This window comes from Chrysemys picta, chromosome 2 (assembly GCF_011386835.1).
Source record: "Chrysemys picta bellii isolate R12L10 chromosome 2, ASM1138683v2, whole genome shotgun sequence".
Taxonomy (NCBI): domain Eukaryota; kingdom Metazoa; phylum Chordata; order Testudines; family Emydidae; genus Chrysemys; species Chrysemys picta.
The window spans coordinates 155,858,808-156,002,986 of record NC_088792.1 but is presented as its reverse complement, the minus strand read 5'-3'; the positions used below and the strand labels follow the sequence as shown (position 1 = coordinate 156,002,986).

The 144,179-nt window shown below is 43.6% G+C and overlaps 1 protein-coding gene and 2 long non-coding RNA genes across 4 annotated transcripts; 2 read left to right on the top strand and 1 right to left on the bottom strand.

The window, feature by feature from the left end:
• Positions 1 to 380: 380 nt before the first annotated feature.
• Positions 381 to 7,043, top strand: LOC135981130 (uncharacterized). The gene is made up of 3 exons (XR_010598092.1): positions 381 to 547; positions 4,785 to 4,857; positions 5,924 to 7,043. It is a non-coding gene; the product is annotated as an uncharacterized LOC135981130 (long non-coding RNA).
• A 331-nt stretch (positions 7,044 to 7,374) lies between these two features.
• Positions 7,375 to 35,952, top strand: LOC112059564 (uncharacterized). 2 transcript variants are annotated; one of them, XR_010598610.1, is made up of 4 exons: positions 7,375 to 7,509; positions 17,594 to 17,711; positions 19,000 to 19,113; positions 19,815 to 35,951. It is a non-coding gene; the product is annotated as an uncharacterized LOC112059564 (long non-coding RNA). The 2 variants fall into 2 exon arrangements; XR_010598611.1 differs by lacking the exon at positions 7,375 to 7,509 and adding an exon at positions 8,790 to 8,907 and having other exon boundaries at positions 19,815 to 35,952.
• A 37,794-nt stretch (positions 35,953 to 73,746) lies between these two features.
• On the bottom strand, positions 73,747 to 138,946 carry LOC135981203 (uncharacterized). The gene is given in 5 exon segments (XM_065582462.1): positions 73,747 to 77,058; positions 77,061 to 77,711; positions 77,714 to 78,842; positions 79,470 to 80,364; positions 138,705 to 138,946. Coding segments are annotated over 5 exon segments (3,774 nt in total). The 3' UTR covers positions 73,747 to 76,201.
• Positions 138,947 to 144,179: the final 5,233 nt, after the last annotated feature.

The following is a 144,179-nucleotide window of genomic DNA, read 5'->3' as shown; positions in this document are numbered from 1 at the left end:
CCCCCCCAGTGCTGGGGATCGAGTGCAGGCATCCTGGTTTACAGCTCCCGCCATGAGCTGTGGTGCATTCTCCAGCTCTGGCCAGGTTTAAATCAAGATGGGATGTTTTCCTAAGAGATTTGTTCTGGTTCCAGCAGGGATTAATTCAGGGCCTGGGTCAGGCAGGGGGCCAGATGACATAGATCTCAAAGCCTGTGATCAGGAGAACCTTGAGCTGTCAGCAGAGACCCAGGGCAGCTCATTGTAAGGGCTGACACCACAATCATCATCAGCTGTGGATGCCTTAGTGGGAAGAGGAGCCAGGCTGTCATCTCCAGGTGGACAGGGAGGTGCACCACCTGCAGCTGATCAGTGGGTAAAGCCTGACCCGGAAGTTTACTTAAGGGCTGGCTCTAGGCCGGGCTTCTTCTTATAGGGAGGGCTATGACAGAGAATTCCCTTCAGAAACTGCTCCAGCTTGCAGCTAGTTTGGGGTTTTCCAGATCCTTCCCCCCCTCCGCTTGTGGATGGGAACAGTCTTCTCATTTCCAGCCTCAGCTGATCCCTGGTGAGTTTATCCCCCTTGGCTTTTGGGCCAGCATTGTCCTTTAGCTTCACTGGCTCTTTCCTTTCCCTGGTGTACCTACAGGGAGCAACCACATCCCTTCGTTTTAGGCCAAACAAGCCAAACTCTTCCAGTCTCCTCTCGGAAGAGTCATGGGCGGTTTCCCTGAGCATTGTAGTTGTCCTACTCTGTCTTAGTTAGGATTCCTATTTGGGACCCTAGGATTCCAGATGAGGCCTGGTCCACAGAATTGAAATGTTTCAATAGCTCCTGGAAATGCAAGGCCTGGTACATCAGCTGAGCATCGCCTGACAATGCCAGCAGAACTACCACTCTGTGGACTCTCAAGTCCCTAAAAGCAAGACCGGGAGGTGAGCAGAGACAGGGAGGGAGTGGGAGAGTGATATAGGCTTTGCTTGTTTTATCTGAATATCTGTGACTCTTGTGTGCATTGAGTGTAAAAGTTACTGTGGTTAAACTCCTCTTGCTTTGCCTGCTGTGCAGTTCCCAAGGGTTAAATTATAAATGGGGATCCCTGCATAAACAGCTCCCGCTCCCCACCCCAGATTTGGCTGCATCTCAGCACCAGGCAAGGGAGGTCCCTGTATAAACAGCCCTGTGCCCCATTCCAGAATATGTGGCCATGAACTGTTGTTATGCTGGATGGTGATAATGGCTCTTTGTCTATAGATCAGTCACAGACCTGAGTGTGTGAAGAGCTTTTCTTTCTAGCTAAGCTGAAAGAGCAATTAAATGTCCCTTTGTGTAGAGATAGCTGTGAGCAATGGGGAGCCACCACCCGAGACATCGGGCTGTATGGCACAGCCGATCAGAAGCTCAGGGGTGTCTCTGGGACCGGTTGTAGACGCAAAGGCTGAGGGACAGGCTGTGTTCTAGGCAGAAAGTTGGCAGACAGTAAAGAAAGCCAGGCCCCTGGAAGGAAGCAGAGAAACAGCTCCTTTGGGCAGGGGGCGGGCCGGAGAAGCAGGCTTGGGTTTCAGAGCAAGTAAAGCGCCTGGGTGGTTTGATTCCCTCAAGGAACAGGACTCTGTGTGTTCACCATGAGTAACTCGGATTGCGCCAGATGGAAATAGTTCAGCACAGACCCAAGTAACAGCAAACCACAGGGGCCAAAGAAGTTAGCATAATGTTGCTGTTCAGGTTTACCTCAAAATTCCCCTTTCGCCCTCTGGCGCTACCATAATGCTGCTGACAATGTGCTCTATAAAAAGGGGAAGCTGTTACTATAATGCCGCTGATAATGTGTACTTCATACTGGGACACTTCCCAGGTGGTGTGATAATGTCGGGGCGTGCAAAAGGGGGGACAAGCAGAGGCACTTCCCCTCCCCAATAATTGTCGGGGACACTGAACTCCTCCAGCCCTGAGGCTGCAATGGTGGGGAGAGCGAGCTCCTGCTGGAGCCGGGGTGGGGGGTGGAGAGGAAGAGAGAGAGGGAGGAGCAAGCCCCTGCCAGAGCAGCAGAGCGGGGGGAAAAGGGAGCACAGTGCCCCCCCAAAAAGGGGTCATAGTTAAATTTCTGCACATCCCTGGATAATGTGCACTTTGTTCAGGGACAGGTGCTCCCATACAGGGGGTGCCCCCCAGGCACTATAAAGAAGGGGAGCCCATAGGTGCTATTGTTGTGCTGCTGATAATGTGCACTTCCTAATGGCCCCCACCCTCAGGTGCTACTGTAATGTGCATGTCATAGGGTCTCCATCTTGGTTTGGGGCTTCTATGTGCTACCATAATACTGCTAATAATGCCCATGCCATAAGTGGGCCCTGATTTTGGTCGGTGCCACTGTAGCCGACACAACAATGATCCCAAGCGGCCCAGCTGCGCCGCCTCCTGGCTGTCGCTGTCTCCTCTCCTGCTGTGTAACCCCACTGACTCCACTTCAGACCAGATATCCCCCTACCCTGTCTCTCCCCATTGGGTCATTCTGGTTTCACGGGTCTAATTGGCGCACCATTGACCACAGTATAGCCTGGTCTCTCCATGAGCCATTCGGGGACCAGGCCGCTTTGTTGAATTCTCACAACACGTTTGTAACCCTGTCGGTATTTCCATATCTTTTGGGGGCATTTTTAATTCACAGAAATAATTCTGCATGAAGAGAGACGCTGAGACCAAGGCATATCTCCTTCCCTTCAAAGTGGTATCAAGTGCCAGAGGAGACTGCGGCCCTTATTTAAGGGCAAAGGGGTGGGGAGAAGCAAAGACCGGGTTTACTTCAGCAGTGAATGTACCAACCATTTAAGGCCAATGTCCCAGGGTGGCCGGCTTCTTTAAGAGGTGCCAGGGTCTGGTCTATTCACGATGAGCTTTTTAAAGAAGGAACCTGCCTATAATTAAAAGCCTATGTGGCTGGTGGGCAGTGTCGATAAATGATAGCGTCAATTGCTTGGATATGCTTTGGTTTGTTATGAAATATATAGAAGAGCTCAAATAACCAATATCAGTCAGGTTTATTGTGGAAAGTCAATAATGGCATAGTACAGGAAGAAAAGTTCAATAAGATACCATGACAGAACGCACCCCCGTATTCACATCTGACACACTATTGTAAAAATCTTTGTAGCCCACTGCTTCTTTTCATCCGGCCTGCGGTAAGTCTCCACGCCGTGGGCCGGACACCAGTCCCTGAGCCTTAGCACCCCCATTCAGGCCTGGAGCTGCGAGTGCCGGCTCGCCAATGTGCCCTTGCGGCATCCAGGTGAGGGGCGTTCAGGGAATCTCTTTGCGCTGCCCTCAGCAGCTCCCATTGGCTGGGTACGCCAGGAGCTGCCCGAGGTAAGCGTCTCCCGGCTGGAGCCTGCACCCCGATCTCCTGCCCCAGCCCGGGGCCCACTCCCCCACTCCAAACCCTTAGGGGCCCCACAAAAATCTAATAGCCCCGGGCCCACAGGAGAGTTAATCCGGCCCTGATCAAGTGGTCATTCTTTGGCAAGGAAGCAGGGCAGGAAAACACAGATCTGATCTTGGCAAATGACAGTATGAAACCTTTCCCCCCCCCAAACTCTGTGTCTCCTTGCTCTCAGCTGGAAAGCGCTTTTAACCAGAGGTCATGCCCAGTGATGAGCTCCCAAAATCCTAAGAACCGGTTCCCCATCGGGTCCCCGGCGGCACTTTGGCGGCGGAGGGGGTCTTCACTCGCTCTGGGTTTTCGGCGGCAGGTACTTCACCCGGAACAAGTGAAGACCCCCCCCGCCACCGCCGAAGACCCAGTAGGGAACCGCACGGTGAGTACAAGCTCCACGTGCCTGTCTCCCCCGCCCCATCCGATCCCAGCCCACGTCCTGCCCCCAACTGTTCCCCTCAGAACCCGCAACCCATCAACCCCGCCCCCCCCTTGTCCCCTGACCACCCCCTCTCGAGACCCCGCACCCTAACTGCCCTCCAGGACCCCACCCCCTATCCAAGTCGCCCCGCTTCCTGTCCCCCGACTGCCCCGACCTCATCCACCACCACCCCAACAGACCCCCGGAACTCCCACGCCTACCCAACCCCTCCCGTTCCCCATCCCCTGACCGCGCCCCCCCCCCCGAACCTCCGCCTCCTCCAACTGCTCCCTGCCCCTTATCCAACCCCTCCTCCCAGCCCCGGCCCGGCCCTCCTTACCATGCTGCTCAGGGCAGCGTGTATGGATGCCACGCAGCCCGCTGGAGCTCGCAGCCCCACCCCCATACCATGCCGCTCAAAGCGGCAGGAGCTGCAGAGCTGCCCAGAGCACTGGTGCTGGCAGCGCAGCGCACTTGGGTTCTGCGTGGGGGAGGGGCCAGGGGAGCCTCCCCAACTGGGAGCTCAGGTGAGCTGGGCAGGACGGTCCCGCGGGCCAGAGTTTGCTCACCTGCTCGCCCCTTTAGGAACGGGTTCTACACCGGCTTCTAAATTTACAACCGGTTCTTGTGAACCAGCTCTGGCTCACCACTGGTCACGCCCAGGAACACGGTTTCCAAAGGGTGACTGAGCTATAAAAGGGGCAAAAACATCCCAAGTTATCTCTTCTTGTCCATCTCTCTCTTTCACCTAAGCAGACAAAAGAAAACAGCCACTAGACCTCAGGAGCAGATCCTGCCCTGTAATTTGGTCAGCAATGCTACTGAAAATCTGCAGTAAGAATTTCAGCTTGAACCATGTCTAGTTTAAGTTGAGAACTAAGAAGCGTTTTATGATTGTCTTGTAACCATTTCTGATTATAACTTGTACTTTAAAAAAACCCCTCTCTTTGTAGTTAAAGACGCCACAAGCGTGATCATGCAGCCTTCCAGCAGTACATTTTGGTGTTCAGGGCAGCCGGCAGAGAGGTAAATCATTGTGGGCCACGGGTCAGGACTGGGGAAGTCCTGGCTGGTAGCTTCTACCATGTGCTGGGCTCAGCTGCTAGTCCCATCTGGGCCAGGGAGGATGGGACTTCCTCTTCCCCTGTACGGCATCTGGGGTTGTGTCAGACCCACCCCCAGATTTCTCCCCCAGCTGTAGGAAGTGTCGCGTGCACATCCCAGCACCCCTACTCCTGCACTTCCTGCACCCATCGCTCTTCAGCTGCAAGGGGAGGGATCACTATAGAGAGAGCTGCTCCCCCTGTGCCCAACCCCAGGCCCCCTCATACCCAGACTCTCCCACCTAGCCTAACCCCCTGCACTCAGAACCCCCTGATGCGCCCCACTAACGCAGCATCTGGACCCCTCCACTCATTTCTCCCCACACTCAGCCCCCCCCCTTCCGAGCTCTATCCCCCACAGCCAGACTCCCACTTCCGCTGAGCCCCAACCACGTTCACCTGGAAACCCCCCCGCCCCAGAATCTCCCATTACTGTTGCACCCCGAACCCTCCAACAAGCCCCTGTGTAGCCAGGTGTCACCCCCTCCCTGCAGCTGGATCCCCCACTGAGCCGCCTGCACCTGGATTGCCCTCCTCCCCCAGTCCCTCTAGACTTGGACCCTGCCTTGCTGAGCCTGCCTGCCCACAGCTGATGCACCAGGCAGGGCTCTGGGCTGTTTCTGGGCCAGGCTCTGTCCTTGCACTGTGTCAGGGTTGGGTGCAGCCTCACCGCTGAGTCCCGGGGGGAGCCGTACAGTGATCTCCCATCTGTACGAAGCCAGTGGCCTGTGCTCCCCAATGCCATGCTGGAGCCTCTATATTTATTTGACAAATGAATTTTGCAGATTTTTAAAATACTGGGTACAGAATTTTTATTCTTTTGGTGCAGAATGTCCTCAGGAGTAACTTGTTCTATACCTTCCATTCTCCTTGTTTTGGATACTAGTATTCTAGGTACTGACCCCGGAAGGTACCTTTGTAATTTGTACCGGGGCAAAATAGAAATGTATTTGGATTTTTGACAAGTGACCTATCTGTTTATGTCACAGGCCAAGCGGTACTATCGCAACATGTAGATTACCTCCTTTGCGTTGCCTGGACATTCAGTTCGGCCTGCCTTCCGGTTACAACACAGAGCAATCCCAGGGCCGCCGCAATCCACCTCCTGGGACTGGGGGTTACTTGTTTGATGGGTTACCGAAGGACTCAGTGGCTAGTCACAAATTCTCGTGTTGACTCTCGTGTCACGGACACCAGACCGCTGGCAAAGAAGATGTTAATTGCAACTGGCGGGGGTGGGGGTACAGAAACCATCTGAGTTTCTTATGAACAGCCTGGTTCTCCCAAATCATCTCCAGTGAGGTCTCACCTGAATGCCGGGGACACACTAGTCATTAATATTGTGGTCCAATGTTGTACAGATACTATGTAAGGAGTTGTGTGTGTATATATTGGAAAATGTGTTTAAACTCTGTAAGGCCTATGCATCTGTTTGGATGTAAATGTAGCATTGTAAAATAACAGAATGCATGCCTGTTTACATATGAAGAGATGTGAACTCTACAGAAAAAGAGCAGGCAGGCGAAAACAAGCCCTGGGGGATTATCCTGCCTTGGAGTAAAGACAATGAACGTTGGGGGGGTATATACAGAAGGCCCCCCCTTCATCCTGCACCTAGCAGGCAAACGGACGGCGTGGGTCGCAGGCAGCCTCGGTTGAAAACCGTGCAGCAGACTTTGGATGAGAGAAACGTCATCAGCCAGGAGGTTAACATGATCGTTTGTGTCTAGAAAGCAAGCTATGATTTTGGCTGTTTAGGTAATGACTTGTTTCCAACGTTCCTATTAAACTCTGTTCCTTTGTTAGTAATGTTATCCTCATTTTCTGTAATCTCAGCCCCTGTGGTTTAGCCAAGTGTCGGTCCTGAGTTGAATCGAATCTTACAAGCCAGTAATACGTATTGTTTATTTGGGGAAGCGTTCAGTGGCACTGGAGTGGGTGTGTGTACCTAGCTCTTCCCGGGTGTGTAGCAGACTTCCTCAGGGGTGGTGGTAATGAGGTGCCTCCTGCCCCAGGGGAATGTGAGGGTGCAGGCGCTGGTCCTGGGAGGCGCCCTGCTCTTGGTGTGTAATAAACACCCTCCCACTTGTTTACTGAGCAACCTGCACCTGGCGCTGTCCCCATCTCCACCTTCGGGTGTCACAGCAAGGTGAAGGGCGATGGCTGGGTTCTCCTTCCCACTGCTCTTTGTACAAGTTCAGTGGTTAGGGGGTAATAAAAGAAGGGGACAGAGGCCTGGTTCCTGCTCCTTTCCAACGCGGGGGGGGGGGGGCAGCCTTCATAAGCGCCTGGGCTGGGAGCGAGGGCTCGCGCTGTAGCTCCAGGGGTCGAGGCCACGTGACGCGGCGCTCAGCCATCTGCCCGGCGCATGCGCATTTGGGAACCGCGTCCCATTGGGCGACTCCCCGGCCAATGGGGAGGCGCCGGCGGGGTACAAATCCGGAAGCGGCTTCCGCGCGGGAGAGCGGCGGCTGCTCCAGCATCCAGAGCAAGGTAGGAGCCGGAGCGGCGTCAGTGGCGCGTGTCCCACCGGGCCTCCGAGAGCTCGGAGCGCGGCGCCACAGATGAAGGGAAGGTAACCAATTCCTTCTCCCCCCCCCCAAGCTGCCGGTGCCCTCCCCTGCATAATGCAGGGCGGGCAGGGAGACGCTAGAGCCTGGGGTGGTTTGCCGCCTCGCCACGGGGATTAGTTACAGACCCCTTATGTCGTTTTGTTTTTTTGGGGGAGCTTTTCAAACCCCTCCCCCAAAGGGACTGCTTTCATTCATTAATGGACCTACCCTCCATGAATAGATGTAGTTCTCTTTTACAAACAGTCCGTTCCAGATGGTGGTTGGGGTATCCTCTCATGGTACATGCAGGTGCCAGACAGCCTGGAGGCGGAGTTTAAGCTGCTAGAAAGGGGGGAGGGGATTTGCTTTTATTCTTTTCTATTCATGTGGATTCATTTGATTGTCTTCACCAGGTTTCCAGGAAGCATCTAAGAATACATCAGGGTCCTCTGCAATCTACTCTACTCTAGCAGGAGTAGGATTAGCATTCATCCTCTGTTTTGTCTGAGTCTTGCAGTGGCAGAAAAAACTGCTACAGGGAGTTCTGCCACAGTTGCTTAAGCGAGATAAAAAGTGGGAGGCAAATCCAAGTTTGAAGAATAGCTAGCCAACAATTCCAAAGGTGATAAGAAGCAGGAAGCCTGTCTTAAGGCATTCCTGCTGTCTCTTGGCAAGCAAAGAATCCTAGCTCCAGTTATAAATGGGCAGCCCCCTGTGGTGTAACCTCTTATGCCTGCAGTGAGGGTCCTACAGCCTGTTTATTGATTTGTTTTGTCCCTATGTAGGCTGTCCTTGTCCTGTTCAGGCAACTTGACCTCACCTATAATAGCTGGTGATAGTCTCAGATCAATTTTTTTTTTTTTATTTTATTAAATGCAGATGATACCAGACTGTCAAAAAGATCTCTAGCCAGGGCTTCTAACAACATTGGATGTGCTGCTGCTCCTCCTGTGGGACTGGTTTCAGCAAGAGAATGTATGAAATTATGGCAATGAGACTTTAGCCTGGAAGACCATGGAACCACAAACAAGTTGCAGCAGGGACCCCCCCCCCCCCCCCCCCCCCCCCAAGGCAAGCGGAAAACTGCCTAGCAAGCACATTCAGTATGTGATGTCATGAGCCCTTAATGTGCACACTTAAGTTTTGCAAAGTAGCTGTCAGAATGCATTTATGCATGTGCTTTAATTACTCAACAGCTGGCCTTTCACCATGGGCTCTTTGGAAAATCCCAGCAGTAAACTTTCTCTTTTATAGATAGTCAACGGGAGAGCAAACAGAACCCCATTAAACGTTTATAATATAGACTTATAGAGAGAGACCCCCCCCCCCCCCCTTCTAAGAACGTTAAAATGTATTACCCCGCATGCGCACACCACTTCTGAAAGGTTGCCTATCCCTGCCATGGTGGATTGTTGGAGCAGGTTAGTTTTTAAAATAGATTGGCTTGCTTTAGTTATTATCCACTAATACTGAATTTTCTACATTTTCTGTATCCAAAGCTTTAAATCCAATTTCAGATACTCATGTAGCACAATACTGAGACTGATATTTAAATGTAGAACTTTGATTTAATTACCACAAACAATATGGGTCAGCTTTTAAAAAAAAAAATCAGAGAGGAAAACTTTCTTTCTACAGTTACCAAGGCATTTTCCTCATAAATGATAAGTGATCAAAGTCATGTGACAGGTTTCAGAGTGGTAGCCGTGTTAGCTTGTCCAAATAAATTTGTTAGTCTCTAAGGTGCCACAAGGACTCCTCAAAGTCATCTGAGTTGCTTTTCATTTTTATAATGCTCAGGGAATTTCCATGGGCTGCCCATTTGAAAAATCCAGTATTAAAGTGAGGGTGATATCCCCCAACTGCTTTCACTTTTCAGGATGTTTTAATTTGATACCTTTTGCTAGCACATAGCAATTTCTCCTACTCCCATGCTGAGCAATTGTTAACTGAGGACTGTGCATTGTATGAAGATGTACTATGGTTGTTCTTTCAAAAGTTTACAGCTTTGAAACTTTACTATGCAGATGTAAAATGCTGCTTTCCCTTTATTATTTTAGTAGTTATGTTTAACACTGTACTGTACTTGTCTCTGCTGCTGTCTGATTGTGTTCTTCCTGTTCCAAAGGTGGTGTGTGGTTAACTGGTCAATTTGTAACTCTGAGGTTCTACTGTACTTTCTTATGGTTGTTTTAAAATGTGCTTCCTATTAATTTCACTGGGTGACCCCTAGTTCTCTCCACACCATTCATGATTTTATAGAAATTGTCAAAGTTAGACTCAGGACTCATAGTTTGTCAGACCACTCTGTTTTATTAGCACAGCGCTCTGCTAATACATTCAGATAATGTGAGCCTCCATGCAAGATTCAAACAGTCTTATTTATACAGATAAAAGGGTGCGAACTAAACAAAGGGACAGAGAGAGCAAAATTGTAAAATATGCATGGAGCATAATATGCATATTGTTAACTCTTATCCATCTAAGACCAATTGCCCTTAAGTGGCAAGTTAAGCAGTTAATGTCTGCTTTCCTGCCCCCCTGGCTTGCAGCTTTTCTCATTTCTACTTAAAGGTACATACAGCATTCTTTAATTCATTCCACTTTCACAATCCCTCCTTTTGGTCAAGCTTACGCAAAGACCAACAATTACTGGGTTCCACATATTAATAGTTCTTTATCTCTTCGTTCATCAGTGATATTTAACATCATCATATTAGCACTCTGTTTTGGGGTAGTCACCTGGGTGGCATACCTTACACAATTCTGGATACAACAGGAGATTAACTGAAAACATACAAAAATCATTAGGATTCCAAACAGGATAGTCAGGGCTCCCTGAAACAACCAGTTTCCTGTGCCAGAGAAATTGAATAGGTTACTTAGCCACTTCCATAAAGAACTTGGCTCTTCATGGGGAAGATGTGCAATTTGTTCTAAGTGACTAGCACGATCTATTACCTCATTGGTGTCGTCAGGTATGAACACACAACATTCTTTCCAATGAGAGCACAGGTCCCTCCTTTGGCCGCCAGCACTATGTCCAATGCCTGACGGTTTTGGAGGGCCATCTGTCGGATCACCCCTGTTTCTTTGGCCAGGGTCTTTAAACTCTCTCCGGTTTCTTTTGCCATTATTTCAACTACTGCTTGTAATCTTAGGAGCCTTTTTGCATGGTGTATTACTCCCCCAAGTGGGATAAGGGAACCGCCAATGGCCTCTTCCCAGGTCAAGGGGCTTATGTTATTTACATACCATTGGGCATCTGATAAGTCCCTTCTTCTTCGCCTGAAATTACGGAGGCGTTCTCGTGGGAAGGACCCTAGCACTCGGAATTGTGGGAAGAGTCAGGCGGGATAACAGATACCTGACCAGTTAGCTGGTAACACAGTATAAGCTTTGGTTCCACAAACCCAATGATGGCCTATTAAGGCTGGGAAGGGTCGGTTGCACCCATTTGTCACATAGGTGCCTACAAAGGAGGAGTAATATCCTCCGAAGGGCACAGGGTAATTCTCCTTACGAGGAGTGGTGTTATTTGCATGGCATTGAAAGACTGTATTGTTTTCACTAAGGTTACTGTAGGGGGAACATGAGCTTGATTTTTCTGTTTGATCCCAGGTTGAGAAAAAAATTCATATCCCCATACCCGGCCCACAACTCATTAGTTTTGTTTGAATAATCCCATACACCATTGACCACAATATGCTGAAGGCAATGACTTTTTCCCAGATCCAGCCCTGTCCCATTACACACCCAACACCAATGACCTTTTCCCTCCACCACACTTATCCATTTAGATACATTTATTCCCACTGCTTCCCAAGTGTCATTATTGTTCCATGTTCTGTTAAACGGACGAGGTCCTCCAGTGAGGTCTGGGGAATTGAGTGGGATTGCCAGGACAGGAACACCAGCTTGAGAGTGGGCTGGGATGTGGCTGCAGACCCAGCAATTAGAAATATTAAGAGTCTGAGCTATCCACACTTGCTGCTGGATAAAAGAATTGTCATTGTGGACTCCCCAGACCTTAAGACACCAGCAGCTGAGGAACAGGCGCCACCAGAGGCACATGTTGCAGGCAAGGCCCTTCCGGTTCTGACAACCTCAACTGAGGGAACCGCAGTCACGGTTTTACATCCACCAGGCAGCAGGCGCTAGGCTCACTACTGCTTCTTTTTGGGCCTTGCTTTAGGTCCTCGTCTGTTTCTGGCAACCCTTACGAGAGCGTAGATGGTAAGGTATTGCAGGCTGTTCCTCTACATCTTTTTCTGGAGTCAAAATTGACTCTGCGTGGTCCTGAGGTGATTGGTTTGCTGGGGGGTGCCTTCTTACACTGCGAAGCATGTATGCACGCTGTGATGCCAGACAGTTTAACAGCCATCTGGATAGTAAGCAGTACCTGATGATTTTTTTGATGTCCTTTAAGTCTCTTTACTCCTTCTTCCTTGACTCTGGCTATAACAATGGCCTTCACACCTTATCTTTTCCTGATGCATACATTCCTTATTCACACAGATTGAGAATACAAACAGTAGTATTTTATATGGAGCAAAAAAGGCATTGCAAATTAAACCTTGTTAAGTTTTACAATCAATAACCAAGACAATTTACATTGAGACCCAGGCCTTCAATGTTCCTCTAATCTACTTAACATAGACACAATATGTATATTTAATTAGAGGCCTACTTTGTAATACATATAGGAAACCATAGTAGACATAACTTATTCTAAAACAAAAGGGTGACCATAATCAGTCATAAGGATTGTTCTGGTCTGTCATTCCTTTCTGCTATTCAAAAAGGGTGGCTGACAGGGATGAAATCAAATCATACATTAATTCCTATGGGACATTATAAGATCCTGCTCCTACATATCCCCCTTTTGACACCAAGATTATTAATCGCCAGTGTCACTTCTTATTTAGTCCACGTAATAGAAAATACTGGGAGGTGATTTGGGCCTGTGGCTCTAGCTTTGCATACATTTGTTTTATCCAACAGCACATTTTAAACGTTACAATTAAACACATACAATTTAAAATCAAAACCAATTAGGGTTAGTAACATTAGTACGCCAGTAGTTGTGGGAGACCATTCAGAAAATACATTATACCGATGGTAAGCTGTTATGTCTTTCTGCAGTGGCAATTCTTAACATGCTGCCATTTGCATGTATAATATGAATGGTTTGGTTTCCCACATTGCCCTTTTGTTTGTTTTTAGGAACTATATTACCTTTTTATCTTTTGTAAACACAGTACTTACATTACATTTACATTTGTCTATTGGAAGGTTGCTAACACTTCCATTCTTTTAAAACACTTTTCCCCCCCAAGAATTAACACATACACATAGCCCCACTATACAGTACTTTGGTCTCATTATTCATTTTATCCCACATACAGGATCCTAGTGAGATGTCTTTACTACAGGGCTTTGGAGCAACAGGCATGGATAAGCATACCCACTTTTATTTGTTTCTTATTAGGTTGTCCTGTAGCTGATATTAGCTTTTCCAGAAAGACAAAAATAATATTTTTTCTACCCCTTTTGGGGTGGCATTCATTATTGCTTAAAATATTCCTTTCTTTTACAAATACCCTTGCTGATTGCAGGCAAAACAAGAGGAATTACCTCCATATTTTCCTGTGTTTTTGTTCTATAGGCAGGCCAGGTTTTAATGGCTTCTATCTTTTAAGAGTTATGGGGAAATTATCCCACTGTTCAGTCATTAAATCCATGAGGTGGTGTACCTCAGTTTTCCCTTTACAGCAGACCAAGGTTACAATGTCTTTCCTGCTGTATTAAGCTTTAAGTTTGTTCACAGGTAACAGCTGAAAAGCATCATTACCATAAAGGATTTTTTTCTTCAAAAATCATACACACTATACATTGTTACAGGGGTACGTAGTAACATTAAATTTATTTTAATTAAAGGTATCTTGTTATACCGTGCCTTTTATTTAGACCATTTGTTTGCTGACCAGGTATGTTCTTTATCTGCAACTTCTTTGTGCTGGCAGTTCTCTCACTTCCTTTATCAGTTAGATAATTTGCATCCACACAGGCTTGGCTTTTGGATTCAAAACCATTAGCAGAGCTCAGAGACTCTGTCTTAAAAGGAACACAATTAACTTTTACCAGAGTTTTGATTACTTTTAACTCTTGCTTCCAAAACACACATAGAGCTGAAAAAGAACACAGTCTATTGTGGCTCCTTTGGAGCCCGAATAGGATTTTAATTAAGTAGCATGTTTCGTTTGCATTTCTTTTACCCCCTCTATAATATACACTGCACATGTCTGCACATTCCTTCTATACTTTAACTTTTAAAACTTTAGCCATATTAATTTTTACATAAGTGTAACTGTTTCTTTTGTTCTTACAGAGTTTTATTTACCCTTATCAAAGTGACAGTCTGATTACACAAAGCCATTTTAAGGCTCAGTGTTTCTAACATTTCTTCTTTTTGTTTTGTGCACCTCACCCCTGCTGTTGCTTCAGAGGGCCACTGATTTTATTCTTTTCCTACACTTTCATTTGCTATTTTGTTACAAAAACAAACAGAATCCAGAATCTCTCCCTATTTTTCTGATTTTGACTGTCCTGCTGCAGTCATGACTTGGTCTTTATTTGAAAACATTTAAATTTTGTAAAGAATCAAGTTACCCCTTAAGGGTTAAATACCAGATCTCAAAGTCAACCAACACTGATTACCTGTGTCTGGCAAAAAGGTCTGTCAGTTTTGCAGCTTTGAATTAAAGAGTCAAATGGATTTTTAGTGGCATTATAAACAAAACCAAACCAATTTATCTTAAACTTACAAAACAGGAGTTTTACAAACCTCACATATTCCCACAGACAGACAGATACATACACATTTTCTCTCCCTTAACATCCCTCTTACACTGCTTTGTTTTTACATAGCTGTACATAGATTACATTACCTTTATACATTTGGGGCAGTTAAGTTCCAATAGAACCCCCCCTATGTTCTTTTAGCAAATTTGACTCAATTGTCCATAGTCAAATTATTTTAATTAGATAGTCTCTTTACCTGGATTATTTACAGACATTCCTCTGGAAAAGGGCCCATTTTTCCTTTAGAATGGCTGCAAAGAAACCAAGAATTCTTTTAACAAGATCCTTTTTAACATTTTCACAAAGTTTAACTGTTTAATTCTCTCTAGTCTCTGTAGAGTTAACTTTTCACTCTCTTTCCTTAAATCACTTGTTTATTTCCCAAAATGACACCTTTATCAACTCAGATTTCACCATTTTAAGTATTGTTCCAGGGGTTCATACTTGCACTTACTCCTGACACTATGCCCTTAGGGCTTCCAACCTGTTTTTTTTTTTTTTTAGTTTCTTTATCTGTTGCTTGCCTGCTTGTCTGGGCCCAATCCTGCTTTTTCCAATGAACCATTTTTGTGAGTGATATTGTGGTCATTTCACAATTTTGAAAGAAATGCTTAAGGAAAGGGCCCAGGAAGGGTGGGGGCTAGTTGAGGAGCCCACCCTCCTTGCTGAATTGGTAATGGAACACTAAAGAATCAGTTTCTGAGACAGACAACGAAGGGGAACAGAACAAGGGGCATTTTATCCTTTTTACAATGAGAGGGGAGTATGAAGGGAGTTGGGATCGATCCGGGGTTGTTGGTTTTTTTTTTGTTTGTTTGTTTGTTTGTCAGAGAACAGGGTGAAGGGGAGCGCTCAGTCTGGTGGTGGGAGAGGAGGCTTTTAATAAAGCTTTTAATTTATTATTTGAATATTTGAGAGAGGTGAGTTTTGATTTTGTCCACCTACGATTTGCCTCTTCCCACCACTGCATGAAACAATTAACCTCTCCTTTAGCCAATTTAGTTTTAGGCTGACCGAGTTCGTTTTTTTTAAGATGTCCACTCGGTCCTTGTTCCAAGGTTTTAACAGTGGCCACTGAGTTTTGGGATCTCCCTGAGTTAGCCTAGACCATTTTTCCAGAAATTTACAGGAGTCCGGACCCTTCCTAAAACTGAGCCGGCGTTCCTTTAGGGAACTGTCCCGACTTAGACGTCTGGTTACCAATACAGGAGGACTTTACACACACCAATCACACAAGAAGGAAATTCGGGTTCGTCAGAGCGATGCCCGGTGCAACACACAAAAGGAGCCCACAGGCTACTGACTCAATCGCCCTTGCTTTCACACCAAGGGTTTTACCCAAGGTGCGGTGCGGCTGCGATTGTGCAGATTTCACTCACTCAGACCGTGGGGACAGGAACCCCTTGGTCGGCCGATCCCCGGACGGAGATGGCACCCAGACTCAAACACTCCACAGGAGGACGGATAGACACAGAGACAGAACAGTCCTCAGTCCGGACAAAACACAGAAATAATTACCTGACCAGATTCCTGATGTCAGATCCCGGGATCCCTACCAGAACAGAGTGGGAACCAACAGGTTCGATGGCGTGGACCTCACTGTGGTCGTGCACCCTTCCGTTCAGGAGGAGGACCGCTCGGGCCAAATGCCCAGGTGCCGGCTACCACGGTCGTCCTACAAAAACGGTCAGGAATCACACAGCCCCAGTGAAGACGGTTGCCATCTCGGTGGAACCTCCAAATTGTCAAAGTTAGACTCAGGACTCATAGTTTGTCAGACCACTCTGTTTTATTAGCACAGCGCTCTGCTAATACATTCAGATAATGTGAGCCTCCATGCAAGATTCAAACAGTCTTATTTATACAGATAAAAGGGTGCGAACTAAACAAAGGGACAGAGAGAGCAAAATTGTAAAATATGCATGGAGCATAATATGCATATCCTGCTTCCTTGTTAACTCTTATCCATCTAAGACTAATGCTTCACCAATTGCCCTTAAGTGGCAAGTTAAGCAGTTAATGTCTGCTTTCCTGCCCCCCTGGCTTGCAGCTTTTCTCATTTCTACTTAAAGGTACATACAGCATTCTTTAATTCATTCTATTTCTTTAATATAATTCATTTCACTTTCACAATCTCTATCATATCCCTCCTTAGTCATCTTTTTTCTAATATGAACAGTCCCAGTCTTCTTAATCTCTCCTCACATGGAAGCTGTTCCAGCCCTGTCATAACTATAAAGGGAAGGGTAATAGCTGTCCTGTGTACAGTACTATAAAACCCCTCCTGGCCAGAGACTCCAAAATCCTTTTCCCTGTAAAGGGTTAAGGGACAAGAGTAAGTAAATAGCCAGGCAAGGCGTGTTAGTTTTCCTTTGTTTTTCTCAACTTGTAAATGTACCTTTTACTAGAGACTAGAGGGGAGTCCTCTGAGCTCTTTAAGTTTGATTATACAGAGATGATTTTTACCTTTTTCTTTAATTAAAAACCTTCTTTTTAAAAACCTAATTGATTTTTCCTTGTTTTAAGATCCAAGGGGTTTGGATCTTAATTTACCAGGAGTTGGTGGGAGGAAGGAGGGGGGATGGTTAATTTCTCCCTGTTGTAGATCCCAGGGGTTTGGATTTGTTTTCACCAGGGATTTGGTGAAGGTTTTTCAAGGCTTCCCAGGGAGGGAATCTATTGAAATGGTGGCAGCCGAACCAGAGCTAAGCTGGTAGTTAAGCTTAGAAGTTTTTCATGCAGGCCCCTACATTTGTACCCTAAAGTTCAAAGTGGGGATCCAGCCTTGACAAATATAGTGACATTATGATATTTTCTGTTTTATTATTTATCCCTTTCCTAACTTCTGTTTTGACTGCTTTTGCACATTGAGTGGATGTTTTCAGAGAACTATCCACAATGACTCCAAGATCTCTTTCTTGAGTGGTAATAGCTAATTTAGACCCCATCATTTTGTATATATAGTTGGGATTATGTTTTCCAATATCCATTAAATTGCACTTAACATAGAATTTCATCTGCCATTTTTTTCACCCAATTTAATGAGAACCCTTTGTAACTCTTGGCAGTCAGTTTTGGACTTTACTATCTATCATGTGTAATTTTTTTTATTGTCTGCAAATTTTGCCACCTCCCTGTTCAACATATTCATAGAGATCCTTGGGGGGGGGGGGGGGAACCACACTATTTACCTCTCTCCATTGTGAAAACTGACCATTTATTCCTACCTTATGTCACACACAGAGGTGGAGGTGGTGCAACCTAGTGGTTAGAACAGGAGTCTGGCCTACTGGTTGCAGAAGAATCAACAGGCAGAGCTGGAGAAAAGCCAATGTGGTTGGAGCCAGGAGTTCTGAGGAAGGTAGGGACTAGAACTGGAGCGGGACAGGAAAAGGTTGGAGCAAGGGCTGGTACAGGAAGCAGGTCTGGCACAGCTACAGAGGTAGAATGCATTGAGCAACCGGTTGCTCCAAAGCTTAAATAGTGATCTGTTGGCCCTTCTGTCCAATCAGGAAGCACAGTTGCTTAGTGAGGGTTTACTGGGTCCAGCTGAGCTCATTGGGTTGCTAGGCAGCTGCACCCAGAGCCAGCTGAGTTCCTGAAACTTTGAGTAGGTCTACACTGCAATGAAACAGGCTACAGGGCTGTTTCATTGCTGTGCAGGGGTTGAGGCGTGGACTGGGCTCTGGGACTTTCCCCCCACTTTCAGTGCCTGAACCAGAACCGCTACACCAATGGTTCTCAAAAAACACTTTTTAAAATATATTTAACACCATTATAAATGCTGGAGGCAAAGCGGGGTTTGGGATGGAGGCTGACAGCTCGCGACCCCTCCCCCCATGTAATAACCTCCCAGCCCACTGAGGGATCCCGACCCCCAGTTTGAGAACCCCTGCTCTACACTGCGATTAAACAGCCCCATAGCTTGACCCATCCGCAAGCCTGAGTCAGCTGACACCGGCCGGTCTCAGGTGTTTAACTGCCAGGTAGACATATCCTTTGTTTCCTGTCTTTCAACCTGTTACTGATGCAAGAGAGCCTTCCCTCTTATCCCATGACTGCTTACTTTGCTCAAGAGCCTTTGGCGACAGACCTTGTCAAAGGCTTGTTTCAGAGGGGTAGCTGTGTTAGCAAAAACAACAAGGAGTCCTTGTGGCACCTTAGAGACTAACGAATTTATTTGGGCATAAGCTTTCGTGGGCTAAAACCCACTTCATCAGTTTTCCACTCCATGTATCTGATGAAGTGGGTTTTAGCCCACGAAAGCTTATGCCCAAATAAATTCGTTAGTCTCTAAGGTGCCACAAGGACTTCTAATAGATTGGCGAGGCATGATTTACCTTTAGAAAAGCTGTGTTGACTCTTCTAAAACATATCATAGTTATCACGTTTGTTCTTCACTACAGCTTCAAACAATCTGCCTGGTACTGAAGATAGGCTCACCAGCCTGGAATTGGCAGGATTGCCTCTGGAGTCTTTTAAAAAATAGTCATTACATTACATTAGCGACATATGCTTCCTTCTGCTCAGCTTAATGTGCTCCTTCCACCGAGACCTTCATCCTCTTTAACTGCAGAGAGGCTGTCAGACTGAGGGTGGGACCACTCTAGTCTGTCCCTGTCTCATCCATGTACTTCTGTTTCCTTTAGCTCCTCCAGTTCAGCCATTGTGGTCTCAAGAGCTCCACCTTACCCCCCTGCAGATCATTCTACTAAAGGCAATAGGATTGCTTATGGAATAAGCTGGTATTCAGCATGAGTAAGGTATGAGACAAGTGGAGCTGCTCTGTAATAATTTGTGAATACTGCAGGGTGACCAGATTATTGTGATGTTTACTGTACAAATATATTGGTTTAGTTTAAGAAAAGGCCATCATGGGATCAAGTAGGATTGAACTAGAATGGGTCAAGACAGACCCTTTTGTGCAAATGCTAGAGGCGTGTTAAAAAAGACAAACCAAGACCAGGGAACCAGAACATCAAAATCACTGCAGCAGAAAACTCTCCTATTCAAGCAAGCACTTAAGCATATGGAAGTTAAGGCTAAGCACATGCTTAAGTGCTTTATTGAACAGAAATGAACTAAGTATATACTTAAATTAAGTTTAACCAACCTTGGGGTATCTACATACTACTGGAATACAAATGAAATATTTTTTTTCGTTTTGAACACGGATATTTTTCCCAGTACAAAACTGGAACAGGCTCTCTCAGAAAAGCCATATTATCTATTAAGGTCATGTGGCTCTGACCTGATTGGAACAGCATGTAGAGTGCACTATGTATATTTACCCATTTAAAAAAAAAGTCATCTGGAATAATTTTTTTCTCTGACATGAATAATGTTGGTGGAGACACTAACGGATTAGGCTGCTGCTCTGATTCGCTTGCTAAAGTAAACACCAGGAAATATTGTAATCAGATCACATATTGCCATGGAGTAAAGTGACTAATTTCATTTTCAGCCACACTGAGAAGAAGCAGAAAGTGCATCAGGAAACTGACTGAGCTTTCTTTAGCGTGGGAATGAAAACACATGTGGGACCGATGGGCACTTTTGGCCTTGGTTTACCTGCCTGGGCTCTTGAGATGTGTCATCCAGAAGAATCATTTGAAATGAGATCACAAGGACTTTCATTCGCAGACAAACAGTACAAATGAGTTTCTATTTCTACCTCAGAGAGTGGTTTGGAGCTAGTTGAGTAGCTAGGAGCTTTGCATTGGTTCAGTTCCCAGCTTCTTGCTCTAGAATGTGCTTGGATTTGAGTCTGCATAAGCCTGGCCCAAGCAGAAGGCAAAAAATAAACAGCTGGAGTTTGGCAGGACAAAGAGGGGTCAGTGCAGAAAGGGAGTTGCCTAGATCTGTGACATGCAATTTGTGGCTTTAGAGCCACATATCTGGGCTCCCTGGACAGTTATTCTAACAGAGTCCACAGCCTTCCTGAGGTTATGGTAGAAACTGGATTCTCAGACAACAGGCCTTCGAGGCCCGGGGCTGCTGGGGTGGCCATTTCAGATGGGCAGGCAAACAAGGACAAGGGGGATCCTCAGGAGCAGCTGGCGCATATCATTGGCAATTAATAAATATAGAACAAGAATGATTTAGCAGTGGCAGCTGTGCTGATTGGCTTAGGAAAAGCCTGCGTAGCTGAGGAGCATCATTCTGACCAGAGGGGGTTTTGGAGGGGGGGGGGGGAAAGCTGTGCAAAGACAGGCTGGATGCCTATGGGATTGATAGAACAAATGGCTCACCAGGGTTAAAAGTTCTCATATTAGGGCCCATGGTTGTCCATTGCATTGGGTCACTGCTGGGATACCTCTGATCATTCAAGCAGTGAGGAATGTGGGAGGAGAGATACAGGTATTACCCCTCAACAGCTTCACATTGTGTTCTAATATGCTACATTGTGATGTTGCGCAGTATCCAGGCAGAACAAAGTTGAGCAGCAGTGAGGCAACGTTAAGACACTTCTGTGGCTGTCTGAAATTCTATTTGGTGGCTCTTCACCACCCCTGCTAGGACATCACCATTTTTCTAACCCAGGCTGTCTGGAGGGAACTCTGGAGATATCCAAAGCAATATTTTTCTCTCTGCCCCGACTATAAATCTGAGTGTCTGGGCCAAATTCCATTTAAAACAACATTCTGCTTAAATCCCCCTTGCAGGTTCAGCTGAGTACTGTATTCTTCACTTCTAAGCATAAGCATATGGAACCAGAAGTGTAAACTGATGTTTCTTGAAGTCAATGGAGAAACACAGAGTTACACCAGTTGAGAATTTAGCCCATGTGGTATTGATGTGCACTGTTGCCATATTCCACACCAGAGGTGGTTGCATTTCAGTAGTGGGTAAGCTCTTTAGGGCAGGATCCATCTCTTCGTTGTATGTACAGCGCCTAGCACAATGGAGTCCTGATCCATGATTTGGAGCCTTAGGAGTTACCCCAATATAAATAAATAATAATGGTCTCTTCACCTGCATATCATGGTTAGCCGAATCATGTTTCCTTTCTCCACTATCTCATGAGAAGTGAAAATAAATTCAAAGTTTAAAACCATTTACCAGATGTTAACTGGAATCATTTTACATATGCACATGGTATAACACATTCTGCAGAGATTCAGTAGAAATGACTTGAGCATGCTGCAGCTGAGGTGCATTGAAAAAATGAATACAGATGCTTGTCACGAGAGAACAAAAATAACTTTTCAGTAGAATACCTGAGGTTTAAAAAGTTGCACAAACTGTCAAGCCTCTTATTTTGGGTACGTCCCAGTCCTGTCTGTTATTAAATGCTGCCATATGGCAGTAGAGATGGACGGGTTTTGTTTCACTTAAGGGGAACAATACATTAGTGACAGGTTTCTTGGAGCCTAGTGGTGGTGCGTGCAGCTATGAAATTCTGATGCCTTTGTTTGTCTCGATACTGCATGTTACATTTCTAAGACTCTGCCTGTGTGCGTAGGCAACCACCATTGTGTGTTCAGAGTTTCTGGAGCCTCTGCAGAGGAGACACACACACTATGCTGTCTTGTGCTCCTCGTGGAAAAGTGCTGTAGGTTTATGGTATGGAGACATAGAACTTGGTCTAAAATCCTATCAAATGTAATATACAATAAGTGTCTGTTTTAAAAACGTACTTAATAGAACTTCATAGAGAATTGTATCCCCACTGTGCAATCTTTTAGGTTGGTTTAAAAATCCCACAGAAGGGAGATCATGGACATAATAATATAACCATGCTCAGTGCTGTATAAATTAAGCTTTGAATTAAATAGGTACAGAATGGGAATAAATGGGGCATACACTTTTAACAGCGCCATATTATGTATATCTTTCCATCTGGCTAAGTGAAGAATTAAAGATCTCTCTCGAAAGATGTTGATCACTCAAAGTGATTAGAAGTCAGCGGTAAATGTAGTGCGGTGCTGTGAGTGCTATTTTGCAATGGAAATGACTTCTTCATGGATCTGTAAGCAGCATATTGAATTCTGAGGGTTTTGTTGGTAGGATTGTGGCCAGATTTAATGAATGAATCCCTGACTATTTCAGAACAAAACTCATTTTTATGATGGTAGCATCTAGAAGCCCCAACCAAAAGCAGGGCTCCATTGTGCTAGACGACGTACAAAATGCATAGTGAGAGACTGCTGATGACCTCAGAGCTTACAATCAAAATAGACAAGATAGACAAATGGTAGGGAAAAGTAATATTATTACCCCATGTCACGGGGTGCTCTACTCACCCCTGGAGCACCTCCTTGTGGCCATGGCTGGGGATTAGCTCTGTCAGTCCAATGCCTCTTCCTGCAGGTGCTCAGACTGTCTCGCTCTCAAATCTCAACTGCTCCCTCTTCATGGCTAGGTCCTCCGGCCACCTCACTGGAGTTTTCCCCCTTCCAGAGGTTTGTGTTCTAAAATCTCTCTGCACTCACTGTCCCAGGCAGTCTTCCAATTCACTGCCTCTCAATGGTGCCACTTTCCCAGGGGCTAATAGGGGAACCCAGGCCCACCATCTTCTCTGTGTTCCTGCCCAGGGACCCTACAACCAGCAGCTAAGGTCTGCAGTGTCCCACGCCTTGCTGCTGTTTCCTATGTTACCTCCACCATCCTCCAGGCCAAAGTCCCCTTCTTCCTTAGACTCAGAGAGAGTGGCTGAAAACCTCTTCGCTGCATCCCCTTGGCTACCTGGCTTTAAATGAGCCCTGGCTTTTCCTGCCCAGGTGAGCTTATCCTTTAGTTTGTCCTCATTGCTTCTTGGCTCCTCCCCCAGGCGAAGCCTAGGCAGTTAACTGACCCACCTAGTCACTGTAACCCCTTTAGTGGTGGGTGTGGGGTGAACACCCCATCACATGCCATTTTACAGATGGAAAACTGAAGCCCAGAGAAGGGAAGTGGCTTGCCCAAACTCACACAGGGAGTCTATGGCAAAGCTAGTAATTGAACGCAGATCTCCTGACTTCCACTCCCGTGACTTAACTATAGTGCATATCACTTCTAACTTTATAAACCAGTGAACCAACAACTGCTTTCAGGACCTGACCCTGCAGATATTGAAGCACGTAAGTAACTCTTCTCATCGTATTGTTTGAGGAGCAAGCTCTCAGGGTGCAATCGTAATCGCTTTGATTCAAGTTCCCTTATTATTAGAAATACTCACGTGTTTTGTGCGGATAGTGAAAACTGACGAGTCAGAGAAACCACAGAGACGCTGTAGGAGACATAAATAATGAACCGTTGTAAAGTACTTTGACATCCCCTCATGACATCTTTGATAGAAGTACAAAATGTTGTTGGTAGAGCTTATCATGGTATAGATGATGCTGAGAAGTCCCAAACCGCTTACTTGGGGTGGGAGGTATTGTAATATAATTAGAAGACCCCGCAATGAGTGCTTCATTCAAACCAGGATGTGTGGAGACCTTGGTGCAGATTCTAAGCTGTGCCTCATCTGTGCTGGGTACAGCAGGAGATGCCAAAGAGCTCTTGGTGGTTCCTTGATGCTGGGGTAGTTTAGAGCAGCCTCAGGGCTGCTTTAAACTACCGGGCTGGCGGCTGAGCACTTCTGAAAATTGGTCTCCAAATGCATGTGCTGCATGCTAGTCCCATACCTGTAATTGTACCCCATACCTGAAAATCTGCCCCTGACTACTTTTAAAAATTTCCCCATAGTGTGCAGAATTCTTTCTATAACCCCAGTTTCAGGATTCCTTACTTCTGATTCCTAATTTTCAACAATGAAACTGAGAGGAACCCCAAATTTGTGGGCAATGTAAGCAACTTTGGGACTGAAATGAGGGGTATGCAGGTTATACATTTGGAGTGGGTAAAACTGACCAAATCCCAGTTAAAACACAGTGAAACTCCTCTGAAACCCATGATTTCATCTTGCTGATTTTACATTTCAACCAGATATCCTGCCATCAGTTTTCTTTGTTTAGATACAACAGACATTGCTACACAGCACCACACTGCAATCTAAAAGTAAGTGGATTAAATATATAACAGTTGACAAGGCTGCAGATAGGGAGGTTAGAGAGCACATATGTGGAATGTATAAACTGTGCTAATTAAGCTTTAGCGGAAACAATTTAGACTGTCAGTCTAGCTGGTATAAATTTGTCCTCCCTCTTTTGTTTGATTTGTGTATAGCCTCAATCTTAGCCTGACTCTCTGAATTAAGCTCAGCAGGAAAATACACAGGGATTCTACTTAATAGCTAAGACAACTTCCATACCTCCTAGAACAGAAGCACAACATCCTCTTTGTTTTCTCAGTTATACTAAATATGGGCAAATAGGTATATAGCAGCAAATTGCATATGCAATTAACAGGATTGTTACTGGGAAAATTAAAGACAAATAGCAAATATATATATAGTCGTCGTCTGACTGAATGTGGGAACGTTTCCTTGGAAAAATTTCCCACATGATTATGTTTTATAAACCTAAGTTCTTACTATCCTTCCCAGTAATCAGGTCCCATGGGACTACTGTATTCTGATGTGGAAACAAAACCTAGCAAACAATCTACATTATTTAGCAATAATATGTATTTCGGTTAAAGGGACATTGTCAAAGATATCATCAAATCATATGTGCACTCTCTCTATAAAACCTCACTTAAATTTCTAACATCACCTCATTTAAAATGGAAAGTATGGTTTGAATCTTTTTTAGTTTCCAATATGTGCTAACTTTTAAATGTTCCAGGCAACATGTACAAGGAAATTAGATTAGTCAGTTTCACATGGTTTCCAGCTCTCATGTGCCATCACAATACTACACAGTTTGAATTGGAAACACTGCAAGAGGACATTGCAATCCCAAACAGCTCATCCCGACATTGCTACTTTTAGCTTTTAACAGCCATATGGGAAGAATCTGAGCAGTGGCTCTCAACCTTTCCAGACTATTGTAACCCTTTCAGGTGTCTGATTTGTCTTGCGTACCCCCAAGTTTCACCTCACTTAAAAACTACTTGCTTACAAAATCAGACATAAAAATGTAAGTGTCACAGCACACACTTACTGGAAAATTGCTTACTTTCTTATTTTTACCATATAATTATAAAATAAATCAATTGGAATATAAATATTGGACTTACATTTCCGTGTATAGTATACAGAGCAGTATAAACAAGTCATTATCTGTATTTTAGTTTGTACTGACTTTGTTAGTGCTTTTTATGTAGCCTGTTGTAAAACTAAGCAAATATCTAGATGAGCTGATGTATCCCCTGGAAGATCTCTGAGTACCCATAGGGGTACACCTATTGAGAACCACCAATCTAGAAGTTTACCCATATTACATGTCCTATAAAAGGCAGCCTACTCTATCTAATTGCATTTATAAAATATTCTCACTGTAATATCTACTGCCACATATTTCCTCCAAATCCAGGTCAGAGGTTTTTCTTTGTGAACAGTAGGGGGGATTAAGGGTAAAACCCGGATAAGAGCCCAGGTTAACTGTGCAGGGTAGACATACCCTTTAGGGATGAGAAAGAAGTTTCCAGTGAATTATAATCTTTGCGGATAAGAGCCCAGGTTAACTGTGCAGGGTAGACATACCCTTTAGGGATGAGAAAGAAGTTTCCAGTGAATTATAATCTTTGTAACAGGTTGGCAAATATGCGACAAAACTTCACCATCCCCTCTGTGACATATTGTACTGTACAGATTTCAGACTCGTCAAAGATGCTCTTTCTCTGTGAGATCACATTGATTTCAAGCGGCTTCAAGGGCAAAAGTCAACTAGCTATATGAAGGCTTGTTTGCACCATTCTTTGGTCCCCCTGGGTCGTCATCTAACTCTGTCTCATTGACCCAGAGACTTTTTCTTTTTACTGTGCTATTCAGCTGGGGTTGATCATCAGAGAAGTGTCAGTCCTTTGATCTAAATTCTGGCCTCACGTACACGTCATTTGTGTTTTATTATCTTCTTTTCTAGAAGTTCCAATCGTGTAGGGACACTGGCTAAAATACTTCTCTGATGGCAAAATTCCCATTGGCTTCAACAAATCCAGGATTTGACCCATGTTCTCCCTTTGGCTTTCATGGCACTGGCCCCTGTGACTTTAACTTTTGCCAGCTTCCTTGTAGTTACATGAGAATTTTGGCCAATAGCCTCTGAATACTGAACAACAATCAGATTAAGCATAACTTGTTCACCAATGTCAATATGGGATCCCCCTGCCACAGCCTGAGAAAAGACATGGACCTTACTCCTGAACTTAAAGGTCTTCAGACTCCATAGGCATAAGAGCAGAATCTGATTTAATGGGTCAAATTTAGCCCAGGATTATAATTAGTATAATGAGTAAAGCTGATGCAATTCCGATGAATACTGATCAGGAGAGCTGGTTTAAAAAAACAAAAAAACAAAAAACAAAAAAAAAAAAAAAAAAAGGTTCGATTAGAATTCATGAGATTTGCGAAAATTGTGTCCCTTTTTTCTATATTTAAAATTTCAACAATACAAAATTTAAAATGTCTGAATTTGAAACATTTCAAACAGATCTGTTGATTGAAAATTGGAGGGGGTGGATTTGGGGAAAATGTAGACAATTTTTTTTTATTTCAAGATGTTCAACATTTTGAAATTTTTAACATTGTGAAATATGATCATTTAATGCTTGCTATACTGGGCATAGGATGGGCATTAAAGGCATATAGTCAGCATGGAATAAGGATCGGGAACAAGAGAAGCATAGGATATAAAGGAGGCATTGTGGTTCATCGAAGATACCTGGGGAGAAAGGACACGAAGACCTGAGAGACGTACAAAAGAAGACGGTTGTGTAAAATCTGGAAGAGGTTTCAAAAAAGAACTAGATAAGTTCATGGAGAACAGGTCCATCAATGGCTATTAGCCAAGACGGGCAGGGTTGGTATCCCTAGCCTCTGTTTTCCAGAAGCTGAGAATGGGCGACAGGGAATGGATCCTTGATGATTTCCTGTTCTGTTCATTCCCTCTGAGGCACCTGGCATTGGCTGCTGTCGGAAGACAGGATACTGGGCTAGACGGACCTTTGGTCTGACCCAGTATGGCCGTTCTTAGGGGCAAGGCTTCAGATGGAAGCAATGCCTGGGAGGCAGATCACCAAACATACTATTCTAGTTCTGGGTTGACGAACTTTTCCATATTGTTTCCTCCACGTTACGATAGATTTTAAAAAACTGGGCTCTCCTCCCATTTAGCCATAAAGAAAGGGAGGCCTGAACCCTGTTAATTCATACATTTGTAGATTTTAAGGGCCACAAGGGACCATTCTGATAATCTAGTCTAACCTCTTGCATAACACAGGCCATAGACATCCCAAGTTGAGAACCCATGGAATGTTATTTAAGGGCCCACCCTGCTTTTATTAAGCCCTTCCCAAGACCTATAAAAGCCATAAAATGTTGGGGCAGTGAGACTACTTTTTTTTTTACGATGTAGCAAGTTAACAGCACTTTTGATTATTTATTACCTGTCTTTGTATTTCCTATTTTTCTTGTGCATACACTTCATACCCCACAGCTGGAAGTGGTGGGAGGAGATGGACTGGAACTGAATGCTTGCTTATAGTTGCATTCCATCATTTAAGAGATCACATAGCTCATTTTCTCACTGGGGTCGTATCCTCTCAGACCATGTATTTTGCCTAGGGAAGAAAATAACTTTCTTGAAAGATGTTGTTTTTTAAAACACACAAGATACAAAAGCATTTTTGACACCAAACAAAGATCCCGAGTTTCATCCTCTTGCCACAAGCTGGAAAATAAAGCCCTGTGCTTAAAGATAAGTTAGCTGAAGGGTTTGTTGGTTTAATGAGATATAATAGATAAAGATAAGCAGCGTGAGAATAACAGCAGTACTTGGCATTCATATAGCACTAATCTACCTAGACATAAAACCTATCTTCACAACTCTCCTTATTAAACTCTTGTATTATGGCAGTGCCCAATCAGGATCCATTGTGCTAGGTGCTGCACAAACACATAGGGAGAGACAGTCCTGCTTTGAAGAGCTTGCAGTCTAAATAAGTCTAAGACAAAGAGTGGGAGAAGGGAAGTATTATGATCCCCATTTTACAGATGGAGATGTGGAGCCCAGCGCGGTTGCATGACTTGGCATGGTTACTCAGGAAAGCTGTGGCAGAACCAGGAAGTGAATCCTGATCTTTTCGGTCTCAGTGCTTTAACCACAAGACCTTAGGAGATGGGAGGTCAATAGCAACAGTGTGCTTGTGGTTATGAAATATACCGCCTTTTCCTCACGGACAGTCCATTCCTTTAGCCATATACTCTTACGTGTATAGAAATTAAACTGGTTTGCAAATACATCATATGGCAAATTGTTTCACATATCATAAGAAATGCATAATATCCGTATGGGATGTTTTGACATTGCCAGAACTTTTCCCTTCCTAAATGAAATGTGAGTGAAATTGATCTGATTTCATGAAGCATTTTGATTTTGATGGAAGTGCATATTCCTGTGGAAAATGGTTCCCTCAAAGTTTCTCCAACCAGCTCTGTTAGTCACGTCTGAAAATCTTAGCTGTGGTTTTTAGGTATATGAATCTCAAGGCATTGAATGGGAACCACATCTGAAGTGTCAAAACTGGGATTAGAACTCAACAGTTCTTTGCTGTCAGGAGTATTTTCTCAATGCCCATGTCCTAGTCAGTTTACTCTTCAAATCACATCTTACATAGTAACTCTTGCAAAATAACTAGTTGACCCATGGGTAAATTACAGTACCAAAGTTTCTTTAGTTTGTGTGCCTATATAATGCCATTATAGAATCATAGAATATTAAGATTGGAAGAGATCTCAGGAGGTCATCTAGTCCAACCTCCTGCTCAAAGCAGGACCAACACCAACTAAATCATCCCAGCCAGGGCTTTGTCAAGCCGGGTCTTAAAAACCTCTAAGGAAGGAGATTCCACCACCTCCCTAGGTAACGCATTCCAGTACTTCACCAGCCTTCTAGTGAAATAGTGTTTCCTAATATCCAACCTCAAGAGGTCCCTTATATTTTAAATGTAAATTTCTATCTCAATATAGTATTGCTTAACGACAATGTATTATTTTGGAAATTTCCTGCCTCCCATGCAAACCAACTTTAGTACAAATAATAATAAAGTAATTTAGTCCGCATTGATGTTTTGCTACTTTCCCAACAGTGCTTCTGCACAAGCTGAGCAGAATATGCTCTCTACAAAAACAATTCCTGAACAGCAGGGCAGATCCTTCACTGCTGTAAACTGGTGTAGCGCCATTGACTTCAGTGCATCTGTGCTACTCCCAGTAAGGGATCAGAGTTTACATGAGCAATTAGAGCAGCAGGCAAGCTGTCCTCGCACACGGAAAGAAACAGCACGTTTTGTACAAACGGGAACAGATTACGTGCTCTGAGGGAGCTGAGTTTCCACAGAGTAATTTCATTAAGGCTGGAATTCAACCCTGTGAGAATGGAATCAGCACAACGCCTATGCAATATTTCAATTCCACTTGAACAGTATTTTATGGACTTAAATGGTGCGTTGTGTCAGTCCCATCTACATCCTAAAAGATATGCTCATTATTTTATCTTTTACAATGTTTAAGCAATAAGGGGGATCTCACCATTGACTTCATTAGGCTTTGGATTGGGCTTGAATTACTAACATGTTTGAGGGACAAGGTGGGTGAGGGAATATCTTTTATTGGACCAACTTCTGTTGGTGAGGGAGACAACCTTTTGAACGTAAGCTCAAAAGCTTGTCTCTCTCACCAATAGAATTTGGTCCAGTAACAGAAAATTACCTCACCCACCTTGTCTCTCTAATATCCTGTGAGCAACACAGCTAGAATAACACTGCATACATATGAAAAAGGTTTTGCAGAAAGTTTTCATTTTTTGAAAAATGGCCTCTTTTCAAAAATGAAACTATCTGCAAAGAAACTGTCAACATAAGAGAGAATTTCTGTTTTGTATAACTATTTTGCACAATATTTTTTAACGGAAAGGCTTATGATTACAAACCCAAACCTAGGCCTCAATTTGGGAACCTTCCAAGCAAACCTGGGAAGTCATTTTATGATTTTCCATTGAAATCATGCGAGGAAACCTCATAGCGGCTCACGATGGTGAGACATGACTGAGTTTTACTTTGCGTTCAGTCTACACAGGTGCCTGCCTTTGAGTGGGTGGATTTGAATGAACCTGAAATTAAAAGAAAATGTTTCTATGGCTATATAGTAAAAACTGCTGAAAATGTCACAAACCCTAGTTCTAGTGGATTTATAACCTATCTACTGTAGCTATATATTGCTAGAGTGCCATCATTGTAGTACCTGGGCACCACAGTTTGGTTAAGAGACCATTATTGCTCTTACTCTGTGCTCCCAAACTATTAGAATCATAGAATATCAGGGTTGGAAGGGACCTCAGGAGGTCATCTAGTCCAACCCCCTACTGAGAGCTGGACCAATCCCCAGACAGATTTTTGCCCCAGATCCCTAAATGTCCCCCTCAAGGACTGAACTCACAACCCTGGGTTTAGCAGGCCAATGCTCAAACCACTAAGCTATCCCTCCCCCCCCTAAAAAATTGAAAGCCCAATAGCTATTCCACTCTAGCTCCACACATTAGGGTACCTTTACACAGCAGTCGGGAGGTGTGACTGCAGCATGCCATTCCCAAACTAGCTTTGATCTAGCTAGCTAGCTAAAAATAGCATCAAAGCCATGGCAGCACAGGCTAGCCATTGAGTGCAAGCCCTCTGGGACACTAGATATGTATTCGGGTGACAAGCCCATGCCACTGCAGTTTCACTGCTGTTTTTAGTGGACCAGTTAGAGCCTGGTATGGCTACAGTCACATCTCCCAACTGCTGTAGAGATATACCCTAAAAGAGTGTCTTTTTGCAGTTTAGCTGAATCCACTTCTAAAGTTGATTAATATTAGGTTGAGTCATTTTGCTCCACTTTGCTACCTACATTGTATTTCTCTCCACTTAGTACAGTGTAATTCCCAGTTAAGAGCAATTTTTGATTTTTTGGATACATAATACATATTCCTTTATATGATAGAATGGCTTTGCCGCGTTGTTTTCATGCACTACTTAACATCACACTGTTGAAACAAACAGAAATCCTATGTAATGGTCTGGAAATTAGAAAGAGAAAGAAACATTTCACTGAATTACCTGGATAATTCAGCACTTGACACTTGATAAATTACGTTTACTTTCAATACATTGGAGCTCATTACGGCAGATGGAAGTTAAAAGCAAATGACAGTTCTTGAAACAAACTGAGGAAAGATGAAGTTTGCTGAGTGCCTGAACTATTGCTAAGTAACTCAGTGAATCTTTTTAATTTAGTTCATGTATATTTGATGAGAGTTCAGTTATTCTGTGGTGAGCCTGCCTATAATGAAGCAATACAGGCACACATATTCATTTTAAATACAAGGAATCTATTATTAATTATATGTAATTTATTTCTTTCGTACATCAGCCCTGGAGACTATGGGTAGAATTTTCAAAAATCCCTAGGTGACATAGGCACTTGGAAGCCCACATCCCATTGACTTTCAAAGAATCCAAACAGGACTTTGTTGCTTCTTGAAAATTGAACCTAGGGCAACAGACACTTTAGCAATTCTTAGTGACTGAGACTTGCACTAGCAAAGAGCGGGTTAATTCAATGTACTGCATTTGACCTTCGACTTTAAAACACCAACAACACACAAAACTGATCCACCTGCTCTCATCATTGGACAACACACTCTCTCCGTCGCAGTGATGCAGTTCAGACCTATGGGATGACCAGGTTATGCGGTTCTAGCACTCTGAATATTGTACTCATTGCTTGTTATACAGGCGAGTGACCTGGTATAAAACACTCCAGAAACTCTGATGTTTACTAATACACCAGAAAACCACTCCCATGCCCCCTCCTGAGCTCCACTAATGGCTTCCCATATGAGGTGTCAGTCCTAATATTCTGACCTATCTAAAACATACAGGTTTAACTCTGAAGGGATTATCCAGTTCTATAGGCTTTAAATTGGCTGCATGGCAGCTGAGTTATTCTAGTCATGTCATGTAGCGGGGATCATTGTAGCATTGTTCCCTGATGGATTCAAGGGAACTACATACAGGAAATCAAAGATGTAATTGGAAAAACAAAATTAAACTAAACTAATAGTCTTCCCATGAGAAATCAGTTTGCATTTCTAAATGTCTGGATGCATTTCTGTCTGGAGCTAAGAATCCAGAGGCAGCTCCTTTGCTGGTATATATCAGCACTGAGTCCGCTGGAGCGCTGCTGATTTACCCCAGTGCACATCTGGCCCCACATCTCAAGGACACGGGTGTATAAATCAGCGTGTTTGGCCGTGAGACTTTTGTTCTTCTCAAAGGATACAGTAATGCTCACACAAATGGCCAATTTGAGGCTGCATAAAATTGTCTTGGTTTCATTTCCTCGGCTAAACAAATGGCCCCTTTAAAAAATGAAGTGGGAAATAAATATATTGAAGGAAGGAGAGTGCAATTTGTTTAAAAATCAAATGCAAAGCCAGGGTCTGATCCTGTGAGGTGCTTTGGTGACCTATTGAAGTCAGTGGGAGCTAAGCGTGCTCAGCATTTATTTAGGTGCCTGTGACTCTTCTCAGGTAAGTCTGTCCCTCTTTCCACTCCCTTGTAACCCAAATGCAGCAGGGGCCCTTAACAGAGCCCCATTCACTTTTTCCTGCCAGCCAAAGACCTACCGCATTCAGTTGCAGTGAACATATTTTGATGCAGAAGTGCCTTTTTGCAGGTGCAATCCTGATCTACATATTCAAGAATCCAGTTATGGAATTTTATAGGCTCACTGGGCGTGGGTGGATTTTGACAGAACCAACCCCAGTTCTGTACAGGTTTGGAAACGGAACCTTTGAAATCCAAGCCTCCAAGTTGTCTACGTTTTAGCTACGTTTCACAGGCTGAACTGTTTATGCAGCCTCGACAACAATCAGATGCTTCTGAGTACCAGGATGTGCGTTTTCATAATAGCACTTGACCTTTTATTTTGCCCTAGTGGCTCCTTCACCATTGTTTTTATAAAGGTGGCTGATTGTATTGAACTCATTGCAGAGTCAACAAGATGCTTTTGTGACAAGTCAAAAGAGATGCCTCATGAATCTATGAGTAGGATGAGCTAAAAATGGCATCACTGTGCTCTCAGCTTCTGTCAAAAGTTTCCAAATAATTTCCCAAGGTGGCCATCCTGCTGCCTAATTCTATCTTCCCTTTCCAGGAGACCCTTCTGCAGATTGCTCTCAAGTAGCACTAAAATAGCAATGAGTTTTTAGTGCATGCGATTTAAGAAAAATAAATCATAGGAACTTAGAAATTGCTATGCCTAGTCACACTAGTGCACTTTCCAGTTCAGTATCTCGACTCTGGCAGCGGCCAATGCCAGAGAAAAGAGCAACAAGTCCTGAAGTGGGCAATTATAGAAAACCTGTCCACAAGGGAAGTTTCTAATTCCCTCAGTTAGTGTGTAGCGTAGCAGGTGTGGGTATAAAGATCTGGATCTGAAATTTCCCAGAGTTTAGGGTGGTTAAGATCTGGGGAGCTTGGTTCAAGTCATTATGGCTAAAATTCTGGTCCCATTTTGAAAGTTTTGCCATTGACGTCCATGGTGCCAGGATTTGCCATATAGATGAAGAATTATTTGCTATAAGCATCATGTATTATTTGCAATATAGCAGCACCTACTGGTCCCTGCGACGGACCAGGACTCCATTGTGCTAGGCGCTGTACAAGCACATAACAAAAGTATGGTCCTTGCCCCAGGACGTTGCAATCTAAGCACTCGTGAGAAAGCAGGGAATTTCAGGTTTCAGTTAATGCTTTTTATGTTTTAAATTAAATCAAGGGTGTTGTCAGCTCTCCTGTTTTTAGTGTGACTCGAGGTATTTACTGTTTTCCTTAAAGACACTGTTTCTAGAATCCTGTGACACTGAGAATCTCAGCTTTCAATAAAAAATAAGGACGTTTCTCACCCTCGTGATTGTGGAAAAAAGCTGGAAAATGTGACCCGAATGCACCTTAAAGGCTCATATACCAGAAGACAAATAAAAAGTACCCACCATTGACTATTTTTAAAAAAGATCTCATGATTTTTAGGCCAATGTAATGAGTTTTATATGCTTGGGGTTGGGAATACTGCAATCAACAACATATGGCATGAAACCAGATTTAGTGACTCAGAACTCCCAAACTCTGTATGTCTTCATGGCTCTTTCTAGCCTATTCCCTGTTAGACATCTGCAGTGTCCACAAATCACACTATGACACAGCAGAGAGTTTGCAGCTGGATCTGTGTCCAAACTTTTCCAAAATTCAGAGGTTCTCAGATTCAGCGGTTTGATTTCTCCCATTCTAGACACAGGCCAGGTGTGAAGTAGAGTAAAACTTCCCTGAAGTTATCAAATCTGGGGGGTTGGTTTCTGCCTTAACTAGTATAAATTGAATTACATTATAGCCAAGCTTGCAGTAGTACAAAAAGGGTTTACAACTGACTTGAAATTTCCCTGTAGCTACTCTGAAAGCAAACTGAACCAGTCTCTGAGATTCGTATGAGTGTAAATCAACGCCTTTATACTCCCTCACTGCAAGACTGTCAGATGCTAAATGGACTTAAGGTCTGTTTCAGCAGGACAGTTCTTACATTTAATAGTATCTTAAAATGCTTCAGGAATTCTTCCCAATAATTCTGTGGTGAAAAGTGAAATATGGAACTTTTGGGGGCCAGTTCTTCGGCTCACGTAAGGCGATGAAGCACCACTGACTTCCAGAGGGTTTAAACAAAAAAATAGAAAATGGGATGAAATTAATAGAAGGTATCAAAGCAAAATCAACATAAGCCTGATTCTGATCTCACTCACAGAAGTGCGAATTAGGAATAACTCCACTGAAGTTCATGAAAGTATTGGAGCAGGTCAAAAATTTTCTATCAAAAACATTTTTTATGCAAAAGTGCTTTTAAACGAAAATTGAATTTTAAGTGAAAAAAACTCAGTGTGTATGGGGGGAAGGGGTCACAGAAAACCCTCAAACTGACATTTTTTTTACAACTCCCCCCAAAATAAAAGAAAACTTTACAAAAATGAGAAGTTTTTGTTTCAGTCAAAATTTTTGTAAAACCATTGTTGGATAAATTCAGAATAATCCCTATGTCTGCTGTCTCCTACTTCGGAAATGCAAGTATCTAGTCTGAGAGATTCATTGTGTTTTTAATATAAAAGAACGTGGCTTATTTTTTTCTATATATTAAGCTAAGACAAACAACACACATGCGTATATTTTAAAGATATAATATAGTATCTTATCTGTGTAATATCACCACTGCAGAAGATGGGCTAGAACATAGAACTTTGCTTGACAATAAAAACCATGGACTGAGTAGAGACACTGGATTTTTGCCTTATTACAACAATCTATAACCCACTAACAACCTCCCCCAATCTGCCTTTTTTGTCTCCCGTCCTTTCCCTCTATGACTGGAGGGGTCTTAGTGGGTCACCTCACCTTAAATGATCCCTTGAAATATGGGTTAACTACTTATGCTAACCAATCTGTTCCACCTTGTATTTAGCTGTGACATTTTTGAGTAGGTTTCCCAGACCTAAGGAAGAGCTCTATGTAAGCTCAAAAGCTTGTCTCTCTCATTGACAGAAGTTGGTCCAGTAAAAGATATTACCTCACCAACCTTGTCTGTAGAACATAGTTTCTCAACCTGAGGTCACAACCCCCAGCAGGTTGCAGACAGTCATTAAATGTGTCTCCCTTTCTTTGTGGATAGATTGGTGGGTGGGGGAGTTGGAACACCTTGAAACTCTGGTCTGTTTTACCATGGGGTTCACCATCTAGAAAAGAGTGGGAACCACTGGGCTAGAAGATCTCACAAGTCTTTTCCATCTTTATCGTCTATGATTCGTAACACTTTCTATTGCTTAGCAGTGAATGGTTTCTGAGCTCCCTCTCGTGGAAGATATATTCTTTGCAGTTTAAGCTTGTGAATGTCTTCCCTTCTGGCTTTTCTTGCTGCTTTTCCAGGCATTTCTTGGGAAACTATTCCACTGCTCCTTTACTTCTAACTTCTTTTTGGGCTTTTTTATTCATCACATCAAGCCCATTCCTGGAGCTCATACTCCAGACCACCTTTCATTGAATAAGTAGAAGGTTTGGATGCTGTATGTGCGTGTAGATATAATCTTAAGGGACAAAATACACTCGGAATAGGGGATGCAGAAAAGACAAAATGCAGCAGAGCTGCTGCACGAGGTGTAGGCAGCTCCAGAGCAGGCACATGTGATTTTTAGATCACCAGTGTGTACTGAAATTGAGATTTGCTCTAGCTCATTGTACTCTGATGACAGGAATTGGAGAAAGAGGACCAGGTTTCCGGAGGGGGCGTGTATAGGTCAGGAACCCATGTTGCCAACTCTCATGATTTTATTGTGAGTCTCACAATATTTGGTGTTTTTCATAAGGCCCTAGCCCCTGCACTCCCAGGACTATATGAAAATCTCCTCTTTCATTTAAAAAAGATTCTAGCCTTCATGAATGCCCAGAAAAACTGACATTTGACCCAAACGCACTTTGGGACTCATTAACCAGAGTCAAATTAAAAAGAAACCAATTAAATATATATATATGAATGTTAAGCCTTTTCATTTGGGGGGGGGGGAAAGGAGGAGGCTGGAGTCATGATTTTTGAATGCTTGGAGTTGGCAACACTGGGAAGCAGAGGCTCAAGAATGCAAATCCTGGGGCTTGCACTGGGAGAGAAGCCGTGGAACCTCAGTATATAACACGCTGGCTTCTCGGCATATTTAGGAAAACCCTGTTTCTTACAGCTCAGCCCTGCTGCATCAGTTCTTGGTAACGAAACAGCCAGTGGGAGCATCCACAACTATGCAGAACCATTGGCTAAAATCCCCTGTCGAGGATGCGGTATGGGCATGTCAATTATTTTCACAGGGCTCAGTTCACCCATCAGAGTAAGGGGTGCAGAAGGGTCCCGGTGCAGCAGAGCTGCTACACGTGGTGTGGGCAGCTCCACCGGAGGCACATAGGAATCTTGAAACCCCCATGTATGGAGTTTGCTGGGGCACGAGGGCTCAAGCAGTAGTGGGGGAAGGGCTGTGCCTCTGTTCATTCAGGTTTTCACACCATAATACCGCGTGCTTGAGTTTTTTTTGTGGGGAGTCGCACGCTGCCCTTACTGCTCCCCCTGAAATTTCTCACTACTCCCACAGAATCCTACGTGTTCCTAATGATCAGTAAAATAACTTTAGAAGTATCTATTGCTTAAACAGGGGCCACACAGTTTCCACAAGGTTGTTACCTTTAAGGAAGCTTACAAAGGACCTAAACCTGAAATCCTTGCTATGGCTTGCCCTGAGATATCAGGGTAGAGGGCTGGGTCAGAGCCAAGATTAGAACTTGGGAATTCCTGGCTCCGCATCTAGCATTCACACCCTACCTCTCCTGACTACAGCAATGGCAACCATTGTTCATTAAGGAGGGCCTGATTCTCCACCGCCTTGCATCTTTTGGAGTCATGTGTACAAACCCACAGCACAATGGAGCCGTAACTGGGGTTCCTAGGCACTACCGCAATACACATAATAATGTATGGCTGTTTAAAGAGAATATCAATCATTCTGATGTGGTAGCTGCAAGCGGCTGGCCTGTTTCCCCAGACTGCTGGGGACTCTCTGCCACTCAAGTCTCTTTCAGGGCACAGGTTTGTACTTCAGACATTAACCCTAGGCAAAACATCAAAGCAAAAACAGTTCCTCTGCCCACCGAGGGCTACAGCTACCAAAGGCTTTCCCACCCAGGGACACCAGAAAGACTGCAAAAAGGTGGTGGGGGGAGCAACCCAAACATTTAGAAAACCTACTGAGCAAGGCTGTGTCTGTTACTTTAAGCAAAGCCATAATAAACATATTATTGCTAATTCCATAGGCCATATCTGCCCATTGCTCACGACAGGAGTCACAAAAAAGACAACACACGAAAACTCAACACAATCTCAAACAGCAATAAACAATAAGCAGTAGTTAAACAGGTAGCTTTTTTGACAACTATATTCAAACCATTTATGACTATCGCCATTACTGGGCAGCAATTAAAAAGAAAGCGAAAGAAAGGCCAAATTTCAGAGTCAGGACCGGCTCCAGGGTTTTTGCCGCCCCAAGCGGCGGAAAACAAACAAACAAATAAAACCCATGATCGCAATTGCGATCCGCAGCACTCCGATGGCAGCTCCACCGCGCTGAAGAAAGTGGCGGTAATTCGGCAGCAGGTGCTTCCCTCCGAGAGGGACCCGCCTCCGAACTGCCGCGGAACCCAACGTGCCGCCCCTTCCCCTTGGCCGCCCCAAGCACCTGCTTGCTGGGCTGGTGCCTGGAGCCGGCCCTGGTCAGAATGCAATCAGTTTAAATGGTTTTACTGGGGCTGGTTACTTTTTAATTATTGCTACATCGTTTAAAACTTAAGGTTGAATACTAAAACATCTGAATACTTTCAGCCATATCCCATGAAAATAATCGCTGAGCACTGCACAAAGCTACAGTATTAGGTACAGCTACAATGTCAAATAACTTCCAATTATTTATTTTATGTCGCCTTGGAAACAAAACCCACATAAGAAAACATTCCAAAAGACATCCATATCTGATTACAGTATCAATATAGGCTACGCTGCTTGGCATCAGGATTTGCATAGTCATTTACCATGCTTATTAGCAATAAGAGTATTATTAAAAGCAACTTACAGTAACGTAAAAGTCTGGGATTTTCCTTATTTCATCAATGTAGTCTTCAGTCTTTTCAGAAGGTGGGAATACCTTCCATAACTTCAGCAACTTGTATTTGTGGAACTAATGGGAACTACATACAATTAACAAACAGTTCACATTTTGTCATCTTCAGTGCCCTATGTCAGGAAGCAGTTCTAATTAAATCCATTTGTCAAAAAAGTCTTTCCTGGCATGAACATAGAATATCAGGGTTAGAAGGCATCTCAGGAGGTCATCTAGTCCAACCCCCTGCTCAAAGCAGGATCAATCCCCAGACAGATTTTTGCCCCAGATCCCTAAATGGCCCCCTCAAGGATTGAACTCACAACCCTGGGTTTAGGAGGCCAATGCTCAAACCACTGAGCTATCCCTCCTCCTATGACAATAACAAATTACCTGCCAAACTCTAGAAGATCCAAAATATCTGATGTCCTTGTATACGTGAAGAAACCTGAGACGGTTCTTCCTTTCTTGCGACATTGTAAATTGGAGGTAAGTTTTTATTCTTCAGAGTGCAGAAGAGCTTTGTTCCGTGGTTGAAATGGATATAGGAATTGTCAAATAGATGTAACTGGGTTTGTCAGCTTCAGAAAGGAGTCGGCATGCTCCCTCAGCAGCTCCAAGTATTTCCACAAAGGTCACTAATTTCATCACTTTGTTTATGCTGGTCATCTTTTGCTCGTACATTTTCAGAAAATCCTTCAGAAGCATCAAATACAAGTGTAGGCCGTCAAAAATCAAAGTTACCAGCATATAAATTACAGATTTCATTTGGAATTTCGAACAGCTCGCCATTGGCTTCTCAAATTATAGGAGTCTTGGGTATTAATGAGTTAGAGCTGTCTGATGGGAATGATGCTTTTGTGGTTCAAATATGGCTAGCCTTTTAGCAGAGGCACAGACTATGTTGTGGACTTCATGAACTGCTTGTAATGCTTCTAATCAGACAACTTTTTGCTGAATCTTTCAATATAAGGTAAGGCTATGATTTAAGCAGTGAATTAAAGCTTTGGGGTTTTCTTTCTCAATCTAGGTTGCCACACCAGAAGTCTTTCCTTGTAGTACTGTACGTTTTTGAGGCGTAACCCCATTTGTAACAATACATCTTCAACTGTATTCAATGGAGATATTGCATCTGCCTTTATGCAACCATACAGTACTGCAAGCTCAATCATCATCAAAAAAGTGTACAGCAAACATGAGTTGTTCATGACCACTTACAGCCCTGCTTTTATCAATAACAAAGTATTTCTGACTGCTTGACTTTGTCTAAGTTTTTTGGGAACACCTGATGGTGCAGTTCTTTAATTTGTTCATTGATGATATCAGGTCAGGCATACGAATATTCCTTTTTCAACCACTGCTTAATTTCTTTGTCAAGTCTGTTTGTTTGTTGAAACAAGCTCAAACAACTTCTGAAAATTGCTTTCATTATCCACATAGCCCCTTATTGTTACAGATTCACAGAGTCCAAGGCTAAAAGGGATCGTTGTGATCATCTAGTCTGACCTTCTGTATAACATAGGCCACAGAACTTCCCCAAAACAGTATCAGAGATTGGCCTCCAGACATCCCATTATTATAAGACACTGGATGCACTTGAGCAGCTCCAAAAAAACCCAATAGGATTTGTAGCTTGCTTGACTTCTTGATTGTGTTGTAGCTGAATATCTACATTAACTTGGCTGGTGTAAGCATGTACTTTATAAACACATTCCCTGTGCTAATTTGATTTTTCATGTACACCTAGTTTTCCAGCACAATCCTTCCAATTATTCATGCCAATCAAAGCAAATGTGTCATGTCTGCATATACAAAAGCTAAGTTTCTTAACTCTGGCAAATAAACCCTGTGCAGCAGGCTCTCTTTCTTGTTTTATGGTGCACAAGGTCTGATCTATCTTTAGAAAATAGAAAAATCTTGCTCTTGCATTGTTGCGAGATCCAGATATCCAAAGGGTTCCTAATTTTGAAATAGGGACTCTATGTTGTCAGGGTGTAATGGTGCAATGTGGCAGATCACAATTTAGGGATTAGTCCAGGGTTACCTACTGTTTTGTCGATAGTTGAAGGCGAGTATTTCCCATATTTCATCTGAATATGAGCACCATCATTCCTTTCTGTAAGTATTATCAGCAACAGCAAGAATGGGACTTACTGGGTTTCAGAGCAGGGACTCCTTTGGCGTCTACCTCCTTCTTCACTGTGTTCTATACTTAAATTAAATGTTCAGTCAGCCTGAGGTGTAGCAAGAGGCTTGGAAAAGGTCCTGAGATTCATTTCCGCTTGATAGTGTTTTCCTCTACACTCACTTCATTTTAATTGCTCTCTTACTAGTCAAACTGTTTTATGACCAACGTGCAAGTATGAGTGGTGGATCATGTAAGGACAAGCAGAAGTTCGAAAAAATACCAGGAGAAAAGTTAAATGTAAACTCTAGCTCTAAGCCAGCCATCAGGTGGACCCAATATGGCAGGGGAGAGAACCTCCTGAGAGAATAAAAGTGATGATGGGGAGGAAGGTCACTTCTTCTCTACTTACTGAATGTGGAGTCACTCTCTTTTCAACAATAAAACCAGACTTGTAACTTCCCCATCCAAAGAGGGAAACTTACAAGTTATTTCTGTGTGTGTTCTGTTCAGTAACATCCCATCCAGAACTCAGAATCACACTGATCTAAAAATAAAGATCATTCATATTTGAAAGCGGCATGTATTGTTTTTCTCTGAATGTCATATGTTTAACTGTCCTGGGGTTTTATTAATGAGCAATATTTCATTAAAAACTAATTGAAATCTCTAGGCAGCTATCTGAAGAAGTGAGGTTTTTACCCACGAAAGCTTATGCCCAAATAAATCTGTTAGTCTTTAAGGTGCCACCAGACTCCTTGTTGTTTTTATTTAGAAATAGAGATGCCAAATGTGAAATCGGAAAGCAGGTGAGCAGAAAGCATAATAACTGTAATTATTTCATTGGGAAGTGGAAAGAAATGGGGGGACGGGGACACAGACATCTAAATACAAAACACTTAACTCACAAACCTTGCTGAATATTTTCATCCAGTGTGTTGTAATTTACTGACCCTGCCTGTAATTTCCTTGTTTTAAGATTGAATTCTGAAAAGTCTTCTTGGCCCAATTATTCTCTTGACATTACGGCTCCCATGATGCAAAGGGGTCATGAACCTGAGGCATTCTGCCACTGGAAAATTCCCCCACCCTACAGGGAATGATTCCCTGGGTAGTGCTGGGACCGTGTAGAAGTTCTGCAGTCCTTGGGGTAGAGAGCATGGCTGGAGGAAAGAGGACATGAATTAATGTTGCTGTGGTCCAGCTGTCCCCAGCTGCCCATTAACTCCTTGGAGCTCTCTGGAGCTAGTTGTAATTTTAAGCAGCCTTGAGATGTGTCTCCTTATTCCAGGGACTGCGTAAGTCACACACGGGCCTTAGAATACAAAAAATGCAAAGTTGCTTGAAGCCACATTTAAAACAAAACTGGCACTAAACTATTTTTATACTAGAGCTTGCCTTTATTTAGCATCTTCCATTGAAGCATCTTAGAAAACTTTAGAAATATTAATAAATGTATTTTCACAACAACTCTGTCGTAGGTAAGGTTCCCTCCACTTTAACTGCAGGTAAACTCAGCCACCAAGACCCAGATCCTCACAGGTATTTAGGCATGTAACGCCCATAGAAATCAATGGGAGGTATGCGCCTTTGAGTATCTGGGACCAGAGTTTATATCGTGACGTGCCCAATGTCACACATTGAGGCTGATTTGGGAACAAAGATCTGCTGACTCCCAGTCCTGAATTTTAATCACTAGACCAGTAGTTTTCAACCTTTTTTTATTCTCAATCCCCTAAATTTTTTTTAATGGAGGTGTGGACCCCTTTGTAAATATTAGACATAGTCGGCAGAGCCCCTGGGCCTGTAGACCACATGTTGAACACCACTGCACTAGACCATACGGAAGCCACCAAGAACAGTAATCAGAACATTTAGTCAACGTGAAACCAGTTCTAATCAAGCAACAAAGAGTCCTGTGGCACCTTACAGACTAACAGACGTATTGGAGCATAAGCTTTTGTGGGTGAATACCCACTTCGTCAGACGCACAGTTCTAATCAAAATTTCAGGAGGGTGGCTTCATCTTTTATACTCCAGTAGTGCCTACCAGCCCCACTGGAGATCAGAATCCCATTGTCTCAGGCGCTATACAACAGTAAAAGTAGTCCCTGCCCTAAAAAACTTATGGTTTAAATAGACATGATGGACAAAAGGTAAGAAGGGAAACTAAGACCCAGATCCTAAAAACGTATTTAATTTTTTTCCCCTTCCCCCTATGGGCTTAGGTGCCTAAATACCTTTGAGAATCTGGGCCTAAATGCCTTCCCCAAGCTCACACAGATGGTGAGTGGCAGAGGTGAGTATAGAACCCAGGTGTCTGGAGTCCTAGTTTGAAAACCGTGGCCACAACGGGAATTTTAATCTCTATCTTCCTCCAGAAGGTAGTGTTAATTACCGTATATTACAGTAGAGTCCCCTAGACTCTTCCTTTTACACAGAATCCCCCATCAGACACAGACACCTTACTGAAGAGGTAATTGAAGAAAAATATTGTTTGTGTTGTGATATTGGGTCAACATGATGGGAAAGCGAGTTCACAGCAAAGAAAGGAGGGATCTAATTTGGAGACGAAGCAGGGAACTAAATAAAAAAAAGCTTGAAAAACTGGTCAGATGTGAAATCTAAAACCTTACAAAGCCAATTGGGCAAGAAAAATTACTATGACATGTTGGAATTTGATTTTGTGACATTCTTGTTTGGTGCTGAAAATGAAAGATGAAAGAAGCCTGTGCGGTAACGTGTAGGGAAGTCAGAAACATGTACTGAGAACTAAGCTAAGATCTCTTCATTTCATTATTGCCATTTTATAATCTTGCATTAACAGCTGTAATTAGTGCCAGGCCATCAGCTGTTATTGAAATGGCTGAAACTAATTAGGCACAAGGTTTTTATGAGAACGAGTCTGTTAGCCTGAAAATTTACAATGACTGTTCTTCTGAAATGATGAACCTGAGTATCATAGTGATACTTCTGAAACTGACAGCAAAAGCATGACAGCAAAATGTCCTGGGGGATTTTGGCTGTTCACCCTTTTCTTCTGAGATTCTCTGATCTGAGAGCGAGTGCTTGGATTGTAAGGTCACCTGCAGAGATCTCTGTGAATCAAATGTCCTGATTGTAACACACTGGAAGTCCAGATCTAGAAAGGGTGACCAGATGTCCTGATTTTATAGGGACAGTCCCGATTTTCAGGGCTTTTTCTTATATGGGTACCTATTACCCCCCACACTCTGTCCCAATTTTTCATACTTGCTGTCTGGTCACCCTAGATCTATAGCTGAATTTTGCAGCTTCCACCCATCCCTAGTTATTTTTAACTTTATCTATAGTAGGTAAAATCCCTCATGGAAAGAATGTACTGGGCCTGACTCTTGATCTCATTCATATCTAATTATTCCTAATGTATACATGTGTATAACAGAGCAAGATCAAGCCCACAAAAATTGAAGGCCTGATTCTCTGAGGTGCTGAGGTCCCATGGAATTCATATACAGCTGAGGGAAAATCAGAGCTAAGATCAATGTTTGTAGACACATCTTTTTATTTAGGGCCCAGCACTAGAAAGTGCCAAGCATTTTGATCTCCTGCTGAAGTCAACAGGAGTGGGGGTGTAGGGTGCCTGGCAGGTGGTACTCAGTACCACACAGGACTGGACCCTACTATACATGGATTGAAACCTTATTAGCACATAATCTGCCTCTACACATTTTCACCAATTAACATCTCCAGGAAATGAAGATGTCAAAATTAGGCCACGACTCTGTTCTCAGAAGTATTGGGTAGATGGGAGGGTAGCAATGGACAAAGCAATTTAAGGAAACAAAAATTCCATTTCCCAGCCCTGGTCAAGGCTTTCCCGATTTGAACCTGATTGGAACCTTTTGGGTGGTTGCAGAATGTCGGGTTTCCATTTTCTCTCCGTGTCCACATTATTTCCCATTGTTCTGCAGACATCAGTTTCTGATTTCATCTGGGCATGGAAGAGCCAAAAGTCAGATGTTAAGTTTCTGTAGCCTGGCTGAAAGCAGGAAGTACTGAAAATCGGATGAGAAAGTCTGCTCTGGAGAAGTTTTCTGCCCGGTTTTACAGATGCAAGTGTCTTGGATAGTCCAAATTGGCTTTTGATAAGAATCTCTAGACTTTTAGCTACATAGTTAAACTGAACTTGGATTCCAGACATCTATACAGTATTGACCTACTGTGATCCAAGAACTAAAACAATTCTACCACAGTTAGGCTGACTCTGCCTGACACAATCATTGTCTGAAATCCTAGCTTCAGACCTAAGACATAAGTTTTGTGTCTCTCTCCCAAGAGAGCCAGCATCTTCCTACTCTTCTGTCACGTACAACTGCTCTCAGCTATCATTATACTTGCACAAGTGTCACGGCTATCAGCTCATTTGATGGTAATGAATTTAGAGCCACATATCTCCTCTATGGGTTTATCTCCTGGAAATTCATCTTTCTAATTTCTCCTGTTCCGAAGCACCGCAGAGTTATGAGGAGTTTAAGTGTCCATCAATTATCGTCAAAATACAATGAAATACCTACGGAGCTGCATTTGACATCCATTAGAATGCCAAATGAATTCGCTAATGATCAGTCCCTCTGCCATGAGAGTCCCAGGAACTCATGATGATGGGACATTTAGGCTCAGTTCATAAAATATGTATGGGAACATTCAGTGGGGTTTTGCACTCTGTGGAGTGAGAAAAGAAATAGTGATATTTGGGCCATGAGACTTAAAACTTAACTCTCCTCTGTGCCTTTGCAAAATTAAAAGCCCAACTCCCATTGACTTTTAATGTGAGGTGGGAGCCTGACTGCTCGTTATGCCTTTTTAAAAAGCTCCCCGTAAAGCAGCACCAGGCTTATAAGGATTCCCAAAGCTGTGCTAGGCTTGATTCTCCAATGGCCTGGTGGTTAACCCAGTGGTCAGGGATTCCTTCTATGTTCGGCCACAGGCAAATCATGGATGAGTGACTTCGGCCCAGATCCTCAAAAGGCATTTAATCACCTAACTCCCATTGATTTCAATCTCCCTTTGCTTCCATTCCCATCTGTGAAACGGGGATGATAATATTTCTTTTGTCTATATAGTTGCAAGGGAGCAAGCGGGAGTGAGGGAGCTGCCTGCAGGATACCTGAAGTCTGGAGCAGGCTTGCTAAATGAGCCAGCCAGCGACACCTGGTGCAGGGAAGGAACCTCAAGCGGCCGGTTCCCTGTAAGAGACCTGGCCCAAGGCCTGGTCTGTTTCAATAATTGTGTAGAAAATGTCGCTGGCTCCTCATGTGGCTAGAAGAATAATGATCCTTCATGTAATTTAACGCTGTTGCTGCACATATGTACAGTCATACTTCATACTGTTTATTTCTTCTGGCTAAACGGTGTAGCTTAATATATTATGGTGTGAATTGTAAATGGTATGCTATAAAACAGAGAGGACAGGCAATTGACTCAACACTGCGGATAGACTCTGAGCTTGTACATTTCTTGACTTTTGGTTAATATAATATACGCTGCCTTAAAGTTGCATTAGCATAGCCTATTTGCATTGATATAACAACACTAGAGCAAAACCCTACACTGTGTCACAGAATATTGAATGTTCATGTAGAGAAGACAGGACTTATGACATGCTTTGCAGAGGTGCCAAACCCCTGCAATGCCCATTGAACTCATTGGGACTGATTCTCCACTCCATTGCACTGGCATGAAACCAATGTAACTCCACTGAAGTTGGGTCCATTTAACTTCAGTGAGAGTCCTGGCCACTAACCACCTTTGAAAATCAGACTTTTGAGGTCTCCCCTGAAAGCCTCACGGGAAACGTCAGCTCAACTTATCAGCCTCAGAAGCACAAAGGGATGTGAACTAGGGGTTCCAGAGAACTGGGGAATGTTAGACCCCATTCTGGGGATTTGCGGTGCGAGACCACTCAACTAATCACATTAGAATTTGCCAAATTCACATGCAGTATTTAACAGACATCTCATTTCAGATACGTTGCTGTCTAGGCTACCAGTGGCTCTAATCTCATTGCCTTCAGTCACAGTATCAGTTACTACAGCCTTGATTCATCTAAAGCAAAATTTCAACTACCCAGCACCTGCCACAGGCAGACCATCTCTATGGGCTTCCAGCTCTGGTTCTTACAGCTAACAAAGCTTGTCAACAGGAAATTCAGCTGGGGTGTGAGATCTTTTAACTGAGATCAGCAGGAGCTTTGACTAGAATGCTGTGTGGAATGGGAAATGTCACTTGAATTTCAGATGCCTTAAAGCTAAGAAGGATGCAAAACTTTTTCATTTCCCCTCAAATCCTGATTCTCCAGAGACAACAATGTACCTTAGGCCCCTCTGGGAAGCTACTTTTAGGATTTTCAAAGTTAATTAAGCCATTAGCAAGCATAGTAATGGGGGGATATTTGCTTAACCATGTGCTTTCAAGTCTACTAAGTCTGGAGGTAAAATCCTGGCCTCATACACATCAGTGGGGGTTTTGCAACTGACTTCAGAGGGGGCCAGGATTTCACCCTCAGTATTTCGATAGTTTGGGATGAAAATCTGGACCCATATTCTGGTTTATTTCTGACATTAATATCGCTGCACCCATTCACAAGCCAAGCCCTGTGCACTGAAGTCTATGGAAGGGCTCTCCGTGATTTCAGTGGGCATTGGAACAAACCTGTTTGTTAGACCTTTACTTTTTTTCCCTCCCATATTATATTGGGGCCTGAATGTCGGTAGGGAAGATAATTTGCCTTTGAAGCACCATGGCCAGTGATGGCATATACGAATAAACAAACAATAATAGAGAGGCTTAGGAGCAAAGCTGGGAAAACCAGTATGGAGAGTGTATCTCTCTCGCTCTCACACACATGGAAAACATTTGCCTTTTGGCTAGCGCCAACTCCCTTGAACCCAACTTTTCTGAAGACTTATCCCTCAAATGTCTATTTGCACAGTTGCCTCTGCATTTCCATGGCAGGGAGAAAAAGAGAACACTCCAGGAAGTTCACTGTGGACCTTGCTATGCCAATCTAATTAACCTGGAAAGCATTCAGGTACAGTGGTAGTGGCGGGCAAAACCCTTAAGTAAGTAGATAGATACAAGAGGGGCTGTTTGTGTGGTATATACAGACTGACTTGAAGCGCCAAATGTTTCAGGAGAAAGCTTGTTTCCAGTAATTGTTCTACCCGAGTTTGCTTACTGACGGGATGGGATAATTCGAGGCTTCAGATAAGCATGGAACCAGCCAAACCAAATCAAAACTGTAAGGGTCAGCTGGTGTAAATCAGCATAGCTCGACTGACCTCAACATTTTGTGCCACTCTGCAGAGGTACACATGGAAACGATGACAGAGACAGTGGGGCTGGTTCCAACAGGCCATATGTTATTAATAGCTAAACCACAACCAGACAGTGGAGAAAGAATGCCACGGGATGTGTTCCATCTAAAACTGAATACCTGATTTCAAAGAAGCAGATATGAGCCCTATGTACAGATGACTGGAGTCACTAATAAACTGTATGAACACAAATGGGCAGGAATACAGAGGCCCAGGGGCACTGGAACGGGGGGGTGGTGGTGAGTGTCAGAGGCCATGCCACCCCCCACTTTTTACCGGCAGTAAGGTCGAGCAACGGGGGGGAGAGTCCTGGGGGGAAGGGCGGCGCCAGGGTGGGGGCTCAGGAGAAAGGGGCAGTGCTGGGCAGAGGCTTGGGGGAAGGGGCAGCATGCGGGAGGGGCCATTGTTTGGGCACCGGTGGCCCCCCTACTGTTAGGAAGCTTCGGCTGCTCCAACTAAAGCCTGGTTATTGATGATCCTTAAACCAGGCAGGTACAGAGTAAATAGATTAGAATCATTTTGGGTCTCCAAATGTCTATGGTAAACTCTTTAAACAGGGATCATTCTTTCGCAGGGAATTCTAAAGCTCTAAAGTACGTCTACACTGCAGAGGGGAACATCCCGCCCAACTTGGGTAGACAGACTTGGGCTAACTCCGTGCGAGCTAGCACACGAACAGTGTGGATGTTCAGGCACCGGGGGTGGCTCGGGCTAGCCACCTGACTCCAAGACTGCGCAGTCTCTTGGGGCTGAGCTTGGGGGCTGGTGTCGCAACGTGAAAGTAAAAGAGCTCATGTAGCTGCAGGATCTCATAGGGAACAAAGCAGGTAATTAACCCCCATAAGAAAATTTCATAATGAATGATCCAGAGGGAATGTTACATAGGCGTAATGAGTCTATCAAAAGATACGTCTCTAAGAATGGGTAAATAATGGTCATTTTGGCTTGTTTGAGAGGAAGCAAGACTGCAGGCTGATGCTTTATATTTAATTAAAGAGTAAATGGCAGATGAAAACCTGGAGGAAATATCAGGTCAAATGCACTAGTGGCATAAAGTGGGCACAAATCTTTGCCTTTGATGCTCACTTATGCTGCTAGTAATCTGTCCCGTTGTGTTTAGATGTAATGTTGCTGTTATATCACCTATTTATCACCAATAATATGCTACTAAAAAATAAAGCTCTCAGGTTTACTAGAGTTTATTTCCTTCTCTATTGATTATCTCCCACATGGAAACATACAATTTGTTGCTGCATAGAACGCTTATTACAGATTCATAAATTCCAATGCCAGAAGGGACCACTGTGATCAGCTAGTCTGACCTCCTGGATAACACAGGCCAGGGAACTTCCCCAATGCAGTATCAGAGATGGGCCTAAATAGCAGAGTCCAGACTGTGGCCTGCAGTCTGAATGCTCTCAAAGGTTGGGGACATTTGGATCTAGGGTTTTGTTTTGGCCCCATTTCTAACTACGATGCCCCCAGAAGCTCAGAGGGAGGGACTCCCAGTAAGGTCACTGGGACCAGGGCCGGCTCCAGGCACCAGGCACCAGCGCAGGAAGCAGGTGCTTGCGGCAGCCAATGGAAAGGGGCGGCACATCCGGGTCTTTGGCGGCGGGTCCTTCCGTCCCTCTCGGAGGGAAGGACCGGCCGCCGAAGAATGAAGCAGCGCGGTAGAGCTGCCGCCAAAGTGCCACCGATCGCGGCTTGATCTTTTTTTGTTTTTTCTTCGCCTCTTGGGGAGGCAAAAAAGCTGAGTCGGCCCTGATTGGGACCTTTTCCCTTTATGCAGCAGCAGTGGAATTGGGCCCTAACAGAAGGAAAATGAAGGCCCGGAGCTATCAGAAGAAGCTGTCCTGCAGTGAAGTTCTATGGGGAACAGGCAAGGACTGAAATCTTCCCTTTCTGACATTGGACCAGTGCTTGGGGAAACTTTACTGCTCTCACAAGTATTTGTACCATTCCAACAGGCCGAGTTCACATAGGCCATGATTCAGCAAGGCACTTACACGCATGCCTAACTTTAATCACAGGAGCATCCCCACTGGTTTTGCAGACTCGGCAGTAGAACTCAGGTCTGACTATCAGCCACTGGAACCCTCTGCCACTGTTACCAGCCTTTGACAGCTCTAAAGGCTTTGCATTTTCATACCTGACACTCAGCTCACAGGCTTTCACCTACATCTCTGCTAACGGCCAATGTACAGTATCTTACTGTTAATGGCATGTGCCTGCAAAAAAGTAAGGATTTATTTTCTGCTATATTTAAATGGATGCACTAGAAAACTGATGCCAGATGTTAGACCAAATTCTTCTGACATCAACGGAGTCATGCCAGCAAAGAATTTGGTCAGTTGCATGAAACTTGAAGATGGATAAGCAGTGATTAGACTAGATGACCTCCTGAGGTCTCTTCCAACCCTAATATTCTATGATTGGCTGACCTAATTCTTTGGATAGCAAGAGGCAGATTCTGATCTCAGTTGTACCAAGGCAAATCCACGGAAATCAATGAAGTTAAAGGACTCCAGATTTACACCTGTAGAACTGAGATTGGAACCGGGCCTCAAGTTCTATGTTTATTTCTCAGTTGCCTACATACTAAGAAAGCAGAGACAAATTGTCTTCACTGATGGAGCAACACAGAATATACAGTGTAGTTATTAAAACAGAGTGCAAATACTTAGCAGCCAGTGTCTGACACTGATTCAAGTTAAGGAGCATCTCTCTCTAGCAGTTGCCCCATTAACTAAGGTGCATTTGCTAGCAGAAGTTTATTGTACACACTTAAGGGTGCAATTTACCCCTGCACAGAGGGTCAGCAGAAGAGCTATATACCACTGAAGTCCCATTTCATGCCTCTAAATAGGGCTTAAGTGATGCATAGGCTCTTATGCTGTCTCTGTGCAAAAGGGTGAATTGTACCTTGATGAGAGCATTGTCTCAGGCTGTCACTTATCTTTGTAATCTCTTTCCATAGCAAGGAGATAGTAGTCAACTTTCTGACCCTGTGTTTCTATTAACACAGTATTTTCCTAGCAAACCACTGCTTACAACAAGTTGACAAAAAATTCTGTCAAGGCATCAGGAAAGGCTAATTTTATTGTTTTGATCTGCAGGACTATAGGTTGGAGGTCCAAATCTGGCATCTTTCACACACACACACACACAAAAATAAATTAATTAAAAAAAATGGTTTTCTAAAAAATGTTTTGAAAAAAATACTCCCAACATTTTTGGATGATAAACCAATGAAATGAAGTTTGTTTTGGCTTTTCATATCCAGTTTTGGTTTGTTCCCTTCTTTCTCTCATTTTTGTGTGTGTTTATTTTGCCACTTAAAAAAAAAAAAAGAAAGAAGAGGAGGGGATGAAAGAGAGAGGAAGTGAAAAACAAACATCCACCTACCCACTAACTGAAAAAGACAAAGACTGAAAACAAAAACAAAAAAGTCTGTTTAAAGTTTATCCATAAGAGATTTGACTCTGAGAATTTTGTTCAGCTGCATCTCTAATGCAGACTCTGCCTTTGGGTCTCTAGGATTGCAGCACGTATAATTCAAACTACCAGACATATTTTTATTTCAGAAAACAGAAGTTTAGAATGACCTTCCCCCTCTTGTTTTAATAAAGTCTTTCTTGATAAAACTTTTAACCATATTTTTTTCCCTACAGTTCACCTCTAGATGGCACTTGCATACCACAAGAGCCAAAGAGGAAAATGTGCTCTGACAGCAGGGGTCAGCAACAGGACATAAATCTAACTAAAATACACTAGAAAGTTTCAGACTCACTTTGCAGAAGAAGAACTAGTTGTTGGAATTATTTGGCTGCAGTCGGAAGGGAAAGGTCTTTTGTGTAAGTTCTTCCTGAACATATGTCTCTTCAGACCATATTTCCTTTGATCAAAATAATTTCTGGGAGGAGCGGTATTAGTCTCTAATAACTTTTATGGCTCCCCATCAGCACAGTATCTGAGTGCCTCACAAACATAAATGATCCCCAAACATCCCCATGTATATAGGCTGAGGCACAGAGAGGTTAAGTAATTCGCCCAAGGTCAAAGAGTATGTGGCAGAGTCAGAAAAAAACAAAACACAAACCACCTGCCTCCCAATACTGAGGCTTAACCATTACACCATCCTACTTTCCTTATCCCGAGTTTTGGGACATGCAGGGCATGCCCAGAATATACTGAATTATGAAGCCAATGGGAGTTGAGCATGGTTGGCAACTCAAAGGACTGGATTACTAGAGAACTAAGGCAGTTTCTTTTGTGCTTGTCTATTTAAAACTATTGTTTGGGTGTTTAATAGAGCCATCCCCATAGCTCATTTGCAGTGATAACTAGCACATTCTTTTCTTTGCTTACTACTTTTTAGTGGGCTATGGATAGGACTACGTGGAAAACTAACACTCAGGGTGCAGCTATGTTAATTCTGATGTGATACATTTATGTTACCTTACCTACTCAAAACCAATCCAGATAATAGTATGGAAAAGAAGGGTGAAAGCCTGGTCCCACTGAAGTCAATGACAAAATTCCCATTGACGTCAACAGAGCTAGTGTTTTTAACATCTGAGAATCACCATGAAAAGCAGAAACATTCAAGCAGTGACAGTGAAAAGGAACTACAAGGAGATGTGAATGCAGCAAAGAAACACAGGGAAATCATTTATACCCTATCTTTACAGTAACTACAGGTAAAGATACATTGCAATTAGCATCCTATTTCGGCCCTACTGGCTTACTCTCTTCTGACTGCAATCTCTCTTTGGATCCGGGTTTTCTTTTGTGTCTGCCGCATATTAAGTGTGGAGTCTCTGACATCTTTGAGATGTTTAATTACTTATCCTACTGTCATTTGTGTTGACCAGAAATAAAAAAAGGGAGGCAGTATCTCACAGAGAGCAAATCAACAATTTGATTGGCAGTGCTTGTTGCTATAACTTATGATCAAACCATCCCAGTACTATTAAATGCTCATGCCACAAACCGACACAGGGGTACTTTCAAGATTGTTCATCGTATGAACTGTATCTTAATGGAAAAGCTATCCTGTAGATCTACTTTTTCTCATATTTGTGATCACGTAATATTCCTGGTAAACAATTACTGCAGTTTTACCTGGGAAGGAAACACCAGGAGAGTATTTAATGTATTTTTAGCTCCTTTTAACACAATTTAGCAGCTGGAAACAAGACAGAGAAGCCAGCACCATAGGCCCAATTCAGCAATCTAATCTTATTCAGCAAAGCATTCAAGCACATACATAAAGCTACATAAGGGCTTAAGGCCCAGGGCCACAAAGGTATTTAAAGCTCCTAACTTCCTGTGATTTCAATAGAAATTAGGAGCCTAAATATTGTAATGATCAGTGCACAGAGCACCTCCACCAACAGGCAGTGCCGTATCTATCTTAGGGTTAAGGTGTTGTCTTGTGTGTTATTCCGTTGTTGTATCTGCTCTTGGGGGTGTTAGTGGGGAACTCATTCCTGTGTAGGGTGACCAGACAGCAAGTGTGAAAATCGGGACAGGGGGTGGGGGGTAATAGTCTTCTATATAAGAAAAAGCCTCAAATATCGGGACTGTCCCTATAAAATTGGGACATCTGGTCACCCTGTTCCTGTGTGAGTGCTGGAGCTGGTATGTGCGGTTTTCAAATAAATCTCTGATTCTCCAAGTGTTACAACACCTTTGAGGATCTGGGCCTAAGTGCTTGGCTGGACTGGGATGGACTTAAGCACATGCTTAAGTGCTTTGTTGAATAGGGGCCCATGCACTCAGGCAGGTCTCTGTAGACCTCTTGCAAGTTTGAGAACTGCCCCTACTCTGGCAAAGCGAGATCCATGGATCTTTAAATGGTCACAAGTGGACAGGACCTTAATTTTACACCTCATCTGTGCGGTGAGATCTGCAGAAGCACAGTGCTGCTAGCTGATTGCTAGCTTGCAGACAGAAGAGTGCCACCCATATCACTTCCTGTACAACCTTAATTCTCACTAGAATTTTCTGACCATATACTGACCTATCCTCACCCAGCTTAGCTGATGCAAGAAGACAGAAGCTTGGCTTGAGGCCGACACATTAATACTTCCCTAAAATGAGATGCGGAAGATTCCTCCTTAATAAATTTGCTTAAGTCATTGTTATTTCCCTGCCCTCCTAAACCATGAACCGTGATTTTATGTGCTGTGGTAAATGTTATGCCTTTAAGGGCCCACACCGGAATAAAAAAAAAAAAACAGGCCGTCATTCTGCTGTGCTCCGTGTAAAGAGAAATTGCTTAAAGCAGCAAGAAAGATGTTTAATCTTGGGAGTCCAGGAGCCAGTGTTTGTGAATGGCTGAGCTGGAGAGAGGGGTGGGGTCATGGTGATCTATGCTCCTGAATAATGAATCTGACATTACAGTTATACAAATACAACCCAGCACGCTCCAAGCTAAAGCTTAGTTTGTTTGGTCAATTATTCACAGCTTCCTTCCTTCTTAGCACCTGATGACGTGTGGGAGCAGAAATGGCATGTTTAATAGGGAGACGACATGAGATCAAGTCCAAAGTCGTGGCTGGTAAGATTTCCTTAGCAATCCTGGAGTTTAAATGCAATTTGTACATGCTAAAGAAAAGGAAAAGCATGGTCCAGTGGCTTGACTATAGTACTGAGATCCACAGTCCTAGAATCCAGTCCTAGCCCAGACATCCAGAGTTGTTATAATAAGGGCTAAAAAATACCCAAGAGTTTTGGAAGGGATATAAATTGTCATGGTTCAGGGCATAAACAGACCTCTAATAAATGGGGGGGTCAGGAAGAAACTTTCCCTGTGGCCAGACTATACCATAACTATCTACTGTGGAGTTTTTGCACATACCTGTGAAGCATTGTGTGCTGGCCACAGTCAGAGAACGCGTACTGGATGGACTAGGAGTCTTATCTAGTCTGAGAATTTCTATATTACTTCCCTTGGAAAAGCTAATCCATCTGCGTCCCTCCGTCTGCCCACCTAAAAGAAAGAGAATTGTAATTATAATTACTACCTCACATGGCTGTTCTGTGAATGGCTTGGAAAATGCTGTGAACATGAAAAGGGCATATAAATGTTATGTCTTATTACTAAGAGGAAGATATTGGTGAAATGCTACCACCAATGTGATATAAAGCTATATGGTTAATGCTAAACACATAGAACATAGGTCTTGTATTACTTCAAAGCATTTTACAATTACAAGTCACAATTAGGGCTGATTCCAAATCCCATTGAAGTCAATGGAAAGTCTCTTATATCAGGCCTTCAAACTTCACGACCAGCTTTGTGGAGTAGGAAAGTAACAACATCGCCACTGTACAGAGTGACGGAGCTGATGCACAGAGAAAACGAAATATCAGTGATAGAACAGAGAATAGAACTGAGGCATCCTATCCCCTTCCCCTATCGCTAGACCACACTCCTTCCCTTCCACAGAATATGAAATGATTTCCCAAAGGGATATAAAGCCAAACGCCGCCGGCATTATTTCTTGATCGAGCTAACCTTTATAGCTCTCCTGAACAATATTTTACACAGTTGTTGCTTGAACAGAAGTCACTATATTGTTTTTTATACCTCTGGCTCTTGTCAGGAGGAACCTAGTGTAAATTCTCTTTGGCCACCTCTGAAAATTCCTGAGCTGTGTGCTGATCATCATTGTGTTCTCTCAACTCCCAGCCTGAGCGAACATGCATCAGACAGACTGCTGACGAATCGAAGTCTCTTTCTACCCTCTTTAGCCAACAGTGTATGCTTGTTTTAGTCTCATTGTGGACTATTTTTTCGATCAGTGGGAATGTCGTCACAGGTAAATATTCAGGTCTGGACAGGCATAGTTCAATACTTGACAAGAAGAGCGAGAACTCCACCATCATTAGTTACACAGATCCAAACGTGATGAGACATTATTGTTCTTCTACTCACATCCTTTTCCCTGTGCCTCTCTCAACGTGTCTGTTGTTAGACAGCGAGGCCCAGATCCTCAAAGATATTCAGGCATCTAACTGCCATTGAAATCAGTGGGAGTTAAGGACTTATCTAGGATCTAGACCTAAGCTCCTTAGAGCTAGACAAAGTCAGACTGGAAATATGGAGCCCATTTTTAACAAGGAGGAAAATGAACCAATTTTAAAATCAAGATTGGATTTTTTTTTCTAAACACTATGCTCCAGGTCAAATAGGAATTCAGGGAAGCTCTGTGGCCCGTGTTATATAGGAGGTCGGACAAGATGATCACAATAATCTCTTCTGGCCTTAGAATCTATGAACAGCGATTAGCTAACTTCGCTGTTTGGGAAGAACCTTGAACATGGTGAGTGCTATCTTAAATAAATAATAATACAAATGATTATATTACTGTGAAAATATCAAGCAGTGGAACTTTATTTTTCATGTGTTTCAGTGCCTCTCACATCAAGAACGATCTTAGCAGGTGCCCTTCTCATAGAGAAATGTATTATTCGGAGCACGTGTTGATTTACACCAGCTGAGGATCTAGTCTTGATAAAGCATGGGCAGGTTCTTGCTCTTAGCCTGATATAGATTGAGTGAAGCAGACGGTAGCAATCACTCACACTGACTGTGAAGATGCATCAGTAACATGTTGCATGGGACAACCACAAATTGGAGGTAATGTATCCCATTCCACCAGTGAACGTAGGGCACACAGTGCCATACTGTGGATGGAATTTAGGACTGGGGTATGCTCCTCATACATGGCGTCTGACAGTGGTTAGCAGACCTCTGTGCTCATTTGCCTCCTCACCAAAGTCTGCCTTTAAGGGGTGATGGCAAGTCATTCAGTTCTTTGTTTGAGTTCCTTCATGCTGAACAAGGAATGTTTGCTCATTCCTGAGGAACATGACTACAGCTTCTTATGGGTTTGCATGAGATGCAGGAGCAGCACTTACATCTTTCATAAGTTGTCAATCCGAATTGCTGGGGCCCAGGAAACTGGGTCCTCAAGGCAGTGACCAGGTCAAACCTTACTGCTTACTTGAACTTTCCAGATGTGGAAGCACAATTGGACTGTGGAATACACACACATGCCCTGGTACTGTGTGTATATATATATTATATATATATATGAAACACACACACACACACACACACACACACACACACACACAGAGTACCAGGGTGGTACATAACAATATTCATATCCAAGAAGCATGTTCAAAACAATGTTGAGCATTTAGTTCAAAGGGACAGTGAAATTGGGAGGAACAGTTCCACTGGGGGGAGCTGTTAATCAGGGATCTCACGGCAAATAAGCAGCACAACTTGGTAAGTGAGGGAGAAAGTGGAGACAGAAGAGGTGAACCAGGAAGACAAACATGAGGAGCAGAGTGCAGGAAATGACCCAACCCTTCAGCATGAGTGAGGGACTTCTCCCCTGCAGGATAAACTGTTGTTTAGCCTAACGCTAGCTCAGGGCCACCCTAACCCCAGACCGACTGAGTAGAAACTGCAACTACATTACTTCAGTTGGTTGATACCTGTAATTAACACCTAATTCTAAAACCAGAAAGCTCACTGCATGACTAAGAAATTCCAGTGTAAATACAATACAGTTAATATATGCAGTAAGGACACTACCAAAAGGCATAAAACTAGTAAATCAGTCACGCAGTTAACAGTTCAGTTATAGGAATTAGTGGTAATTACATACCGAAAAGCAAAACCACAGCGTGATTACTCTGTGATTGCATTGTGACTATAGTGTAATTTTGGCACACTTACTATTTACAATGGTACCAGCTTTCTCTCCCCTTTTCTCAGTCCCCTTATTTGTGATGGGCAAGGCTAGATCTCTAAAACGATGAAAAAAAATCCTTAGCCCAGACAAAACCACTCAATAATCAACGTTTTTCAAAAGGGTATTTCTATTAGCTGCACGGATTTGCTGAATGGAAACAATTCAACTCCCCCACAGTGGACAGATGGCTCGCAAAAACACAAGAAGCTCTGTCCATGGGGAAAACGACTAGTCTGCACAAAGAATGAATTACACTGCAAATATTTGGACATTTGTCTCTCTTTCTTCTTGCACAGTGAGAAAAAAAACACCACCACCCTCCCCATTAATGAGCTCTTCTCTTTCTTGCAGTAACTTCAGTGGTGGAAAGTTCATATCTCCTCTGTAATGACCATGAGTTCTGAAGGGTATGAAAGCCAGGTCTGATCTAGGCCAGCTCCTGCCCATCTTTACTTAAAACACTCCTTATCACTTGGGTGCTTTCCTGCAATTCATGGAGAGTGCTGACGGCTCTGCTGCTGGGAAATACTGAGAAGGCAAAGGAAGAAACCTCAAGCGTCCATTTAGCCAGCAAGTGGCACTAAATAGGACGTCTGCTTTTCTTCCCAGGGGCGGAGCAATGCAGGTGCTTGCAAACAAAGTTCTGGTCCTTCCCTTTCCCATGAGAAAACAAAGGAGTGAGCTCAGGAGCGGGGTTGTGGGAATCATGGTTGTTTTCAGGTTGCTGGCCATTACGAAAAAAGGACAGAAAAGTGTTTGGCATAAAACGCAAAATGAATTTTTCCAAACGTTTGGCCCATCAAAAAGCTGTTGAGAAAATATTTTGAGTCAAACAAAACCTTTCGTTTTGACATTTTTATTTTAAATGTCTTTGATTAATATTTTTTTCAAATAATAGGAGAATAGACACACAAAAAAGTCAAAAAGAACTGACTAATAGTAAGGACTGGAAAAGAAAGAAGTGGGCAGGGACGGCAAAGATGAGCGACATCTTGGTTTCCATCTGCTAGGAATTTCAAAGAAGTCAGACCAAATCTTTTCAAATTTGCCTGAGGTCCATTGTCTCTGAGAAGTTACCTGCTCTTTAGCTGCCAGTACCAGGCCAGCCAAGACACGGTGCCAAGCTTCTATCCCTGAAGGAACCTCCTCTATCTATCTAAGTAATTTGAGTCATTTGGCTACAAGCAGCGCTCTACAGAACCAAGTTTTTCATGAGCTGGGGACTTTTAAAGATAATGGGATCTGTCCCAAAACACAGTTCTGGGAAGTAATTTTTAAGGAGGTATCCATTATGCTATTAATCCTCTTGTCTACTTCTAGCCAACAGGATTGTATTCTAGGATAGTCCCTAAACCCATAAATACTGCATGTCCTGGGAAGTCCCCTAATTGCTATTCCTCAGTTTTATTTTATATATATATATATATATATAAATAAAACATTTCTCTGGGCGGGTGGAGATCGGCTTTGTGTAAATTACAACTCCCCATCACAGGGAGAGGCTTCCATTTCCCCAACTTGCAGCATTATCCTACAGCCTTTATGCTTAGCCAGGCAGTCCTGGGGCTGCAGAACGTAACAGAGTCCTCCCTAGCTGCTGGTGGAAAGGGAGCTGGTCTCTCCCTGCTTGTTGCCAGGAATCCTGGCTTCAACCTTATACCATTTTGATGAGGAAATGTCCCCTACAATAGTGGTTACCAGACAAACATGGACCAGTTTTCTAGAAAATTTAAATTCTGTTCCTTCTCACACATGGATGCTGTACTCTGGGGCAACCCGTTGGTGAAAATCGTGGGGAAGGTGGATTGAAAAAGGGACAATTTGGGTGTCTCCGTTGATCTCAGCAGATCAGTTTCTGCAATTCCACGCACTCCCACAACAATACAGCCTACCTAGTCCATCTGCATTGCATTACCTGCAGCTTAAGTATCTCTTGAAGGATATATCATGTGCTGGGAAGAGTAGAGACTCCAGCGTGGCTGTTGACATGGAGAGAGGTCCATAGGCGCAGCTGCCACGCTGAAGCTTATGATGACTCCTGGCCCCAAAGACCCTCTCAAATTTAGATTGCCTGCGCCAGGCCTGGAACAAAGATTTCTGTATATCCTCGAACTTGAGGCAATGGGAAAGCGCCGTGCGAAACATTAAAAACTCTACTACTGATCTACGATTAAGGCTGATTCATCAGAAAATTATATTTCGTTCACACTGGTCCTCCACGTAGGTGACAGGTTTCAGGGTAGCAGCCGTGTTAGTCTGTATCCTCAAAAAGAACAGGAGTACTTGTGGCACCTTAGAGACTAACAAATTTATTAGAGCATAAGCTTTCGTATGTCACTTCTTCGGATGTCACGTAGGTGACAGCGCATGGGCCTGTTGACGTGGGGTTTTACTGTTGTTTTTTATAATCAACTTAAAGGAAACTTTGAAATGCAAAGTCATTTTGAACAAAAAAAAAATATCAAAACGTTCAGCTTAAAAAATGTTGACACAAAGCATTTAGATTTTGTTGGGTTTTTCTCAAATGAAACAATTAGGTTTGCGAAATGTTTTGGTGTCACTAAATCTGCCTTTCACCTAAAAATGTTTCGGGCAAAAAGTTTCACCCAGCTGTACTCAGGAGGACATCCCCCCACATTGTTCCATTGGTTTGGCCCGACTTGCTGGAAGAGAGTGTGGAACCTTCTTCCCAAACCCTGCAGGTCTCAGGGGATCAGCAATAGGCCAGGTCTATCCATGTGGAGGTTTGGGGACTCTGGATCTCTGCACCCTGCAAGCAGCTTGGATCTGAGGCGCTCCCAGCCCTGGGTACCTCCTTAAAAGTGGGATTCCCCAGCACAAATGGGATTCAGCATGAGGAGATTTAAAACCCTGTTCTGCCTGACCTGTGTGTGGCTGGGATGGGAAATGAAGTCCATCCACCTCCCTCAGCTTCCTCACTCCTCTCCTGGCTTGCCCAAGTCCTGGGCCCTCTCCCTGCATGGATTCCCAGTCACATAAAGTGCTCTCCTTAAGGTCCAGAAAAGGGGCAACAGCGGTTCAAAGAAGGTCAAGCCCCCTTCTAGACAAAATGGAGTGCTGTGCACATGTGGATCTGGAGTGGGGTAGAGAAAGTTCCCTCTAGAGCTAGTCAGGAATTTTTCAACCAAAGTTTGGGTTTTTTAAGTAAAAAAAGAAAAAAAAAATGAAAAAAAAAGTCAATTCATGGAAACCAAAATTGTTCATGGGAAAGGGATGAAATGTTTGTTTTGGAAAAATGTGAAATTTTCAAAGCATGTTGACAGTTTCTAAATAAACAATTTCTAAATAAACAGTTCTAAATGACATTTCATTTAGAAATTTAAGCTAATTAAAGTAAAATTTTTAAAAGCCCACAAAACATCAACATTGAAAAGAAACATTTTGAAATTATCAAAACAAAATGTTTCAATTTCACCCAAATTATTTTTTTTTTCCAGATTGTTGCTTCCTGAACATTTTTGAGATTTTGACTTTTTCCTCCCGATCTGAGCCAGGAAAAAATGCTTTGAAGGTTCAAAAATATTCTCAGGACAGGAAAACCATACCCAACACCAGTCCTCAGAAAATGTGGAACTACAGAGGTCAAGGTCAAAGTTTGGGAAAGAACCAGGCTGTCTGGTGTAGTTTAACTAGTCCCTTACATTCCACCTGGGGTACAAGCACATTCCTTCTCTCCTTAATGACTCTGCATTTCATTATTTGCACCAGCAATTGATTTAGGCACAACATTAGAGACCATCAAAGGCCAACATTTCTGAGTATCAGAGATACTCCTGGAAGCCCCAATCAAGATTCAGAGCCTGTTGTTCTAGTTTCTGTGCACATACATATTCTCTTCCCTTCTGACCCTCCTTATTTCCATTGGAAATGTTCCCAGTGGAACATTGGCAATGAGCAAAAATGGGATGAAAAAGACTCATAATTGCCCATCATTTTTCTTAGCGCCAGTGCAACATTGTTTGCTTGATATGGAACTCGGTGTATCCAGGGAGCGTGTGCACACTCCTGAGCTATTTAAAATAATGAGGGGATATGCTGCTTTTAGCTGAAAATGCCCTGCTTTTAATAACAACGGCAGCCCCCGCGAGGAACATTGTCTACATATGGGACTCTGAATGATGATTTGCAAATACGGCAAGTGCAAAAGAAAAAGAAAAAAAAGAAAAAGTCAGCCACTGTAATTTCACTTCCTTCCTCTTTGTATTGTTGGAGAAATAAGAACAGGGACTCTACTTTCTCAGCAGGTCTGGAAACACTCACGCAATTAAATGGTAGATGCTGGCTAATGTCACGCACAGCGCAAAGGAAAGGTAACTTAAATCGGACGCAAATGAGAGAGGGAAAACAATGATACTTTTCTAAGACATGCTTCTAAGGATGGTAGTTGCAACTTTCCTAAAAGGATAGCCACAAGGTGCCTAGGGAATCTCGATGGATTTGCCTCTGTGACTGCAAGCCGGAGAGCCAGGCAATTTGTTCCATCTTACTGCATTTTCAGGAAATAAAATTGCTCACTCTAAAACAGGCCTTTCCCAGACTGCAGGGTCACCATATGCATTTTGTGCCTCTTTAGAGCCTTACTGGGCTAATGCAATAATTCCTCAGCACTTTCCCCTCACAGATGCTAACCGGGTGAACTTTCCCGTGGGCTCTGGGTGCCTGTCTGGCAGGTGAACGGCAGCTGCTTTCCGATTTTTGTTCATTAAGGGAGTGAGCGGTGGAAACAGCTGCATGTCTCTCATGGCGTCGGCACACTCTCTTTTAGGGCGATACGGTCCTGCGCTCGTCAAAATTAACGGCTTATGGCTATTCACACTATTATTCTTAATGGGACCAACCATGTACTGTACCCTGCAAGGAGAAGTGCTTCACTCATCATCAGCAATTTAGAACACTCCATGACCTGGCTGGGCTAGCTGTAAGCATAAAAACCTCACTGCTAATAAGAATGTGCTGCTCTGAATTAAAAAAAAAAAAAGAAAGAAAAAAATGGAGGACAGATCTAGCAAGCTCCCACTAGCTAATCCCGGCTTCTGCTCACACTGGTGTATCGGCAGCCAGTTAAGGATGGTTGACATGCACCAGAGTGTGTCCAAAATAAAAAGGGCTGCAGAATCATGCAGTATTCGGACAGCCTGCTCTTAGGTCATAGCAAGATTGGGGTCGGGGCTGTCCTTTTGCTGTGTGTTTGTACCGCACCTAGCACAATTCTTGGTTCACGTCTGGGGCTCTTAGATGCTACCACAATACAAATAAATCAGAATACTTCGTCTTTTAGGCAAAAGCCTTGCCCCATTGGCAAACTGGACCAGGAATTCACCCATGATGAGCTGAACCAAACTCCCCAGATCTTAACACTCCTGATGTCTAGGAAGTTTCAGACCCATATCTGCATGTTGTGACTTAGGCGCTCCCACTTGCTATGCGACCCTTTAACTGAAGGATTTAGGCAGAAACTTTCTCTGTGGACAGTTTTTTTTTTAAATAATTGCCCACTTTGGGTTATTGGCTACTATCAGACACAAGGTACAGCACTAGGACCACTCGTACAGCTGAGCGTGGCAATGCCTACGTCCCTATGTTATTTTCTTAAGTCACATGCACTGCAGTGCAAATTAATAATAATATTAGATTTGGTGGCACAAGGCCTAATCCAAAGCCCACTGACTTCAATAGCAAGACTCCCTCTCTGCAACTTTAGAGTGTTTCTGTTCTATATAAAAAACGGCCCCTACTTATTTGGTGGATCTACTCCCCTGTTTTGTGGGTCCTATCTGCTGACTTGAGTGAAAACGTAAGGGTTTGGGGTTTTTTAAAACGATATGTTTCTGTACATTTGGAATTTGAAATACAGTCATTTAAAAGAAAACCTAGATTTGTACAGCAAACGGCAAGGGCCCAAGTAGTCAGAAAAGAGATGAGCAGCAGCGTAGGGAGCTGAGAAAATGACACTGCTCCCATCTGACCTTTGCAGAGCCACTGCAGCTGGGAAAATACCGACAGGATTCTTTTTCTAGCTCACTCACCTTGGCGAGGACTGTTGACAAAGACCCAATTGCACAGCCATCTTTGGGGGGCGGGAGGGTGAAATACTGTCCTTAGATTAAGCCTCGAGTCACACATGGGTTCTGTAGATGGAAATGAAGGTATAATCTGAAAATGACCAGCTTCCACAGGGGTAGCTCAGCACCTAACTTGAACATGACTGGATTCCACAGAAGGGGAGGAAGGTGTAAATTGAAGATGAAGTGGTTCCAAAGGATTGCAACCACTGGAAATTCAATCCCGGTGCAGATGCCCCAACGCACTTCAGACCAGGGCCGCCCAGAGGATTCAGGGGATCTGGGGTCTTCATCGGCGGTGGTCCTTCCGCTTCGGGTCTTTGGGGCACTTTGGCGGTGGGTCCTGGAGCGAGTGAAGGACCCACTGCCGAATTGCCACTGAAGACCCGGAGCGGAAGAAGTTCCGGGTCTTTGGCAGCGGGTCCTTCACTTGCTCCGAGTGTGTTCAGCGGCACTGAAGGATCTGCCGCCGAAGACCCACCAAAAACTCTCATAGGGGCCCCTGAAAACTCTTGTGGGGTCCCCTGTGGGGCCCGGGGCAAATTGCCCCACTTGCCTCCCCCCTCTGGGCGACCCTGCTTCAGACCCCAGTTTTGGGAACATTCGCACAATTTCAAGCTGAGGAATAGTTCCACTGAAGTCCGTGAGACAACTAGCATGCTTAAAGTTCAGCACCTGCCTGTTTGAAGGCCTGAAGCCTCAGTTCACACTGCAGTGAAGTTGACCTTAACAAAAGACTGAAGGGGTAGCGGTTTGCACACACTTTTAGTGCCAACTGATCCAGTTCTGCAGCGGGACAGGGATCCCACAAGTCCCGCTGACCCACTGCCATAATCGCAGGGATAGGTGGGAGCGGGATTAAAAAAAGTTCCGCACACAACTCTACCAATTATCATGATTTGCCTCTGTCAATGAGGGTAAAACCCCCCATCATTTAATATGCTAATTAAAAACATGTGTCTCTGCCTATCAGACTCTAGAGAAAATACTAGAAAGAAAATGTCTTCTGATTACAAGTAAATATTTTTGCAACAGCAAGAAATCTCCTAGGAAACTATTTTTGTAGACGAGGATGCGGGCTGAGTTTTCTCTTTGTAAGTCTAAAGAAAAGCGGTAATTTGTTTTGTAATAAATGCAGTAATTATTATCCACATAAACACAATTTCGCTAATTGCTTTTTTTATTCATAAAAAATGAGTTTGATGAAATATGAAAAGGGGAGGTTTGAACTCAGAACCAGAGCATTAATGGGTGGTTCTTTTTTTAACCAGTTTGCATTTTGATGTTGTTGACACACTTGGCAGAATCCTCTTTGCACTAGACTTGATAAAGAATTAAAAGACCGAATGGGCTCGATCGAAGTGTTAATATTTCAGCATCACAACAAGACAGATTTAAAGTGCTAATAAACTCTAGCCTGAGTCTAACCTATACAATTATAGGGCTAATACTCCACGGGTCGAGGTTCTGTGACGAAATGTTTTTTTTTTTTTTTTTTTAAATATGAATTTAGAGCTGGATTGGCAGTTCTGGAGAGCAAATTCCTCTATGGACCAGAAAAAAGGTGAAACATGGGCAGCAAAAGGGCAAACCTCACTTAAACAGCACTGATGGACTAGTGAAGGCATTGCTTGTAGGACTAACAGAGTCCAGTCTCCTTGCCCTGTAAAACATTGGCCCTGATGCTGGGATGGTCAAGAAGGCGAGTTAATGCTAAGAGGAGGGCATTTTTGTACTGTGAACATCTGTTCACCTGGAAGTGGCCGAAGACCATTGTTACTGTACTTGTATTACAGTAGCATCAACTGAGAACAAGGTTCCATTGTGTTAGGCACTTTACACAGGACAAGAGACAGCTGCTGTCTTGAAGAGCTTACAATCTAAATAGACAAGACAGAGGGACATACAAACCAAAGGTCCATCTAGTCCAGTATCCTGTCTTCCGACAGTGGTCAATGCTAGGTGCCCCAGAGGGAATGAACAGAACGGGTGATCATCAAGTGATCCATCCCCTGTCACTCATTCCCAGCTTCTGGCAAACTGAGGCTAGGGACACCATCCCTGCCCATCCTGGCTAATAGCCATTGACGGACCTATCCTCTGTGAATTTATCTAGTTCTCTTTTTGAACCCTGTTTTGGTCTTAGAGAAGTAGGAAAAGGAATTCTATGTCAAATATACTGAGTCCCAGTCCAATGCCTTGTCTGAAACACCATTCTTTACCTCTCAGTGCACAAACTCATTTCGCATAAGCCACCATTACGTGGCTAGCAGACAGTAAACACTTTCCTTGCCAGACAGAGGTATATGAAATATTTGCAGTGAAACATGAAACAATTTAAATGATGAGTTTTACTACGTTTCAGCACAAACTCAAAGTGGGCATAACATTACCATAATTTATTCTTCTTATTACTTTTCCTTTGACCCTTGGCCCCACTTCCAGGGACAACCCCAGAGCTTATTCCTGAGGATGGAACGGGCATCTCCTGAGAAAAGTATGATTTTCTGACAGTCAGAGTTTGACATTGGACGTTCCAAAATTGAAATGTGAAGTTTTGCATGATTTTGATTTTTTAAAAATATAGCCATTTCTTCAAACGTTGCAGAAAAGTTGCACCTTGGCACCCAACATGAAAACTTCCTCTGAAATATTTTCATACACACTTTGTACTCATATGTCATTCAGACAGGACCCAGATTTCAATACAAAAGCAGAAATAATTTCAGATAGCCAAACTTTGAGTCCAAAATTGTGTGCAAGGCTCCTGAATCTTTTGACAAAATTCAAGTTTTCAATTTATGGCAGAACGGTTAAGTTTCAGTGTAGTTTCAGGTTTTGTTATGAATATTTCACACAGCTCTAGTTACAATGCCCTAAAAAGTGATTTTTACAACTTTGTAATCATATCAAATACTCATCCTGTGCACTGTATTTCTCTCTACTGGTTAGTCCACATAGAGGATAGGAGCCTACTACTGCTACTTGCTGACCGAGTTGCTCTTTCATACAATGAGTAACGCTTGGTGCTGAAGTTCTAGGATTCAGTCCCCTCTGATGACTCATGCTTGTGGGAATTAAAATATCACTGCTAATTATCAAAGGAACCCTGCATTCCTTGCACACAAGATTAAATGGGAAATTTTAATGCCACAGGGAATGCAGGATGGTGCGTATAGTTCTCCAGGTGTGAAACTGCTAGTGGGATTCACAAAGGTATTTAGATGCTGAACTCCCACTGGGATTAGGGGCCAACATACCTTTGTGGATCCCACCCTCAATGTTTTGTGTGCTGATTAAAATTTAAAGGGGGGGGGAGGAGTTTGAAACAACTTTCCAGATCACTTTCAAGAAGATTTAGAGCTGACGTTTTTCGAAGTGGACTCGAAATGAACCCTATATGCAACCAGTTTTGTGGGACTTTCAAAGCTGACTAATCAATTTAGCCACAGATCTCCCTAAATCAGTTTTGAAATCTCCACCTTGGCCAGCAAAACTGGTTGCAATGGTCTCCAATAGGCAGAACTCTCCTCATCGTCAGTTGGAGTTTAGCCTGAACAAAGACAGTGGGAGTGTGTCTTAATTAAACAATTATTCAGTTGCTGTGGCCTCTCTAGTGCAACAAAGGCCCATTCTGAGTAAACACTGGTTTTCAGGCAAACTATGCCCCCTTGACAATTTTGCTGAAGATGGACAATCTAGCTTGTCAGTTCCTATTACAATTAAAGGGTCTTGTCTCAGACTCAGCATGCAAATATTATCTAACTTTTATAGATCCAGACTGAGTTTGTTTTGATTATACTGCCCATATGTTCAACTGGATCCTTAAATGGCAATCAACAGCACATTTGGCTGCTGTTTGCGGTGCTGTGATGCTAAAGCAAAAGGATCTCGGTTCCTATTCCAAACACTCCCCTTTCTCTCCACCAGGAACAATGCCACTTGAGAGTCCATAGTTTTCTTTCGCATGAGAAGGAATGCAGAATGTGAACCCCAAAAGGCATAGCCTGTAGGGTTGAAGCTTCCATCTCATTACAAGTGAAAACTGATTGTTTACAGTCACATACATCGGTATCAGCATCACCAATCCTAGCTTTCAAAACCCTTGTGTCAGGTCCCCATCAAAATCATGAGATTTTAAAAATAAAAAAATGTAGGTCCTTTTTATTTGTCTTCTGATTGTTGAGCCCTTAGAGGAGGCAGTGTGGCCAAGTGGATGGAGGTGTGGATTAGAACTCAAGAAAGCTGCATTCTATGCCCAGCTCTGCCACCGGCCTGTTGGGTGGCCTGGAGCAACTGATTCTATGATTTTGCCTTTCTGTGCCTCAGTTTTCCCATCTGTAAAATGGGGATAATGATACTGCCCTCCTTTGTAAAGCATTTTGAGCTCTACTGATGAAAAGTGCTACTTACAAGCTTAGTATTATTGTTTAGAGTTCATTTTTAAGCTTTTCTCCACAACCAACTAAAATCTATTTTTTTATGAAAGCTGAGATTCCCACATAATCACATGACTCCAGGAGCTGGGGCTTTGCAAAAATACAAAATATTGTGAGGCCTGTGGTAAAAATCATGAGATTTGGCAACAACTGGCATATTTGAGCCAGGGTGACATTTTTCTATTTGCATCTGTGAAAAACACCTTTTCATAGGGAAAACCATGCAAATCATTGTGCAGAAGATGGAAAAGAAATTTAAAAATAATGGAAAAATCTTAAGGGAAAACATAATACCAAGGTAATTTGGGGCCTCTGAATAACAGTAGTTTGCATTTATAGAACCTTTCATCGGAGGATTGCAAAGCATTTAAAAACACATATATTGATGCCTCAGAACAGCCCTGTGAGAGGGACAAATGTAATTATGCCTATAGTAGAGATTAATATTTACATTACAGTTGAGCCTATAGGCTTCACCAAAGCATGGGGTCCCATTGTAATAGGCACTGCATATACACCAAGGGTTCTCAAACTGGGGGTCGGGACCCCTCAGGGGGTCATGAGGTTATTACATGGGGGGGTCGCGAGCTGTCAGGCTCCACCCCAAACCCTGCTTCGCCTCCAGCATTTATAATGGTGTTAAATATATAAAAAACTGTTTTTAATGTATAAGCGGGGGTCACACTCAGAGGCTTGCTATGTCAAAGGGGTCACCAGTACAAAAGTCTGAGAACCGCTGATATATACATAGTGAGACACAATTCCCATCCCCAAAGAGCTTACAATCCAAATAGACAAGACAAAGAATGGGAGAATAGAAATATTATCCTCATTATACAGGTATGCCATAGAGACACAGTCATGTATGCTTTGTCCCCCAGTTGGAACAGAGGGAAGAGTGAGCAGAGCTGGAAGTGCCTCCGCCCAAACATGGCAGCCTGAAACTACTTCCACACAGTCATCTGGGAAGGACAGACAAGTTCTCTCACAAGACACCACAAACCAATTCCTAGAGCAATTCCAGGAGGCAAGGTGCTAAAGACCCTCGGATATGCACCCATAAATCCAAGGGAAAAAACACATGTAGCTGCAGTGCTAGTGTAGACACTGGTGCAGATTTGCAGTGCTGCATTGTCTAACGTGACCAAGCCAGGATGTGGGCACATACCCAGTGTAGATGCATCTTCAGTGACTCACCCATGGTTGCACTGGGAGGTTGTGACAAAGCTGAAAATCGAACCTAGCTCTCCTGATTCCCAGTCCTATGCTTACCCGCAATATGATTCTTCCTCTCTGATCACTCGTCTTTCTTTGGCATGATGTAAGTACTTACTGAACCCACAGTACTAGCCAAGGAAAAGGAAACCCACCCTCTTTTATTCTATCAGCAACTCTGCCTTGAAAAAAATAAAATTGAGCAGAAAATTTTCAATGTGTAAGATATTACATACAATAACCAGTAACCCGAGAATACATATAACAATCTAATTGCACTGTCTGGAGTTCTGCACTTAGCAACAGTTGAGTAAAGCCGATGTAAGAAAATAATTGGTCTTTTCTTATCTCTTTCGAAGTTTCTTTAAGCAAACAGATTGTAAAAGAATCAATAGTTCCTCTCTCTTCTTTTGTTCAGAAAAAATATCTTTAAGAAGTTGAGAAGCACAATGTACTAAACAGCTTTAGCCTCTCCAAGATGTAATAACGAGAGACCTTCAAAGTGTGGAAATGGGAGACACAGCAAAAAAGGTGAACCTGTATCTGAATAGTGCAATGCCCAGAATTAAGTGTGTGTCACCCTTATTCCGCCGTGCATGCGATCTGCATCACCATTCCCTGTTCTCCTGCTAGTTCAGGGGGACTGCAGGTTGCCCCTTATACCAGGTTTGTGGCAACTCTGTGTTCTATCCACGTGTTTCCAAAGTATGGTGCGGGAGCTTGCTGTTCCAGCCATTCACATCACAACATTTTAAGAAGGTGGGGTACATAAACCAATAAATGTGGGAGTTGCTACTCTACCCCTTCATCGCTGTACAACTCAGTTCCCCACCTGTAAAATGGGGATAATAACACATTCTTTTTCCTGCCCTTCATTTGCCTCGTCTGTTCAAACTGTGAGCTCTTTGGGGCAGGGACTGTCTCACTGCCTGATGTACAGTGTTCAGCGCAACAGGCCCCCTCCTCTCCAACGGGGTCACTCGGTGCTGGAGTAATACAAATAATAAATGCTTCCACTTGTCTCCGTGGCCATAGACAAGTGCTTAAGCCCCTTCAAAATTTAGGAATTGCATTAACGGGAACACCGACTTTAGAACAGAAGCTTCTTTCTCCCACTGTATTAAAAGCAGACAACTGTAGTTGTGATATAAAACAACTCATTAATGTGGTATTCAACTACTATTGTATCTTTTTTTTTTACTCAAACACAACAAATAAAAAAAAATTGTCTGTACCTCTGATAGCTCTGTGCTGTCTTGTCACTCTCAGGTGTAGACCTCTGTCTAAAGGGCTAGTTTTCAGAAATCAAAGGTTCAACCCTACAAACTCTTCTTATTCTTTGGATGATGGGTTATAGATTTTTGTCTCTGATCTCCCATTGCTGATTTCTTGATTTGCATCTGAAAATAAAAAGCTTTCCATTAACAACAACAATAAAAAATGAAGCAGGGTATAAATCTCAATTCGTTGTTTACCATCAGGACAAAATCTTTAAACCCATGCCTGGTGTATTGAGTTAATGGATGGCAGGTGTACAGGAAGGGGAGAATATTGCCAGAAATATTCCTGAGTTTGTTCCACCTCTAAAAGCATTGATGTAATTAATTTCTCTTAATCATCAGCAGAAAGCGTGGATCTAATTGCCAGCTCAGAAACATCAGTTGTCCAAGTGATTGGATAGTCGTTAGAGATGAAAGGGAGAAAACAAGGCATTGATGGAGCTCTGCCTCATTGTTTCATCTTGTGAAGCTGTTGGAAATTGGCTACAAAGTAATAAAAGAAAATTAAAACATATAAAACTTTGCTAAAGTAACATGGAAGGGCCTGCGTTAAACACACACAAGCAAGAAGATAGTGAGAAGACTAATATATCATAAAGATTTAGAGTCAAATCCAAAGCCCATTGAAATCAATGGGATAGTGATATACTTAGTCACAGCATGTTATTCAGCCACTAGATGTCGCTATATAACATATATTGTTCCAGGTAAACAAAGGAGCCAAAGCTGGAACTCAAGCTGTATGGAAACCTCTCTGCTTGTGGTTCTAGCACCTGGAGGCTCCATCTGGGATCAGGGTTCATTTTATTATCTGCCCAACAAAGAAGATGCTATTGACAGCTGGCATAGTCTAGTGGATTTTACACTGATCTAGAACTTGGGAGATCTGGGTTCTCTGCCCCAACTTGCTGTGAGATCTTGGGAAAGTCACTTTATCCCTGTATGCCTGTTTTCCCTTTCACCATTTGTCTTGTCTATTTAGACAGTATAAGGCCTTTGGGGCAGGGACTGTCCGGCACTTTTTAGTCAGCGCCTAGCACAACAGGGTCTTGCCTGGGACCTCTAGGTGCTACTCAAATAATGATCTAGGATACACACCAGTGGATAAGGACACAAACAGGCAGTGGGAGAGAAGACAAAGTAACAGGGAGGCAGGTGTGCTTGCATAAGTTTTAAGCACAGTGGTGTCAGTCACAGGTGGCAGCCATCCTAACTTCTAAATTTTATAGATTAGATGGAAAATAATGCCTGCACCAAATACTTCCCCTTAGGGGATTGGTATCTCTTAGGCAAGTATTTCTCAGTAATTAGCACCTGTGCCTTGTAAAAATCACAGCTTGGCATTCTTTCTAAAACAGGGATGCAGGAAGTTCTGCTCACTTCCATTTTTCTCAGTGTCAAAATGTCACCGCTTCTGCAGTCAGCAAACAGCTCAGGAACAGCGTCTCCCACTGGGGGTTGCTGCAGCAACGCCAAGCTCCGGCTTCAAACTAGGGGGTAGCAAATGTTGAAACAGGAGCGGATCCCAGACAAGTGGCAACATCTGCCTCTTAATGATGTAGCGGCATCAGCAGCCCTGGCATCGGTCCCCTTCCCAGAGAACCGAACCGCACTGTGCAAAGCATGGTGCAGGCCAAATTAGTTCTAAGATCCCAAAGATCAGAAGCATACACACGTTACTGCTTAGAGGAAGTGGGGGGACAATAACAAATCTTTTTCAATGAAGCTAATGCACGCAGATAACCTCCTTAATGGCGCTTTCATCGATTAATAGATTTTAAGGCCAGCAGGGAATGTTGTGATTATCTAGTCTGATTTCCCACATAGTACAAGATAGAGAACTCTCCCTAAATAATTCCTAGAGCAGATCTTTTAGAAATACATCCAATCCTGATTTAAAACTTGTCAGTGATGGAGAAGCCACCAAAACCCATGGTAAATTGTTCCAATGATTAATTACACACGCCGTCAAAAAATTATGCCTTATTTCCAGTCTGAATTTATCTAGTTTCAACTTCCAGACATTGGATTGTCTCTGCTAGACTGAAGAGTCCATTATTAAATATTTGTTCCTCACATAGGTACTTATAGACTATAATCAAGTCACCCTGTTGCCAGCCCAAAAGGGCCCGAGGAGGCAGCAGTGGAGTTCGTTGCCCGGTGTGCTTCGCACTAATAGGCACACCAGGTGTGGAGAAGCAAAACAACTTTATTCAAGAGCTCTGAATAGGCACTAGGAGACCAACATGTCTCAAATCAAGCGCAGCAAATACAAGCAAGTTTTCCCTTTTATATTCCAAGCAGTTTCTGTGCAGGCTTTGTCTGTTACTTTTCACCCTGCCCCTCCTTCCCCTTCCTTTTCAAGCAGTCACAGTTAGGAAAATTCCCATTCATCTGCTTATCTTTGATCTTGTTAGTATGAACGAAACAGCAGCTATCTGCTAGAAAAGCTGACCATTACATTACTGCTTTAGCCTGCTTCAGCATGTAAGCAGTTAGCATAGAAGTAGGTGACAGTTCACAAGATGGAGTCACTGTGGCTCACTTAGACCCAGAGCAAAGGAGTTTCATCGGTACTTATGGCCTTCCACTCCCCTGAGTTACCTGGTAGCTATGCTAGTGACACCAACAATCCCTCCTTTGAGAACACTCAACAAACCTTTGGCAGAGTTTTCTCATACTCTAAAGACAAAATGTGATTAAGCTCCATGCAATTGGGATCATCAATGAGAGAATATACAGGAACCTCTGGGGAATGGGAGGTACAAATCTTACATATGAGCACTTTACAGCAAGCGAGCAAAAGGAAAAGGACAAAACATATCACAACACCTTTGAGCAAGATGCGAACAATGCCTCCCCCTAGTCCCCTTAGATCAGGTAACCAACCCCAAAGGGAATAAAAAATAGTGGGTTCCCCTTCCTGCGCCTTCCACTGGTTCAAGGCTTGTTTGGCTGACAAGATATGCTTGTTAATATCCTGTGAAAACTCTGGGACATAGGTACAACATTCTTTTTTAATAAGGGCACAGACCCGCCCCGTGAAGCTAACACATAATCTAGGGCCTGGCGGTTTTGCAAAGCCAGAAGTCGAAGCTGGTACAGCTCAGCACTTATGCGTTTCTCTATGGCCAGGGTATCATTGGCAAACTGAGTGAGAAATTTAGACAGTCTTCTGTAGAGTTGGGTTAGCCGTCCCACCCCATAGGTAGGGAGGAATATCATCCCAAACCTGTCTCCTTCTCCGATGGGTTCAATGGTAGCTCTCAAGGACCGATAATACCTAGGGCGACCTGAGGGAGCCTGGGTGAGAACACGGAGGGGAGGAGCGAGATAGCCTTTGTAACAGCTACCATGCCAACCATGAGGGAGCCATTTATAGGCACTGTTACCACAAACCCAGAATGCTTCACCATAACTAGCCTTCCCATTGTTACCTTGTAGGTCCCGTAGGGTGGCTTGTGGGGAAAGGGCAAAGAATGCAGCGCTGGTTTGCCAACCAGTGGCATTTAGTAAAGGAACAGTGAGACTTATACCAGGACCAATATAAAATCTACACCTACTAATGCCTGCAAACCAGGTATGATTACTTGTACTGGCTTGCTGATAACATATGAGACCAGTGGGTGGAGAGCGTAGACGAATAGGCTGGGGCTTAAGAGTGCTACTATAGTGGGAATTCCAAGAGCCATTGTGTAGGCCATAAGGAGCTTCCGCAGTACAGTTAGATCGCAAACTCAAATTGCCAGAGGTGCTACTGCTGGTAACCATCCACCTTTGACAATAGTCTGACCAATTTTGGGGAACTACTCTCCAGGGCAATCCCGCTGAATGGTGGGGAGTCTGGGCACATATCCAACAGTTGGAGAGATTAAACTCATGGGCAAAGGCAATTTTCAGGGACTCATAGGTATTGGTAGCCATATCTGCAGGGATGGCTCCCCATCCTGCATGCGATGTGGATGAAACATTAGGTAACAGAAGGAGTGCTTCTGTGACAAAAAGGAATGTTGAGAGATACCCTAAACCTGAACCCATATTGTGATTACAACAACCCAAATGCCCAGTGGATAATAATTATTGATACCAAACAAATCAAAAAATAAAAGGACCAGGACCATAGGTTAGGTCGGCCTTCTGTGAATAGATAAAACCAATGCTCAGGGTTTTCGCGGGGGGTGTGCTGTGGCTGTTCAGAGAGATCACCAGGCATTCCCAGTGACCCTTACTGTCTTTTGAATAACAACTTAAGTCCCAAATCGTCACTGGCAGTCTTTTCTACAGGCTGGACAGTCCACTGTTCAGGAGCGGGTACTGCTTTCAGTCGAGAGTGATGAGTCCAGTTCTTGTGTCCTTCGACCTTTGCCGCTGTATGGGAAACAAGCAGGACAGTGTGGGGTCCCTTCCACTTCTCTTGGAGCGGTTCGTCCTTCCAGGTCCGCACGAGTACAGAATCGCCTGGCTGCAAGGAGTGGACTGGGGCATCCAGCAAAAGAGGCTGTGAATCTTTGGTGTATCTGTGAAGAGAAGAAAGAACAGCAGACAGAGAGCACATGTACTGAGACAAGAAACCACACCCCATCTCCCACTCCCCTGCCAGAAGCGGTGTACCATTCAGAGGCCATGCCCTTCCAAATATAATCTCAAAGGGACTAAGCCCTAACCTGCCCTTGGGGAGCACACGAATGCGGAGTAACACAAGGGGCAAAGCATCAGGCCACCTAAGAGGCCTCCTGACAGACCTTTGAGAGGTGTCGCTTGAAAGTCTGATTTGTGCGTTCCACTACTCCACTGGCTTGTGGTTGCCATGGTGTGTGGAGCTTCCAGGGGATTTGCAGAGCACTTGATATCTTTTGAACAACTTGAGATGTGAAGTGTGTTCCGTTATCAGATTCCATCCACTGGGGGAGGCCGAAGAGAGGAATGATCTCCTTGACAAACTTAAGAGCCACTGTTTTGGCAGTGTTGTTATGACATAGGAAGGCTTCAGGCCATCCACTGAATCGGTCCACCAAGACGAGGAGGTACCTGTACGCTTGGGTCCTGGGAAACTCAGTAAAGTCTATTTGCCACACCAATCCTGGGCCTGGGGTAGGTTCCAGAGTGGCTGACAACACTGCTACTCCTGGTCGAGGGTTGTTCTTTTGGCAGATTAAACATTCAGCCTGTACCTGTGATGCTAGGGGTTTAAGTCCAGAGGTTAGAAAATATTTATTCATAAGCTGGGTAAGAGCCTCTCTGCCTGCGTGGGTGGTTTGATGCAGTTTCTGCAACACCGGTCGGATTAGGCCCTTGGGCAAGAGGATTTTTCCCTCTGTGGAATAAAGCCATCCCTCCTTTTCCTGGAGACTGAGCCTGTCAGCCAGGTTTCTGTCATCATGGGAGTACTGAGGACCTGCAAGCTCACCTACTGATGGGATGAGGGCATGCATTTGGGCATTCTCCTCTGTTGGTGACTTCAGGGTAGCAGCGCGCTTGGCTTCCCTATCTGCTCTGGCATTGCCCTTGGTTACATCTTGATCTTCCCTTTGATGGGCTTTGCAATGTATCACTGCTACTGCTGAGGGGAGTTGTACCACTCTAACAGCCGGAGAATTTGAGACCCATGCTTAACCGGAGAACCTTGGGCTGGTAGCATTCCCCTTTGCTTCCACAAACCAGCGTGAGCATGCAATACCCCAAAAGCATACTTTGAATCAGTAAAGATATTAACCCGTTTGTCTTTTGCCAACTCGAGTGCACGAGTCAGGGCCACTAGTTCAGCAAGTTGGGCAGATGTCCCAGCAGGTAAACTTTCAGCTTCCACGGTACCATGGAGAGACACAATAGCATAACCAGCCCTCCTTTGCCCATCTACAACAGTACTACTGCCATCAGTATACCATTCCAAGTCAGCATTTGGAAGTGGTTGATCTTTTAAATCTGGGCGGCTAGAGTAGTGGGCATCTATGATTTCCAGACAGTCATGTTCCTGCTTTTCTGTCTCTGGTAGCAGGGTAGCTGGATTAAGGGAGGGACAGGTTTGTAGGGTAACTTCAGGATTCTCTAACAGTTTTGCCTGGTACCGAGCAACCCGAGCCTGGGTGAGCCAAAGACCACCCTTAGTATCCAGCAGGGCTTGAACCATATGGGGAATATATACTTGCACAGTTCCTCCCAGTGTCAGTTTTTCAGCTTCCCCAAGCACTAGGGCAGTGGCTGCGACCGCCCTCAAACATGCTGGCCACCCTTTGAAACTTGATCCAGTTGTTTAGAAAAGTAGGCTACGGGATGTTTCCAGGCACCTAGTAACTAAGTAAGCACTCCCAGGGCTATCCCTTTCCTTTCATGTACATACAGTTGGAATGGCTTAGAGAGATCTGGCAGACCCAGGGCTGGTGCTTCCATCAGCTTCCTTTTCAAGATTTTAAATGCCCTGTCCGCTTCTGGGGACCAGTGAAAGGGGTCATGATCCGCTCCCTTAACACATTCATACAGAGGTTTAGCCCACAGTCCAAACTCTGGGATCCATATTCTGCAAAAACCTGCCATGCCCAAAAATGCTCTAAGCCATTTACGGTTGCTAGGGATAGGAACTTGGCAGATAGCCTCCTTTCTGTCATTTGAGAGTCGTCTCTCCCCCTGCCTGATGTGAAATCCCAGATATTGAACTTCAGAGAGTGCAATTTGAGCTTTGCTTTGAGCTACCCTGTATCCTCGGAGTCCAACAAAGTTCAGGAGACTCACAGTAGCTTTGAGACAAGGGATTAGACCCGCAGCAGCAATTAACAAGTCATCTACATATTGCAGAAGGAGGGCTTTGTCCTCATTGTCCCACTCCTCCAAGTCTCTGGCCAGAGCCTGGCCGAACAGAGTGGGGGAATTTTTAAATTCCTGGGCCAATACTGTCCAGCAAAGCTGCTTTTTAACCCTTCTGTTGTCCTCCCACTCGAAGGAGAATATCTCCTGAGATTGGGTGTCGACTGGAATTGTGAAAAAAGCGTCTTTTAAATCTAGGACCGAGAAATGGGTATACTGCCCCCCTATAGAGGCCAGCAGTGTATACGGGTTTGGAACCAGGGGGTGCAGAGTCTTAACCCGTTCATTGACTGCCCTGAGGTCCTGTACCAGCTGATACGTGCCATTGGGCTTTTGTATGGGCAGAATGGGGGTGTTCCAAGCTGACTGGCATTCTCGTAGTACACCATACTCTAGGAACCGATATATAGTCTCCTGCAGTCCCTCTCTGGCTTCCCTCTTAATTGGATACTGTTTGATTCGCACTGGGCTTTTTCCTGGGAGGAGCTGAATATGAACAGGAGTTTGACGGGTTGCTTTCCCTGGGACCCCTGATGCCCAGACAAGGGAATACACCTGGTCCTCCTACTCACTCCAGTCTGGGGCTGGCATAGCTGAGGGTTCAACTGCAAGGGTCATTATCCAAGCATTCTCAGGGGGTAAGGTGAGGGTTATATCATCTTGAGTGAAATGCAGGGTGGCACCTAAGCGACAAAGCAGGTCCCGTCCTAGTAGTGGTGTTGGACAATCAGGGAGGTAAACCAGCTTGTGTGATACAGTTCTGTTTCCCAAAGCACATTCCGCTGGGGCATACGCTGAGCACTTGGTTCCTTTCTCTGTGGCACCCACCACAGTGAGGGAGCCTGCCACTGGCAGCTGTAGGGGTTTGTTTACAGCGGTCCTTGCTGCTCCAGAGTCTACTAAAAAGTCTATGACTGAATCGCCCACCCGCACTTTTACTCGGAGTTCTGGGGGTAGGATGGTCCATCTCCCCTGACACCCCTATTCTTGATCCTCTGCTGCCATCATAGGGGTACCTTCCCTTTCAGGGCATTCATTTTTCCAATGTCCCTCCTTTCGGCATATGGCACACTGGTTGTGACCCAGGTGCCTTTCCTGGGGACCGGGGCGCCCACATCCACGGCCTCTCACTCCCCGGCCCCTTCCACCTCTCTGTGGCCTTTCTCTGCCGCCGGCCTGCACCGCTGCTACCATCATTTTCACTTGCCCCTTTTCCTTCTCTCCCTCTCTAAGGGTATAAGCCCTATTTGCAGTCTCCAAAATCTGAGCCATAGACATTCCCATTAAATCCTCCTTTTTCTGCAGTTTCCTTTTAATATCAGGGGCCGCACGGCTGGTGAAGATACCCTTTATAATTGCCTCAGTTGCCTGATCATCTGGGTTTGCACTAGTAGTTTGCCTGATGGTATCCCGAATTCGCTGCAGGAAAGCCACTGGACTTTCTTTTGAGTCCTGGATTAGTTCATACAGCTTGGCCCAATTGTTATGTCTGACAGCTGAGTGCCGGAGGCCATGCATAAGCAGTTCCTTATAGGAGTTAAGCAGCCTCAAATCCCTCTCCTCATTCGGATTCCACCGGGGGTCCACTAGGGGGACAGCAACCTCAGGCAGAGGCTTTCCTTCCCTATCCTCATTATACTTTTTCTGTGCCTCCTCCCTAGCCTTAGCTATAACCTGATTCCGCTCCACCTCAGACAACAAGGTTCTCATAAGTATATTGCAATCATCCCAGTCAGGCTTATGGCTTGCTAGACACCCTTCAAAGATTGAAATGAACTTGCTTGGATTCGTTGAGAATTCCCCTGCTTCTACCTTAAAAGCAGCTAAGTGTACTGGGTTAAAAGGAACATGAGAATACACTGGCACAATCTGGGCTGTATGCTCCTGTGTTCCTGGATGGGCTACCACATTCTCAGTAATCAGTGGATACAATCCCACCAAGGGGGTACTCTCTAGAGCCTGTAGGGGTAGAGGAGCCGAAGGGGACACCGATTCTGCCATTACAACTGTAGGAGGGTTCTGGGGTTTAGCAGCAGGTACTACCGAGCCTGTTGGAGTCAAATGGCACTTGTGCAAAATATCAGTCCTATTTCTTAACACCATAAACGTATACGCATAGAGATGTTCATTCTATTTACCTGTTCTCTGACAAAACAAAAGTAACTGAAGGATCGTGTTGTAATTAAGTGATCCTTCGGGTGGCCACCTTTCTTGGCACTCTAGCTGATACTGAGGCCAATCAACTGTACAGAACCTTTTCAATTTACTTTTAATCAACTGGTCCGATCCAAACACTTTCCAGTTCCCCAGAATGCATTCTAAGGGTGTACACTGTACCCTGCCGGCTGTACTCTATCCCTGCCCCATACTCTAGGGAGACACTGGGCGTCCCCAGGTCAAAACAGGTAGACACTGGGCGTTCCCAGGTCAAAACAGGTAAAGTCCCCACTGGACTGTTCCTACCTTATCCAAGGGTCTGGTTCTGCACCGTCGCCCCCAACTGCTTTTCCACTACTCGAGTGCGTTGCACCGTTGTGCCCTCCGGGGTCGAGCAAACCACGTCTCCGCCGAGGCCCCCGATGAAGTCACCGGTGCGCGCTGGGTGTCGGTCGTCGCTGTAATCCGTCGGCCACCAGGAGGGATCCAGGCAAGGCTAAATTTCAGCCTCGAGCCCACCCAGGGACGCCAAAACTGTTGCCAGCCCAAAAGGGCCTGAGGAGGCAGTAGCGGGGTTCGTTGCCCGGTGTGCTTCGCACTAATAGACATGTTGGTCTCCTAGTGCACTAGGAGACCAACATGTCTCAAATCAAGCGCAGCAAATACAAGCAAGTTTTCCCTTTTATATTCCAAGCAGTTTCTGTGCAGGCTTTGTCTGTTACTTTTCCCCCTACCCCTCCTTCCCTCCCTTTTCAAGCAGTTACAGTTAGGAAAATTCCCATTTGTCTGCTTATCTTTGACCTTGTTAGTATGAACGAAACAGCAGCTATCTGCTAGAAAAGCTGACCATTACATTACTGCTTTAGCCTGCTTCAGCATGTAAGCAGTTAGCATAGAAGTAGGTGAAAGTTCACAAGATGGAGTCACTGTGGCTCACTTAGACCCAGAGCAAAGGAGTTTCATTGGCACTTATGGCCTTCCACTCCCCTGAGTTACCTGGTAGCTATGCTAGTGACACCAACAACCCCTTAACCTTCTCTTTGTTAAGCTAAATAGATGGAGCTCCTTGAGTCTATCACTATAAGTCATGTTTTATAATACTTTAATCATTTTCATGGCTCTTCTCTGAACCCTCTTCAATTTATCAGCTTTCTTCTTGAATTGTGGGCACCAGAACTGGATAAAATATTCCAGTGCTGAATACAGTGTCAGAGCTCACGCTCAGCTCATTATCCTCGACAATCCCCAAATCTTTTTCAGAGTCATTGTTTTCCAGGACAGAGTCCCCCATCCTGGAAGTATGGTTGATATTCTTTGTTCCTAGATATTGTGATGGGGCAAGGCCAGATGGCTACAGTAAAGTAGTGAGGAACAGGTATGTTAGCCCCAGGCTAAACAAATCCCTGGTACCATGTTAACCAAATGGCAGTTGCTCCAGGTTAATTAAGACACCTGGGGCCAATTAAGATCCTTCTAGAAGGCAGTGGAGATAGCTACATTGATTGGGACACCTGAAGCCAATCAAGGGCTGGCTGGAACTAGTTAAAAGCCTCCCAGTTAGTCAGTGAGGCACGTGTGTGAGGAGCTGGGAGCAAGAGGCGCAAGGAGCTGAGAGGGTGTGCTGCTGGAGGACTGAGGAGCACAAGCATTATCAGACACCAGGAGGAAGGTCTTGTGGTGAGGATAAAGAAGGTGTTTGGAGGAGGCCATGGGGAAGTAGCCCAGGAAGTTGTAGCTGTCATGCAACTGTTACAGGAGGCACTATAGACCGCTGCAATCCACAGGGCCCTGGGCTGGAACCCGGAGTAGAAGGCTGGCCCGGGTTCCCCCCAAACCTCCCAACTCCTGATCAGACACAGGAGGAGTTGACCCAGACTGTCGGTTCCACCAGACGGGAAGATCACTGACGGGAGCAAATCTGCCAATAAGCGCAGGACCCACCAAGGTAGAGGAGGAACTTTGCCACAATATGTACATTTATATTTAGTTATATTAAAATGCATAATGTTGATCTGGATTCAGCAAAACAATGGGACTTCACCACACTTTACAATGTTTTGCTAAACAGGGCTCTTGGCCATTCTGCCTACGTAAAGTCTAACAATGGTTAGGCAACTGGTGTGCTGAGACCACTGCCTATATACTGACCAGTGCTGTCTGATTATTTCTTGTGCTCCCCCATAGCTCTGTCTTCTCTTGTCATCTCTTGATTTATATTTACCTTGCCCTCTTTGGGGCAGGGACTGTATTTTGTTCTGTGTTTGTACAGCACCTAGCACAATGGGCTTCTGGTCCATAACTGCTCCTTGGTACTACCACACTGCAAATAATTAATAATAAATAACATATTACCATAAATAAATAAATTAATAATAATGTGCTTATACACAAGACCGATTCAGATTTTACACATCACATAGTTCAAGGTATGTTTAGAGCCCAGTGCAAGTCCATCTCTACCTAAGACATGTAGTATGTTGATATGAAAACCTTATGCTTCCTTAAAAACTAATTACTGCATGAGATACCAAAGTACGATACAGATTAAAAAAACCCCTGCACTATAGACTATAGTATCTTTTTGTTATATTTTAAAAGTTACTAAATAACTCAAAAAAGTTTTGCAATGCAGTGATTATTGTTTGTGCCACACTGCCCTCCGTTGGACAGAATCAGAGCTAATCAAGTGTGGGTCACAAACACTATATTGCCAGCAGTTAACAGAGAGTCACCTTTTGGCGTGTGGTAGAGGTGATCCGAGTTCTATCCCGGTCAAGTGGCTTTGTCATGCAGCACTAAGTGGCTTTGGTGTGCAGCACAGGAACAACTTTGAAGTCCTAGTAGCCATGGATTTGTTACAAGGGTCAGATTTACAAAGTTGTTTAGGCATCTAAAAATACACATAGGTGCCTAGTGGATTTTACAAAAACGCCTAAGTGGATTAGGTGCCTAAGCACCTGTCATTCTGGCCCAATATGTTTTTTCCTCCCAAATGAACAGAATCAAGATAGATCTGATAAACTATTTTAGTGGGTACATTATTTGAATATGGAGAACAGAGATTGGTTTTTAATGAGGTACTTAATTTTCTGAAAGAAGCCTGTTTTTTTCCCAGTTACTTTGATTACAACCACTTCTCTGATCCTAACCAGTTCCTGCTTCGCAAATTACTTAAAATTATTCTTTGGGTATGTAAAGCAATTCATTTATTTATTTATTTTATTTTGTACCACCTAATTTTGCTTGCTTGCTGAAAGTAACCCTTTGAAAAAGATCAGACATTTTGTTGTTGCTTTTTGGTCAGCAAAAAGAAATCTTTTCTTTGGGGGGAAAAAAAGAAGAATGCAATTATTTTGTGCTAATGATCACAACAAAGAAGAATCCCTTTGTAATGGGGAGGTGAGCCACTGATCCCTCAAGACTGCAGTGTCTCCAAATATTATTACTGCAACTCTGAATTGATTTTCATGATTGTATCAGTGTAAAAATGATAAAGACCAGGGTAATTTCTTGATTAGTAACAACATTTATTGTTCTGCATGCCATCTGTCTGTGGTTATATAGCATCTATCACTGTGTTATCTAAGAGGCTCTTAATACTAAGAAAAGGGAATCAAATTTCATGCTTCAGGGCCTGGGATGATTGCTGCAGGGGTCAGGAAGCCTTGTCTCCACTAAAAAAAAGCAGTATCCATATTTCAGCAACAGAACAGCTGCCGTGATGGTACAAAAAGCTAGTATACGCAGACCCAGGGCAGTAGTTTGAGACCTGGTGTTAAAACCACCTGACACCACCTACACTTGCAGTTTAGCACCAGTTCAGTTGCAGTGTTGCTGCTGATTGCTGAAGAGAAAGTATTCATTTTGCTAGTTTAGATACAGCTCGTGTGTATAACTTTATGGCTCAGCTGGGGAGGTGCATTATGGGGGATTCTCACCTCTCTCTGAAACATAAGGGACTCATCACCCCTGGAGATGGGACTGACAAATAAATTGATCTGATATGACAGCCTTTAACTCTTTAATTAGATACACTGCGTGTGTGTATCTTCTGATCTCCAGAAGCTGTACATTGGAGTAACTACACTGAAGTCAATTCTGAGGATCTAGCCCATAATCTATTATTTTTCCAAAGGACAAGAAAAAACAACAACAAAACAGATATGGACACAAATTTATGGTTCAATACTGCTCCCATTGACTTCAGTTCAGGCAGGATTATATCCAAAATGAAGATTTTTTTAAAGTCAATATATTTCCTAAAATTAATTAAAAAATGAACACGCACTTCAGTAGAAAATCTGCATTAAAAATATAGTCCAGTAGCTCTGTGGTTTCTGATGTCATGAAGTTGCGGTTGAAAAAATGGGGTAGAAATGGACTTTTATCATTTATATCTGGGAAGACTTCAGGAAGCCAAGACTTCCATGTGAATTGTGTAAAAGGAGTTCCCCCCAAATTCTGTGTCAGTGAGGGGGGATGGGGGACCCTCAACTCTCTCTCAACCCAATAAAGGGCATTATGTTAAACAGATGTACCTTATTGCCTGGCAGGTCTAAATTTTAAGTCTGCAAAACCTCAAGATTTTATCTTATTTATGTCCAGATATTCCTCCTCTCCCTCTGTTCTTTTAAAAGCAATCACCGTACGAAAATCATGGGTTATGAAGCTTGCAAAGTCAATGGCTTAAAAAAGCTGAAGCAGCAGGTTTGTGCCCGCATTTGAACACTTAGATCATTCTCCTGAAAGCTAAAAATATGTAGCCATGCTGGGGCATGTGACAAAAAGGATAGCATTTCAAAATTATTTTGAAAACATAGTTCCCTATAGTTGGAAATGCAAGAGACAAGAGGTCTAATTTATGCAAACAGTAAATTGCTAATCTCTTCAATACTACGCCTGTTCCCAGGTCCTATCCAGCACTCATTGCTCACAATATGTGGCTTTAAAACTTATGTAAACAATAAATGGCCTTAATTTTTCTCTTTCTTCTTCCTGCTGTGGGGAAAAACAGAAGAGACAACTCCACATTCTATTTTGGAGTTAGAGACTATGAGCATCAGCTCCAATTCCCTCCTCTGCAATAGAAGTTGGAGCATGCATTGCACTTCCTGATTAGTATTATCCCTGATTAGGTTGCAGATAGTCCTCTGATTAAAGTGCTCTTGGCTATTTTGGAGTGACACATAAATATACATGAATGCAGCAGAGAAGAAAAAAGTAAACAGACAACAAAGCAAAAACTAGTAGTTATTGCTCCGAGGTAAGATAGGCAGGTCCAAGTCCCAGCCCTGACCCAGACAGATTTTCAGGAGGGGACTCTAGAAGAGGCTTGTCTCATTTATAATGGTTAATGATCTGAATGAATAAGGGACTAATCCAACTCCTGCTGGATTGAGCCCCAAATGGGAGGTGTAAACCCAGGGCCGGCTCCAGGCACCAGCTTACCAAGCAGGTGCTTGGGGCGGCCACTTCGGAGAGGGGCGGCGCGTCCAGCTGTTCGGTGGACGGTCCCTCACTCCTGCTCAGAGCGAAGGACTTTCTGCCGAATTGCCGCCGGAGATCGCGATTGCAGCTTTTTTTTTTTTGGTTTGGCTGCTTGGGGCGGCCAAAACCCTGGAGCCGGCCCTGTGTAGGCCTCCGGCCAGCACCTGGGTTTTCCTGTAGCACAATATGGTCCAGAGAATGGACAGAATGATGAAGCTCTTGTGGCTTGACAGCTTATTAGTGGTATTTGGATCTGAATTTACCCTTAATCTGGATCTTGATTGAGCCCATAAGAGAGACTAGACTCAGCAATAAATTTCACAGATCCACACTCATATTCAAAAACAACAAGGAGTCTGGTGGCACCTTAAAGATTAACAGATTTATTTGGGCATAAGCTTTCATTGGTAAAAAACCACCTCTTCAGATGAATGGAGTGAAAATTACAGATGCAGGCATTATATAATGACACACGAAGAGAAGGGAGTTACCTCACAAGTGGAGAACCAGCGTTGACAGGGCCAATTCGATCAGGGTGGATGTAGTCCACTCCCAATAATAGATGAGGAGGTGTCAATTCCAGGAGCGGCAAAGCTGCTTTTGTAATGAGCCAGCCACTCCCAGTCCCTATTCAAGCCCAAATTAATGGTGTTAAATTTGCAAATGAATTTTAATACTGCTGTTTCTCTTTGAAGTCTGTTTTTGAAGTTTTTTGTTCAAGTATAGCTACTTTTAAATCTGTTACAGAATGTCCAGGAAGATTGAAGTGTTCTCCTACTGGCTTTTGTATGTTACCATTCCTGATGTCCGATTTGTGTCCATTTATTCTTTTACATAGGGACTGTCCGGTGTGGCCAATGTACATGGCAGAGGGACATTGCTGGCACATGATGGCATATATAACATTAGTAGACATGTTCAAATATTGATTAATTCCATGGCAGGCTGCTGGGATTCATGATTCCAGTTTGGTCTTGGGATTTTGAGTCAAAATCTCTACCTTTCTCTACAAATCCGGATGGATGCCAATAAAGACAAATGACCACACTTATTTTGCCTTGGGTCTATATTTTTCAAGTGTGGGGGGTTGAAGACATCTTTAGTGTAGCCTTAAGGATTTTCCTATTTTCCTCCATGTTTCTTCTTTCCTCACATCCCCATCCCACCCTGCTCAACGGGCTAGTTCATATATCATCTTAACTGGTGAGATGCTCACTAAGGGCCTGACTCAAAGAAGTCAATAGAAAGACTCCACTTGACTTCAATACACTTTGGATTATGCCCTAAATAACCATTTTGACACGCTGAAAAAGAAATGCTTCCAACCAGATTATTTTGCTATTCCTTCTTCCCTGATAGCTGGACAGAATTTACTTGCTGGCCAAAGTCAGACAGCAATAAAAACTAGAGATGGTCAGATTTATCCTCACCCATCACTTATAGGGAGAAGAAGACCTTGCTTTAGGACTCTAAAGGCTGCACTTCAGCCTTCTGTCACCATTTAGACCTCTTCACCCAGCTCAACAGGGCCTTAAGGGAAGGACATTAAACCTTATGCTTCAGAGCCTATGGCCTTGGCTACACTTGCGAGTTGCAGCGCTGTAAAGCTGCCCCCAGCGCCGTAACTCACTCCCCGTCCACACAGCAAGGCATTTGCAGCGCTGTATCTCTCTGGTTGCAGCGCTGCATGTACTCCACATCCCTGAGAGGAATAGCATGTATTGCGCTGCTACTGCAGCGCTGCGGTGCCAGTGTGGCCGCCCAATGCACTGTGACTGGCCTCCAGAAGTATTTTGCAGTATCCCACAATACCTGTTCTAGCCACTCTGGTCATCAGTTCAAACTTTACTGCCCTGGCCTCAGGTAACCAACCATGTGACCCACCCTTTACATTCCCCGGGAATTTTAAAAATCCCCTTCCTGTTTGCTCAGCCCAGCGTGGTGTGGAGTGCTATCAGCGAATCTTTCCAGGTGACCATGCCTCCACGCGCCAGGTGAGCCCCAGCATGGAGCAATGGCGAGTTGCTGGACCTCATCATTGTTTGCGGGGAGGAAGCTGTACAGTCCCAGCTGCGCTCCAGCCGTAGGAATTACGATACCTTCGGGAAGGTATCAAAGGACATGATGGAAAGGGGCCATGACTGGGACACTCTGCAGTGCAGGATTAAAGTGAAGGAGCTGTGGAGTGCCTACTGCAAAGCCCACAATGCAAACGGCCGCTCGGGTGCTCCTCCCGCGACCTGCCGATTCTACAAAGAGCTGGATGCGATACTTGGGATTAACCCCACCTCCACTCTGAGCACCACCATGGACACTTCAGATCCGGTGTGGGGAGGGGGGGGAAGGAGGAGGAGGAAAACGGGAGTGAGGGTGGTGGGCCGGATGGAGACACCCTGGAATCCCTGGAGCCAGGAGCTCTTCTCGAGCCAAGAGGAAGGTAGCCAGTCGCAGCAGCCGGTACTTGGTGGAGAACAAACAGAAGCAGGTTCCTGGTAAGCGTTTTTTTTTTTCGGGAAGGAATTTCTTTGGTGCGGGCTCTTTGGGAGAGGAGGGTTAGGCATGCATGCCTAGATGCGGAATAGTGCATTGATGTGGTTTATCACATCGCAGTAATCGGCCTCGGTAATCTCCTCGAATGTCTCATCCAGAACATGTGCAATGCGCTTGCGCAGGTTTATTGGGAGAGCCACCGTGGTCATTGTCCCAGCCAGGCTAACGTGTCCGCACCACTGTGCCGCGAGGGGCAGGGGGACCATTGCTGCACACAGGTAAGCTGCATATGGGCCAGGGCAGAAGCCGCATTGCAGTAGAAGACCCTCCCTTGCTTCCCAGGTCACCCTCAGCAGGGAGATATCGTCCAGGACGAACTCCTGTGGAAAATGTTGGGGCAGTGTTCAGTGTAGGTGCCCCCTGAAGCTGCTGGCTCTCCCCAAAGCACAGAAACCCAGAGGACAGCGCAGCCCTGAAACAAATCAGTCCCCCTTACTCACCATTTTGAGGCTCCCGTGGTATATGTGTGCTCTGTTTCAGACGGGAAAATTATGCTATTGTGTAGACCCTGTGTGTTTTCTACTCCTTAAGTGCGGCGGGAATCATTACTCTGTCTGATATAAACAATGCTGCCTCTGTTAAATGTTGCATTTTGCCTATACAGCAGCATCAACCTTGAGACCTCAGCTATCCCTCTTATCGCCTGCTCAGAGACTGCAAAGACTCAGGAAGAGACCGCGAAAAACCAAAGACGACATGCTGCAAGAAGTGATGCAGCAATCTATTAAAGAGAATGAGAAAGCACAGAACTGGAGGGAGAGAGAAAGCAGGATCCGCCAGGAAAATGCAGCGCACCGGCGGCAAAGCACAGAGCACTGGCGGCAAAGCACGGATCGGCTCATAAGAATCCTGAAGCGCCAAGCAGACGCTATCCAGGAGCTCGTAGCCATGCAGAAGGAGCAGCACCGCAAGCACAAACACCCCCCCACACACACAGCCCTTGTCCCAAAACTCTTTCCGTTGTGCCCCACTGTCACCTCCAACCCACTTTCCCCAACTTCCGTGTTCTTCATTCCACCACCGCCTCCAACACCAGTATCTTCACCACCCAGCCCTGAAAACCATGACCCTTACCCTCTGCACTCAACCGCCATCACCATGCAGTATAGCTATCCTGAAGTGCAGCAATCACTGCACAGCACACCAGACAAGACATACGCGAATCTGTGATTGTACCGTTCCCCACTCCACCCCCTTGTTTCTTTTCAATAAATAAACTGGTTTTCTTTTCAATAAATGGATTTCTTGGCTTTGAAAACATTCTTTATGATTGCATAAAGTAAAAGACTCCTTAGCCCAGGAAATAAACAGGCACTGCAAGTCTGCTTGTCTTCTTAGCAAACACTGATTCCTAAAGATTGGAACTACTGCACTTCACTCACGTGCAGGGCACCAGATATCACTGCTGGTTTTCAGCCTCAAATTGTTCCCTCAAGGCATCCCTAATCCTTGCAGCCCCGCGCTGAGCCCCTGTAATAGCCCTGCTCTCAGGCTGTGCAAATTCAGCCTCCAGGTGTTGAACCTCGGAGGTCCATGCCTGAGTGAAGCTTTCACCCTTCCCTTCACAAATATTATGGAGGGTACAGCACGCGGATATAACCATGGGGATGCTGTTTTCAGCCAAGTCCAGCTTCCCAAACAGAGATTGCCAGCGGCCCTTTAAATGGCCAAAGGCACACTCCACAGTCATTCGGCACCGGCTCAGCCTGTAGTTGAACTGTTCCTTGCTGCTGTCAAGGCTCCCTGTGTAGGGTTTCATGAGCCATGGCATTAACAGGTAAGCGGGATCTCCAAGGATCACAATGGGCATTTCGACTTCCCCTACCGTGATCTTCCGCTCTGGGAAAAAAGTCCTGGCCTGCAGCTTCCTGAACAGCCAAGTGTTCCGAAAGATGCGTGCATCATGCACCTTTCCTGGCCAGCCTGTGTTAATGTCAATGAAACGCCCACGGTGATCCACAAGCGCCTGGAGAACCATACTTCCGTTTAACATACTCGGATCCTAGGTGGGGTGGTGCCAGAATAGGAATGTGCATCCCATCTATCGCCCCTCCACAGTTAGGGAAACCCATTTGTGCAAAGCCATCCACTATTTCCTGCATGTTACCCAGAGTCACGGTTCTTCTGAGTAGGATGCGATTAATGGCCCTGCAAACTTGCATCAACGCAATTCCAACAGTCGACTTTCCCACTCCAAACTGGTTTGCAACCGACCAGTAGCTGTCTGGAGTTGCCAGCTTCCAGATTGCAATAGCCACCCACTTCTCCACTGGCAGGGCAGCTCTCAATCTCGTGTCCTTGCGCTGCAGGGTGGGGGCGAGCTCCTCAGACAGTCCCATGAAAGTGGCTTTTCTCATCCAAAAGTTCTGCAGCCACTGCTCGTCATCCCAGACTTCCATGACGATGTGATCCCACCACTCGGTGCTTATTTCCCAAGCCCAAAAGCGGCGTTCCACAGTGCTGAGCATGTCCGTGAATGCCACAAGCAATTTCGTGTCGTACGCATTACGCGGCTCACTAGCATCGTCGGACTCCTCACTCTCACTGTCACTTTGGATCTTAAGGAATAGTTCGACAGCCAAATGTGATGTGCTGGTGAGATAAATCAGCACACGCCTCAGCAGTTCTGACTCCATTTCCTGCAGACAACAGATTGCACTGCACAGAAACCATTGAAAGATGGCGCCAAAGGTGGACGGAAACAAAGGGCTTTCTGGGATGCGAAGCGATGCATCACTGGTCGTTGGGACAGGACCCAAAATGCCCCGCACCCACACCCCCTTCCCACAACCCACGGCGCCAGAATGGGAAGAGGTGCTCTGTGGGATAGCTGCCCATAATGCACCGCTCCCAATGGCACTGCAAATGCTGCAAATGTGGCCACGACAGTGCGCTGGGCAGCTGTCAGTGTGTACAGACTGCAGGGCTTTCCCTACTCAGCTGTACAAAGTCAGGTTTAACTCACAGCGCTGTACATCTGCAAGTGTAGCCAAGGCCTAAGCTATTCTCTGACATCAATGGCTAGGATGAGGCTTTCCAGGAGGTGGTGGATAGCATTTGCCTCCTGTGGGAGATGCTTGCATTTTCCTCTTACGCTTCTGTTGCTCGCCACTGTTGAAGATAGATACTGGACTAGATAGGCCACTGACCTGATCCAGTCTGGAAATCATAATGCCTACAAGATGATATTATTGTTTGATCAGGACAATGGAAACCAAAAGCAAAACCATCCGACTTGCTTGTCAGGAAAAAAAAGGCACCTCCTGAGATAACTGAAAATAAATAAATTGCAGTCAAATTAAATCAATACTGTGCACACTTCTATCCTTTTGCTACATCTCTGATTACTTTTCAAGTGGCTTCAGCGTGAACAGATGTTTCCGATGTATTCCTAACCACTGCTGCCGACACACTTTTAGAGAGACAGCAGCTTAATCTCCTGCTGCTGCTGTTCACTTGATGTGAAGAGAGAGAGAGAAAAAAAGGTGCCTAACTAGTTTTCTAGCGTTTCTTGTAGGCAGCTTATTAATGGAGCATGTGGGCAGAACCCTCCCTCTTTCTTCTGACACCAGGAGAGCTGTTTCCAGTTGTTTCCTACTGGGGCTTTTCATCCTGAGTCCTTCCTTCTCTCAGTGACCCTTATCCTCAGTGGGTTTTTATTTTTATCTTGGCTTTTCTTGTTAGGCTCTGCTGAAGATGGGTGAATCTGTTCAGCTATAACAGCTAAGAGACCAAACCTTCACCTCCTCTGGCACTGAATGTTTTCATCTGAGACTGGATAGGCCAAAAGAAACAAGTTTTCCCCATCCTTCTGTAACACCTTTGCAAAGCATGCGTTGAGTCCTGAGAAGATAACAGCCGACTATTGGTTCTCAGAAATGGGGCTTCGCCTTTAGCGTCAGTGGTAGAGGTTTGTGCTTAGGTGCTGAAGACAGTAGGTTCAAACACTGTTAATAACCTCTGCTGGGGCTTCAGTATTGCCTCCAGTAGAGTTGTTCAAAATTTCAAATTGGGACATTTCAAAGTTGGGGGTGGGGGAGGGAATTTGAGAAAACCTTCAAGTACAGTTCTGTGAAATTTGTCCCACCCCAATTTTTCAAACTCCTGAGCTGGTTATTTTTTATTTTCAAAATGCCATCAAAAGTTTTCTAATTTTGTATTAGGAAAAAAAAAAAAACGAAACAAAATCCCCACTAGTTTCCCTTAACAACTCTAGTTTCCAAACCTAGCTGCAGTTGCAGACATCTGAAAACTCTCAAGGCAGTGGTTTCCTTAAAAGCTCTCTGCTGGAGCTTCCTGAAACAAACTCCAAAATAAACTCAGAGTGACAACTCCACTGAACTGACCAAGGTTTGCCTATTTTGTAATCAAAACCACCGAAGATCATTATGAGGATCTGCCTGTCTAAGGTCTTTGTATGGTTTCCATCACCATCTTAGCATCTCATGATCTTTAATGTATTTATTCTCACAGCACCTTTCTGAGGTATGGTGGTGCTGTTACCCCCATGTTGCAGATGAGAACCTCAGGCACAGAGATATTAAGGGTACATCTACACAGCAAAAACCCCACCCACAGTAGCAAGTCTCAGAGCCAGGGTCAACTGAATGGGGCTGGTGAGGTTTGTGCTACAGGGCCAAAAATAGCAGCGTAGACGTCCCCGCTCGGGTTCCGAGACCCACCCCCCTCGCTGGGCTTCAGAGCAAAGATGTGAACGCAGCTCTCCCATATGCTATGCTATTGCCCTAACCACTAGACCACCCTTCCACTATTCCAGCTCACTTCTAACAGCCTGCTGAATCTCTGTTCCGCGTCTGCCGACAGGCTTGCCCATTAGCATCCACGGTAACAGCCTTGTTTTGTGATGTGGTTACATGTCCGCTGGCACTGGACTGAGACCAAATCATTTCACATACGTCACTGAACAACTATCAGCTTGTAGCCACTCCTGACCTGGATTCACTCTGGCCATCTATAAGCTTTGAGAGTGTAGCCAACAACCAACAAGAAACAACTGTGAAATATGAGAAATCAGAGACCAACATTTTGAAACAGGAGTGCCTAAAATTACATTCCTAAATTGATAGGGCAAGCATTAAAATAATGAGAGCTGCAGGTGCAGCTCATTTTGATATAAAATGTGCACGATCAGATGAGTCCTCTGGGTAAGACCATTTGGCTTGTGATGTAGCTGGCATAGGGGAAAACTATGTGCTCACATGGGTGGAGGAGAAGAACCAAAAAGCCAGAAGCCCATTTAAATACAGCTGTTTCTACATCAAATGCACTGCGTCACACTACACATGATTTCCTCTCCCAATATGCGGAGATTAATGAATACGTGGAGCAGTTTCTGGTTTCCCACTTATTGTGTCATATATTTCACATTGTTTAGCCAGAGAACCTCCCCAGAATCCCTGTCTGTGCTGAGCTATGTATTCCTTACCCTTCCTGAAAGCATTTGCATCTTAGGAAACATATATCCCACCCAGCAGGGGAGGAATTAAGTCTTCTGACAAGATGCTAAGATTCCACTTCATCAATACAAACATGGTGCAGGCAACCCTGTCTAGACGTTAGGTCACTTATTGCATCATTTACCATCTTTGGAGATGCTTTTGGGGTGCTCTGTGGTTTCCTATAATGAGTAATTGGACAAGTGCACATGTACGTGACTCGTGGGTGCAATCAGGTAGTTGGATAACTACATTTGGTCATTTGAGTACTTGCAGTTAAATAGTATGTGGAATTTTGTGATTGCAGTTGAGTCATTTAATAAACATCAGCTCTCAATATTTAAAAACATGGGTAGGTTAAAGAAAAAGCCCAACAAGAAACAGTGATATAAGTAACTTAGTAAAAATCCCCCGGGGACAGGCATTTAGCTTATGTAAATTATCTAGGCAGATTTATATCATGTTTGCCCCCTTTGAAAGGTAGAACTAGCTAGGTTTTAACTTGGTCTGTGTGCTCCAGCATTGTCTCAACTCCATTTTCTTTTCTTTGTGTGTTTATGTGAATATTTGCCTCTCTGAACTGAACATGTTTTCCTTTAAGAAAAGCTCTATGCTTTGCTGCTTGTGCATTCCTTTGACTATTCAGCAGAGAGGCCAAATGGATGAAGACAGGAGAATAAAAAAAGGCGATGTTTTTCAAGTTACTGTATTGTGGTGCGTTCTGCCACAATATCTTCCATTGGTACGGTGAAATTCAATCGTGTGCAGATAGCCTATATGACATTTAAGTCCTTTAAGCCCGGCTTTTTATAAGACCTACACATCTCTTCAGAGGTACTTAAGTAGCGTGTAGGCTATATACTAATCCTCTGCACAGGACTGAATTTCATCCCTAATGAACACAGGTCCAGATTTTGATCTCAGTTATAGCAGTGAAAATCTGGAGTAATGTTAATGAAGTTACTCCAGATTTACATGGGTGCAATATCAGAATCTGGTCCCCATCCTTTACTAATCATGCAGCTGCAGCTGGGATGTTCTAATTCTGGTGTTATCAATATGCCCCTGTTTAACATAGCTGTCTTAAAGTTATGTCTATAAAGGGCTCTGATGCAATGAGCAATTTGGTGCACACATCAGAGGAGAAAATGTATTGTTTTAATGACTCTCTCCTGATGACAATTGCTTATTTAAATAGGTTCTAGCATCTGAGAAATATTTTTCATTCTCAAGATGTTATTTTCTTTCTTCCAGGAAAGAAAAGTTCTGTGTATATAAAATGTTGACATTTCTTTGACAAGCTATAGAACATCGGCAGTATTTTCAGAAAGCAAAGCATACATTTCTATTGTGCTCAAGGGTGGCTTCACATCTCCATAAAAAAAAAATGTAGCCATCAATAGACAGATGAGCCAGCAGGAATATATACAAGAACTACCTGAAATGAACTTCACTGGTCGAATTTGGCACTTATATCAAAACAGATCTGGAACAAAAGCTTTTCAATTCAGCATGACATTTACAATTTCTTCTGCAAAATTTTGTAGTACACTGATGCCCTGAGTAATGAGGACATAAGCTATATGCAGTGATAGCCTGACATATCACTAAAGCTAAGCCAGACCAGTATTATGAACTCCAAATCAATAAAAAATCATGAGTCGAGCTCTCCAAAATAGTAAGATTTTTAAAAGTGTCAAGATTTTCAAGCCATATAGATCATGGGTTCTTTTTATTTGCATTCTTGTTGTTGAGCCATTAGGGTTCACATTTTTAAACTTCCCTCAGCGGGCATGAGGGTTAGAAACTTTTAAAAAATGAAATATAAGATTTTCATATAATCACATGACTCCCAGAGCTGAGACTTTACAAAAAATACCAAACATTGCAAGAATTGACAACACTGCACCAACACTATGCAAACGTTATGAAAATATATGTAAAATACATCTGGTTTAAAATTTTTGCCCAAATGAGTTTTATGTTGGAAATCTTGTTTTTGTTGAAATCAACACTTTTCACAGCAACATGTCGATTTTGACTTTCTTCTTTCATTAACATCAAAATGTTTTGTTCTGATATTGGTGAAATATTTCACTTTGCTTTATTGTTTCAATTAATTTCATTTAGCCTTTTTGTACTATATTGAAGTATTAATTTTAGTATATTTATATCTATTTTACATTATCACATTTTGACATTATCGAAACAAAATGATTCATGCCCGATCAAAACATTTTAGAATTTTGGGGATTTCACAGAAAATTTAAAAATGTCAGCTTTTTGTTCCAGTTCCTAACGTAAGCTCTTTGGGGCAGGCAACCTTTCCTAATAGGTCTGTCCTGTACCCATTCAAAACTCCCACTGACTTCAGTAGTACAAGACCAACCCAATTATGGATATATAGAAAACCTTAGAGCAAGCAGTCCCTGATTTTGACAATAGCCTCTGTGTGCTGCTATGATGAATTATGGCTAACATCATAAGAAACAAGAGTTCTCATTAGGATGACTCTCTCTGAAGTTTATAAACGTTTCTCTCTGGCTTTAGCCCTGTCATCAGCTTTCCAATTTGTTCATGATCTTTTCTGTTATTATTCTAATCATTCTTTTCTGGTTGTACCCATTGCCCTGTCAGTATTTCATAAGTTTTCAGGGCCAAAAAGGAATATCACCACAATCTTCTGTATAGTCAGGAGATTACAAAAACACATTGCTCAATGAGATGAGTTTTTGAAAAATAGCTTTATTTATTGCCACACACAAATACATTATAACCCAATGTGTTATGACAAAGGGGAATATTTTCAGAAGTGCCTATGGGTCAGACCCTTTCTAAGGTATTTGGGTGCCTAACTCCTACTGATTTCAATGGGAGTTTGGCACCTAAATACTTGAGTTCAGTGAATTAAGAACCTAAGTTTTATTGGGACTTAGACTTCTAAGACACTACAGCACTTGTGAATGTTTCACCCTGTAGAGGAGCGGACTCACCCCTGCGGCGCCTCCTGCTGGTCGTCTCGGGAATTAGCTCTTCCAGCGTCCTGGAGCACCTCCTGCAGGCTGGTGATCCGCCTGTCCTCTGGCCCCCATGTCCCTCCCGGACCCCGGTGCCCTTGTATCTGGGGTGCTGCCCCCTGGCAGTACACCCCTCAGTACTAGGGTCTCCCCTCCCTGGGGAACCCCCACCCACTATCCCTACCTTACCTCAGAATAAGGCCACTGCCAGTCACCAACTAGCCCCCGCTCTCTGGGGCAGACTGCAGCATAGGCCACTCATCACAGGTAAGGTTGGGTTTGGACCTGGTTCTTGGCCTACCCATGGGCTGCCCCCTGCAACCCCCAAAGTATCCCTTGGCCTCCTACTAGGCCGCAGCCTGGGGCAATCCAGGCTGGAGCTCCCCAGCTTGTCCCCACCCCTGCTCCACCCAGGTACTCTGTCTTAAAGGCTGTGATGGGTTTCACTCACCGCTGGCACTCCCCCTTGTGGCTGGGTCTGGGGGATCAGCTCTCATCTGGTCTAGCGCCCCCTTCTGCTGCTTGCTCCACCCACGGCCCCTCTCACTCTCCAGCAGGGGGGCTCTCCCTTCATGACTCAAACCTCTGGCCAGGTCACTACATAGGTTTCCTCTTCAGCACTAGCAAAGTCTCACCAGACCAGCTTCCAGGCAGTCTTTCCATTCAAGACTGTGCCACTGTCCCAGTGGCGGGTAGGTGAACCCAGGCCCATTCACTACTCCAGGGACCCTACAATCAGCAGCTAAGTTCTGCACCCTCTCAACCCCAGCTGTCCTGTCCCTGGGGTTCTTCCTGCCCGCCCTCTACAGGCTTTCATCTTCACCATCCCTCTTGGTAAAACCTTCCCTCACAGTCAGGATCCCAGGGCTTCTGCACCTCTCCTTCTCACCTCACTAATCCCAGAGAGTGACTGAAGACCTCCACACTGCAACCCTTTCCGCTCCCGCTTCCTGGCTTCATACAAGCTGGCTCCTACTCCTGCCCCGATAGGTTTCATCTCCAATTAATGCTTGTCAGTCAAGCCTAAGTCTCCCAACAAGTGCAGCCTACCAGGTTAATTAGCCCCTTCAGGGGTGACATGGAGTGAACACCCCATCACAAAGGCATACCGTGGTTTCACCACTTCATGTATAAGGATATCAGGTGTCAGACCAACTAGCCTCCAATGTCTACACAAGTGACTCAACCATCTGCTCCATATGTTGGCGTTCATGCCAGTCCACCAGCTTTATGCATTTGATCCAACAAAAGCTGGATGAAGAAGACCTTGTGGACGGGGTCACACACACTGGAGGGATGTCATGGCTTCCAACCTTTCCCATCTCAGTCTTACCACAGAGCAGGCCATAACACTGGCAGGAGACTGGGCTCTGGGGAAGCAGGTGATCTGAAGTGTGCACTCTGCACTTCACAATCAAGAGAATTAACGCAATGAAAGAATGCCAGTCCAGTGACTGAAGTGCAAGACCATCCTAAATTCTGCAAGACTTTTCCATCAAGTAATGACTTTTATTAAGTGACACATACTATATTTGTTGTATGTATAACATACAGAATTACAGGGCTGTCCAAATGCATCTGATGAAGTGGGTTTTAGCCCACGAAAGCTTATGCTCAAATAAATTTGTTAGTTTCTAAGGTGCCACAAGGACTCTTGTTATTTTTGCTCATCTGAGAACAACCAAGCTCAAGATTCTACTTCCTTTTGATTACACATTTCAAAGAATCCCTCCATAATCTAATCTATCTATCTATCTAAAGAAAGCATATGAGAGCCCTTTATTCTATGGCAATTCTAATCATAAAAGCTGTTAGACTATTTTAAAAAAAAAGAATGTTTTTTTTCTTTAGGCTGTGTAATGAAAAGCGCCTTATTCTAATAATAATAATGAAACCCAACCTCCAGATGATGATAATGATTCAGCCCAATTTATCATCATAAAATATCAATGTCACACATGGAATAATCATGTACCAATGCTTCAAGAAGAGGAAAAATAAAATGAAACGCACCCACTTTTGAAAAGATGATGGGGGCTGGTTATGAAAATGATGGAAGTCAGAGGCTTAAGTGATTAAGTCGAATATAGAGCTCACTCATTTGCAATTTGATTTTAACTACGGGCAAGATGATGGAAAACAAGAACAGGGCCGTCTGCAGCATAACGTTAATAAAGCGTAATTAGGAAAAGATTAGCATAGAAGAAAGAAAAGCATCTTAATTCACCTTCCCATAGCCTGCCAGTGCATCTCTTGATGTTGATTATTATTTTCAGTGGGCTGGTGTTTACAAAGGTTTGATTAGATTGTAGGAATGCAAATTAAGGAAGCTTGTTGAGAATGTATTTTCTCTCTTCGCACAAGAAGGTAGAAATCACAGAGGCAGGCGTCATTGAAATGCTATGGATTAGATAGAGAATGTAGATGAATCTGGATATTGTATATTCTCAGCCAAAATTTCTTACAATGCCTGAATCCCAACTCAGAGAGATTTTTAGGCTCACAAGCCTGGATAATAATAATGCTTAGCGTTTATAGAGTGGTTTTCATCTGTAGAAATCAAAGTGCTTTACAAAGGAAGAAAACTACCATGATTCATGGTCTTAGATCCAGACAGTCACACAGGGGGGTCAGTGATACAACCCAGGTTCCCCAACTCTTACCCCCATGCCGTATCCCCCAGACCTAATATTAATTGCTGATCACCCTACAACAGGCATGGCATGACCACTAGCTCAGATTCCTCAATGGTTTTCTCGCTTGTCCGATGAATGGTCTATATTTTTAGTTGTATACAGTATGATATTAGTACTGGACACTCCGTAGATAAACCAGAATACTTTCAGAATCTCCAGCACCCCATGCTGGCCACAATGTGTGCTAGTCTGAGATGCAGTGTGGCCTAGGAGATAGAGGACTACAGTGGTACTCAGAAGACTTGTGTTCAATTCCTGGCTCTGAGATTGTCCTGCTGGGGGACCTTGGGCAACAAATTTCCCCCTCTTGGGGGCCTCAATTTGCCCATTTGTAAAATAACCTCCTTTGTAAAGTGCTGTATAGGAGCTAGGTATTGTTATTTTGTGGGCCTCCCTCTCAGCCGGCGTCTCTGAGAGCTACTGTAACATAAATAATAATAAAAAAGAAAATGATTTCTTAAAATGGCCTTCAAAAGAGTGTGAATAATAAACCATGTTGTGATGCTGCTGCCAGTTGTCGGCTTCTCTGCTAAGGAGGGCAACAATGGCATCTTTAAATGAATGCTACATCTTTAATGAACATGGGGCTGTGCCGCAATATAACAGGGAGGCAATTGGAGCCAGTAGTTGTGCTGGGTGTTGTGTTTTTAATACTTGACTACTGGGCTCTTGGTAGCAACCACCAAACTGCCATTAGATGGTAATACCTTTGGGTCAATACCAACCAAGGCCAGATGTGAATGTACAAATTAGAGGTGACAAGCACTGTCTAAAGCACAATCCACTCTTCTGAATTCTAGATGCAACGGTGCATTTGTCTCCTTCAGATTGAAACATCTTCACGTGCCTTTATTAATTTGTCTTCTAAAAAAACCCTGTCCTTTGTGAACCAGAATCTTGCAAATCTATGCTATTAATGAGAAACCACCTGCCAGTGGAGATTTCGTGTTATAATTATTTTTAAGAAACACAGTTCTACAGAAAAGTGCTCTTTAAACAGAGCCTCAGCAAATTTGCTCTGGGGTTTCATATGTGAGGGAAAAATCCCTTGTCCTTATTTCAGCTCGCTCAATTTTCCTTCAGAACAAACAGTATAATGCAATAGAGCCCTGGCCATATTTATTAGGTAAGCCACACCCACTCAGTGTGGCACTCTGTCCTCTAGTAGTGGCTAAGTTACATCTAGAAAATGATGAGACTTCTACAACCATGGCTAACAGAGCTGGCATTTTTTGCTTAGGAAGTAGAGGCTCGTGCTTTAGGATCCCGAGGTCCCAGGTTCAATCTCTGGTACCGAAGTCTTACCCAGTGGCACAAGGCATTACAAGTACAGGAGCTATATCTGTGTGCTATGCTTAGTACACATGTAGCCGTGACCGAAAACAATTGCAGTCACCCTTTATCATGCTCACAGTTTCTGCTCAAGAACATCACTTAGGGGTAGGAAGGTTTGCATAAGTCCCCCTCAATTCATCAATCTAGACACACAAGGTGTTTCAGGGCCATATACTAGCACATGTCCATGCACTTCCTTGTACAACTACGTCCGGTAGTTATCTTTATACCATCTACAACGCCGAGTTCTGAATCCTTCCGGTGGTTCCAGCTAGTGCACGTGCCCTTTAGAGGCACTCAGACATTATAGTGACAGGTGCCAGTAAAGGAATGAGGACAGACAAATGGGAGGAAAGGGCGGAGGTGTGGTAGAGGGAGTGGGAGTTAGCAGTAGAGGGAGCCATGTGGAAGCAGACACAGAAGCAGTCATGGGACAAGGACATGAAGGGGCTGCCAGACCAGCGACTGCAGCTGAGCAAAGCAGGCATATCGGAAACAAGATGATATATTTGTTATGCAAAATCAAAGTATTACAGTAAAAATGAGGAGGGATGGCATATGTTTCCCCTATTTCCTCAGGGGGAATGTATTTCCCCCCCCCCCACTTATATCTGTTTAAACTACACTACATGTTTTGCCCTTGGTAATACACTATTATTTTTTTAAAGGCCATTCCTAGAACAGAAAGAAAGGTTGCGTGTGCTCGGTGCTCACAGGAGAACCAGGGAAAAAGTAAACTTTCAAGCCAAACTGCAGAATAAGTGGAAAATGAAAGCAGCTTTTATTCTATGGTATGGTGTGAGACTATGAGGGATACAGGTCATTTTGACTTCAACACAATAGCACAGCCTAAAAACCACTTCACAGACAAGGTGCCGTATAAGATTTTGTGGAGGGCAGTTCAGGTACCTTTATACCTTCAGATTCCTCTTCCATTCTGATACCCAGTTCTTTATGCGAGGATAGATTCAGCAAAACCTTCAAATGCACAAAAGGAAGACCAAAAAAAAAAAGACTTTCTTCAGAGACTATCCCACATCCTTTGTTAGAATATAAAGACACATAATCTGTATAAATCATTTACTCTCAATCCAACTGAGCCTACACATTGAACACTGGCACCCCGATAGTTTAGACAGAAAGGAGCCACTTTGACATTTTATTCACATAACCGTTTTTGAATCATCTGAGGCCTTTTTAAGTCTCGCTGCTGGATAGAATCAGGACTAGCCAAGTAAAAAGAAACTAGCTCCTCTTATTTGTTCTCAGGAACTCAGGGATATACAGCAGAGTTGTGACAATAAGGGCAAAATAATTGCTTACTCTTAAACATCACCAAATTATCCATCACCTTGATTTTATATATAATTTCAAGAAACCTTTAAAAGATGGTACATTTATTAAAGTATTTTTGGGTCAATAATCTGGTTTTTAACAATGAAAAAAGTCCCAAACCTCAGCCTAAATAAAAGACTCAAACCATTAAAGTTGGCATGTGTGTTTTTACAGTGCAGCACATTGGGACACCTTCAGGCACTACCATAAAGCAATAAGTAATAACATTTTCCCCGTTCTTTTGATGGTAAGTTCATCATCAAAGACCTTCCCAAAGCAGCAGCATCTTTGCAAGAACATTCTTGCTTTAAGTGATTTAAGGTGTACAATCATATGCAATGCCTTGATATTTCTAAACCTGCCTTCCAACATTCTATTCACCCAGGGTAAGCCATGAGTTTTTTGACACGAATGTAAAGTATCATGAACGTTTTCATGATCATCGTGGTTAAAGACAAGTAAGTAAAGCCAAGTAACTGGACTGGGACAGTTTTCTGGGGCTTTTTAAAACCTATCACTGGGATTTTATAGCACATTGCTCCACAATGGTAGACCCTGCAGTGCCCATGATCAGAGACACAAACTATTGAAAATCAAAAGCTGACTAGAACATGATGTTTCTCTTCACACCAATTCATTATTCTCATCATTATTTACAATTTTCCAGCTCCAAGTGGGTTGCAGCTGATGCATAAAGCTCTGTCTTGCTTTGGTGAAAGTAACTGTATCTAGGAAGATGAAAAACAAATCAGTTGAACCATAGAGAAATGTCATCTCCGTTCACCCCAGCTGATTCGAGCTCTTACATTCTCAAAATGTCGCGTGTGGGGTCTTTGCTGTAAACTACCATTAGCCGATGTTAAATGGAAAGATGTGGCTACAAAATGCTTTGTAAAATGGGTGCATGCAGGTGACTGAGCAAAATATTCTTCAGCTGCAGCATTATCGGGTCACCTGGGGATTTCGCAAGCTAAATAGGGTTGAGCTCACACATTATTCGGGTGGGAGAAGTGGGGGGCACAGTAAGCGGTGCGGGTGATTTATGAAGCAGCACTCATCCATCTGCATTAACACTGCCCCAATTCCCCAGCAAGGTATTCGATGTCATGGAGTCTGCTCCTGTGGAAGTCCTGTGGATGTTCTGAGGAGATGTAAAGCTGAGGTCTTGTGTGGTCTCAGGGGCACTTTTGACTGGAAACTACCCTGCCATTTCAATGGGAGACTAAATCTTCAATGTTTATCCTAAACTGGTGAGTGATGTTGCTGTGCACTGTTGAATAACTGCCACGTTTTATCCCAAGGGGGTAGAACATTCCAGTAGTAAATGCATTTCACATAGTGTGGGCCTGATCCCAGTGGCCTTGTCTAATCATTTATACCCAGGAAACATGAGTGCAAAGTGCATATCAACTGTTACTATTTTGTATTGTTTAAAATCCAAGTTCACTGGGACAGGATGGTTTGTACAGCACTAGCACAAAGGGGCCCAGACCCGGTTAAAGCCCCGAGATGTGACCGCCACATAAATGTTAAATAATAAAATAAAATAAAACAAAACAAAAATGGAGAATCATATTATACTCGAGTTTGGGATTCACTTTGCACTGTTGTACATGGCTACACCGGCAGGGCACCGGAGAATCGTTGCATCTACAGGAAAGACTCAGTTCTTTAAGATCCTTTGGATGGAAAAGCTTTTTATAAAAGTAAGATACCTTTCTTGATTTTTATACTAAATCAACTACATAACAAAAATGTTAAAATGGGATATTTTGACAAGTTCAAATTTTTTATTTCGAAACAGGAAATGTATCAAAACTGGCCTTTTCCCTCGAACAGTTTTAGTTTCGATGAATCAGCATTTTCTGGTTAAAGAACATGTATTCCAAAAGTTCCTAACCTGCTCTACAAATTAATATACCATTAACCCAGTTATGGGCCCAATCTAACCTCCACTGACTTCAGTGGACTTTGGGTTGAGCCCTATGCACTGACTGAAAACATCCATCTTTTATACAAGGTCACTACTTGCTAGTAGTGTCACTTTTGGGCATATCCTCCAGACACACTTTCTCCTGCTGAAGCATAGCCCAGATTTTCCCTGAATGCATTGCAACAAACAGATTTAGGCAGCCTGAAAGGTTTGGTTATACAAACAATAGCTAATAGATTATTGTGTTTGGAAAAAAAAAGCAACTGTGTGGACAGAACCCAGCAGAGCTGTAATGGATGAAGATGAGAGTGTGTCACAAAATATTATATAACAAAAACACACAGGTGCACTTGAGGTGAAGGCAGGAACTTTTCTCTGCCCCTTTCTCCCTCCTCCCTTTCAATACCTGAGCATTTCATCAAGAGTTTAACTCTCAGACCCCAAACACAGCTGACAAATACCATGCCGCAGCACTCAAAAAAGTCAACAATGTAGGGAAATCGACCAGCTGCTCCCTGACACAGTTCAAAGAAGCTGGTCTCTCAGGCAACATGTTCGCGTTTAAATAAAACAGCCAACCGGAAGTATTAAAATAGGAGAGTGGTTGAAGCTCTACCAACAACAACATTATGAGTCCAAAATGTTATCCAGAAAAAGACTGATTTTCACCTATAGCCCCAGAGTTAATTGCAGAAAAGTGTAGTACAGTGGGAATAGCTAGATTACCCACACTATTAAAACAACAAGGAGTCTGGTAGCACCTTAAAGACTAACAGATTTATTTGGGCATAAGCTTTCGTCGGTAAAAACCTCACTTCTTCGCATGCATCCGAAGAAGTGAGGTTTTTACCCACGAAAGCTTATGCCCAAATAAATCTGTTAGTCTTTAAGGTGCCACCAGACTCCTTGTTGTTTTTGTAGATACAGACTAACACGGCTACCCCCTGATACTTGACACCACACTATTAAGAGATGCAGCCATGCTTGACCCATCTCTACCTCCTGTTTGTCAGTAGGAGTTTTACTCCCATTCAAGTTTGTTGTGAAACACTTTAATTAAAAAGTAAATGCCCAACCTGCTGTCTTGTGAGTAAAGTTTTATTTATGTTGCACAGAGTGGTCCCTCTACAAAAGTAATACAACAAAGCATCTCAGTGTCATCCACGAGATATGACAGATGAGCTCCATTTTCCAATAGTTGTGTTCCCAATTTCTGTATTTAATGAGAAATATGCTTCAATACACTTATCTCATTTGCTTCTTCTCCTACCTCTGGCATAGATAGATATATATATACACACACACACATACACAGAGATTTATTTAAAGAACCCATTTGTTAACCCCTTCTCTCCTTGATGCACCTTTGCAATACAGCATTCAGTCGCTAGATGTCTGTGTGTGCTGAAGAGAGTTTCAGACAGGATGTGTAGGGTGACCAGACAGCAAGTGTGAAAAATCGGGATAGGCGGTCGGGGGTAATAGGAGCCTAGATAAGAAAAAGACCCAAAAATTGGGATTGTCCCTATAAAATCGGGACATCTGGTCACCCTAAATATGATCCCTGGTAAAAGAGGGGAGACAAAGCTGGAACTCAAGGTATGTGGGAACTTCTTTGTCTGTATAGCTGTAGTTTTTGTAATAAATGCCTCCTGTGATTTCATAGATCATGATGTCCAGAGAGTTCAGGGCAGGAGAATAAGAAATTGGAAACAACCCAGTTATGCCCTTCTTACTCCTAGAGGTTAATATGTGGGAGAATACAGAGTGAGTCTTATAAAGACACAAACAACGGACAATGTGGCATTACCTCTGTGCTTCAATTTCCCCATCAGCACACTGGAAGAGAGAGATCAGAGAGAGAAAAGAGAGATCATATTTATTTCACTTCCTCATCAGATTAATTACTTAGGTTGGAATTAGCAATGAACTGGATTCAAACACACAGTGTTGTTTTTACTGAAGCACTTTCCCGACTGTAACTTCCCTTCAAAGTGAAAATCCGCTTGCTCTGTGGTCTCGGGGGGAAGCCAGAGTCCCTACAAAGTCCATGTCCAACACCCCTGTGAGATCACTAGCTCTTTGGGGCCTCCCTACACAGACTGACAGTCAGATTTGGGTATGGGGAGATGACTGGCTGGTAGGTCCGTGTGTCTGTCATTATGTGACCTCATTGGGCCATTGCACAGCATCTGCAGGAGGCTATTGAAGCGGTAAGGTTGCAGTATCAACCATGGAAAGAAGGGAGAACTTTTTCCTTCTCCCCAGCTATGAAACTGGCCCTCACTTTGGCAAGGCTCCTATCTGAGTTTGGGGTAGGGAGGAATATGGGCTTAAGCGAGGAAAAAATCCGCTGCAGAGAGCTAGCACCAGGCATATGCATATCTTCAGCCCCATGAATAGGCCCACGCTAGGACAGATATCCACTGACTGCCATTTTGACTGACACCAGGGACTGAACTGAGGACTGCCAGAGTTTAAAGGAGGAAGCTGTACAGCAGAGAGCTAGAATAGAGCTAAACCCTCCATGGACTGGAAGCAGAGGAGGATGCAAAACACAAATAACGATTAGTGAGTTACAGATGCACACAGAGGAAGCCCATGCTAAACCAAAAGGGGAAAAGAACAACTATTTATATCCTAACCAGTCAAGGAGAACGTCTTTTGGCCTGCAAGCTCACGACACCATGGGGCATGCTGACCCAGCAACCTCTCTGCTCACCATGTCAGCACAATGATCTCTGAGTCATGAGGTAGGTTAAAGATGGATGACTATGGCTTCAAGAGGAAGCAGAGATGACTGATAGGCATGATGAAAAGCATATGATTCCTTGATTAAATCAGAGACTAATTGATGGTGTTGGCAACGCGGATGAGGCCTTGCAACTCCCACCCAGCAGCAATGAAAGTACAGTAGGCAGCACAGGATGGAATCATAGAATATCAGGGTTGGAAGGGACCTCAGGAGGTCATCTTGTCCAACCCCCTGCTCAAAGCAGGACCAATCCCCAACTAAATCATCCCAGCCAGGGCTTTGCCAAGCCTGACCTTAAAAACCTCTAAGGAAGGAGATTCCACCACCTCCCTAGGTAACCCATTCCAGTGCTTCACCACCCTCCTAGTGAAAAAGTTTTTCCTAATATCCAACCTAAAACTCCCCCACTGCAACTTGAGACCATTACTCCTTGTTCTGTCATCTGTTACCACTGAGAACAGCCAAGCTCCATCCTCTTTAGAACCCCCTTTCAGGTAGTTGAAAGCAGCTATCAAATCTCCCCTCATTCTTCTCTTCTGCAGACTAAACAATCCCAGTTCCCTCAGCCTATCCTCATAAGTCATTTGCTCCAGCCCCCTAATCATTTTTGTTGCCCTCCACTGGACTATTTCCAATTTTTCCACATCCTTCTTGTAGTGTGGGACCCAAAACTGGACACAGTGCTCCAGATGAGGCCTCACCAATGTCGAATAGAGGGGGATGATCACGTCCCTCAATCTGCTGGCAATGCCCCTACTTATACAGCCCAAAATGCCATTAGCCTTTTTGGCAAGAAGGGCACACTGTTGACTCATATCCAGCTTCTCATCCACTGTAACCCCTAGGTCCTTTTCTGCAGAACTTCTGCCTAGCCACTCGGTCCCTAGTCTGTAGCAGTGCATGGGATTCTTCCATACTAAGCCAGTGGATGTTGGTTCAGCATAAAAGTAAAGAAGGGGAGAAAAGTGTAACTGATGCCAAGTTCTTGGTGTTTTGTTCGGTCACTGGGAGCTAGCAGGAGCGGAACAGAACAGTCACTCAAACACTACAGGTATATACTTTGACCACTTGCAGAGGTTACCTGCAGGGGTGCTTATTGCTCTCCAGCTATTCAGCAAAAACCACAGCCGCAAGGAAAGCACATTTTGTACTCTATTTCACAGCTAATAAGCATAGCAGAGGCAGGATGGGTTGGTGAATAAGGCACCAACCTTTGGCTCTTATCCTTGAAAGACTCTCACACATGCTTATCTAAAAAGTGTCTAGATTTGAAAGGGACTATACGTATGCTTAAAGTTAAGCACTTTACTGAGTCAGGGGCTGAGCTGCAGAAGTCCTTTAGGGTTCTGGTCCTGGCTCTTACACCAGCGTCCTCTGTAACCTGCTGCAAGTGTCACATGGAGCTGGATTTTCAACTGCCTGTGCACCTAAGTCACAGAGGTAATTGTGGTAACAGCATATGCAGAAGTCGACGGTTAGTGCACTCTACTCATTTGCACACGTATTGGCCAAAACTGCTTGCCCAATTGCAGTAAAATGAACATGCAATTTGGGCATACCACTTGCAGATGTTTAAAATCTTCGACTTTCTGGACATACGTTTCCCCATCTATAAAACAGGGATAATATTCCTGCTGCACAGGGCTATTACAATGCTAAAACAAACAATATTTGTAAAGTTCTCTATTTTATGATTTCTATTGCAAGGATGTCAGATAAGATTCAAGGCCTGATTTAGTATGAACTGTACAGACCCAGTAAAGTACCCTGTCCAAAGAGCTTTACATTGTAGGTGGTGACAAGATTTAACAGCTTGAAACAAAGGAAGTGAAAAGCAAAGCAAAAGAATCTCCATACAAGAAACTTACAACTTGTCTAGCCATTGTCAAATAGTGTTTTGTAGATATCACGGTGGTGTGTTTAAGGAGCGATTTGAAGGCAGATACGCTGGTAGATAAAAGGCTGTAGTTACCAAGGTATTCAAGAGAAAAGCTAATACTGAGATCTTCAACTGGAAGATGCTACAAAAGGCAATTAACTGGAAGTCAGAAGAAATATGGGTTCAGTCTGTGGCTCTGACACTGACTTGGTGTGGGGTCTCTGGCAAGTCATGTAATCTCCTTGTACCTCAATTTCCATCTGTAAAACTGGGAATGATGATATTTCCTTTGTCTTAGCTACTTAGGCCTTGGCTACACTTGCGAGTTACAGTGCAATAAAGCCGCCCACAGCGCTGTAACTCACTCCCCGTCCACACTGGCAAGGCACGTACAGCGCTGTCTCTCCCTGGCTACAGCGCTGCAGGTATTCCACCTCCCCGAGAGGAATAAGAGATGCAACACAGTGGCTACAACTCCCGGGTGTCAGTGTGAAGGAGGAGTTAACTTGCTGCGCTGTGATAATCCCCTTATCAAGTGGCCACTCTTTCGTGGTTGTGATCGGCTCCAGGAATGCGGAGGTGCCGTTTCAAAGCTTACCAGAGTGAAAAAGCAAACATTTTGCTGTTTGCTTTGAGTGAGCGAATGAGAAGCACGGAGGGCAGGGGGGCCAGAACTTGCAAGGCAGTATGCTGACATACTCTCATCACCCCAAAACCCACTCTCTCTCCCCACACACTCCCTGTCACACTTCACCCCATCCCCCGCTTTTGAAAAGCACATTGCAGCCACATGAATGCTGGGATAGCTACCCATAATGCACTGCTCCCAATGCAGCTGCAAACGCTGCAAATGTGGCCACGCCAGTGCGCTGTCAGCTGTCAGTGTGGACAGACTGCAGCACTTTCCCTACTCAGCTGTACAAAGGCGGGTTTAACTCAAAGCGCTGTACAGATGCAAGTGTAGCCATACCCTTACATTGTAATCTCTCTGGGATCTAACTTTTGTGTATATACAGAATCTAGCACAATGGGGCCCCCATCTTAGTTTGGACCTGTAGGTCTCTAAGGCCTTGGCTACACTTACCCGCTAGTTCGACGGCTGGAAATCGAACTTCTGGGTTCGACTTATCGCGTCTAGTCTGGATGCGATAAGTCGAACCCGGAAGTGCTCGCCGTCGACTGCGGTACTCCAGCTCGGCGAGAGGAGTACCGCGGAGTCGACGGGGGAGCCTGCCTGCCGAGTGTGGACCAAGGTAAGTTCGAACTAAGGTACTTCGACTTCAGCTACGTTATTCACGTAGCTGAAGTTGCGTACCTTAGTTCGAATTAGGGGGGTAGTGTAGACCAAGCCTAAGTGAGACTGTAATATAAATATTACTACTAAAAAAACCTTGAATCAGTGGATTAAGATACTGTACCCAGAAGGCTTATATTTTCTGCTACTGATGGCCCTCATAATTTATTTCTATATAGCTGCAATTTTGAAATTGTAATAATCTTAATGCAAAAATATGGATTTCCCGACGTTTTACTTCAGCTCAGTCACACATTTGGCACCAGGAAACCTAGATTCAGGTTTAAGATAGACAGTCTACAGAAGCTATTGGAAACCCCAATGGAAAAAGAAATCCATTATAAACTTCCAATTAATCTCAACCATCTTACATATTGATTTTCTGCCTTTTATCAAGTGAACTCCTTGTTCTAGAATAACTCACGTGCAGGTAATAGACTGAAATAACAAAGTCCTACCCAATTATACTAGATACTGTTTCCTAAAATTTGTTCATTGGATGTTATTGGGTCCAGTTTTCAGATACCAGGAATAAGCTAACAAGTTCTGGGCTGACACAAAGCAATAGAAGATGTAAGTTTAGAGGCCAGACTGCAGACATTGAATTTCATTCTCTTCCTCCCCAACCCCCATCCAAAAACCTTGTTTTTTATGTGCATAGAAAAAGGGACTCATTTCAACTAATAAGGAAATTTAACTTTTTAATCCACATATTATACAACATAATTTGCCATTCATGGGAACAATGGTAAACTGGGGTACTCTGTTGCTTTGGGAACAGAGGATCTGGCATTTCTGTGGGTATCCAGTGATCAGCCCACTTTGAAGGGACTTGGGGAGCTGGGGTGCCTCTATTGCCAACCTGTGAGGTAAAGGCAGGGCTGGCATAGCCCAGAGGAGAGTGCTGAATGGCTGACAGGATGGTTGTGTTAGGGAGCTAACAATGAACTAGCACTGGAGACAGGTGGAAATAAGGTGGTGCACATCCCTGGGTGTCCCAAGGAGCACCCTAGGGTGGTAGCTCATTGTTCAAGGGAGATCTCTCTCTCTCTCTCTCTCTTTCTATTACTGGTGCTCTGTCTCCTTTACTCTCCTTTCAACCTCATCCGAAAAAGGGAGCTTGTAAGATGATGCATGTACAGTGTTGCTCCATTTAAAGCCTGCTATTCATAGACACAATTAGGGTCTGATGCCGTTCTCATTAAAGTCAATGCAGAGTCTCCCATTGACTTCAATGGGCATTACATTGATTCCACACCACAGAAATCAATGGGAGTTTTGCCATTTAATTCAATGAGTGCAGGATTGAGTCTTTAATGCACTCGTCAGTGAAGCAAGCAAGTTCATTTCCTACCCCGCCTTACAAACAAACCTTTCCTGATAGTATTCACAACCCTGCTAATACAAATGGATTCTTTCTTTGCAAAGGACTGAACAGATTGTGGCCCAAGGCACCTAAATAGACAAGCCTTGCACTATCGGCAGGGTATTTTACAGTGTTAAATAGAGAAGGGGAAACAAACATAGCCAGGAAAATGAACTGTGTTAATGTTACACTGTAAAATACAACCTGGATCTTTTCCCTCATGGAAGCAAGAGACTTTTGCTGTTATTCTTCTTTGATGGCTAATAATAGAAATGACAGAGACAAGGGTGAAGCGTGAAGAAAAAAAAACGTGTTGTGTATCCTTAAGGTATGTATTTGTCAATTCCTTTAGTAGTCTGTTCCCTGCAGTGAAGTTCAGGCAGAGATTATGGAAGTACCATTGATTATCTAGTGAAGAGTTTCTTATAGTGACCATCTGTCCTGGATGGTTTAGACTCAACAAATCCTGCATCCTGACAGGGGGTTAGACTAGACCCTTGTGATCCCTTCTAACCCTATGATTCTATCACTATATTATTCATATTACAGTAGCACCCATTGAGACCAATGCCCAACTGCACTAGGTACTGTACATACGCACAGTGAGAGACAATCCCTGCTCTGAATAGCTTACCATTTAAACAGAAGCCAGGAGAAAGGAAGGATTATTATCCCCACTATATAGATGAGAAACTGAGGCAGAGGGACATCTCTGACAGAGCTAGGAATCTAACCACTCAAGTTCCACTGCAGTGCCTTAACCTACTCAATCAAAGCAACCAGAGTGGGCACATGCGAGGAAACCTAAAATGGAAGAAAACCATTTCAGTAAGAAAACTTGTGGATTTCTGGCTTACCTTCATTCAGAAACGCCTCAAAAATACAAACTTCCCTGTAAGGGAATCCCCTATGGTCTATGCACCTTAACTCTAAACATACCCACGTTCTTTCCATAAACTATCATGGCCCATGAGAAGGGGCTGTGTGGTGAGGCTGAATGGGGTCTAATCACTTCTTCCCTATTCTATTCCAGAGATGTACATGGATTTAATGAATAAAATTTGGTTTTGAGCTTCCAATCTCTTTCGCAGAATAGTGAGTAGAGCATTCAGCATTTATTACATTGGTTAAAGCAGAGTCCTATGAACCCACTTCCATTTCCATATTCGCAAGGATATGGCCTGCCAATCTGGAATTAGCTACCAATTTAGAGAGCTTGCATTAGGTGAAGCAGGTGGCCAGGCCTGTAATTAATCCATATACTTTCTTGCTCTGGACCCATGCCAGCAGTCTCCACTGAAACTAATGTGCGAGCAGCAAGAGCTGCACTGGAAAATGTCAAGCATCAGACACAAGGAAATATTTAAATCCTGTGGTGGGTTTGGGCCTGGTCTCTCAAAGAGTTTGCTCACCACTGCCACAGCTTCACCATGCTCCAGGAAATCAATACATGAATGGGAAAGACTCAGGCTTCATCTTTGTTCCCATATGCAGCAGCTGTCTGTATAGGGTGACCAGATACCCTGATTTTATAGGTACAGTCCCGATATTTGGGGCTTTGTCTGATATAGGCGCCTATTAGCCCCCAACCCCGTCTCAATTTTTCATACTTGCTGTCTGGTCACCCTATCCCTATATGTGACACACTTAACAGATGACTCTAGTTTGGCTTTTTGTAATGGATTTTTTAAATTTGTTAGTCTCTAAGGTGCCACAAGGACTCCTCATTTATTTTTAGTTTGGTTTTAACATGAATGCCTGTGTAACTCATTCATGTTCAGACTGTCTTTGACCTCATCCGACTGGGAAGAACCCACACTTCTTCGAATGGATTTAGTGCAGATGAAAGGTTCTGGATCCATATTCCTGGAGACCCAACTTCTCAAGCCTCCTCTAGAGAGGTTGAGGTTCTGGACAGGAACTCAGGAGATCTGGGCTCATTTTCTAACTCTGTGATCAACGTCCCACGTGACCTTGGCAGAAAGCCAGGAATAAAACCCAGCAGGTCTGTTTTTGAGTCACCTAATCTGGCCAAAAGATCGTGACCAATCCTTCCTTACAAGGCAAGGTCCCGCTGTTTTGAAATCTGTACATAAGGCAACAGAGACTGTGCTCCAAAGTAAGGGGCAGCATGAAGCCATCTGGCCCCAAGGGGAATTCAAGGAGGGATGGTGCCTTAGGAAAGTACAATCCAAACCAGAGCAACCCAGTGCACGGGGGAGGAGGAGGGCTTCTACTCTACAGGATAAAGGTGGAGCAAGAGGGGCGATGGCCCTGCCTCCTACCCACCTCTTCCCCTTTTGGGGCAACATGCGCCTCAAGGGGGCGTAATCCCTGGCTTCCCCTTGGCAGGGACTGTGACTAATTGGCCCTTGGAGCAAAGGCTTACAGGCTCACTGCCACACACAGGCCGTGGTGATTTCCTAGATCATAACAATATCCACATCCACCCTTTAAGACTAAATAGAGAGCATACTCTGGGGAGTCTGTCCCCTAGGAATTGCCTCCTCCCTTTTAACTGAATTAAGGTCTCAGGCCCTTTCATTTTCATAAGCCTCTTTCCCACATGATCTATGCAGTTCCAGGCAAGCGGGCGGGGAGGAAGGAGGGCAGGTGGTTCGCTGCAGACATGGTCTTGCTTCGGCCACAAATTCATTTAGGCTTTAGTCAAGGCTTAATGAAGTCCAGGTGGAAGGGTGAATAATGAGGAACTTACTCGGAAAAAGGGCCTGCACAAGACACAGTGTCATAAGTACATTCACTGCGAGGCAACGACTCCGAGGGCACCAAAGCAGATACAGTCATTTCTCAGTGGGCAGAGAAAGCACAGAGTGTTATTGAGATAGAGTCCCCAATAATTACTTCTCCTCCGCCAGGCTGAGCAGCAGCAGAACCTTCAGAATCCAGAGCCGGAAAAATGCAGGAAATGAGGATGTTTTATTTTTTCCATATGGGGGAGGGGGAATAGAGAGCCATATAATTTTATATCAGAGAAGTAGCCGTGTTAGTCTGTATCCACAAAAACAACGAGGAGTCCAGTGGCATCTTAAATACTAACAGATTTATTTGGGGATAAGCTTTCGTGCAGCTGAAGAAGAGGTTTTTTTACCCACAAAAGCTTATGCCCAAATAAATCTCTTACTCTTTAAGGTGCCACCAGACTCCTCGTTGTTTTTATATAATTTTATGGCCCTACGAGCTAGAGATCCCAGCTGTGCCGCTGATCTCGTAACACGCTCCATTTAGGCAACTGTGTCTGCATGGAAGTCAGCGCGAGGCCTGCGTCCATTGTTTTCCTCATGGTTTGCAGAGGTGTAGCAGAGAAAGAGAAATCCTCTTTAGGACCACCCTTTAAAAAGGAAATGCAAGTTTTAAACAAAGTACATTTCATTGCACAGCAGGTGGGTGACTCTTTGCTGCCCAGATAGTATGGTGATGGGCATTCCAAGTATCCAAGATAGACAATACTACAAGAGCTTAGCTCAGCTATAGCTCTCTAGCCATAAAGCTAACCAAAGATCTCAAAGCCCTTTACAAGGAAAGTCAGTAGAGGAAAACAGACACCGAGAAGTGCCAGTAGTAGAACAGGAAATGGAATCCAGCTCTCCTATCTCCCATCCAGTACTCCATCTGCTGGCCCATGCTTCCTCCTTATAACCTAGACTGATAAATAAAATGATAGAAGAATTAGGGGTAGGGTTGATCATTTATCCTCTATTATTTTGTTTTGCTTTAGGTCATTTAGACTATTTTTTATTTCCTGCATTCTTTTCTTTCTCTATCTGTGAGTTTCAAAAATAAATGAATAAATAAAAAATAAAGGCTTTCAAATATCAAATATACAGCATGTATAAAAATACTATACATAGGAAAGAGAGATGTTAACTGATTATAAAGGATGCAGTGTGTGTTAACCTACTATCATTAGATGGGTCTAGGAATACATGGAGTGAAAAGTAATTGCTGATTAATACAAAAAATAAAAATGGTATTTTAGGTCTCATTTGTAGCTCATCCTTTTTATATGTATGATGCAGTAAAAGACCCCAGACAGTTATTAAAGAAAAATAAAATAATAATTCAATTGCTTCCTTTCATTAGAGCTTCATTTTCCTCTCTCTCCCCTTTTGTTATTCTGGATCTTTATACTTTGAACTGATTTATTTATATTCAGCTGAATGGATTTTCTTCCTCTCCCTCAGACAGCAGGTTGTGAGAGAGGTAACAGTACACAATGAAAATGATAATGAATTAATGATGTATGGAAATGCTTTATTGATTCAATGGATAAGAAGTGAAAGGCTATTATAAAAATAAAAGCATAATGTCAATGAAATAGTGCTATGCAGAGGTATGACAGATGACTACATATTGGACTGAAAGCCAGCTGGGGGATGGGATAGGAGTAATGGGCTATTGCCCTTTTCAGCTCTTCAGGAACAACCCTCATATTAACTTCTGATAGCTGCTTAGCTATCAGCACCGCAATACCAGCTGGAACCCTCTTGGGGAACTTTAGAGGCACATCTAAGCTTCGCTGACCAGGACAGTCTTGGTGATTGTGGAAAGAGAGAGTTAAGGAATTTGAATCCTGACATGTCCCATTGGCATCGCAGTCAGAAGGAAAGATAAATGGCGGGAGAGGAAGGCTGTCCTGTCTGCTGCTTGTAATGACTTACAGAATCCCCGGACCCTTGCCCTGCACGCCAGAAGAGTCCATTACATTAACTCAGTGGGATCGATCTGCAGGGCAAGAAATCCCCTGTAGGACATGATTAGCTTTAAGAATCTCTGATATTTCTTATTCTTCCTCCCACCTCAACCAAATCCCTTACTAGGTATCTTCTTAGCTAAGTACTTCTCACACTGATTTCATCTCATCTGCAGTGTATCTGAGCTACAACTCCACCCCCACCAAGACTAATGTTTGGTAGTTAAAAAATTGCACCTCAGTTTGTAAGGAAGGAACCCAAACTCCCCCAGTAGTTTCTCCTCCTTTTTTTCACCCCCAGCTCACTAGGAAACTTGCTCCTTTCCTCCTGGATCATGCTGCATTGGCTGAATTATTGTAATTCATTGTATCTGAAACGGAAGACGAAGCCCAGGTTCCACATGGTACAAAAGGTGGCTGCCCATCTCCTCCATAGCTCAGGCCACCGTGAGCACCTCAGGCCTGTGCTCAAGTCCCTCCACTGGCGCCCACTCAGTTGAAGTGACTTGCACTAGATCACACAGCAAGTCAGGAGCAGACCGGGAGCAGAACCCAGGGCTCCTGAATCCCCAGTCCAGTGCCCCATCTAGTGGACAATGCTGCATCCCGCTTGTGCTTCTAAAAACAGCCCGTTCTTTAAATGTGACCCATCAGAGCAGGTTAACTTTACAGAACAATAAAAAAAAAAAAAAAATTACTAGCCCCATTTCCCACGCAGTCACTGACAATAGCCAATAAGGCGGGTGAATGATTAATTAAGAAATAATATTTCTTTATGAAAACTAGTCCCAGAAAAAAACATCCCTTGATGCCATTCATTATTCAATGGACTGAGATCCTCTATTTTTCATGTGTACAAGAGAAACAAACACCGATAGCAAACATAACAATATAGCAACAATTAACAAAACAACTCGTCCTGCATTGTTTAATGCATGCTACTCTGAATAGGCAATTAACTCGTTATACACAAGACACTCTAAAGTGTTCATCCATTGTTAATGTCAAACTAGGACTTTTTGAAACTTAGAAATCTGGGAGGGGTGGGGAAGGTGACACGAGAAGTTGAACAATGAATTTCAGGAGAGTTAATGCCTGAGCAAATAAAAATAATGCAATGCTGAACCTTGCCTCCCTGGGACATAATTTTATCCCCTACTGTAAGCGATACATACTCTGCACTGGCATGTCTTTTTCTTGCGAACATAAAACAGGATATTGCATCTCTTCAGGTGTCTGTTTTTAAAAAAGAAATGGGAGTATTATGAAAAACATTAATTAATAGCTTTAAAAGATGCAATGAAAACTGCATTTTCATTCCAGTTCACTCTTTATAAGTGCAGTCATCTATGGAGACCCATAATCTCTTTTAATTAAATATTTTATATTAGCACTAGGTGAGGGTTTTGGAGATAATTCTTTTTGCTTTGCATTCATATTTTGGGAGGATTTTCTTGTGATTAAGACACTGGGTTATTACTCTAGATACCTGGGTTCCATTTCCAGCCCTGCCACTTCCTTTGTGACTGTGGACAAGTCACTTAGGGCCAGGTCCTCAAAAGATATTTTGGCACCTAACTCCCAATGACATCAAATCAGGGCCACAGAGGCAGCTCCTCAGCTGGTGTCAACTATGACATCAGCAGAGGATCTACCCATTAATTTCTCTATGCCTCAGTTTCAATGGGGGACAATGATAACCCTTCCCTTCTCTGTCTTGCCTATTTAGACAGTAAGCAATTTATGGCAAGGACATGTCCAAACTGTCTTCATTCCATACAACCTGCCTCAGAAAAATCCTCCGTATCTTTTGGCCCAGAACAATCTCAAACCAAGCTCTACTGACACAGTGCAGCCAAGAGGATCTGAGCACCATCATTTCCAGGAGGCATTGGAGATGGATCGGTCATGTGCTTTGGATGAAAACTGATTCTACCACCAAAGTAGCAGTAAGATGGACACTTGAAGGCAAGCGAAAACGAGGCCACCTGAAAACAATGTGTCGAAGAGCTGTGGAAGCTGAGCTGAAAAACCTGGGGCACAGCTGGGGAACCACTAAAAGACTTGCCAGAAACAGACAGGAGCGGAGGAGCTTCATCACTGCCGTAGACGCCAGAGGCGTAATAGGAACATGATGATGATGATGATGACGACTGTCTTTTAGGGTGAAATTCAGACCCAACTGACTTGAATAGGGCTAGGATTTTATCCATACCATATAGATGACACCTACAAATGGCTAAGGCCTCTAGGTGCTACCATAATATAAATAATAATTCATGTGTGCCCTGTTGAAAAAATTTGTTTTGAAATCTTTGCTTTGATATTCCTCCTCTGCCCCACTTTTAAAAAAATATTCCTTAGCCTTTTAGTAGCTATAATGTGGGCAAACTCATCTAGCACAAAAGTGTAGTCCACTACACCCCACTCCTCTTTGGAAACCATGTAACTAATGGCCTCATCTATTCTGCAGATTTCAGTTTCTAAGGGCTTTTGATCACAGCACTTGATTCATCTACATTTTAAAGAATAGCCATTGTTCTCATTGACATTCCTGTTCTTATCTGAAAAATGGTTAAACTTCTCTCTTACCAGTACCCAGCAATCATCTGATCTTTGGATTCTCTCCACCTTCCTCTTTTTTGGTAAAGGCAGAAGTATCATAATTGTTTAAAATCAGTCTGTCTTCCTGTACTCCCTTCTCTTCCTTTCCTATTTCTCTTTTTGCTTCTTCTCTGATGAATATAGATGAAAAATATTCGTAGGAGGTAAAATATCCTTCCTGAGCCAATGCTCAGCATTTCTTCATTCGTTCTGCGAACACACACACACACACACACACACACACACACACACACACACACCACCCTCTTACTAGACTTTATATTTTAAAAACAGCTCTTGCAAAATGCACATAACTCCTTTCCTTTTAAATCCCTACTTAACCTCATTGGCCTGTATTGATCATTTCCCTGTTGAGACACAAGTGGGATGAATTCCAACTGCATCCTCTTCTGTCACCTCTTAATTATCTTTTTGCCTTTCTCTGGCCTATTTCCCCAAAACATGATACAACTCCTAATCAAGATTCCTCAGGGCACTTCATCCTCCCCCCAAATCAGAAACCTATGTATTGTTTCTCTGTACATGTTTCCCTCATGAGGGTTTTAAAGCCAATAATTCTGTACAGAAATAATTAAACTTTCAATGATCCATAACTTCCACTTTAAAAAAAAAAATCATATTTAATTCATTTCCTAGGATTCAGCCCAGATTAGCCTCAGACTGTATCAAAATTCTTAAAAAGTAATATCATTAAACCAGGTTGCTAGTAACAATCGCTCTGAAGGTTTTATACTGCTGCTCATCACCATAGTACTGGAGTATCATGTAAAAATCAATAGCAATAGAGAACTCCCTTGTGGCCTTCAAGATGTCTCTAGCACTTCTCTCTTTCCAGGATCAAAATTCTGCTTGAGGATAAAAACTTGTTTCAAGGAGCGGGGATGGGAATCAAAAAGGTGTTCAAACTGTGTCACTTGTGGTGGAAAAGAGCGCTCCAAGAGGACAGACTTGCAATGCTTCCTAAGGATGCTCAAACTCTGGATTCACCTGAACGTCTCTCCAAGTTTGCGCTGTAGCCAGGTCCCCTTGACAAAGACTTCTTTGTCTCCAGCTTTCACATGGTTTGCCCTCAACTTTGTGATCCAAAGGAGTGCAGCTGTTATGGTGGTTCATAGATTGAAATTCGGTCCATTAATTGCTTTGAATAGAATCAAGGCCTTAAACTGGCATCAGAAACGGAGTGGGTGCCAGTGGAGGGACTTGAGCACAGGCCTAATGTGCTCACAGTGGGCTGAGCTATGGAGGAGATGGGCAGCCACATTTTGTTGTTCTCAAGGGGAGACAAAGTCTCTTTACAATTGTTCCTTTAGATTGTAAGCTCTTTGGGACAGGTGCTGTCATCTACTATAGGTCTGATCAATGCCTAGCATAGTGAAGCCCAGACTCTATAAAGGCTTCTGGATACTACTGAATATAAATAAAATATAACATGCAATACAATTAATAAATAATAAACATCTCCATCTTGACCAAAGGCATCACTCTGCAGCTGCTCCCCAAGAAAGCTGAAAGACTGGCCACTCCAGCTAAATTCCTCCTGCAGTTTCAATGGGATACATAACAGAATTCTTCTTCATTTCCTGTCCTAAACAGAGTGGCTGTGCATAATTGAACAGCTGCTCCATTCCACCCCATAGGTGGCTTCATTTCAGTGGAGGGTGAAGCAAGTCCTGTATAAAGTCCACATTCAAAACACAGCATAGTGCTCCTTAGGGACAAGTTGGGGCATTACTGATTTGGGGTCCACCTTCAAAAAGAAGAGAACTGGGTGCTGACACACAAACCTCCTCCTAAACTATATGGATTTTCCTTGGAGGACTTCTTCATCAGGCTATGAACCTGCAAAGACTTATGCAGATGCTCAATTTGATGCGCTGTACGTGGTCCAATTGATGTCACAGTGCATCAAGTTAAGCGTGTGCACAAGTCCTTGAAGAGTGAGGGTCACTGCATGTGAGATTTGAACCAGGTGATGTGGCCCATTTCTATAAATACCTGCTTCTGTCAACACATTGCTGCTAACAGATGGTTGTGCTTGCTATCAAGCCAGCATTACTCATCCCACCCTTACACTATCAAACATGTTGCTTCTAACCCTCTGCTGCACTGAATCTTGAGATTAATTTCAACTCCTGTTTACAACACATTTTTTAATGCTGCTTTAACTTGAAATATTTATTGGAGTAACAGTCCCTGTGCTTGTTACTTCTTGCTTACTTTATGGTGGTAACTGCTAAGGATCTGCAACCCGGGGACTACTAGCGATGACAGGCCTTTTTTAAACCTCCCAGAAGCTCTATAACTTTCCCCAAGTGGATTTATTAAGTGCTGGTTAATCAGCTCAAGGAAAGTCTCAGGAGTAAAATGCAGTCTGGACTTCCCTCAGTTAATATTAATGCAGCTCTTCTTTCTGCCATTGCTCTGGTTCAAAAGAGGGGTTATTGCCTTTGGAGGAAAATCATGGTGAAATAAAAGAGCCACTATCTCACCAGGAGAAAATCAAGCTGACTTTTATTATGGTGGCAATCACTTTAATTACAGAGGCCACCGTCGGCTTGGAATGCTGCATTTGAGCAATGAACAGCAATAGTGCGGCAGACGGTATCGGGATTTCCTAACACACTCCACCCAGAGCCATACCCTCCTAGTTCCTGGAAGGTTGGAGGATCCTTTGAGTGAGGGCCTTGGCAAAATAGTGCTGGGGGACAGACTCTGGCAAGCTTAGACACATCCAACCACCATCAGAAGCCAGTGACTGTGCAAAGCCTAAACATCTTCCTCTGGGCCAATGTTTTTCAAAAGTGACTAGACATTTGGGGTGCCTGATTTGAGACACCTTCAAGGGACCTGGTTTTCAGACCAGAATGAAGAGCAGGGATCATGAGTTAGTCAGGTGAGACTTGTTGCGGAAGTTATTGTTTATATGGTGCCATAAAACGTACCTGGCGCCAAAAGACAAATTATAAAACCCTCAGGGCAGAGACATAAAGGGCCTGACTCTTCCCAGCCTTACTCGGGTAGAATCAGAATTTACCCTGCATGTAGTCCTCTTTCCTGTGGGGTGAGGTTCTAGTCAATAGGATTAAGAGTCAGCCTTTATAAAGGAATTCTGCCAGAAAAGCCCATAGAGTTTGGCAGGGGCATGGATAGAGGGCACTGCACTCTGGCTATTCATTGCTTTCAATGGCCCATAACGGACTATAGGGAGAAGAATGTAACTTAAAGTAGCCCTGAAAGTAAGAGCCTGGGGGCTGGACATGCCTCCAAGCAGTCCCCGCATATGGGGAGCACAACAATGTTTTAAAGATAGATTTCCGCCCCATCTGTGTTGAGTACGGGAATTCAGAAGATGTGCCCGTACATCTTCTTTGAACGCTGATGGCTTGAGTGTGCGCCATTACCACAGCGTTAAAATATGAAGGAATGATCCCACGCATGTGTTTGTTTTATATGTGCGCCTGAGGGGAGATGTATACTCTCACCTTTAGCAAGACTGCTGAGTAAAGAAGTAGAGGAACACTTTGTGAAATGGAAAAGTCAAGCTGCAGCTTAGGCAGGGAACCAGGATAAATATTATAGGAGAAGAGGGAATAAAAGAGAGCGACATTGATCTTGACTTGGAGTAGCCTGGAGGATTTCAAGGGACAAGCAGAGTTTTTACCAGGTAATTAAATGTTTTGGGTTTTTATCAATAGCTGACCTACCAATGGCTGAATTTCATCACCACTTAGCTCACATCTGCCTCTGCTCAGGTCCAGTCTGGTCCCTTGGACTTTTTTTTTTGCCACAAAGAGAACAGAATAAATGTATTGTCTAGCTCAGTTTGTACAAAGGAAACCTAAATCTTTAAGTATCAGAGGGGTAGCCGTGTTAGTCTGAATCTGTAAAAAGCAACAGAGGGTCCTGTGGCACCTTTAAGACTAACAGAAGTATTGGGAGCATAAGCAAGTGCATCTGAAGAAGTGAGGTTCTTACCCACGAAAGCTTATGCTCCCAATACTTCTGTTAGTCTTAAAGGTGCCACAGGACCCTCTGTTGCTTTTTACTAAATCTTTAACAGTTCTTTAAAAAGGCAACTGGAGAAACCTGCAGCAAGAGTTCCATTTGATCTACTTTGCTTTGGGCTGCCTCTCAGACATCCTGAAAATTTAATGTAATTGGAAAGGCAAGAGTGTCTCTGTGTGATGAAATGTCATGGTTGCATTAGAGACATTCACAGTGTAAATACTTTCCTAAAGGACGCCTTTGTTTTTCTTTCCATAAGAAGAGTGGGGAGGGAAGAGAAAAGTAAGCAGATGATTTGTAGCAGATGAGATAATTTTGATGCCCATGTTATGAAAAATGTTTTGCTGGAAGAAGAAGTCAATTAATTTGATCTCTCCATTGGTGCGTTCTGGCTGTACACAAATTTGTTTGGCTTGAAAGACCTCTCACAGATTTTTCAAGGCTTTGGGGTTTGATTTAAGAGAAGACTAAATGTAGTTGCTCATGATGAAAGAGGAGCTTGTGTAAAGGACACACATCAGTACTGATGCTAAATAAATGTCTTTATGGATATGTCTATACCAGTGGTAGGCAACCTATGGCACGCGTGCCAAAGGCGGCATGCGAGCTGATTTTCACTGGCACTCACACTGCCTGGGTCCCGGCCACCGGCCCGGGGGACTCTGCATTTTAATTTAATTTTAAATGACGCTTCTTAAACATTTTTAAAACCTTATTTACTTTACATACAACAATAGTTTAGTTATATATTATAGACTTATAGACAGAGACCTTCTAAAACGTTAAAATGTATTACTGACATGCGAAACCTTAAATTAGAGTGAATAAATAAAGACTCGGCACACCACTTCTGAAAGGTTGCCAACCCCTGGTCTATACAGATAGAATCATAGAATATTAGGGTTGGAAGAGACCTCAGGAGGTCATCTAGTCCAATCCCCTGCTCAAAGCAGGACCGACACCAACTAAATCATCCCAGCCAGAGCTTTGTCTAGCTGGGCCCTAAAAGATAGATAGATGGAAGGAAGGATAGTCTTGTGGTTGAGACAATGATCTGGGAACGAGAGGATTTTGATTTAGTTCCTGACTATGCCACAAATTCCTTGTGACACCTTGGGCAAGTCACTCTCTGCACCTCAGTTTCCTCATCTGGGTGAAAGTGATCATGAAATCATAGAGTTTGCAATTCTAACGAAGGGTAGAAGGGAGAACAGCAAAATAGAGACAATGGATTTCAGGAAGGCAGATTTTGGGAAGCTCAGAGAGCTGATAGGTAAGTTCCCATGGGAATCAAGACTGAGGGGAAAAACAACTGAGGAGAGTTGGCAGTTTTTCAAAGGGACACTATTAAGGGCCCAAAAGCAAGCTATTCCGCTGGTTAGGAAAGATAGAAAATGTGGCAAAAGACCACCTTGGCTTAACCATGAGATCTTGCACGATCTAAAAAATAAAAAGGAGTCATATAAAAAATGGAAACTAGGACAGATTACAAAGGAGGAATATAGGCAAACAACACAGGAATGCAGGGGCAAGATTAGAAAGGCAAAGGAACAAAATGAGCTCAAACTAGCTACGGGAATAAAAGGAAACAAGAAGACTTTTTATCAATACATTAGAAGCAAGAGGAAGACCAAAGACAGGGTAGGCCCACTGCTTAGTGAAGAGGGAGAAACAGTAACAGGAAACTTGGAAATGGCAGAGATGCTTAATGACTTCTTTGTTTCGGTCTTCACCGAGAAGTCTGAAGCAATGCCTAACATAGTGAATGCTAATGGGAAGGGGGTAGGTTTAGTGGATAAAATAAAAAAAGAACAAGTTAAAAATCACTTAGAAAAGTTAGATGCCTGCAAGTCACCCGGGCCTGATGAAATGCATCCTAGAATACTCAAGGAGCTAATAGAGGAGGTATCTGAGCCTCTAGCTATTATCTTTGGAAAGTCATGGGAGACGGGAGAGATTCCAGAAGACTGGAAAAGGGCAAATATAGTGCCCATCTATAAAAAGGGAAATAAAAACAACCCAGGTAACTACAGACCAGTTAGTTTAACTTCTGTGCCAGGGAAGATAATGGAGCAAGTAATTAAGGAAATCATCTGCAAACACTTGGAAGGTGGTAAGGTGATAGGGAACAGCCAGCATGGATTTGTGAAGAACAAATCATGTCAAACCAATCTGATAGCTTTCTTTGATAGAATAACGAGCCTTGTGGATAAGGGTGAAGCGGTGGATGTGGTATACCTAGACTTTAGTAAGGCATTTGATACGGTCTCGCATGATATTCTTATCGATAAACTAGGCAAATACAAATTAGATGGGGCTACTATAAGGTGGGTGCATAACTGGCTGGATAACCGTACTCAGAGAGTTGTTATTAATGGTTCCCAATCCTGCTGGAAAGGCGTAACGAGTGGGGTTCCGCAGGGGTCTGTTTTGGGACCGGCTCTGTTCAATATCTTCATCAACGACTTAGATATTGGCATAGAAAGTACGCTTATTAAGTTTGCGGATGATACCAAACTGGGAGGGATTGCAACTACTTTGGAGGACAGGGTCATAATTCAAAATGATCTGGACAAATTGGAGAAATGGTCTGAGTTAAACAGGATGAAGTTTAACAAAGACAAATGCAAAGTGCTCCACTTAGGAAGGAAAAATCAATTTCACACATACAGAATGGGAAAAGACTGTCTAGGTAGGAGTACGGCAGAAAGGGATCTAGGGGTTATAGTGGACCACAAGCTAAATATGAGTCAACAGTGTGATGCTGTTGCAAAAAAAGCAAACATGATTCTGGGATGCATTAACAGGTGTGTTGTGAGCAAGACACGAGAAGTCATTCTTCCGCTCTACTCTGCTCTGGTTAGGCCTCAGCTGGAGTATTGTGTCCAGTTCTGGGCGCCGCATTTTAAAAAAGATGTGGAGAAATTGGAAAGGGTCCAAAGAAGAGCAACAAGAATGATTAAAGGTCTTGAGAACATGACCTATGAAGGAAGGCTGAAAGAACTGGGTTTGTTTAGTTTGGAGAAGAGAAGACTGAGAGGGGACATGATAGCAGTTTACAGGTATCTAAAAGGGTGTCATGAGGAGGAGGGAGAGAACTTGTTCACCTTAGCCTCTAAGGATAGAACCAGAAACAATGGGTTTAAACTGCAGCAAGGGAGGTCTAGGTTGGACATTAGGAAAAATTTCCTAACTGTCAGGGTGGTTAAACACTGGAATAAATTGCCTAGGGAGGTTGTGGAATCTCCGTCTCTGGAGATATTTAAGAGTAGGTTAGATAAATGTCTATCAGGGATGGTCTAGACAGTATTTGGTCCTGCCATGCGGGCAGGGGACTGGACTCGATGACCTCTCGAGGTCCCTTCCAGTCCTATAATCTATGATTCTATGATCTGTAAAATAGGGATAATCATTCTTCCTGTTCTGTTTAGATTGTAAACTCATTGGAGCAGGATTGACTGTTGCTATGTGTTTGTACAGCACATAGCATAACAGGGTCCTGGTCTCAGTTAGAGCCTAGGTGCTAATGTAACACTTAATTTATATGTACAGACAACACATTTTTTGCACTTATATAGCACCTTCCATCAGAGGACCGCAGTCCTAAGAACACTGTTTAACACTCATAACATCCCTGTGAGAGAGCGGTTATTGTCCCTTTTTACTAATAAGGAAACTAAGGCACATCCGGTATTTCTCCATAGCATTTTGGAGTGAGCCTCTCAGCCCAGGTTGACGGACTCGGGCTAGTGGGGCTCATGCTACTGCTCTAAAAGTAGCTGTATAGATAGCGCTTTGAAGTTCCTGCTTGGGCTCTGAAACCTCCCTCCCACCCTGCAGGCTATTTCTAGAGCAGTAGCACAAGCCCCGCTAGCCTCTTAGAGAGAGAAAGTGAACCAAAATCCCTCAGTGAGTCTTGTTGGGGGGAAAAGACCCCCAAAACAAATGAAATTTTGGTTTTTGATGCAATGTTGAACTTTTCTGCCAAAAATTGTGATAAAACTGCATCCCCCTCCTCCCCCTTCATCTTCATCCAAGTTTTCTGAGAGAGGAAAAAATACGTATATATTTCTCCAACCAGCTCTGGTACTCAGTTTTTTTCGAAAATCTGACCATAAATGTCAGTATGGGAGCTACTGGGGTGCTGAGTGCTTGGAAATCTGGCCTGGTGATCTTTTGAAAATCTGTCCCTTGCTAGGGAGCTCTGGATTCTCCCTATCCCATGGTTAACATCAAACCAAAAGTTCCATTGTAGTCCCATTTTGCAGACAGGACATTTGAGGATCGATTCATTGGTGCCTTGAGGTCCTTTTGCTCCAGCTAGGCTGTCACTGAGGCCCACGGGAGAAGCTTAGAATCCCACCCCAGACGAATTCCTTCTATACAAATGGCCTCACGCCCAGACACAGAGATGGCTATACCAGTTCTAGGACATTTCCACCACAGACCTCAGGACAGAGGGCATTCCTAGGCAGGCCAAGGGTCGAGCTGGAGTTGAGGCCAGAGGAGCAGATTGAGGTGTACTAGGTGCGTGTCCAGAGCAGATCTGCTACCTTGCAATTCTGGAGCTGTATAGCAGTGATTGAAGCAGGCAGACAAGACAAGACATCTTCTCAGGGCTGCCCGAGTCTGTGCCAGATGCTGGGAGAGGCCAAATGAGGGAGGCACAAGCCTTTCTGTCCCTACGCCTGTGCAGGAATGAATCTGCCCCCATCAGGTCCAATGCTGCAACCCTACGGTCCTCTGTGTTCAGGATATGTTCTGTTAGCTCTAAGCTCAGCCTCTCTGGGATCTCTGTATACTCCATACAGCCCTTCGCATGATCTGCCTGGTCAGCTTCATCTATCTTTTCCTACATATTGTCCTTATTAAATAATAGGTTTGAGACACCCTGATAAATATTCACTATTAAAAAACAAAACAAAATCCAATCTGTTCAGATTAGTCACTGCAAATAGGTTAAGCAGGAGCTTACTGAAGATGTTAAACATATGTTCCCAACAGAAATGCACTCTGAGCACTGCCAATGCTTAAACCTAGCCAGAGCCTCATCCAACTCATTTCCAGTTCTTAAGAGTCAGCAATTTATAAGCAACCCCGCCAAAAAGAAGCCCTGATTTTTCTTCTTGAATGAAGAGCATGAACTTCACTCAAGTAAGACAAATGAAACGACTGAGGCAGGGGCATCCTGTCATGGAAATCAGATCAATTTTATAATCCCCAGGATGGGGGTTATGGCCTCGTTATCTCTCTTCCATTACTTTCTCTGCCTCCATTTTAGCAGATCTGTGTGGAATGATTGAAATGGCCAGTTTGATTTTTCTGTGTCCCCCATTCAGATCCATTTGTTCACTGCTCAGACTTATTAATAGCCAGTTCATACATCCACATGTGTATTCCTCCCCTCCATCTTGCCGTGTTTAATATTCAGTTTGGAATTATACAGATATCTGGGGCTGCTGTGAGCTCTGAGAATTCAACGCTGCACGCAACAAACTCTAATCCCATTGCAAGATCTGTTAAATGGGATAAATCACACGCTTTTAAGAATAAATTAATTGGCTAACTATAATACACAAAATAATATATAGTAATGATTATACTGATAATATATATTATTCGTTTGAATTTACTGTCAATAGAATCATGGGGAGTGAGGGTGAAAGAGAAAATAGGCTTTTCATCCTGAAAAAAAAATCCCCCAACAGGGTTTTTGAGCATCTTGAAATAATATAAAGTCACGATTTCTGTAATATTTAAAGTTCAGTGCATGGTCTCAACATTCCCAACAAAACATTTATTATTTCTATATGACAGTGGCACCTACAGGACCCAATTTAGATGCAGGCCCCATTGTGCTAAATGCTGTCCAAACACACAGTAAGAGGCAGTTCCTGCCCTGAAGGGTTTACAGTCTAAATATACAGGATTATAATCCCCATTTTACAGATAGAAAACGGAGGCACACAAATTATTATTTGCCCACAGTCATAAATGAGATATGCTGCAGAGCCAGACCTTGAACCCAGATATTCTGAGTCTTCATCCAATGCCTTTATTACAAAGCCACCCCTCTTCTTGCACTGAGCCCTATTGGCACACCATATCCATCTGACATGCAGATTTTACGTAATTGACCTGGAATGAACCTCTATCTAATCAGATCCAATTCCCACCCCCCGCCTCCCCCAATTTAAGGCGCGACTGACTTGTCCTCTTCTTATAAGTAAGTTTATTACAGCTATGCAACTATACTATTGCAGTCAGTTTTTCCTCCTTCCTCTCCTAATGATGACAAATTTCAGCACCGGCTTGGGAACGCCCAATAATTTTTTTGCTGCTCCCCGCCCCCAATAACTTTCATTTAAATGGGAATTTAGTGCTGGTGTAAGGTGCTCAAATTTCAGCCCTGAAGATTGAAGCCTTCTCTTTAACCACAGGGGAATGCACAATTCCTCTCCATACAATGGCCCCCTATTTTGTCCCCATCCCGGACCAAAGGGAGGACATCTATCTATCTACGGCTTTTCTATAGCTTCTTTCACCATGTTACCTATGCACTGAGTTTGCAAAGTGTATGGATAAGCAGGTATTTACTGCTTCATGTTTATTCAAGGCTACCAGAAAATGTGATGACTGCAGTGGTGAATTTTGTGAGGTGGAGACATGCCGGAGACCACCCATATAAGTCAACAAAATACTGAGAGATGACAACACTATTCACCCAGCCTGGCCTGGATTCTACCCAGTGATCTAGAGGCGAAAAGCTACATTGCCGATCTCCTGCCTTGTACAGTTGTTCCCAGTTCATCAAAACCCCAATAGCACAGAACTGTAGTTTATGGTTTATATATGTGGTTTCTAATACTAGTTTCAGTCAGTTTCCGGGACCAAAATATTCAAGCCAGTTCAGTACTTTTACAGTACAACTGTAAAAAGACAAGCATTGTGAAACCCCTCTGTAGTTGAGAAGGAACTGAGTACTGACTGATATGTTACAGAACTCGTGTCATGCAAGCATTATAGAAGTTTAGTCACTAACTTCCATCAGAGAGAACAATCAAAATCATGGGGGCTGTGGAAGAATGAATTTTAAATGACAGATGCCATCAAAGAAACCTACTGCACCATCCAAAAGGGATACACGTAACTCAAAATCTGCGGTGAGAGATCTCCTGTTACCCAGTTCACAGCAGAATCAGTAGACTCCTCAGTTTCATACATGCCAAAAAATAACTGTTTTAAGATTTGAATTACTTTATCTTCAGCCTTTGCAGCCATGAGCCAAAGCCAAGTTTACAGTCTTCTGATTAATTAGGGTCAGTGCTAACCTCTTGGTGGGGAGAGTGAGAGGACGGATATTACACTCATGACAAAGGAGTTTTTTCCAACACTTAGCACCTCCTCCTTCAAAGTATTTTGCAAACATTAATTAATTAAAGCCTCACAACAGCTGTGTGAGGTGGCCAAGTATTATTACTATTGCCATGTCTCGGAGGCAGAAAGTGCTCACGTAGTAGGTGACTTTCCCAAGGCCGCATAAGGGGTCATTTTCAGAGCTATAATTAAAATTCAGGGGGTTCTAGCTTCAGGTCTGATAGCCAGAGCACTAGCATATGATCCTCCCTTCCTTGGAACCTTTTCAGTACTAGTTGTGCTGAGGGATTGAAGAACATACCCATGATCAGATCCTGATCCCTCCCATCTCCCCTACCTGCGGAAGCCTCCTCCTGACCAGGGACCAAAACCTTCATAAATTACCTTAGTCTCCTACTTCCCTCCCAAAGTCCCTCATTAAGATCTTTCTGTTCTCAGAGTATATTTGCACATGGAGCAGGGGGTGAGATTCCTAGCTGAAGGGGACAAACTAGCTCTCATCAAGCTAGCATGCTAAAAATTAATGTGTAGTCACGGTAGTGTGAGCTGAGGGATGGGATGGCCACCTGAGTGCGTACGTACGTAGGGTCTTTGATAGGCATGTACATGGGGGGTCCTGCCGGGTGAGCTGCCATGGCTATGCTCTATTTTTAGAAGCTAGCTTGATGAGAGCTAGCAAGAGTATGTCTTCAGGAGCTGGGAATCAAACCTGCATCTCCAAGTGTAAACATACCCTTAGTCCTCTCAAGCTTATCCAACATGTGCTCTTCTTACCTATACTAAGAACCATCCCTGCACACTTCTCCCATTGGGCCCCTTCTCACAAGCCTACAACACAGTGTCTTCCTTCCCTACTGCCAGAAGCCTGCCACTGCTCTTCTAAGGGGCTCCTCCCCAAGCCAAAAGAGCTGGTATTTGGGAGTCAGGTCAGCTGGAGGCACATGTCCAGAGGTTTTGGCAGCAGGGAGCTGTGGTGAATGAGGTCATCCGCCAGACAAGAGAGTCAATCTATCCTGTCTTCCTGCTGCTGGAAATCCTCTCCAGTGCCTGCATTAGTACCCTGTCTGACCCACCTCCAAACATCTGGTTTCTAAATCTCCTCAGCTCTTCTTTCAGCTCTAACTCTGACACTGGAGCAGTCCTGTAACCTCTGCCCCTCTCTACCTGCAACAGCACTCATCCTTACCTGCCTCAGGGATGTCGTGGGGACAAATCGGTAGATTTTTTGCAAAGTGATCTGAAGATGGAAAGTGCTATAGAATGCTCAAGTATTCTTGGTCTCTCAGTGGTGCGTAAAGGCCCCAAAGTGGTAAACACGGTACGAACACATAGTAAGAAACAGTAACTGCCCTGAAGAGTGTACAATGTAAATAGACAAGATGAATGAAGACTATTACCCCTATTTTAGAGATGGGGAATTGAAGCACAGGGAAATTAAGTGACTTAAGATCACACAGGGAGTCTGTAAGCAGGTCTCTGTAGGAACTGAGGTCAGATCTCCAGAGTCCGAATCCAGTGCCTTAACTGCAAGATCATTCTCTCTCCCCCTGATTATTTATGCATTATCTTTGAAGCTGTAACATCACAGCTATTCTCCTTTATTTATTTAGCACTGGTGCTTCCCAATTACTATTCCATCTGCTCCTTGACTTGTTCATTCATGTAGGTGCTGCAGTCACCTTATGAACTCCTCTAGATTGGACGGTTCTGCCCTGACAGGCCCTGGTTTTCAGAAACAGCCAGTCTCAAGTTAAGAATTCAGAGAACTAATTATGGAGGGAGCAAAAGGGCGAAGGGCCACGTGCACAGTCACAAGCAATTCTCTGTCAAACAGTAAATGGCTACTGCAAGTCACCACTCTATTACTGACAGCCCATTTACAGCCACTCACAAGGAAGGATGGGCCTCATGCTGTTAAATCCACATTGTGATCCACGTGCTTCCCAAATCCAGATCTGGAGTTTTGGTTCTGCCAGTTAAGAGGGTGAAGTTCAGACCCAGATCTGGGTTTGGGGCATGAATCTTCATGGGATATTATTGGAACTATTGCATAGCAATGGAGAATCAGGCCCTCTGGCTCACATCTCCAACCTAGTATCCAAAGTGCCGGGGCGTTTGGATCCAGGGATACACACAATCTTTGTGTGTAAAAGCTTAACCAATGGGATGCAGACACATCAATCCAAATTCCTCCTGCCCTGAGTTACTCCAAGGTTGAAGTTAACCCGTTAAATTCTGGGAATGGAAACATTGCACTGATGCAGCAGTTTTCCAGCTCCTTCTCTAAATCAAGAGTGGGATGGCGTGTGAGAAATCCCTGCTTTTTCAGATTGAAGGTGTGCTCCCTCTGCTCCTGGCTGGTAAAACCCATTGGTGCTAATTGCAGTTGAGCCCATGAGGAAGTGGCCATTTAAAATACGCCCCCTTCCCTCTTCATGTCACTAAAAATCAGAATCAGACTTTGCTTCACTCCTGCACCCGCCATACATTCAAAGGAGGAAATTCCTACAGTGCTAATATCCAGCTGGCATACTGATGCCAGTGAAAAGAGCACTATTAGGCAGCTGGTACGCTGTGGCTGCTTCTATCATAATCACCCTGCAAAACATTATAGGGCCATCCACAAACAAATAGCAAGGAGATAAGAAGAGGCAGGATAAAAGAGAGAGAAAGCAAGTATGCCGCAAATCAGAATAGATAGGGACATTGGAATTGCCACATGGACTGTCTGATCCAAACCTGTCTGGTTAGTGTAGCCACCTATCACCTCTCATATTACACTTAAGTTGTACATCCTTTTTGCTAGAGGTCTGTACAGCACCTATCACAATGGGGCTTGTGGTACAAAATACAGATACAAAATACAAATAATTAATAATTATTGATGGGCTCTTAAAGCAACTAAGCCAGAGGTTCAGTATTCCACAGGGACATTGGGGAGGACCCGGAGGGAACTGGGGATTGACTGATTCTCCTGTGAGTCTAAAGCGTAAGTTATTTCAAGCCACATTTTGAAGTGCATCTATTTCATTTTTACCTGATATACACAGCTGAGTTTTCTATTCCTCACAAGTCTCTCCATTGGTTATATTCCTCCCCATCCCTTTCAGTAAGAAGCAATAAACTCACTTAAAGTGACAAAGGTGCCAGAGTTAGTCTGCAGAGAGGCTCACCGAAGACTGACAAATGTTCTCAGCCTTCACCTATCTTGTCCAGCATATCAAATGAATTTGCACCATCAATTGCCCAGCGCCCTAGATGGATAGCAAGTATCTCTCCCAAAAGAAATGCCCTTCTGAAATATTTCTGACAGTGCACAGCAACACAGAATCATAGGAATGATGGAAAAGACCTATTAGAGCAGGTCATCTGATCCATCCCTCTGTAAGTACAAGATTGCTGTCGATAGCGTGCTTTTCAGCCATTTCTGTCCAGTTGAATTTTAAAATGTTCCATGTCATTGGACTCCAGCTACTTTCTTTGGGAGACTATTCTAGGTCTCAACTCTGGGACATCTTCCTGGTATTCAGCCTAGCTCCTTAGTTTATTTTCCTCTCATGACTCCTATCTTGGTTCCACTCCACCCTACCCCGCAAGTTACATTACCTGGCATTTACCATCCTCAGAGACTTAGGCTTTGTTTACACTGGAACCTGAACGACATAACTTTTGTCATTCAGAGGTGTGAACCCCTCCCCCCACACCCAAATGACAAAAGTTTTGCAGACTAAAAGCACTGGTGCGAACAGCGCTTTGTCGACAGGAGAGTTTTCCTGTCAACAAAGCTACCACCGCTTGTTGGGGGTGGAAATTTTTTGTCGGCTGGAGAGCTCTCTCCTGCCGACAAACAGCGGCTACATTGCATGCCTTTGGGGGACACTTTAGAATATTGTAAAATTGCAATGAGTTGTGCCAGATATGCCATGTAAGGTATCTGCAAAAATGTTATAATTTGCCAAGTATGATAATCTTGTTTATATGTTTGTATTAAGTTTGTATTATGAGTTATAGATATGTCTGTATGTCTGTATGTTCAAACTTGTGCTATGCTTCTGGGTGACATCCCCAGACAGTTTGGTATCAGCACTGCCTAGCCTGCTTGATGACTCATCAACGAACATCAATTGAACAATTAACCCATTGAAAGGGTCAAGGGCTACACCTTATGACTCAGCAAGGCATGCATGCTTATGGACAGAACTCTAAGGCTTCCAGGCCATGTGCTGGCCAGCTTGTGTTTAGGACAAAGGCAGCACAAGCCACATGGCAAAAGACTATAAAAGGCAGCTGCATCTTCTCCATTTTGTCTTCAGTCCTGCTTCTTACCTCTGGAGTAACTTTTCCACAAACAAATCTCTGAACAAAGGACTAAATGACCCATCCAAGCTGTGGATGTGTTCCAGAGGGACTTTCAAGCCAGCAAACTCAACCATACTGCTAGGAACCTGATGGACTTTGAAGTCTTTGTAGGTATGAGACTGTTTTACCATTTAACATCTCTCTTCTTGTTCTTTCTTTTTTCTTTATAATAAACCTTTAGTTTTAGACATTAAAGGATTGGCTGGCAGCGTGGTATTTTGGGTAAGATCTAAACCTATACTGACCTGGTAATGTGGCTAACCTTTTGGGGTCAGAAGAACATTTTGTATATGTGAGCAGAGTTTTTTAAATAACTTCTCACTGTACTGGACCTGTGTGCTGACTGGGAGCCAGAGAACTGGAATGCAATAAAGGGAGCTGCGTGATTTCTTTTTTGCTTCTTCATAAGCAGTGTGGGGGATCAGAAGCACAGTTTGTGACTGGTTGGGGAGTTTAACTTCACTGTTACCCACGGGTCTTGAGAGTATCTGCTCCCTCTTTTCCAGCCTGCCCTGACCTTGGTATTTCCAGTGAGGGCTGCCCTTGGATCCCAAGTCACAGTATTGTTCCATTTCCCCCCCCCCCCAAAAAATGAAATGTAATCAAAATCAACACGTTGAATGTGAAATGTTTCACTTTCAAAGAACAAGCATTTTCCGACAGAACATTACATTAGAAATTATCGGACCACCTACACTTAGCACTTCCTGGAAGAGATGTAAATTCATTTAGTTGAAAAACTTTTATATGTAGACAACTAAATAACACACACAAAACATTCTAAAACTTTCATTATTTCTACCCACAAACCTTCCCAATGGCATGATCCACTCTGGTCCTGATCCTGAGAAGCACATGCTTAACTTTAAACACATGAATAGAACGGGCGCTTAAGTGTTTTGCTGGGTCAAAGCCAGAGTACTCAGCACCGACTGGGAAAATAAGTCATGTCTGAAAACATGTTAGCTACAAATATTTTAACATGACTCAGTACCTAGTGTAGTCACAGTTTAACAGCTTTAAAAATATCTCAGCTGATTCTGGTCAATGCTAGGCCTGCTATGTTTTTAAAGGTGTAAAACTCTGTCTACATTAGGTGCAAAGTCACGCTTAAAATTGTTTTAACTAACACATTCTCAAACATTGCCTATTTTCCTAATCTAGACATCATCCTGAAAGTTCTGAAAGAGAAAAAATTTCTCTCATGCCTAATGATTATAATTGCTCTGAGCCAAGTTCTTCATCAGGAACATTGCAAGTCTGACACATCATACCAGTCAAGTGATTTCTTTCAATTTGTATCCAAGGAAGACAAAATTTTTATTCAGAGGCAGAGACGCACGAGGTGACTACATCTGAAAGAACCACTAGCTAAAACAGGATATTGCCAATCACGACACAGCTCCTTAATATGGTTTGGGCAGTACAGATTAATCTTCCTTGAGATGACATTCCACAACTGTCTTAAAGGCTTTTAATCTTTTGAAGCAAGAGTGATGCCTACGTGCTCACGTATTACACTAATCTACAATTTTTGAGAAGTCGTCTGCTTCAGAGATAAAATGTGCTATTTATTATGTATTTTGATGTGCTGAATTCAAATATGACAATTAAAACAACTGATTGGCTACTGTTTCTAAGATATTTAAGTTTTTACATTTTATGTCTATGTATATTGTGTAGATAGAGTTTTAATCATAAATTGTAAACCTAGGTCTTTTCATGTGTTTATGGTTGCTTTACATGATAATATTTCACCTGTCCTGTTTATGTAACACTTTAAAAATCAGCAAAAGGAGTCATATAAAAATGGAAACTAGGACAGATTACAAAGGATGAATATAGGCAAACAACACAGGAATGCAGGGGCAAGATTAGAAAGGCAAAGGAACAAAATGAGCTCAAACTAGCTACGGGAATAAAGGAAAACAAGACGACTTTTTATCAATACATTAGAAGCAAGAGGAAGACCAAAGACAGGGTAGGCCCACTGCTTAGTGAAGAGGGAGAAACAGTAACAGGAAACTTGGAAATGGCAGAGATGCTTAATGACTTCTTTGTTTCGGTCTTCACCGAGAAGTCTGAAGGAATGCCTAACATAGTGAATGCTAATGGGAAGGGGGTAGGTTTAGCAGATAAAATAAAAAAAAGAACAAGTTAAAAAATCACTTAGAAAAGTTAGATGCCTGCAAGTCACCAGGGCCTGATGAAATGCATCCTAGAATACTCAAGGAGCTAATAGAGGAGGTATCTGAGCCTCTAGCTATTATCTTTGGAAAATCATGGGAGACGGGAAAGATTCCAGAAGACTGGAAAAGGGCAAATATAGTGCCCATCTATAAAAAGGGAAATAAAAACAACCCAGGAAACTACAGACCAGTTAGTTTAACTTCTGTGCCAGGGAAGATAATGGAGCAAGTAATTAAGGAAATCATCTGCAAACACTTGGAAGGTGGTAAGGTGATAGGGAACAGCCAGCATGGATTTGTGAAGAACAAATCATGTCAAACCAATCTGATAGCTTTCTTTGATAGGATAACGAGCCTTGTGGATAAGGGTGAAGCTGTGGATGTGGTATATCTAGACTTTAGTAAGGCATTTGATACAGTCTCGCATGATATTCTTATCGGTAAACTAGGCAAATACAATTTAGATGGGGCTACTATAAGGTGGGTGCATAACTGGCTGGATAACCGTACTCAGAGAGTTGTTATTAATGGTTCCCAATCCTGCTGGAAAGGCATAACGAGTGGGGTACCGCAGGGGTCTGTTTTGGGACCGGCGCTGTTCAATATCTTCATCAACGACTTAGATATTGGCATAGAAAGTACGCTTAAGTTTGCGGATGATACCAAACTGGGAGGGATTGCAACTGCTTTGGAGGACAGGGTCATAATTCAAAATTATCTGGACAAATTGGAGAAATGGTCTGAGTTAAACAGGATGAAGTTTAACAAAGACAAATGCAAAGTGCTCCACTTAGGAAGGAAAAATCAGTTTCACACATACAGAATGGGAAGAGACTGTCTAGGAAGGAGTACGGCAGAAAGGGATCTAAGGGTTATAGTGGACCACAAGCTAAATATGAGTCAACAGTGTGATGCTGTTGCAAAAAAAGCAAACATGATTCTGGGATGTATTAACAGGTGTGTTGTGAGCAAGACACGAGAAGTCATTCTTCCGCTCTACTCTGCTCTGGTTAGGCCTCAGCTGGAGTATTGTGTCCAGTTCTGGGCACCGCATTTTAAAAAAGATGGAGAAATTGGAAAGGGTCCAGAGAAGAGCAACAAGAATGATTAAAGGTCTTGAGAACATGACCTATGAAGGAAGGCTGAAAGAATTGGGTTTGTTTAGTTTGGAAAAGAGAAGACTGAAAGGGGACATGATAGCAGTTTTCAGGTATTTAAAAGGGTGTCATAAGGAGGAGGGAGAAAACTTGTTCACCTTAGCCTCTAAGGATAGAGCCAGAAGCAATGGGTTTAAACTGCAGCAAGGGAGGTCTAGATTGGACATTAGGAAAAAGTTCCTAACTGTCAGGGTGGTTAAACACTGGAATAAATTGCCTAGGGAGGTTGTGGAATCTCCATCTCTGGAAATATTTAAGAGTAGGTTAGATAAATGTCTATCAGGGATGGTCTAGACAGTATTTGGTCCTGCCATGCGGGCAGGGGACTGGACTCTATGACCTCTCGAGGTCCCTGCCAGTCCTAGAATCTATGAATCTATGAAAAGAGGGTTAGATAAATAAAATCTATTATGAAACAAAAAGGCAAAAAACTGTTCTGTACATAGTTTAGTCCTAGGCAGTGTCTACGCGGCACTTCTTGGCTTGTCTCTTGTATTCATTAAATGGAGCATCTCTTGTCACTGTCCAGCAATAGTCTGCAAGCATTGATGGGCTCCATTTGCCCTGATAGTGTTTCTCCATTGTTGCAATGTCCTGGTGAAATCGCTCGCCGTGCTCGTCGCTCACTGCTCCGCAGTTCGGTGGAAAAAAAAAAATCTAGATGAGAGTGCAAAAAATGTATCTTTAGTGACATGTTGCAACCAAGGCTTTTGTATGCCTTGAGGAGGTTTTCCAACAACAACCTGGAGTTGTCTGCCTTGTTGTTTCCAAGAAAATTTATTGCCACTAACTGGAAGGCTTTCCATGACGTCCTTTTCTTGCCACGCAGTGCATGGTCAAATGCATCATCTCGAAGAAGTTCACGAATCTGAGGACCAACAAAGACACCTTCCTTTATCTTAGCTTCACTTAACCTTGGTAATTTTCCACGGTGGTACTTGAAAGTTGCTTGTGTTTTGTCAATGGCCTTGACAAAGTTCTTCATCAGACCCAGCTTGATGTGTAAGGGTGGTAACAAAATCTTCCTTGATTCAACAAGTGGTGGATGCTGAACACTTTTCCTCCCAGGCTCCAATGACTGTCGGAGTGGCCAGTCTTTCTTGATGTAGTGGGAATCTCTTGTACGACTATCCCATTCGCAGAGAAAACAGCAGTACTTTGTGTATCCAGTCTGCAGACCAAGCAAGAGAACAACAACCTTCAAATCGCCACAAAGCTGCCACTGATGTTGGTCATAGTTTATGCACCTCAAAAGTTGTTTCATGTTGTCATAGGTTTCCTTCATATGGAGTGCATGACCAACTGGAATTGATGGCAAAACATTGCCATTATGCAGTAAAACAGCTTTAAGACTCGTCTTCGATGAATCAATGAACAGTCTCCACTCATCCGGATCGTGAACGGTGTTGAGGGCTGCCATCACACCATGGATGTTGTTGCAGGCTACAAGATCACCGTCCATGAAGAAGAATGGGACAAGATCCTTTTGACGGTCACGGAACATGGAAACCCTAACATCACCTGCCAGGAGATTCCACTGCTGTAGTCTGGAGCCCAACAGCTCTGCCTTACTCTTGGATAGTTCCAAATCCCTGACAAGGTCATTCAGTTCACCTTGTGTTATGAAGTGTGGTTCAGAGGAGGAGGATGGGAGAAAATGTGGGTCCTGTGACATTGATGGTTCAGGACCAGAAGTTTCATCCTCTTCCTCGTCTGACTCAAGTGAGAAAGATTCTGGTGCATCAGGAACTGGCAGTCCTTCTCCGTGGGGTACTGGGAGTATAGCTGATGGAATGTTTGGATAATGCACAGTCCACTTTTTCTTCTTTGACACACCTTTCCCAACTGGAGGCACCATGCAGAAGTAACAATTGCTGGTATGATCTGTTGGCTCTCTCCAAATCATTGGCACTACAAAAGGCATAGATTTCCTTTTCCTGTTCAACCACTGGCGAAGATTTGTTGCACAAGTGTTGCAGCATATGTGTGGGGCCCACCTCTTGTCCTGATCTCCAATTTTGCAGCCAAAATAAAGGTGATAGGCTTTCTTAACCATAGTGGTTATACTGCGCTTTTGGGATGCAAAAGTCACTTCACCACAAACATAGCAGAAGTTATCTGCACTGTTCACACAAGTACAAGGCATCTCTGCTCACTTTGGCTAAACAGAAATGTGTCCCTTTGCAAAATCAAACACTGAGAAATAAGAGAGCACGACACTATATGATTTCTAGAGCTGATATAGGGCAATTTGTTCAGCAGAGTGATGTAAGCTTCGTTATGATTGCATCATCCATGACTTCTAGGAATAACATGATGCAATTCATATCATGTATGACGCAATACCAGCTTCAGATTGCATCATTCATTGTTTTGCCTGAAAAGCAAGTACTGTCCAAACCCAGTCATAGATTTATTCATAGATCCAGTCAAAGATGTATTTTAGTCATTTCTGGTTTAAATTGAGATCCCTTCCCTTTAGAACTCACTTATCCTCCGCCATTCCCAAGTCAAGGGTCATATATACTGACCCAATAGCATATCTTGAAAACTAGAGCCAATCAACAATTTTAAGCATCACTTTCGTTCTCAGTGTCCCAGAATTAGTAAAGTTTGACTACATTTATTTCAGAAGCATTTTGGCTGTAGAGCAGTGTTATTGGGTTTTAACAAAGTTCAAGGGCTTTTTTCTTTCGGTAAGGAGATGTCCCTAGCTTTCTGCTGGATTTGTGATTAAGGTGCCTACCCACTTTGGATGGATGTGAATCATCTCTCAGTTCATCCGGCACATCTTCTGCTGCATTGCAAAGGATGATAGCAGCTTGGTTGAATGCACAGGGTGCTGTCCTGAGAATCAGGAGTCCTAGCCACTGTTCTGCGCTCTGCCGCTGAACTTCTGTGTCAACCTTGGGCACGCCCCTTCAACTCTCTGGCCCTCTGTTTCCCCTCTCACTTAAGTGCCTGTTTAGACTGTAAACTCTTCACGGGACGGAATTCCTCCCTTTAAGTCTCTAGAGGTATATCTACACTACACTCTAAACCCAAGTCTCTGGGACCCAGGCTTGCAAACTCAAAGATCCCAAGCCCATACTTGATGTACACACTACATTGTAAACCAGGGCTTACAATTGCTGGACTCAGGTTCTCACAGCTGTGCTAATGCATCCATACTTCATTACACTGACCTTCTGACTCGGGTCTGCTGTTTGAGCTGTGTCCACACTGCAAAATGACAGAGCTTGGATCTGAGTCATAGTGGGACTTGGGCTCTGACCCATCCCCCAGCAGAATCCTGAGTGCTTGCTGACCCGAGTCAGACTGATTTGCATGTGAACGGAAGCAAGGCTTGGGCTCAAACTTGAGTCCAAGCCTGGGCTTAATATGCAGTGTAGACACATCCTATGTTGCCTAGCACAGTTGGGACCCCAATTGGGTCCTCTAGGTGTTATCCTAAGAGAAATAACAGCCTGCTACACCTCCAACATTTGCTGCATGTGACCAGAGAATGCCAATCTCTGCTGTATTCTGTGTACTAGAGACAAATGCAATCCAGTGGATTGGGCATAAGGCTAGAATTCAGGAAGTTCTACCCCACTTCTGTCACTAACTTATTGTTTAACCAAAGACAAATCACTTTGCCTTTCAGTGCCTACATTCCCTTTCCCACCCTTTGTATCCCATGCCTATTTAGATTGTACGCTCTCTGGGACTCAGGCCGACCCCATGAAGTGTTTGCATGGCATCTGGCAGAGTGGGATGCAAATCTTATTTGGAATCTCTAGGTGCTGCTGTCACACAAAAAAATAATAGTAATGGAGGCCAATGCTTTGCCTTTCATTCCTCCTGACAGCCCATCCCCATCACTGCTGCTCCAAGAGGATTTCAACCACAGTAAAACCCGCCCTACATTTTAACCAGTAATACTACTTAGCTCTTATACAGCATTCTTGACCCATGGACTTCAAAGTGCTCAACCAAAGGGGGGGAGTATCATTAGCTCCATTTTATTGATGGCGGCATTCACTGCACCTGGGACGTGTGACTGCAGCACATCTCATCCTTGAACTAGCTTTGATCGAGAAAGGTAAAATAAATTGCCAAAGGTCACCCAGCAGTGGGATCGGGAATAGAACCCAAGTTCCAGGCTCTATCCATTAGATAACACTGCTTCTCTATGACTTCTCTACATAAGGCACAAGACGGTATAGAATTTGATCCAATATCCTTTGCAAATTAAAAGTTTTGCTCAAGCAACATCTCTTCCAAGGAAACCAGAATCCCCTTGTGTACCGCCTAACAAATGACAGAGTGCTCTCTCTCTCTCTCAAAAAAAAAAAAAAAAATTCGGATCCATGTCAGGAAACCCACGGTATTCTGTTTTAAATCTCTCTCTTTGACAGACAGTGGATTAAACAGAAAATGAGTTACATCTCCCAGAACCATATAAATGTGAGTTCCATACTGCAAGGTAGTATGACAAATAGCTGCTGATATAGAAGAATAAAAATAAACCACATCTGAGATCAGTGCAGGCATCACTACTTGTATCTGCCATGAAAATCATCTCGAAACCATTGGATAAGAATTTGAAGTGCATGGCTTCACTGACATAAAAACTGTGAAACTCTCAGAAAGGAAAAGAACAACAATAAAAAATGGTGAACATATGATGCATGGAAAATAGTCCCTGGTTCTAGCTATTCCGCTCAAGTGACTAAGGAAAGGAGGGGCTCATCTGGGTGGTTCTGATCTGGAAATAACCAGGAAACACGTTAAATCTCAGGAGAGTGGCTGATCTGCGCTCGTGTGAGGATATTTCTAAAGGGCAGCCTGGGGTTCATTAAAATAGTTCAGACCTATGCACCATATTCATACTAAATTATTCAAAAGGAGAGACGGAATTATTTTGTCTCACGTTGCAAATGTGATTCAGTGTAAGAATCCAGTAATTTTCACCCAGATATTTCAAAACACTTTAGAAAAGGAGATAAATAACATTATTCCCATTTTACAGATGAAGAAACTAAGGTACAGAGCAGTGAAAAGTCTGGCCCAACATCACCCAGAAGGCCAGCAGCAGTCACAGGAATAGAACCTAGGTCTCCAGAGTGCCAGTCAGTGGCCCACCTATGAGGCCTCAATGAATGTTTGTGCACCCCACTGTTCAGTGTGTGATATAGTCCCCTCTTTGCCTGGTCTACAGAGGACATGAGTCTGTTACAGTGCCCTCTGGGGAGCCTGGACTCTTTAGTTCATGAGTTTAGCTCTGGAGGTCCCTGGTCTGTTGGCCAAAATGGCAGCTGTCACACTTGTTTCTCAATCAATATATTTATAGGATTTTAAACCATTTTCTCTCACCCTCTTAGATGAGGGAAGGTCTTGTAATAAAGACCAGGGAGCAGCACTCAGAATTTGACTTGCTGTGTGTGATGTCGTGAACGTACCATCAGAATCGTATTTTCAGAGACACTGAGTACCCCACAGCTCCCACTGAAAACAATGAGAGTTGTCAGTGCTCTGCCCCTTCTTGGGGCTTTCAATCCCACCTCTCTAACTACTATTTTCTCCATCTGCGATGGCTGTGCCTCATCCTCTTTTAACCCCCTCTACTGAAGCATCCCTCACAACTTCCTCCTCTTATTACATGTTCTTTCTTCTGCAATGTCTTTGGGGTAGCTCAGCATTGCTATTTTGGATGATGCTAGCCAACCCATTTCCTCTAGAGACAGGGTATCAAACTTCTGAAACAACTTTAATTTCCTATTTTCAAGTTGAAGACAGACTCGAATCGTTCACAGGTCTCGTGCTGACCCTGTGCCTGGGGGATGAACTGCACCCTTACTAAAGAATAAAGCTTCATAAGTCATCATCTAAGACTCTGATAGTTATTTTTCTTACCTGACTTTTTATAAGCAGCTTCTGAGCATTTTATTTATCAGAACACTAAAACCAACGCCACAAGAGCAATGGTATTTATTCACTAAGCAAAATCCTCCAGTGATTTATACTGCAATAGCATCTTTTGGGCCCAACTGAAATCAGGACCCTAGGGAGAGTCAGTTCCTGCCCTAAAGAGTGTAAACAGACAAGCTGGACAAAAGATTGGCTGGGAAACAGAGGCACAGAAAAGTGAGCGACTTGCCCAAGATTACACACAGGCCAGTGGCTGAGCTGGTAATAAAATGCAGGTCTCCCAAGGTCCAATCCAGTGCCCTAGC